At 43.3% G+C, this 144,179-nt stretch overlaps 1 protein-coding gene and 2 long non-coding RNA genes across 3 annotated transcripts; 2 read left to right on the forward strand and 1 right to left on the reverse strand.

Moving 5' to 3' along the window:
• Nucleotides 1-52,883: 52,883 nt before the first annotated feature.
• Nucleotides 52,884-59,074, forward strand: LOC116667367. Its single transcript, XR_004324254.1, has 4 exons — nucleotides 52,884-53,120; nucleotides 55,805-55,922; nucleotides 57,363-57,500; nucleotides 58,089-59,074. It is a non-coding gene; the product is annotated as an uncharacterized LOC116667367 (long non-coding RNA).
• A 12,229-nt stretch (nucleotides 59,075-71,303) lies between these two features.
• Nucleotides 71,304-83,730, forward strand: LOC116667260. Its single transcript, XR_004324088.1, has 4 exons — nucleotides 71,304-71,912; nucleotides 73,642-73,738; nucleotides 80,890-81,090; nucleotides 83,241-83,730. It is a non-coding gene; the product is annotated as an uncharacterized LOC116667260 (long non-coding RNA).
• Nucleotides 72,613-118,749, reverse strand: KCNK1 (potassium two pore domain channel subfamily K member 1). The gene is made up of 3 exons (XM_032491809.1): nucleotides 117,944-118,749; nucleotides 76,476-76,871; nucleotides 72,613-73,548 (listed from the first exon to the last, which is right to left on the reverse strand). Exons 1-3 carry the CDS (start codon nucleotides 118,296-118,298, stop codon nucleotides 73,289-73,291), a joined length of 1,011 nt encoding a protein of 336 aa, XP_032347700.1. The 5' UTR covers nucleotides 118,299-118,749; the 3' UTR covers nucleotides 72,613-73,288.
• Nucleotides 118,750-144,179: the final 25,430 nt, after the last annotated feature.

Below are 144,179 nucleotides of genomic sequence, written 5' to 3' on the forward strand. Positions count from 1 at the left end.
TATGATGAATGATTTACTAGTAGACTCTCACTGCTGGCTTATAGAATACTGGTGTCTATGCCAGACTCATTCAGCTACAATTTTATTTTATTTAAACATTAAACTCTGTTCATATATATTTAATCTTCATATTTTTTTGTTCTCATAGCTTGATTGTCCTTTTCCAACTTAAAAAAAATTAGAGTAAATATTGGCTGTGAGGCAGAATCCAGCCTTGCATGTGCTCTGGGTCCTGACTCCTGATTCATCTATTCGGGGGGAGGGTGTAGCCCAATGGTAGAATATGTGCTTAAGCATTCATGAGGTCCTAGTTTCAATTCCTAGTCCCTCCATTAAAACTAAATAAATTCCTTGGATTCATCTGTTCAGGGTCAGCAAAGCTTCTAAATTAGGGTTGCCAGATTTAGAAGATAAAACCCAAGGCCAAGTATTGCATGGGATATGCTTAATGCTAGATCATCATTCAGTGTCTGAATTTCACCTTTGGCTGGGTGTCCTGTATTGTACCTGGCAACCTTATTCTGCACAAGTAGGGAAAAAGTCAGAGAGATGTGAAACACAGGCATTGGGAAAGTAGCACCTAAGGGAGACAGTGATGAGTTCAGTGTAGCAATAAGAGGGAACTGACCCAAATTTGTATTACAATGATAATATAGTCAAAAGGAAAAAGCGTTCTTACATACATAATAATTCACCTTCATGCATTAGACATTAGAAAGAGAGATCTGGTGGTAGATTTAATTCTGCTATTAATTTTTTTATATAACTCAGGAAAATTAACATTTTCCCAGATGAGAGGACATGGCAGTGCACAAATTTATAATGGAAGACAGTGGTGAAGACATGAAACAAGACTCATTCCTAAACTGGAAACAGCTCTTTTATATATGCAAAACGAACTTGACTTATGATCGCGCTGTGCTTTATGTTTCCAATTACATCTATTATTTCATTCCTCACAAAGATCTTAGGAGAAGTTATTTTGCTTCCATTAATCCCTATGATCAGTCCCGAGGTGACTACGGATCAGTGTGAATGTCCTAATGTTAATAGTTAATTAGTTAATATCCAGTCTGGGGCCATTACCACCTGATCACTCTGACTCCTGGAGGTGTGAGTTCCTGTTTGCAGGCTGTACACAGGAGAAGAACTGTCACTCAGCACAGTAGTTTATTCAACAGACACTATTTCATGCTTGCCGTGTGCTAGTCATGGCAGGTTGTTGACTGCAGAGCCTTCCCTCTCCACCCCTCCTGATAGCCTCCTCCAAAGTGAAAGTGAAAAGACGAACAACCTTTCCCCGCAGCTTTGCTGTGTCAAGTCACAATTTCATATTGATTTCGAACTGGTCATACTTCATGTGTGTAGGGGAGGAAAAGTACCTTTCCCCCCACCCTTCTCAGTTCTTGGCTGAGAACCCTGTAATAAAAGACAGATTAACAAGAGAAAAACAAGCAGAAGTTCATTGACATGGACGCCTTATGTATTTATTGGAGATACCCAAGGAAAGATGAGTAACTCCATGAGGTGGCTTGGAATTCAGGCTTAAATACATATTAATAGGGAAAAGGGAGAGAAAATATAGGCCTCTTGGAGGAGAGTGAGTGATTTTTAGGGAAGATGAACAGGCCTTTGGAAGAGCAGACGGGAGGTTTGATAGTTTGTGACAAAGTTTGAGTGTGGTCTTGACTTCTAGTCTCTTCTCCTGTGATAAGAGCCAATCTTTCCTGGTTGAAGAAACTCCTTAGGGAGGGGGTTTATGACAACTGAGTTCCTTTCAAAGGATTTGTCTATAGGCAGATGAGGGGAGTTCAGAGAAAACTTGACCCTGCATTTGCTGTTTTTTAAGTGCTTACAGCTCAAACTAAACAGTATACCAAAGCATCATAGTTGGGTTGGGGTGTCATGGCCTGAACTCCTACCATCATGTTTTGGGGGGACATACTCTGCTACCTTTCACAGGTAACCACATTGGTATATTTTATTTGTCTCCTTTGGCTGGGTTTGGAAATTTTATTAATATGGTGACTCATATCTACTTGAGTTTAGTCCAAAAGAAAAAAAAAAGTGCTTGTTTGGAGATAAAAATAAAAAACTCCCAATTTGGCAGTAAGATACTAGAATTCAAAAACTTTACCTTTCATTCTATTTTAAAAAGTAAAAATCATCGTAAATAATATGATGATTCTGTTATTTCTGGCATGTTATCTATAAACTGTTGGCTTGGAAGATTTTTTAATATGCATTTTAAAAAGAGAAGATTAAATATGCCTTCAATTTGAAAATTGGAGGGAAAAGATCTATAAAAAGAAATCACTGAGCTATCTACATCATTAATAAGAGGAGTGTTGACGTGAAAAGTAGATATACAATATGATTTATGTCAAGTGCAATATACTGGAATAGGAACTAGCAAAGTTATGTCCTTTACTATAACCCTAATTAACTGGAATCACATTCTGGAATTCAGTCCAAGAGAAGTAGCTGAAGATACTGTGTTTTCTGTTCACAAGGGGTCTCCAAAGAGATATTGGCTAATATTTATTAAACATCAGAGTCAGATATTGTTCTAAGAACTTCACATGTCTTAATTAACTCATTTTATTCTTACAGTAATCTTATGACTCAGGACCTAGTACTACCTTCATTTTACAAGTAAGAATAGTAGAGCACAGAAGGATTGGCCCAGATTCTGTAGCTAAATGTGACAGGACCAGGATGCAGATCAGGTGATTGAGATCAAGATTCCAAATGTGGAATCTACAGTCCATCCCCATCTTACATTAACTCACGGGTTCGGGCTTCCAATGATAGTGGAATACCTGATATCTGACTACTCTCCTGTAAACAACAATGAGAAATGCTGGGTGAAATACTGAAGACAACTACTTCAAGGCACTGATGAGCAAAGAAAGCAGACAACAGTGGGGAGGATGCCATTAAAGAAGGGAAGGTACCTGTAAGATGCACTTTCCTATAGCTTGTCCTCTGAGGCCACTTCCAGGTCTGCCCGGCCTTGGACAGAGCTCAGGTAGAAAGACCCGCTCGTATTGGCCTGAGTAGATGGGAGATGGAACTTGAGGGGAGAAATCCTGGAACAGAAAAAAATCTTTAGAAAGAGGAGCCCCACATCCTTGACTGCATCTGAACTCAGCCTGTGTGGGTGAATTAAGGAGCTTACTCTGAAAGGCTGAGATAGTTGAGTAGAGATTTCAGCAACATCCCAGACGGAGGAGACTAAGTTTGGGTTTGTGTCCAGCTCTCTTAGAGAGTCAGGAAAACACATCTTGCTTTTCGCTGGGTACCAGAAAAGTCCTGCTTTAGGAGTAAAGATTGTATCTCAGGAGTAGTTTCCTCTCCCTAACATTAAAGGCAAGAACGGAAGAGACCTCCTCTGGTGGGGAGGGTACAGCTCAGTGGTAGAGCACATGCTGAGCATGCACAAGGTCCTGGGTTTAATCCCCAGCATCTCCATTAAACAAACAAACAAACAAACAAACAAACAAACAAACTGTCCCCCCAAACAAAAAAAATACAGGAAAAAAAGTGTAAACAAAAATAGAACGATTATTTCTGCAAAAACTAAATTAAACACTTTGGAAAGACAATAAAAGTAAGACACTTAAAAAAAAAAAAAAGAGAGAGAGAGAGATCTACTCTAAGAAAGCCTAAAACCAAGAGCCTACCCAGGATCAAGAATCTCCGTGGGTCTGTCACTGATATAGACCCTACGCTGGGCTGCAAAACAAGTCCCAGTACATCTCAAAGGACTGACATCATACAGAGTGTGTTCTCCAACTACAACAGAATTAAAGCAGTGACAGTAGGACAACTAACGTGTCCCCAGATGTTTGGAAATTAAGTGGCACCTTTCTCAAAAGCCCATGGGTCAAAGGAGAAAACACAAGGGAAAATCTGGTAACACACCAAGATTGATTTTCAAGCAATGAGGAGCGGGACCCGAGTTCGGTAACGCTATCACAGAAGTGCTGGGGAGCAGAGTTGAAACTCAAAATGCCAGTAGCTTCCTGGAATGTTTTACTACCCAGATCAAAGGCAATTTCAAATGTAGATAACTCTTTGAGGCTTCCCGGAAAGCTTTTTGTAATTTCTTCTTTGGTGGAATCCCTGTGGGCGCATATACGATGAAGAAGGCAGGGGCATTGATGGATGTGGCAGAAACGTAAGTGACACCAGAAACTCCTCCCGGGCTCCACAATGGACTTGACTTGATCTTTGCTTAACATACTTGTCGAGTCCAGGTAAAGCTAAAGTGAACAAGCGGACGCCAGTGGTGACAGTTATTCTCCCAAGGATGGAACTGAGCTGGGGAGACAAAAATGACCTGCAACTTTCTTCCGGAGAGAAGTAATTTCCTCTTAAAACCTTTGCCTTTGGTTTCTACCTATTAACATTTGCTTTACAAGGTCTGGCACCTTTTCTTGTAGAACAGGTATGTTGGGAAGAACACAAGAACAGATTCGATTTCTAGCCCTGGGGTTCTAGTCTGAGCTGTGCTAAGTCAAGTGCAAGTTCTTCAGCAAACGGTGAATATTCTGGGCCTTGCTCTTCTCAACAAATGAAGGAGTATGTGTGCAGCTCAAGTAACAGTTTAGTATAAAAGAGCTGTTAGGTTGTCATCGCCATTATCATCGCTGGCTCAGAGAGCAAGATTCAGCTCTGTGCTGTCTGTGAGAAACCCACTGTAATTATTAATGTATTTTAAAGAGTTAAAAGTAGGTTAAAAGTAAGAGAAAGAAAAATGCAAAGCTTAGGCAAAAGTAGACATTGATAGGAGGTCTAACTTGGCCCCAGGAAAGCCTGGCCTCGCGGAGCAGCAGACCCAGGCACTCAGGCACCCTGGGGGCCCCTCCTCCCTCTCCATTTGCAGCTTTTATTAGCTCTGATGATTTTTCTCCAGTAGGTCGGGAATGTGCACTTGGCGTCCCCCACTTCTCACAAAGCTTATTACAGGCTTGCTATATGCCAGACATGCTTCTGTTGCCTGAAGAAAAATCCACAACCTGAAAGTTCTTGAGTTATGTTTTATTCAGCAGAGTTTCTGAGGACTTCAAGCCCAGGAGGCAGCCTCCCAGATTGCTCTGAGGGGCTGCTCTGAAGAGGTCAGGGAGGAGACAGGATATACAGGAGTTTTGCAACAAAGACCAAGTAGTCGAACATCAAAAGATTACTGTACATCTCAAGTTAAGGAATTGAGCACTTTTGTGTGTATGGGAAGATGCAAGAGTCTGGGCTCACTGAAATCATCCCTTTGATGTGCACCTTAGCTCTCTAGGGCCAGTGTGCTGTTCTTTCCCATCCGGAGTACCCTCTGCGTGCACCCTTGGGGGTGGCTGCAGGCGCTGAGGGCTGGGCAGCAGGCAGCCTGCTTGTCTCCATCCTGAGTTCCCTCGGGGCTCACCACTGGGGCAGCTGTCGTGGCTTGGTGGCCGCAGCATCCTTTGTTCACTGCTGTGGCTGTTTCTAAGCAGTTGAGATGTATTAACTAATGAAACTTCAGCACAACCCTGTCAGCCAAGTGTTACCAGCATCCCTGTCTTACGGACCAGGAAACTGAGAGACAGGAAGGTTGTATAACTCACCCAGGGTCACACGGATTAAAGTGCTGAGACTGGGATTCTTAGCTTCGTCCTCAAAGAGACACTCGATTTCTTTCTCTGGCTCCTGTGTGGAAAGCCTTGGGCCAGGACTCTGACCTGGAGGGGGCCATGTGCCCTCAGCCCTCTCTCTCCCCCCAACAGCTCTGTTCTCTGAGGACAAGGCAGCTCCTACAAAGTCAATATGCTTGGAGCAGAAGCAGGAGCATTTTCCAGAAGGGGAGGGAGAGCTGGATTATGAGTTAGTCACGCCCACCTCAGGGTCAGCTCAGAGTGAAGCAGCTGAAAGATGTCTGTTGGGATGAACCGAGTCAGAAGGGTGATGACACCTGTCTCGTTGTAAATGACTTCCTTTCAACAGTAAGTCTCACTGTGTCTTAGAGATTTAGCTTCTGCTGATTTGAGAGAGGGAATATATAGATACAGGTAATATTTACATATAGAATATATTTACATTTACATATACAATATATTTACATGTACTAGTTACATGAAATATATATATTTACTAAACTTAAAAAAAGGAAAATTTCACATTGCTTCAGTTTTCACACTGTCGACTGAAAAAAAAAATGCACAGTCTAGAAGTTGAGAATTGTGTTTTATTTGGTGGACTTTCTGAAGACTTCAAGCCTGGGGAATAGCCTCTCAGATGGCTCCAACTGGACTGCTCTGAAGAGACGGGAGGAGCCAGGACACGTAGGGGTTTTCGCAGCAAAGACCAGGCAGTCGGAACATCAAAAGATTACTGTACGTGAAAGAAAACCAGACATCTCAAGGAACTTAGCGCTTTTCTATGTATGGGAAGATGCGAAAGTCTGGGCTTATTGAAGTCATTCCTTTGATGTGCAGCTTAGCTCTATAGGGCCAGGGTCCTGGTCACTCCCTGGATCCCCTCCGGATGCACTGCTGGTGGGGGTGGCTGCAGTGGCCGAGGGCTGGGCAGCCGGCAGCCCCTTTGTCTCCATCCTCATTCCCTCAGGGCTCCCCGTAGGGGTCGGCATCCCCTTCGGGGATGGTCGCAGCATCCTTTGTTTGCTGATACGGCAGGCAACATTTTTCATTCATGATACCACCCTAGAAAATTTTCTGTTAAGTCTCTTTGAAGAAGACGGGGCTTTGCTCTTTGTTAATGACCATCATCTCATAGCCTGTGGCATTTCATCGCATGATCACTGCATATCTGCTTATCAGTTCGCAGGTGACAGGGGCAGTTACTGCTTACAGTCAGTTAGGGAAAATCAGATACATGTTAATAGCCTCTTAGGAAAAGATAGGATATATGCTAATAACGTGTTAGAGAAGTTACCCTCCAGAGGTTTTAAAACTTTGTGTCCAATTTAGCAAATTCACTGAGGCGTTCTTTACTCAACTGAATATTTAAATCTCTATTTCTCACATATTCTCCTAAACAGCTCTTTTGTCTTCCTGTTGACGCACCCATTGGTCAGTTAGATTGAACTTTGGTGCTTACTGCCTCTCAAATCTACTCATTCAAATTTTGTCTTGACATGTGGAAGGGGCATCTATTTTCTGATGTAGATAAAAACTGTGATAAAATAGTGGCAAAGGGTTACTCTTTTTTTTTTTTTTTAATTTCTAAATTTTATTGAGGTCTAGACAGTTTACAGTGTTACGTCAATTTCTGGTGTCCAGGATCACGTGTCCGTCATCCATATATGTACACGTATATCAAAAGGACAGTCTCTGACGCTCCCTTCCCTCTTCTGATGGAGGAACCACTGCCGGGTGCAGGAATGAGCATCTTGACAACACAGCCACTTCTCCCTTTGATGGAGGGTCACCTGAGGCCAGGAAGCCATGAGCAGAGCATAGGGCATGGGGACAGGAGGAAGGGGCTGGCCGGCTGTGGGTGGGGGGCACAGAGTCAGAGAGCTTACTGAAATCTTGAAATATGACCTGAGGGTATTTTCCATTCCTGGCACTCTGGCTGCCATGAGGCTGTCCACACATTTAGACTCAGATAACCTCTCTTGCTTCAGGACACGATCCAAACAAAAAACAGTCAGTTGTGACTTCCAAAAGCTCTTGAAGCTCTTTTCAGAGACAACAGTGGCACAAAGCTAAAGCTTAGACTTCTTGGAGAGAAAAGGGATTTGCAGATCTCAGTGAGCCCAGGCTTTTCAGAGCTGAGGTTTACGAATGAAACCGTAGGTGATGAGGATGAGGACAGGCTGTAAGATAATTTCCCTGGCTCAGAGGAAGACATGGCAACCCTTCCTTGCTGGGAAAATGATGCAGGAGAGATTGGGAGCTGGGACCCAGCTGTATCTGGGTAGGTGTATGCATGGAAGGGGCAGGGGTGACAGGGGATAGATAAGGAGACTTATGAGACTTGCCAAGCGTTTGGAGCTCTTGGGAGGAAACCACCTCAGAAGATGTCCCAACCTTATGAAGGGATGAGACAGGTGGCACAGAAAAGACAGCATAGAGAAGGGACCTAAGGTAGCACACCCCCAGGCCCCCTGGTCTGCTTTGGGGGAGACACTGATGTTCCTGCGTGTCCAGTGGGGGTCAGGGGACTGTGGAGGAGGCATGGCATTGGGGAGCCTAGGATGGCAAAAGAACATTGCAGGGGAGGGGGTGGGTATGGACAGGGGCCTGGTGTCTACCTGAGGCCAGGTGGGACCAGGGAGAACCACAACCCACACAGCAGGACAGAGGCCACTTTACAAAGATCCAGCATGATAATCCAGCCAGTGGGGCCAGTAGGACCCAGACAACCGCACCAAGACAGGAACCCCGGCTCACAGACGCCATCCTGGGAGGTCAGGGGAAAACAGAACACAGTCCACACAGTCTGCATTTCAGTTTGGCTGAGTTTAAAGTCTGGACTTGAGCAAAAAAGAGAGATGAACTTCTCACCTGGAAGAAACCAGATCTCCCTGAACAGTCTGGGTGAAGTGGGAACTTCAGAGCTACGTAGAGCTCGCTTTCAGGGAAAAAGTTGCATCTCCGATAATCCATGTGGTGGTTCACCGGCAGAATCCAGGGATGTTGGCGACCTCGGTCCTCCATCACTCTTATCAGCATCAGTTCTAACCTGTGACCGTGCGTGTGCTGATGCCCTAGAAGATCTTTTAATTTTCGAGACAGCTTTTAGCCAAGGGCAAATTCTCTTCTTTAAAAGACTCACTTTGGGTAAATAACGTGTATTCAGCGCGTGACACCTCCACTCACTGGTGAAGCAGTTTATACTTGATTTACTGTGGCTGCAGGCAAACTGCCAACTCCCGGGGCTCTCATGCCTTGAACGTGTAGGTAATACATTTCAAAATGTCTGTTTCATACAGTGGAGTGTGATGATTTTCCTTCTGTGGTTTTCTGAGTTCTGAACCTTCTCTCGCTCTTTTTTATTAAGTTCTAGCTGTTGTGCAATATTATATAAGTTAGAAGTCTACAGTATTGTGATTCACAGTTTTAAAGCTTTACTCCATTTATAGTTATTATAAAATTTTGGCTCTATTCCCTATGTTGTAAACTACATCCTTGCAGCTTCTTTAATACATAATAGTTTGTACCTCCTAATCCCCAGCCCCCATACAGTCCCTCCCCACTCTTCTCTCCCCACTGGTAACCACCAGTTAGCTCTCTGGATCTGTGAATCTGCTGCTTTTTTGTTACATTCACCAGTTCCACGTGTAAGTGGTATCATACAGTATTTACCTTTCTCTGACTTATTTCACTCAGCATAAAACCCTCCAGGTCCATCCATATTGTTGCAAATGGCAAAATATCATTTTTATGGCTGAGTAATATTCCATTGTGTGTGTGCATGTATATGTATATATACATATATCTTCTTTATCCAGTCACCTGTCGATGGACATCTAGGCTGTTTCCATGTCTTGGCTGTTGTAAATAGTGCTGTTGTGAACATCGGGTTTCAAATTAGTGTTTTTGTTTTTTCTGGATATCTACCCAGGAGTGGACTTGCTGGGTCACATGTGCCGTGCCAACTGGCATCTGCTGAGGCCTTGCCACCCCCTCAGACTTGCAGCCGTTAGGTGTCTGCCTGCTCCTCTTCGGAAGATAAAGTTGTGAGGTGTGTGTGCCTTAGCCATTTCCCAGGGCTGTTAATTTTGCCAACTTCTCCGTTGCTCAGCTGACTTGTCACATCCCTTACCGGAGTCATAAATTCCACTACCTTCCTTGTGTCAGCCCGTGTCTCCATCATAGTGGAGTCATAAGTCCACTCTCCTCCCATATGCCATAGCCCCTCCCCTCACTTACAGCCAGTCAGAAATCCTGTCCCCCATCCCTTTGTGTCCACAGCCCCTGCTTCAATAAAAGACCCTGCAAGTTCACCCCAGCTCACATGGGCACCTGCCATCTGGCTGGCCGTTACCGTAGCAGCGAGCCTATGAAACTTTCCTTTGTTCTTAAACTTCTCTTGGTTTTTGGTAAATTTTTTTACCAACCGCAACACTGGCCTGCCGCATGTCCCCCAACAATATGGTAGTTCTATTTTTAATTTTTTTGGAGAAATCTCCATGCTGTTCTCCATAGTGGCTGCACCAATTTATGTTCCCACCAACCTTAACCTCTAAGAAGAGGTGTGGGCTCCATCACCACAGGCCAGGACGTGAGGATTGGAAGGAAGACAGAGGTGATGAGCAGACCGCGCTGGTGACAGGGCTCCGCAGGTTGAAGTGTCACTGACATCACTTTCTTGGTCACCACGTGAGCCTCATAGAAGAGCAAGAAGGGAAGCGCTCCCTCTGCAGGTGGTAGTCTGAGACCGGGCAGGTTTTCATCTGCTGGCGAGAGCTGTAACTCAGCCCGGTGATGCCCTCCCAGGGCGGCCTTCCTGGGCACCTCTCGGGCTGGCTGAGCACCCGCCCTCCCTCCGAACCAGCGTATTACGTTGCTTCCTAGGTTTGCCTGTTGGTTTGTCCAGCCCTCCAATAGGGACAGAATTTTTTTTTATTTAGGATAATAGTATGGGTGCCTTGACACAGCACAAAATAGAGTGAGAGCTTCATGAATGAGAACTGAATAAATGGAAGGAAGAAAGGGAGGAGGAGAAAAAGAAGAACAAAAGGCGAGAACAATAATAGGGGCAAATTAACTATTATATGTAAAATAGATAAACACCAAGGACCTACTGTAGAGCACAGGGAACTATATTCAATACCTTCTAATAAAATATAATGAAAAAGAATATGAAGAGGAATATATATATATGTGTGTGTGTATAACTGAATCACTATACTGTACACCAGAAATTAACACAACATTGTGAATCAATTATACTTCAATTGGAAAAAAAAATGACAGGAAAGAGAAAAATTGGAGTGGGGGCTTTAGGGCATCTTGCCAAAGACTTTCTGATCTGGAGACTTCGTTCTGGCCTGACATGGACTTGGAATTCTCTCCAGTGGATCCCGGGGGAGCCAGGATCTCTATGCATTAACCTGGCTAAAATTCTCTCCTGCGTCTGCACTTTGCCAAAGTCAAGTAGAAAGGCAACTGTTCCTGTTTTTTTGTTTGTTTGTTTTTACAGTTGTCCCCCTAGTGTGGAATTTCCCAGAGTGGAGTGATTCTGGGTCCCCTGGGCAGCAGAATCAGCACCTGCCTGGTCTGCACGACCTTGCATATGCAGGTGGACCATTTTAGGTGCCGAAGTACAAACTGAAAGGCAATTTGGCCAGCTAAATATAGAGTGACACTTTTAAAGATGCAATCTTGGCTGCTCCAAGTGCCTGAAAAGACCTGCTCTTCATGTCACTGCCAGGGGCGAAGGATCGGCCTTTTCTGGATTGCAAGAAGGTTCAAGGACCTATGTGGAAAGGAAACCAATCGTCTGGAACTTATCCATAGGAAATTATCTCAGCTCTTCATGTATATGGTACCTCCTGGAGTAATTTCTCTGCAGGCAGCTGCAGAACCGTTTTTTATCACCATTTTGCAGCAGCCCTGTAAGGAGCACATGGTTTTACAGACAAGGAGCTAGGAACCGGTGTCAGTGCCCCAGGCATCCCCTCGGATGAAGGCATCTCGGGGAAAGAGGGTGTCGCTATGAGAAGAGAAAATAATGTCGCATGAAATAAGGGCGGCCACAGCAAAGAGAGGGCAGAACGTGTTCTTGACGGTGCTGAATTGCCTGGAGTACAGGAAAGCGAATTCTTCACTGGCTGGAGCTGGGCTGGCCCAGCAGGTGTCATTCCGTTGGTGCGGTCCCTGTAAGTAACAGCAGATGCTGGAAATTGACAGGGAGTCCTTTCTCTGCAATTTAAGGCGTTTACCTCCTAGCCTACCACGTGACTCCTACCCACAAAGTTGAGGAAAACCGGTGGGCAAGTTGAAGGCAAGAAGGAGCACTTCCTCAGCGGTCTTGGTGGGCCACTTGGACCTGAAGATAAGAGAACAGCTTGATTTGGGAACTACCTTATGTCCAGGCGTCTTTGCCAAGATAGACGAAGCTTGCTTATCAGAAAAATTTTCAAAAAAATGCTGCATATGTCTGTTTTTGTATCAGTGCACTAAATTATGTACAGAGAAATTTACAGACATAGACTGTGGGTCAGACAAAAACACTGCTATGAAAGGCAGGATTGCATTGTGGCCTCACTTCAGATCCATCTCCATCAACTCATGATGGCAGTGACATGGGGCAAGTTACTTAACTTCTGTGCCCCATCTGAAAAAAAGAAAGGCAATAAGTGTGCTTGGTCCTGGGGTTGTTTGGAAGATGAAGTACGTCAGTAACATGTGAAGTGCTTAGAAACATAGGACATGGTTGAGAAAAACTACTTACGAATGCAGAAAGCATGGGATAACTTAAAGACATTAGGTATGCAGAATGGTATGGACAGGGACGGGCACAAAGGGAAACAATTTTCTGCAGTCACCCATGACCAGAGGCCAGGGCCAGCTGTCCGGAGATGCCCTGGCCCACCTCGGGCAAGCACAACCAGATTCTGGGGCACCTGTGTGCTGGGTGTGCTTAGCAAATTGTTCCGCCTCTTTGCATGAACAGATCGGGTGGTCTGATATACTGAACCATAATGTTCTGTTAACTGGTTCCTTCCTCTTATAGAACTTCAAGATGCTGGGGAGGCAAGCCTGAGGATGCCAGGAAGTTATTTATTTATACAATGGAATACTACCCAGCCATTAAAAAGAATGAAATAATGTCATTTGCAGCAACACGGGTGGATCTGGAGATGATTACTTAAGTAAGCCAGATAGAGAAAGACAAATACCATATAATGTCATTTATATGTGAAATCTGAAAAAAAAGATACAAAGAAACTTATTTACAAACCAAAAACAGACTCACAGACATAGAAAAAAACTGTGGTTACCAAAGGGGAAAGGGCAGGGGAGGGATAAATTAGTTTGAGATTAACAGACAGATACTACTAGATATAAAATAGATAAACAAGGATCTACTGTTTAGTACAGGGAAATGTATTCAATTTCTTGTAATAACTTATAATGGAAAAGAATCTGAAAAAATATACATATATGTATGTATGTATATGTATAACTGAGTCACTGTGCTGTACACCTGAAATTAACACCATAAATTAGCTACACTTCAATAAAAACAAAATTAAGAAAAACCAGGTAAACAACAAGGACCTACTGTACAGCACAGGGAATGCTATTCAATATCTTGTAATAAACTATAATGAAAAAGAATATGAAAAGGAAAAAATATATGTGTATAACTGAATCACTGTGCTGTACACCAGAAACTAACACAACATTGTAAACTGACTGGACTTCAATTTAAAAAAATTTTTTAATTAAAAAAAAAAGAATGTTTTGAGAAGCAAAATAACTAGGAAGAGACAGAACTGCAGGTCCCAATCAAGCAGGACCTTTGCTTGGTGCTCTGGTGACAGCTCTGAAAGGGGACAGTGTCTCAGGGAGAACAGCTGCATGGTCCCAGGGGAGATCAGATCCAGCGCTGCAGGTCCCACTTCTGCCAAAGATTCTGCCTCCTCCAGCCTGGCCAGGAAGTGGCAAAGCCTCTGGATGAGAAGGGACCAGGTAGAGCAGATCAAGGGTGGGGCGGTGCCTGTGACCTCCTGGTGAGGCCCCAGGGATGCTCAGAGGAGTGACAGGGCTGAGCAGACCTGCAGGACACTGGGATGGGCTCAGTGCATCTCCGATCATTACGGAGATTGACTTTCCCTGGAGGGATTGGGATGGGGACATCTGGGTGGAACAAGCCGGTCCTAGAAGTTGAAATGTACTTGATTTTAGGAAAAGAGAGTTTCCTGCACGCATGATGTACACACGCAATAGCCTCGTGGTCTAGAGCCTATTGGTGCCATGCTGGGTCTGCCCCAGGGGAGATGTCGTTTTCCTGGAACCTCCGAGGGCACCTCCACCCTGTTTTATTTACCAAGTGAGTGAGGTTTTTTTTCTTAAAGTGTTTTTTTTTAATTGAAGTACAGTCAGTTGCAATGTGTCAGTTTCTGGTGCACAGCACAATGTCCCAGTCATGCATATACATATATATATATATATAGTTTATATATATATATATATATAGTTTATATATATATATAGTTATATATATATAACTTTTCATATTCTTTTCCATTAAAGGTTATTATTAAATATAGTTCCCTGTGATACAGAAGAAAAATTTTAAATCTATTTTTATATATAGTGGTTAACCTTCGCAAATTTCAAACTCCCAAATTAATCCCTTCCCACCCCCTTTTCCCTGGTAACCATAAAATTGTCTACTATGTCTGCAGGTCCCTATTTCTGTTTTGTAGATGAGTTCATTAGTGTCCTCTTTTATCTTTTTCTTTTTTTAGATTCCACATATGAGTGATATCACATGGTATTTTTCTTTTTCTTTCTGGCTTACTTCACTTAGAATAACAATCTCCATGTCCATCCATGTTGCTGCAAATGGCACTATTTTATTCTTTTTCTATCACTGAATAGTATTCCATTGTATAAATATACCACAACTTCTTTATCCAGTCATCTGTGAATAGACATTTAGGTCGCTTCCATGTCTTCACTATTGTATATAGTGCTGCTATGAACATTGGGGTGAATGTATTTAACGTGGTTTCTCCACCACTTCTGCCAGCCTTTTTTAAAAAAAATTATTTTTAAGCTTTGGTTTAAAAAATAGCATAAATGTACCATCTGAAATATTTTTAAGTGTACAGTTCAGGGGCATTAAGTATAATGACATTTTTGTGCAACCATCCGCACCATCCATCTCCAGGACTCTCTTCATTTGGCAGAATTGAAAGTCTATCCTGATTAAATAAGAACTCCCCATTCTGTCCTCCCCCCCACCTCTGACAGCCACCAGTCTTTCTGTCCTGATGAATTTGCTGATCCCAGGTACCTCCTATTGGTGGAATCATACAGTATTTGTCCTTTTGTAACTGACTTACTTACTTAGCGAAATATCTTCAGGTGTCACCCGTGCTATAGCATGTGTCAGAACTTCCTTCCTTCTTTTTTTTTTTTTTTTTAGGCTTTTAAAGTCCACTGACCTTTTTTTTTTTTTTTAACATTTTTTATTGATTTATAATCATTTTACAATGTTGTGTCAAATTCCAGTGTTCAGCACAATTTTTCAGTTATTCATGGACATATACACACTCATTGTCACATTTTTTTCTCTGTGAGTTATCATAACATTTTGTGTATATTTCCCTGTGGTATATACAGTGTAGTCTATTCTACAATTTTGAAATCCCAGTCTATCCCTTCCGACCCTCCACCCCCCTGGTAACCACAAGTCTGTATTCTCTGTCTGTGAGTCTATTTCTGTCCTTTATTTACGCTTTGTTTTTGTTTGTTTGTTTGTTTTTGTTTTTGTTTTTTAGATTCCACATATGAGCGATCTCATATGGTATTTTTCTTTCTCTTTCTGGCTTACTTCACTTAGAATGACATTCTCCAGGAGCATCCATGTTGCTGCAAATGGCATTATGTTGTCGGTTTTTATGGCTGAGTAGTATTCCATTGTATAAATATACCACCACTTCTTTATCCAGTCACCTGTTGATGGACATTTAGGCTGTTTCCATGTTTTGGCTATTGTAAATAGTGCTGCTATGAACATTGTGGTGCAGGTGTCATCCTGAAGTAGATTTCCTTCTGGATACAAGCCCAGGAGTGGGATTCCTGGGTCATATGGTAAGTCTATTCCTAGTCTTTTGAGGAATCTCCACACTGTTTTCCATAGTGGCTGCACCAAACTGCATTCCCACCAGCAGTGTAGGAGGGTTCCCCTTTCTCCACAGCCTCTCCAGCATTTGTCATTTGTGGATTTTTGAATGACGGCCATTCTGACTGGTGTGAGGTGACACCTCATTGTAGTTTTGATTTGCATTTCTCTGATAATTAGTGATATTGAGCATTTTTTCATGTGCTTTTTGATCACTTGTATGTCTTCCTTGGAGAATTGCTTGTTTAGGTCTTCTGCCCATTTTTGGATTGGGTTGTTTATTTTTTTCTTATTGAATCGTATGAGCTGCTTATATATTCTGGAGATCAAGCCTTTGTCAGTTTCACTTGCAAAAATTTTCTCCCATTCCGTAGGTTTTCTTCTTGTTTTACTTCTGGTTTCCTTTGCTGTGCAGAAGCTTGTAAGTTTCATTAGGTCCCATTTGTTTATTCTTGCTTTTATTTCTTCTAGGAGAAAATTTTTGAGATGTATGTCAGATAATGTTTTGCCTATGTTTTCCTCTAGGAGGTTTATTGTATCTTGTCTTATGTTTAAGTCTTTAATCCATTTTGAGTTGATTTTTGTATATGGTGTAAGGGAGTGTTCTAGCTTCATTGTTTTACATGCTGCTGTCCAGTTTTCCCAGCACCATTTGCTGAAGAGACTGTCTTTATTCCAATGTATATTCTTGCCTCCTTTGTCAAAGATGAGTTGACCAAAAGTTTGTGGGTTCATTTCTGGGCTCTCTATTCTGTTCCATTGGTCTATATGTCTGTTTTGGTACCAATACCATGCTGTCTTGATGACTGTAGCTCTATAGTATTGTCTGAAGTCTGGGAGAGTTATTCCTCCAGCCTCTTTCTTTCTCTTCAGTAATGCTTTGGCAATTCTAGGTCTTTGATGGTTCCATATGAATTTTATTATGATTTTTTCTAGTTCTGTGAAATATGTCCTGGGTAATTGGATAGGGATTGCATTAAATCTGTAGATTGCCTTGGGCAGTGTGACCATTTTAACAATATTGATTCTTCCAATCCAAGAGCATGGGATATCTTTCCATTTTTTAAAGTCTTCTTTAATTTCCTTCATCAATGGTTTATAGTTTTCTGTGTATAATTCTTTCACCTCCTTGGTTAGATTTATTCCCAGATACTTTATTACTTTGGGTGCTATTTTAAAGGGGATTGTTTCTTTACTTTCTTCTTCTGTTGATTTATCGTTAGTGTAAAGAAATGCAACTGATTTTTGAACGTTAATTTTGTAACCTGCTACCTTGCTGAATTCTTCAATCAGCTCTAGTAGCTTTTGTGTGGACCTTTTAGGGTTTTCTATATACAGTAGCATGTCATCAGCATATAATGACACTTTTACCTCTTCTTTTCCCATTTGGATCCCTTTTATTTCTTTCTCTTGCCTGACTGCTGAGGCTAGGACTTCCAGGACTGTGTTGAATAGGAGTGGTGATAGTGGGCATCCTTGTCTTGTCCCAGATTTTAGTGGGAAGCTTTTGAGTTTTTCACCGTTGAGTACTATGCTGGCTGTAGGTTTGTCATATATAGCTTTTATTATGTTGAGATATGTTCCCTCTATACCCACTTTGGCGAGAGTTTTTATCATAAATGGGTGTTGAATTTTATCAAATGCTTTTTCTGCATTGATTGAGATGATCATGTGGTTTTTGTCCTTTCTCTTGTTGATGTGATGTATTACACTGATTGATTTGCGTATGTTGAACCAGCCTTGTGTCCCTGGGATGAACCCCACTTGGTCATGATGTATAATCTTTCTTATGTTGTTGGATTCTATTTGCTAACATTTTGGTGAGGATTTTGGCGTCTATGTTCATCAGTGATATTGGCCTATAATTCTCTTTTTTTGTAGTGTCTTTGCCTGGTTTTGGTATCAGGGTGATGGTGGCTTCATAGAATGAGTTTGGGAGTATTCCCTCCTTTTCAATCAGTCTGGAAGAGTTTGAGAAGGACTGGTATGAGTTCTTCTTTGTGTGTTTGGTAGAATTCCCCGGTGAAGCCGTCCGGTCCTGGACTTTTATTTGTAGGGAGGTTTTTAATTGCTATTTCTATTTCCTTTCTAGTGATCGGATTGTTCAAGTGTTCAGATTCTTCTTGATTCAGTCTTGGTGGACAGTATATTTCCAGAAACTTGTCCATCTCCTCTAGGTTATCCAGTTTGGTTCCATATAGTCTTTCATAATATTCTCATATGATATTCTGTATTTCTATTTTGTTTGTTGTAATTTCTCCATTTTCCTTTCTTATTTTGCTAATTTGTGCTCTCTCTTTTTTCTTCTTTGTGAGTTTGGCCAGAGGTTTGTCGATTTTATTTACTTTTTCAAAAAACCAGCTTTTGGTTTGGTTGATTTTTTCTATGGTCTTGTTAATCTCTATTGTATTTAATTCCTCTCTGATCTTTATTATTTCCTTCCTTTGCTGCCTTTTGGGGCTTTTTGTTCTTCTTTTTCTAATTCATTCAGGTGGTGGGTTAAATTGTTTATTTGAGATTGTTCTTCTTTTTTGAGGAAGGCCTGTATCGCTATAAACTTCCCTCTTAGCACTGCCTTTGCTGTGTCCCATAGGTTTTGAGTGGTTGTGCTTTCATTATCATTTGTCTCAAGGTATTTTTTAATTTCAGCTTTGATTTCCTCATTGATCCATTGTTTTTTTCAATAACATATTGTTTAATCTCCATGCTTTCCTTTTTTTCTCCTTTGTTTCTCTGTTGTTGATTTCCAGTTTCATGGCATTGTGGTCAGTAAAGATGCTTGAGATAATTTCTATCTTCTTAAAATTGTTGAGGTTTCTTTTGTGCCCAAGTACATGATCGATCCTGGAAAATGTTCCATGTGCACTTGAAAAGAATGTATATCCTAATTTTTGGGGGTGTAATGCTCTGAAAATATCCACCAAATCTAGTTTTTCTATTGTAGTATTTAATTTCTCTGTTGCCTTGTTTATTTTCTGTCTGGAAGATCTGTCTGGTGATGTTAATGCAGTGTTAAAATCTCCAACTCTATGATTGTATTCCCATCAATATCCCCCTTTATCTCTGTTAGTAATTCTTGTATGTACTTAGCTGCTCCTATATTGGGTGCATATATATTAACGAGTGTAATATCCTCATCTTGTATCACTCCTTTAATCATTATAAAATGTCCTTCTTTATCTTTCTTTATGGCCTTTGTTTTAAAGTCTATTTTGTCTGAAATCAGTACCGCAACACCTGCTTTTTTGGCTTTTCCATTTGCATGGAATATCCTTTTCCATCCTTTCACTCTCAATCTATATGTGTCCTTCTCCCTAAAGTGGGTATCTTGTATGCAGCATATTGAAGGTTCTTGCTTTATTATCCAGTCTGCCACTCTGTGTCTTTTGACTGGAGCATTTAGTCCATTAACATTTACAGTAATTAATGATAGATGTGTGTTTATTGCCATTTTGAACTTATCTTTGCAGTTGAATTGGTATATCCTCTTTGTTCCTTTCTTCTTCCTTTTGTGGTTTGGTAGTTTTCCTTTGTATTATCATGGATTTTATTTAATTTTTGTGACTCCTTTGTAAATTTTTGTCTTGTGGTTACCCTTTTTTGTAAATCTATCAACCCATTACTATAACTGTTTTTATTAAACTGATAGTAACATGATCTCAAACCCATCCTACTGTTAAAAAAATTTAAAAAAGAAAGAAGAAAATATTCTATATTTCCCTGCCTCCCTCTCCCACTCTCAGTGATTTGTATGTCTTCTTTTATAATTTCATGTTTACTTTATTTGTAATTCATGAGTTATCACCTTTCCAGTTGTGTGTTTCTCATTTCTGTAGCATCCTGCTGCTTTACTATTTAGAATAGCCCTTTCAATATTTCTTTTAGCATGGGTTTAGTGTTGCTAAACTCCTGCAGCTTTTTTTTGTCTGTGAAACTCTATATTTCTCCTTCTATCCTCAAGGATAGCCTTGCTGGATAAAGGATCCTAGGCTGCATCTTTTTTTCTTTCAGGGCTTTGAATATATCTTGCCACTCCCTTCTGGCCTGTAGTGTTTGTGTAGAGAAATCAGCTGAGAGCCTTATGGGGGTTCCCTTGTAACTTACTCTTTGCTTTTCTCTTGCTGCCTTTAGAATCATTTCTTTATCCTTGACTCTGGCCATCTTGATTATGATATGTCTTGGTGTGGGTCTATTTGGGTTCTTCCTGTTTGGGACCCTCTGAGCTTCCTGTACTTGGATATCTGATTCCTTCTTTAAGTTTGGGAAGTTTTCAGTCATGATTTCTTCAAAAACCTTTTCAATCCCCTTTGATCTTTCTTCTTCTTCTGGGACCCCTATTATGCGAAGATTGGGACGCTTTATATTATCCCATAGGTCCCTTATGCTATTTTCATTATTTTTTATTTGCTTCTCTTGTAGTTCTTCTGATGGGTGCTTTCTATTGCCCTGTCTTCTAGATCACTAATTCATTCCTCTGCATTATCTAGTCAGCTTTGCACAGCTATTAGATCATTCCTCATCTCTGTCAATGAGTTTACCCATTCTACTTGGCTCTTCTGTATAGCTTCAATTTCATTTTTGACATATTTTATATCTCTAAACACTACCTCTTTTAATTCCTTCAGCAATTCGATCACTCCTTTTTTGAAATCTTGATCTAGTAGGCTATCGATGTCTATTTCATTGATCTTTCTTTCAGGGGATTTCTCTTGTTCTTTTAATTGGGAAAGGTTTTTCTGCTTCTTCATCTTGCTCATACCTCTTTGGCACTGTGGTTTATGGAGTATCAGTTGTTTATTTTGGTCCTTAAGGATTTTATCTATCTGATGCCTATTTAGGAATAGAACTTAGGAAAAAAAGAAAAAAAAATAGAAAGAATTTTAAAAGAAGGGAGAAAGAGGGTTTGAAAACAGTGTATAATGAATAATAGAAGAGTGAGTTGAAGCAGAGTATTAATCGGGTTGAGACATCCTTTTGAAACCTTTACCAAAAAAGGGGGGGGGGAGATGAATAGATTTATTTGAAACCTGTGTCTAATCAATAGCAGGACATCAAAACCCAAGAGAAATAGAAATGAATTAAGAAGTAAAGATTAAGAGAGTAATAGAAAATAGAACAGGTAAAAACAGATTAAAAAAAAGGGGGGGGGGTTGTCGGTGTTCTCCTGGAGTCTGTGTGCGTTTAATGTGAAGTCTTTCTGTCTTCGTCCTGTTTTGGAAGCTCAGCTTGCTGTTTTCAGAGGCCCTCCGTTGGCGCCCTCTTCTGTGCTGCTCCCAGCACCTGTCGGCAAGCAGATCGCGCCTCCTCCTAACACTGGGTCAGGTGCAGCTCTCTGCTGTGGGGGGGCGGGTCGCTGCCCCTCCGGATGCCGCAGTCAGATGTTGCAGACTGGCCGGGTAGGAGGGCGGGTCGTGCCCCCTCCCAGCACCTCGGTAAGGGGCTGTGTTCCTGCCCGAAAGGCGGGGACCGCTCTCGCTCTACCTGCGCCGCCGCCGGTAGCTCCGCTGCTCTGTGCGGCTGCGCGCTCCGCCCTGGTCGGCGCTCCGTAGGTGGGCTCGGGGAAGACCAAGGGACAGCCCTGTCCCTGCTCCGAGCCAAAACCCAGCTCCTTGTTTGTCTTTGTGGAGCAAGTTCTCTGAGGGACCAGGATGGAAGGATCCTATCTGCCCCGGGCTGCAGGCCAGTCTCAGCCTGGCCTTTGAGGCTGCTAAGCCCTTTGGTGCGGATGCAGGTTTCGTCCCCGCCCCCGCCTGAGTGCTTAGCGCGGAGGATATGGCGGCTGTGCCTGAGCCCCGCCTCTCTTCCGCCGAAAACTTTACGCGGGTTTTCAGAGATGGGGGTGTGCACCCTTCCCCCGAGAGCACATCAACCTTGCTGTTTTATGGAGGGCCCAGGTTGTTCTGCCCTGTGCACCCACAGCCACGGCGCGCAGCCCCTTGCGTTCCCCCGGGGCTGCCTCTGTGCAGCCACCCCCGTCCTCCACCCAGCTTGTGCAGCCTGGCCCTGCCCGCCGCTGCCGGCCTGTGTCTCAGGCTGGGTGTCGGGGGGACGCTCTGTGCCCGTTTAACTGAGTTCTGTTAGTCAAGGGCTGTTCTGTACAGATCCGAGCCTCAGAGGCTCCCCCTCCATCCCGCTGGCCTCTCAGTTGGAGAGGGGAGACCCAGCGAGCGAGCGCCAGTCCTCCTTTGCCGCTCCCTCCCGGCGGGACCCGTCCCGCTCTGCTTTGCCTTTTGTTCTTTCTTTTTTCCTTTTCTCCTACCAGATTTTTGGCGTCTTTATCTTTTGAAGAGGGCGATGTTCTGTCGGAGTTCCACAGGTGCTCTGGTTGGCTGAGTGGGTCTGTAGATGTGGGTCTTGGTGTATTTGTGGGAGAGGGTGACCTGCGAGCGTCCTTCTACTCCGCCATCTTCTCCGTCTTCTCAGAACTTCCTTCCTTCTTGAGGCTGAATAGTTATCATTGTATCTGTAGACCACGTTTTGTTAATCCATTCATCTGTTGATGGACATTTGAGCCATTTCTACCTTCTGGCTCTTGTGGATAATGTTGCTAAGAGTATCCTAGTGTACAAATGCTGTTTGAGACTGTGCTTTCAATTCCTTTGGGTGTATGTCCAGAAGTGGGCTCCCTGGATCACACGGTAACTCCCTGCTGAGTTTTTCTGAGGAACCGCCATACTGTTTTCCATGGCGGCTGTACCACTGTACCTCACCACCAGCAGTGCGCAACGGTTCCAGGTTCTCCACATCCTTTCCAGCACTTGTTTTCTGGTTTTTTGATAGTAGCCATCCTTATGGGTATGAGTTATCTCACTGTGGTTTTGATTTGCATTTCCCTGCTGATTAATGATGTTGACCATCTTTTAACGTGTTTATTGGTCATCTGTATGTCTTCTTTGGAGAAATGTCTATTCAAGGCCTTTGCCCATTTTTTAAAATGGGGTGGTGGTGCTGGGTAACACGATTGTTAATAGCTGTCTTGTCCTCAGTTTCTTTTTTTTTTCCTTTTTTTTTTTTCTTTTTTTTACTGAAGTGTAGTCTGTTTACAATGTTGCATCAATGTCTGGTGTACAACATCATGTTTCAGTCGTACATATACATCATGCTTTCTCGGTTTCTTTTTTATGAAAAATTCGGATGGCAAATATTACATTATCTCAGAAGCATCCCTCCCTCTGATACTTCCTTTTGCTCTGGAATACCTCTCAGCACCATGGCCCTCTTGTGTCTCAAGATGACTCATCCTCTCAAGCAGCTGTCTTGTGCATCATGTAAATAAACCCTTTCAGGGCCCTAACTACCCGCCCTTTACATCTCTGTCCAGCATGCCTGCATCCTCCAAGAGACACAGTGTAGGATTAAAATGATAACCCTGCTACAATTGCATTTTCCCAGAAGATGATAAAAACAACACAAACTTTTCTCCCACTGCAAGTAGTGCCACCGTGTAAGGGCCGGTACCCTCCCAGCTCAAGGGCGGGGCTGAATGAACGAGCAAGGATGAACGTCCTTCAGTCTTCCCAGTACCATGGGCTGAGCTGGGCTGTGTCATCATCCTTGGTCCTCCACTAGGGGGCATCGCAAGGGCCTCTCTGGGAGAGAAGGACTGAGGCAGCAAACCCCTGCCTCGCACCCAGCCGTCTTTCCTGAGAGCCAGGCAGAAATACACAAATGAACACGATACCTGCTAGTTGTGGAGCTGGAAAGGTGAGAGTTCAGGAGTGCCATCTATCTACCTGGGCCTTAAGAGGGAGAAGCACCTTGTACTCAGGAGTGTCCCTTGCTTTGAGTTCACTATAATTCTGTAGATTCCATATAAAGTTAAAAATAATTATTTTTGTGCAGTAGACATACCTCTCAAATATTGTGATTTGAGAGTCATCCCAAATTCCCGTCTCTCTGCAACATTTCCTCAAGTCACCTATCCTGTCTGCCTGATCATTTCCCCTTTAGCGTCGTCTCCAGGAAATAAAAAGTGTCATTACTTCAGAAAGTGCAGTCTTACTCTGTCTGGGCAGCCTTCCCTGCCTCCCCAAGCTGGTTCTGGCGCTCACTTTCTGGGCTCATCATTCCCTGTGGGTGCTTCTGTCACCGCATACTGTGTGTGCCGCCCCCCTCACCCCACGCTAGACTTTGTGTTCCTTCAGGGCAGTAACTGGGTTTTCTTCAGTTTCAATTCAGAGCACCTGGTTTGTAGCGGAACCAAGATAGGTGCTCAGAAGTATTTGTCCTCATAGTAGGAAGGGAGGGTAGAGCTCAGTGGTAGGGCTCGTACTTAGCTTGCATGAGGTCGTGGGTTCAGTCCCCCGTACTGCCATTAAAAAAAAAGCTTAATTACCCCCCCCAAAAGTATTTGTCTTAATAATGAATGAAAGCAACACTCACCCACTAACAGCCATTATTATGTTAGCACATTTGATACATTTACCAAACGAACGGGGGTTTCTGGCACGCGACGGGGAGGTCAGGGGTCAGGGTGGCGGGTGCACCTGTGACACAGAGCCCAGTTGCTAAGTCTGTACGTGGAGGAATGTGTCCTCCCACCTGTAGTGGATGTAACTACCCCCTGCTGGGGTAGGTTCTGTGCTTCTGCAATGGAGCCTCGTTGCTGCGTACTTACTTAGCACATGTCCTATTAAAATGAACGGCTCTGGACATGTGGGAGTCGTGGGATCAGCTTTGCAGCTGCAGCCCAGCCATGAAAGCATGTGGAGGGAAAACTCACTCTTTGACAGACACTCAGAGTGCTTACCAGCAGCAGTAGGTGGAGATGCGTCCAATACACAGATGCCTGTGACAAGCCTGCCCCTTTTCAGGTGGTTTCGAAGAGTTTTTGCCCAAGCACAGCATATGAGGGATAGAGTGCGTTTGTATTTTTTAAAAAGTTGTGGGTCAACCCTTTGAGCAACTAACAATGTTAAAAGTCATCATTATTCAACCTCCGAATGAATATGAACACATGTGGACAGCGGGAGAGCTTGAGATGAGTCAGGGATGGGAAGTGAGGTGGGGAAAGTACGTTCTCAGAATCTCTGAAGGGTACCTGTGAGAACTATATACAATTACTAAATTAAGTATTATAAAAATGTCTGTGTCTGAGGGTGGGTGAGTGCTCTCAGACATAAGCATACAAATGTGCAGTTTCAGGGAGCTTTTTCACCTATCTTTGGTATCATTTCGCTACCCAATTACGTTGAGGCCATCCCTGAACAGTGCTCCTGTTACATTGTCAGTGTGGTAACTTACTTTAAAAATTCTTTAAAGACGCTGTATGCGTGCAAATTCGCTTTCACCTGGACCTGAAGGTGCTTGGTTAGCACGCGAAGTGTCCTAACCATGAATGACATTCACTCATTCCTTCCTTCCAACGTCAAATGTGTGTCAAGGACATACAATCAATGAGGCACTCTTCTAGGAACTGGGGCAAGAGTGATGCACAAAACAGGCTGAAACACACGCCTTGGTAAGGCTTATGGTCTAGCCCAAGTGACGACCATCCTGGGCGCTCCCTCGGGTGCTTGTAGTGTGGCTGTGGAAATCATGTTCAAGGGATTTGATAATCCAGAGAAGAGGCTTCAGAAATAATTTTCCTATCGATAAACACGTGGTGCTGAAAATATTTGGAGGACTGAAAGGATTCTCCATCCCTCCTGCACATAAAAGACAAGATCTGAACAAGAGGCAGGTGCAGCAAGCTTATGTGTTCAGAACAGGTACCGACGTCTAAGTTTCTGTTGGTCTGAGTCTCCCGTTGCTCAGAGGATGCTGTCACTTGATCTGAGCATAGGCTGGGGGCCCCTGCCCTCAGACTCTTGTCACCCCCACCTCGGAGTGAACAATTCCCACGTGGGCCTACTGGAGTGCCTGGCGGCTTCGCGGAGCCTGCGATGAGATTGTCTGACGTTCCTGTGACTGCTGGCTCAAAAATGTACCTTCGGCATAGCTTGGCTAAATGTTTGCTGTCATTGTAACCTACTGCCTGCAAACAGTGTTGTCAGGGAAGGGATGCTTAAGTGGTACCCTCTTCTCACTGCTGGAGGACACAACACGTAACACAAGCACTTCTGACGTGGTCTGTATAATGTCATTGCCATTGAAGATTCATTGGCCGGTGTCTCTGTCTTCTCTGCATTCTTTAGAATTGCTTTAGTGATGAGTCTCGTGATGCTTAAAGTGTGAGCCATAAACCCCCATTACTCAAAGTGAGCACAGTGTGGAGGCCCTCACTGTCGGAGAAGGGGTCGGGGTAGAACTAGTGCTAACTCTAGGGCAAGGGGGGGAACTCTATCCTGAATCAGTGTGGCATGCAGCCTCCTAGGTGCAGCAGAGCTGTGCTAGGAGGGGAAAAATGGGTGGGTCAGAAGGACTCACAGGAAAAGGAGAGTCTCAAAGTTGGCAGTGTTCATCCAGCTACCATCTGTAAGGAGAGTCCCCTTCCTGCAGGAGGCCCTGCTGTGAAGGTCGGCACACCAGAGCCTGATGACACTGAATATTCATCTCATATGACAGACAGCCTGTGTTTTTGTTCTTTCCTCTCCAGGCAATCTGCTGATTGTTCAGCTTCTATTGACCTTGAAACAAAATATGATGTTCTTTAAGACACGATTTCTGTCTCCTGGCTGGAACTGGAGGACTCTAAAGTCAGAAAATGGAACCTTTAGACGCTGTGTGGAAAACCACCCACTCCACACACATTGGACTGGGACAGCTGTAAAAACTCAGTTCCATGGTGGCACACCTCTGGCATTTGGTGTTGGTTTGTATAGGAGATTGCATTTTCTGAACTGATACAGGAACCTAGAAACTCTTCATCTTCTTAAGCTCAACAGCTTCTTCCTCCTCTTTCCCACATCTGATAATTGGGTCCAGAAGGGAGGAAGGCCAGGGGAAAAGAAAATAATTCCTTTATCTCAGATGACCTTGTTGCAAATAACTCAAACATGTATATGGATGTGGGTCTCCTGCGTGTCCTGAAGCTCATCTTCTCCACATCCTCTATGTTCAGCCAGCATATAGAAAACACAAATCTCTCAAAATTGGCCTATTACGTTTGAAAGCACATTGACATACTTACGTTGACCAAGAAATACTTACATTGTACAATTTCAGCCTAGATAATATCCTTCACAAATTGAGGGTAATTTCTAGGATAACATGGTTACAAGATTTATGGATTTGATTTCACTAGTAGCATATAAGTTACTTACTAAGCAGGTGATAGAATTTCTATTCAATACAGTCCACTGCATGAAAGTCACAAGGCATAACCTCTGCAGAAGAACTCAGAAATAGTAGGAGGTAACTAACTATGATCTAACCTATGCAATGACTTAATAACAAATGCAATCAAGCATAATTTCAATACTTAGCAGAAAAGGTGCTTATAGCCAAAACAGTGAACAAAGCTCTTTTAAAATAAGCATCCGAGTGCTTGAGTGAAACAGAATAAGAATGTTATTGAAAAGAATGTTATTTCTGGGGCAAATATTAAAAAAAAGATGAAGAACATCAGAATAGAATGATTGAGAATCAGCTGTTTTCCATTGTCTTCCTTGACCATTTTATGGGAACAGGGATCTAGTGTCTGGAAATACCCATTATGGCCAAGCACAAGGGTTCTAGAAGCAGACAGCTTGTTTTCCATCACTTACTAATTAGATATCTTTGAGCAGCTTGATTCTCTCCTTGCTAAACTTCATTTTCCTCAGCTATAAAGTGAGACCAATAAGAGTATCTATTTCACACATCTGTTGTGAAAATTGAGTAACATAAAGTTATGAAAGAAATTCCAAAGCAAATGACCTAGCACAGAGTAATCATCTTAGCAACATGTAACTTCAGGGAGAAATGAATATGCATACAAATAATAGAGAGTTTCAGTGTCCTGGGATTCATCACAATGAGTCAACGCCAGGTTGTCCTGAATACTGAAGATGAAGGTATAGTGATGAAGGTTTCTTTTTAACATTTCAAAGCACTTTTTGCACTCCTTCATCTTGTTCTTCAGTTTTCACTGTATTAACTCCCTTTATTATGAGTGAGAACACCAAGGTGTAGCTAAGTTCAGTAACTTATACAGATCGCAAAGCTCAGTAACAGCAGAGGACCAGAAATGCTCTCCTGATTCCCAGTGTACTTAGTAACTCCCATGGGAAGCATCGTTTCACGTAGTTAGTCACACAGAGCCTGTGACGTTGCAGAAATGAATAAAACATCCCCATTAAACACCCCCAGGATAAGGCAGAGCTTGCATGCATGCGATGTGGGGGCCTGTGCTTTGGAGGGAATTGGCTGGAGAGCCTCAGTGTCCAGAGTTTTTATTGGGGTTTCCTTACCTAGGCAGGTTCAATTTAATCTGTGGTCACGTGGTAGAACTGAGTCTCCTGGAGGTCAGGCTGGACCAGACTTTCAACCCTCGAATGATGCGTTTGGTCTTCCTGGTGACCAGACTACATTGTGAACCACTAACTTATACCAGACGCTAAGAGATTTTAAAAATGGAGATAAATTTTAGGATTATTTGTTCTAGTTCTGTGAAAAATGTCCTGGGTAATTTGATAGGGATCACATTAAATTTGTAGATTGCTTTGGGTAGTATGGCCATTTTAACAGTATTAATTCTTCGAATCCAAGAACATGGGATATCTTTCCATTTCTGTAATTCATTTTTAATTTCCCTAGTCAGTGTTTCATAGCTCTCTGCATATAAGTCTTCCACTTCTGTGGACAGATTTATTCCTAAGTATTTTAATTTTGGGATGCAGTTTTAAGAGGGATTGATTCTTTCCTTTCCTTTCCTAATATTTCATTGTTAGTGTAAAGAAATGCAGCTGATTTCTCTGTGTTAATCTTATATCCTGCTACCTTGCTGAATTCTTGTATCAGCTCTAGTAGTTTTTGTGTGGAGCTTTTAGCATTTTCTATATATAGTATCATGTCATCCACATGTAATGACAATTTTACCTCTTCTCTTACAATTTGGATCCCTTTTATTTCTTTTTCTTGTCTAATTGCTATGGCTAGGACTTCATATATACATATATATAGTAAACTGACTATACTTCAGTTAAAAAATACAAGAAATAAATAGATTAGCCAGTACCTTGAAAGAATTAGTAACAGCTTTGCTAAGTTGCATTAGGTTGGAACAATATATTATTTATAAACAGAAATAATGTAATCATTGTCCAGGTTGACTAGCCCGCAGAGAAATCCCAAATGTATCACACATTAAGCCCATGAGCTAGAAATGGTATTGAATAGGTCAGTTTGTATGATCCCAACACTAATACGCCCATGCCAAGCACAGAATCATGTCTTCAGATCATATCTATCTTATGAAAGAGTAGGCTTTGTGTCCCCTTAGGGCATAGCCCAGCATAAATGAATATTAGATAAATGTGCTTGAGGATCTCAAATAATGTATTTAATACATTAGTTCACAATGCCATGAAGAACTGTGTAACTGTCAACTGAAAGAGAATTACCTGGTTTATTTATTTGGATTTCATGTTTTCATCATTCTTGCCCGTATTTCATCATTCTTTCCAAATTTTCAATAATAAATATAGATGAATTTTGTAAAAAGGAAAAAACACCTAATTAAAAAAAGAAGTAGGTGCCCATATTATGGTATATCCATACAGTGATTCTATGTAGCAATTATGAAGAATTAAAAGAAGTCCAAAGTGTAGTTTTAGATGAAAATATCAAGGCCATATAATAACAATCATTGTTAATTTAAAAATATACATATATCCCTACACATATATAAATCTAACCTATACCTATATCTACGGAGCTATATATACACACACAATTGAAATCTGCCTTTACATATATACATATATGCACACATATGTATCTAATCTTACATATAATGTACACACACACATACATACAGAGAGAGATACATTTACCATATATATACTTTTAAGTTAAGAGTGGTATTTCTAGTGGGTGATACTGAAAAGAGTCTGGGGGCATGGGGTTTTTTTTCGCCCTCTATAAGTTTAGTTTTTAATATATATGTAAATATGCCCTTTCATAAAGTTTTCTGTTGATCAATAGCAGAGGGTAGGCAAAATCATGAAGCAGACAAAAATCTAACTTGCTTAGAGTGAGGACCTTTAAAGGGGCTTCGTAAAATCATATTTTGTAATAAAAGGGATAGAAAGAAAAAAGAAAGCAAGGAAGAGAGGGTGAGGAGAGGAGAGGAACTGAGGAGGGCGGGAAGGGAGGGGCAGTAGGTGTTCCATGAGTGAGTGTGTAAAGCATACTGTGAAAAACTTAACACAACTATAATCCATTCCTCTATAGAAACACAGCAAACTCCATCATTCTCCTTGACTTGATGCTTGCATCAATAAGATCAGTTTTGCAACAACTGTTCTTGTAGTCAGGGGATTAGCACCGTTAATTGTGTAGTCAGGGAAACCAAGAAGTTATTAATAATTTTATAATACTTTCCCCTTTTTTCTCTCCCTCTTCTAAATTCTTTAAATCCATTAGCATAGTAACATGGGTTTAATCCCAACACAATGGAGAAGTCTGAAATTGCAGCCTGCAAGGTGGTTTAATATTGCCTTCTGGGCAGAGAATTTTGTCTTGATTAAAAGCTAGTCATTTAGAGTTAAAGGATTATTGTTATAGAGCTTTAGAACAAATAAATCTTCTTCAAGATTAAATGTTTTAAAACACTATACTAGACCACCATTTAGAAGAATGACCTTTATATCTGTCACCAATAGAGAAAAAAATCTCTAGGGCTTCGCAAAAGCAACTCTCTCCCTCCAAGAAAATATGAGGACAATTTCATTTGATAGTAACAACAATTCAGAAGGTATCAGACTGTTTCTGTAAAAATCTATATCATACAAGATGCTTACCATATTTGTTCATCTGCGTTTAAGATATTTTGGGAGAGAAAGATTAACATTTAGAACAACTGTAATAAAATAAAAAAAAATTTTTAGAGAAGCTGAACAAATCCACAAAAGACACTTGGAAGAAGACAAAATGAGTTCATATAAAGAAATAAAGTATCTATTTACAAGCACCATAAATTCTCAAATCTAAGGAAATATGAGAAGCAAATTACATATCATGCAAATAACACAGTTTATTGGATCTTTTACCCACAAGACAATGGCCAGTGTAAAGACAGTGAATGGTTAAGTGCTAAAGCAAAAATCTATGAAAGAGAAGCCCAGTGATTGCAGTGGCCCTGAATGAAAAATGGAAAGTTTAAAGCTCTGTACAGAGTTGCTAGTTGACTGCCCCATGTCCCCATGGGATCTTGCCCTTAGGAAGAAGTCTTCTTTATTCCTGGTGGGGCCCAGGTGTGGACCTCCTCACCGGGGCTACAGAACTGAGAGCTCTGTCCTTGTCTTCAAGAAACTCAGGAGCAAAGGACGGAAGACAGATGACTAAGCAATTTCCATATGGCATCGCTTTGGTCAGTGTTCAGCAGCAGATAACAGAATCCAGTATTCCTGCCTCCAGTGGGAAGAGATTTATTTCAGGTCATTAGACGGTTTGAAAAATCACTGGGGGAAGAATAGACTCCAGTAGAGCTTCTGTGAGGAACGTGCCCTGACACAGTGGGAAGCTGTGAGGAACCAGGAGGCTGTCGGGAACTGGGAGCTGCTGTTTCCAGAAGCACTCTACCTGTGCCCTGACATGCACCAGCAGGATGCACGCTCTGTGCCCTGCTTCCCCACCCTGTACATTCTGAAGTTGGGGCCCCCTCCTCTCCACTAAGACTGAGCAGAACGCCTGAAGTCTGCGAGGGGTATAGCATGAGAGAAAGCTTGCAGAGATGGTAGAAGAAGGGAGGAAAGGAGGATGAAATTAGTCATCCCCCCTTGGGGCTTTGGTCAGCTGTGTGTGTGTGTGTAGGATTAAGAAGGTGAAACTTACACTAAGGGTGGGAATAGAGATATTGATGCCCCTGCCCCCATTCAAACTCTGATAAATGGTCATCTCTCAAAGTGCTTCCTCTTCCACTGGAGTATGGCCGTGTCACCTTGGGACTGTTACCTACTGCAGCCATCCTTAGTGTCCACACAGTGTGGATACCAAGATGAGGCCCAGATGTTTGACCGTGGTGCCAGCTGTGGCAGGGCCAAGTGACCCCACGGCAGATGCTGGCAATAGACTGTCCGACTCAGGGGCCGGAGGGAGGATGTGATAGAGACTTCAGGACCTGCACCAGCAGAAACCAAGATGAGGACAACCCAACCACTACTACTAGCCCCGTGGGATTCTGAACAAGCCAGGAGAGACCAGACAATGAGTAGCTATGAACCCGGAGTCTCTGCCCTCCCTTACCACATCCTTTCCATGTGCCTGGCCACCATTTCAGGAGGAGAGGCAGAGAGTGGGTGAAGCTATCAGAGGAGCAGCTTGGTTTTAATTCAAGAGAAATTAGGCACTACTGGGACTATATAAATTGTCAGATCAAAGTTTTAAAACATGAATAAAATTTAATTTTTATTTATACTTGGTCGGTAGGGCTCAGTAGAAAGACCAGAATTTTATGGGGACTCTGCCTATCTGAATTTCAGTGCAATTTTGACTTTGCTACAAGTTTGAAAAAAAAAAATCATATCCCAGTACCTGGTGATGAATGTATGCTTAAGAAGGCATTTTAAGGAGCCTCCCACAAGTCTGTATGAACCACGAAGTGTCCTTACTCCCTGGGCTCAGTGGCAGGGAATGGGACTGTATTCCTCTGGCACTTAGTCCAGGCGCTCTGAGAAGGTGATGCTGAGAGTGACTTTCCTGGGAGCCACACCTGTGAGAGGAAATGCGGCAGGCTCTGTAGAAGTCCAGGGAAGGATGCAAATCTGACACTGAGTGAAGGAGAGAGGCAGACGTGGTTGGATGGAAGCATCCCTCCCAGATGGCAGTGCCCGTTGTCATCTGAGGAAGGTTCAGCTGGACCAGCAGGGAGTCCTCAAGCCAAATCAGATGTCAGGATGCCCAGGGGCTCCTGGGAATGGCTTGCGATATGGATCCTGCTGCTGTCAGTCATTGGCTGAGAATCGTGGCTTCAGGGCAAGCACAGTGAATAGATTTTAGGGCACAGCAGCCAAAGCCTATGATCAGTTAAACTCCCTGTGATCAGAGATGTGTGAGGTTGCCTTCTTGTGGCTCGCAGTATGTATAATTGCTCTGCCTCAACAATTCCTGTATCATGGATTTTGCATGATTATCTTACAAATATATAGATCTTAAGGTTAATGAAGGAGACATACTTCTTAGGAACACCAGTACTATTTATACACTCTAATCTTGTCATATTAACTACTATATCTGAGCCTGACCCTTAGAATGTCTCTAATTTACCTTCTTTGGAATAGTCTATGCCTTCTGATGCCAGCCTTTTTTTTAAGTCCAAGGCTGACTTCAATTTATTTAATAAGCATCTCACATATTTTCTTACTTGTCATTAAGTACTTCTCATGTTTCTCACAGCAGTAAGCCATAATTTCTCATATAACCAGAAGTATTTTTCCATAAGCCAAGAGGGTAAGAGAAGCAGGAATAATGCTTTGAAATAAATGATCAAGATACCTCAAATTCCTCACTTATGAAATGGGGAAAAATAATATCTGCCTTATAAAGGGAGGATTAAATTTGTATTAGTCAGAATAATACCAAACCATTCCAGGTATTCAAATCAAAAGGGGTTTAATACAGGGAGCAAAGCACTTACAGAATGGCTGGGAGGACCCTCAGACCCTCAGAACAACACTGAGAATAGTTGCTAACTGTGCCACAGACAGAGAGCTGGAGAATTAGGAAGCCCAAGTCCTGACGGGTGGCTTCAGGATCACACCAGCCTTGGCTGTTATCTTTGGACAGATCAGGAAGCCGGTGTCCGGGTTGCTGGCTCCAAGTCCCACAGGCTCCCAGGGTCACAGCAGCCAAATGGGCACCTCTTGCCTGGCTGTGCTCCTTCTTTTGAACTCTGCCCCAAATTCATGTTTTGTACAGGAAATTACTCATATTTATAGGGAAACTACAATTTTTTTGAGGCTTCACTTCAATGTTCTTGCTTTTTCAAATCATACGTTCTAGGAAATGTCTAGATACTGAATGAATGAACTTCGAGAATCCAACATTATGATACCAAGACACACCCATTTTGGGGTTTTCAACTCTAGCATATTTACTTTTTAAGTTTTAATTTTAAAACATTATAAAAATCGGAAGCACAGAACGTCAAGCAAAAGACATTTTTTTTAAATTGAAGTATAGTTGATTGCAATGATGTGTTACTTTCAGGTATATAGCAAAGTGATTCAGTTATATATGTACATACATACGTGTGTGTATATATATATTTCATACTCTTTTTAATGATAGGCTATTACAAGATATTGAATATAGTTCTCTGTGCTATACAGTAGGTCCTTGTTGTTTATCTATTTTATATATAGTAGTATGTATCCCAAATTCCTAATTTATCCCTCCCCCACTTCCCCTTTGATAACCATGAATTTGTTTTCTATGTCTGTGAATCTGTTTCTGTTTTGTAAATAAGTTCATTTGTCTCATTTTTTTTTTTTTAGATTCCATGTATAAGTGATATCATATGGTATTTGTCTTTCTCTGTCTGACTTACTTCACTTAGTATGATCATCTCTGGGTCCATCCATGTTGCTGCAAATGGCATGATTTCATTCCTTTTTATGGCTTAGTAATATTCCATTATATATATGTGTGTGCATGTATGTATGAATATATATATATGTATATATATAAACAAATTTAAAATCTTTTAAGAATTTAAGGTTTTAAAGGAGGAATTAGAATAAGAAAACATCATAAGGAAAGTTTCCTACTTCACATCTTGGTTGAAACCATTATATATATATATGTATATGTGTGTGTGTGTATATATATATATATATACGTACATACATACATACGTGTGTGTGTATATATATACATACACACATGCCATTAGATACATATTTTTTCTAACTTACATTTCCTTATCAAATTTTTTTCTGTACTTATATAATCAGTTTCAGAGAAGAATTTTTCCATCCGAACCAGGTTGAAGTAAGGGTGTGATTGTTAAAGCAAATTGTTGTTCCCAAAAATAGTGTTGATACATTGATGCATCAGTTATTGGGGGTTTTCCGATAATTTGTTTCCAAGCAGTGGAAAGTAATTCCTTTAGGACTGAGAGAACTAGTCACTTCCTGTTGTGTTTCAATGTGGAAATCCCTGGAAAGATTTCCCCCATCTCTTTGGAAAAACAGAAATTCAGGAACTCAGGGCTCAGAAGGGAGGCTGGGTTTGTTATGCAAACTAAGCCTTCCACACTGGAGGTGTAAACATCTCTTGTGAATCAAGGAGGGAAGAGGTCTTTGGGCATCTTCCTGGCCCTGGGTTTACCTGAGCACGGCCACAGGTTCAGCCCCATCGGATGCCTCTGCATCCGGTGCGAGAACCCACATGGAGTGGCGGGCCTGTCCCTTGCTGGGCACCTGATGTCGGTGGTTGTGGCCGGGTGGGCAGTGGAACTGAGAAGCGTCCTGGGAGAAGAGTCAGTGTAGGTGAGTCTGGGGGCCTGAGCTCTCAGTAGCCTCAGGTGTCAGGGCGAAGCGTGCAGATGGCATCCGGCAGGGGCCGCGGAGGCCCAGAGGTGTTCTGAGCTGGAGGGTAGCATCTTCAAATCTGCCTTTTAGAAAGATCATCCAGTGGACCGTGTGGAGAGGAGGTTGGGGAGTGAGGAGGGCTGTAACGCCGAGGGGAGATCCATCAGGAGGTGGTGTGTGGTCTGGAGAGTAACAGGCAGAGTAACTGGCTACTCATGGAAAGTTCCAGCACCTCTGGGGTCCTCATCCTGCACTGAAGACAGGACCATGGCCGGAGGAGCACCTGGCCTGCACGTGGTCAGGGGGTTACCTGTGCAGCGGGGCTCCAGGTGGGCAGAGCTGTCAGGGCATTAGCTTTGTGCTGGAGCAGAGGTCTGCCAGTGTGTGACAAGTCATCGAAATGCCAGCCTGTTCTCCCAGGGCAGATGGCCGGGCGCTCCGTGTACTGACTGGCCTTGCAGGCTGTCTGGTCCTGTAGTCCCCCCAGCCTCTCTGTCAGGGGCAAGACCTTTCCCTTTACAGACCTCCAACTTCCTTATTTTCATGACCTGATAGCCTATGGAAGACAAGACAAAGAACAAATCAGGAAGTGAAGGGGGCTGGTTGATCCATTCAGGATTTCTCCTTCCTTCCCAGTTACACAGGACGCCCAGCGTTGCGCACGGTGACCTCAACTCACAGCTGCAGAGCAGCTGCTGGCGTAGCAGGTCACTCACGGTCCCCTCAACGGGCCACGGGGGTGTGGAGGGGCCAGGCCAGGAGAGCAGACTGTCGTGCCCCTGACTCTCCTAGGCTACCGTGATCATTAAACAGAAAGCACTTTATCAGCTAGCACCGTGGGCCTGCCCTCCTCCTGCCGTCTGCCTTGCTGAGAGAGGGGACTGATGAGTTTTGTAGAGAAATGACTCATTCACATCTGACCTAATCTACACTGTAAGGGTGCAGTTTATTAATGTGCCTTCGGGCCTTACACCGTCCAGAACCCATTCCTATAAATCCACCGTCAAGGGACCACTCTGACACAGGCCAGCTTTACAGTGTCCCACCCAGTGGCTCCTGGGTTCCTAGCACACTGTGGCAATGGACTTGGGAGCATAAGGGTTTGATAAAAAAATTTTTTTTTTTACATGTTGAGATATAGGGAAGTCAATCGGCTTATCCATGAGTCAACTTGAATTTGATGCTGACTGAAACAGCCTGTTTGTGGCCTGTCAAACATACATTGTACATCTGCTTTAATTATTTAAGAAAAGGGCACATTGACCAGAAGTAAAGAATGTCCCTGTTCAAAATAAAGATTAAATTCTCCTCTTGTGGGGACACCAGGGCTGGTCCTCCTTTGATGATAAGACTCCTTTCCCAGGTGCCAAGGCCATACTGACCTGCTGTGTATGTGCTGGTCTGTTGTTTGTTTTTTGTTTTGGTTTTTTTGAAACCTTAAAGAAATTCCCTGACTTGCTTGATGTTCTTTGTTCTGACAAGATGTAAAACTGCGCTGAAAACCATGCTACTCCCAGAGCAGTTTTTCAGGGTCATCTGGGAAATGGGCTTCCGGGCTGTAGTCCACTGTTTGGCTCAAATAAAACTCTTTTCTCTTCTAAGAAAGAAAAATACCATATGATGTCACTCATATGTGGAATCTGAAAAAAAAGACAAATGAACCTATATATAAGACAGAAACAGACTCATAGACAGAGAAAACAAACTTATAGTTACCAGGGGGGAAGTGGGTGGGAAGGGATAAATTGGGAGATCACAATTTGCAGATACTGACTGGTATATATAAAATAGATAAACGAGTTTATACTGTATAGCACAGGGAACTATATTCCATATCTTGTAGTAGCTTACAGTGAAAAAGAATATGAAAACAAATATGTGTATGTTCATGTATGACTGAAACATTGTGCTGTACACCAGAAATTGACACAGCATTGTAAACTGACTATGCTTCAATTAAAAAAAAATCTGACAACCAGAAGAAATGGCAGTGATTTCGCTGCCACTGGTAATTGTACAGCAGAGAGAGTTTGCACGCTGTTGCCCAAGAAAATGAGCATTTTCATTAACACCATCAATTGAACGATTGCCCTAACGTTCAGGAAAAGAGATGCTACCTTGCTCGCACTGAAATTAACTAAGAAGATATTTCCCTCTAGAAAATCCAGAAGATTTTTTATTGTCTTTGTGTGATCTAGAAATATGGATGATTTTAAAATGCTAAATAAGGAAAAAAAAAAGCACACACAATACACATTAAAAGAAATTTCTTTAAAAAAAAAAACCAACTCTTTTCTCTTCTTATTGTTAATTATTTACTTTCGGTGACTGTTTTTATATTCCATGTAACTGAAAGATGTTGCTGGGGGCCACAGCAGTGCTGGCTCTTTTTTTTTTTTTTTTTTTTTAAATGGAGGTACTGGGGATTGAAACCAGGACCTCATGCATGCTAAGCATGCGCGCTACCCCTGAGCTATATCCTCTGGAAAACACTGACTCCTTATGTAGGCTTATGAGAGCATTGGCGTCAGGAGGAGAGCTGCACAGACAGTGGAGCTAAGGGCTAAGCAAAGGATAACACAGGAAGCAGAGCTTCTCCCAGCACTGCCGGATTCTGGCTGCTTCCATCAGCACTAGGACCCAGCGACAAGGAGTGGGTTCTTCATTCAATTTTACGTAAAAGTACAGCCTCAGTGGCCAGAACCTAGAGCCACTGTCACATCGCTGCCAACCCTCGAGTGAAGCTTTTGGTCAAGATGACCGTTTCATTCTCCCTCCTGGGCCTCCGTTTGGTTTGACAGCAGGCTTGAATGTCGGAGTGAGACAGGGCAGGGGAAGGCTGAGGCAGAATAGCTCCTGGGGTGCGAAGAAACGCCATCGCCTAAAAGCAAAATACTCACAGACTGGAGCTGCTGTCCTCTGCCTGGAGAGGGCAACACTGGCATTTGGTTTGGTTAGGAGAACCTTCTGGATCTGGAAGCCCTGAAGCAGGGGACCCAGGGGGTGAGAATTAGCACTTCTCAGCTGCCAGCCTTGGCAGACTAGGGTGCAAACAGACGATGAGTCAACCCAGGGTGAACCTGCCACCGCTCTACCTTCCCAGGTTCCTCTCACAGTCTGGGTACCATTTGCTGGTCTTTACCTGTGGCGAGATTCCTGGGGCATCTTCCTTTCAAATGTGACATATGTTCACATTTTGTAGGACTCAAGATGACTCAGAGAGAAATGGGCCATTCAGGGAAGGAGCAGGTGGCTCTGTGCTGGGAGCAGCAGCTGCAGCCTGGGAGCCTTGGGGTGCTCCCAGCTGTCCCCTTGGCTTATGGGAAACGGGAATGGGGAAGGCTGATGACACACTAGCGCGTTAAAGCATCAGGGATGAGAGGAATGCAATCTAGTCTCCATGGGGCGCTCACTCAAAGGAATTTGGAAATGATTTTTCTTGGGAGACAGACATTTTCAGGCACCTTGCAGTAAGGACACTTGTACCATCTCCTTCCCACCTGCCTCGGCGTCCCTACCTCAGTAGGGGCAGCGAGGAATATTCCTCTCCTTCCTGGATCTTCTGCCTCCACTGGTGCTGGTCCCGCTTCAGAGTCCCTGGACACGACTTCATCTTGTAGCCAGGTCCCTGCTTCTCAGAGATTCTGCATGTTTGGCTGGGGACAGGGGGTGGAGTGGGAGGGCATCTCCTGCCCATTGAATCCCAATCCTTAAGCAACCACTTCTTTCTTTATCAGCCTCCAAGAAAGAAAACTTTCTTTGAGTAATATATACACTATGAGTATCTTTTTTGCATCCAGTTTGTAAAACCAACCAACCTCAAGCTAATGTCAACTGGGGAGAAAAAAAAAAAAACCCACATCATGAGAGCAGTGAGTTTCAATTTTATTCAGGAACTTTACTGAGGACTGTAGTCTGGGAGACAGCCTCTCACTAGTTCTGAGGAACTGCTCTGAAGAGGTAGGGGAGGAGCCAGTACGTATATAAATTATTTTGTCTGGGAAATACGTGGAGTTAGGCATAAAAAGACTACTGCTAATCACAAAGAACAGACATCTCAAATTAATGATTTGAGTGCTTTTCTATGTATGGGAAGATGCAAGAATCTGGGGTCATCGAAATTCTTAGATATATATCTCAACTATCTAGGGGCCCCGATATCCAAAGCACAAAATGCTTTATCCTGGTTTTCCTATCCTGAATTCCCCTCAGGGTGCGGTGTCCATGAGTGACTGCAGGGACTAATGACTTGACCCTTATAAAACTGGAATGGCTGCCAGCAGTCTTTGTGTACAGTGCCCCCTGTTGGTCATAAATTCAACCCTGGTATTTCACGACCAATTTGTAGTCCCAGGGTGCTAGGAGGGCTCACCCTTAGGTCAGGCGAGGATTTCGTTGACAGGACACTCAATATATTATTTCTGGATTAATAACTTAAAAATTCTCTGAAACATCTGTCTTAATAGGAAAAGTTTCCCCTTGTTACTTCCTCCCATTTGTGGAGTTTCGCTGTTGCAGTTAATTTCATAGGGAGCCTTAGATGTAATCAGTTGCCGCAAGACATTTGGCCATCCTTAGTTTTGTCGAGACCTGGTTACACACTGAGTGATGGAAGAAGCAACAATCTTATAAAATAGAATATAAGTAATATAGCTAGTGATAATAATGCCTTGAGTAAAAACTTAAGTCAAGAACTTCCATTAGGTGCAGGTCAGTCTGTTCCTGGTCATCTGACCCAGTATATTTTGTACCAGTTGCTAGCTTTAAGGGAAATGGTATGTTGGCATTTTTCATAAGGTACCCAGCCTAATTTCCTAGTGTCACTAGGCTGATCATCTTTAGTATGATTTAATAGTTTCCAACATGGGAGGCTCTTAAACTTAAAAGCCTATAGCCTGGTGTTAACCATATAAGTCCATCCAATAACTGAGGGAAAATCTCTCCTGATAATCAGGAAGTTACATTCTTTGACATTCAGCTGGTTGCTCTGATTAAGCTTGAGTAGCTTTAAAAGAAAAATCAAATTTCTGGCCAGGGCAGAGCAACTATGATTGATTGGCCAAGTGGGACGATTCCCATCTAGTGAAATAAATAGTGGCCTGAACAGAATTATAACTTCTGTCTTCTAGAATGAGTTCCCTAAGGGCATTCAATCAGAGCCTTGGAGAGGAGAAATCCACTGAGGTAAACTGTAAGTCCTGCACACAGGTAATTGACCATAAACCCAAGAAGTGGATTGGTTTCTAAAATTTGCACAAGATTGTGCCCGTGATAGAAAAGCATGTGATTTATACACAAAAGTCCAAGAAATTAAGAGAACACTATAAATAATCATACAGGTCAGGTCTGACATCTTGCAATAGCTGTCTACTTTTGATGTCTTCTTATCTTGGCGTGGGTCACTTTTCCTCTGAGCATTGTTTTTATATATATATATATTATTTGTGCATATATATTTTTATTGAAGTATAGTCAGTTTACAATGTTGTGTCAGTTTGCAATGTTGTGTACAGCATAATAGTTCAGTCATACATGTACATACATCATATATTCATTTTCATATTCTGCTTCATTATAGGTTACTACAAGATAATGAACACAGTTTCCTGTGCTATACAGTGTGAGCTTGTTCTTTATCTGTTTTATGTATAGTAGTTAGTATCTGCAAATCTCAGTCTCCCAATTTATCCCTTCCCACCTCCTCCCCCCCATCTCCGGTAACTATAAGTTTGTTTTCTATGTCTGTGAGTCTGTTTCTGTTTTGTAGATAAGTTCATTTGTCTTTTTTTTTAGATTCCACATAAAAGTAATATCATATGGTATCTTTCTTTCTCGTTCTTGCTTACTTCACATAAGCATTGTTTTAAGGTGAGTTTGAGGACGGGAGTTCTCTCTGTAGACCAATCCAGTGTAGGATCCTTTCTTAAGTGGGAAATATAAACCCAAGAATCAATTCCCTTCAGTTTCACTGCACATGAGCCAGTTAGAGTACCTGATAAGGGTCCTTCCATCTAGATTGGAGAGAGTCCTTTAAATGATTAAATGATGTCTTTTCTATTATACATAATCTGTTGGTTGTAGGTCAAGGGGCACCTGATCTTCACCCAAAGATAGATTACTATGTTAAACTTCAGAAATAAGCCTAGAATTCCTTTTAATAATTAAACTTATAATGTAACATAGATACAAGGAGCCATCTAGGAAGAGTCTTTGGAAGTAAATAACAGACATCAAAGAATTAACAACACTAGAACTCAATATCCTCTGAAATATAATTTTTTTCCTTCTGAAGTTACCCTAATGACTACCAAATATAACCAAATTAAGACTAATTTGTTTACAAAGTAAGTCTTTTCAATAAACATGGGTTGATTATTTATGTAAGTGCAATTGATCATATAGGTTCTTTTAAATTGGCTTTGCTGGAGCTTTTTATAAGGAATCTTAGGTGGAACTTTTAAAATGCCTCTTAAGGCCAGGAAAGCCATGTAAAACACTTGCCATCAGATTCTACCTGACAAACTACAAATTTAGGTGGGGTCCTCTCTCCTTGAGGTCCCCCAGAATGTCTTGTGATTCATGCATCTGCCAAGAAGTGGCATTGTTTATTAACCTGGTAAATCTGCTGGGAACTCTATACGTAATGTACCAGGTTTTTTTCCAAGGGATTTTATGTCTCCATAAAGTTCATTTTAATTCCATATAGCTGTCCAGTCATACCTGATTTTATGCATAATTTCCAATGTGACATTCCAGTCAAAGCCAGGTATTATAACCAATGTTTCCAATTATGTTCTGTTATAAGGAGAACAGATTCTTACTGAACTTATGCAAATAACTATATTGCCATGAAAATAAGAATACTAAGAATTTCTAAGTTCTAGAGGGATCAGATAGAGAGAAAAGATAATTGTTTCAACTCTGCTTATAAAGGTATAATTTACCAAATTTCTGTTAAGTCATAATTAGTATAAGAGGAAAGACTTCCTCATGACTGGAAAACAAAGCTTTTTGTCAGTAATATTTGTGACAAAAGTTATAAGATTATAAATCATATTCACCAGTTCATTAATTCCTATGCAATTAATTCTTGTTGGTCTTGATGTTCTGTTAGTCGTTTATGAAGCCATCAGGTTATCCAGGGAGTTTTGTAATTTCTGCTCATTTCAGGGGTATGATCTAAAAGTTATCAGAAACCTGTGCTTGTCAAAAAATCTTTTCTATGAGTCTTCTTGAAGATGAAGCGTTTTTGCAAAATCACCAGAGTAAAACAATAACTGTCTATAAATGACAAAAGGCTTTAAAAGGCATGGTTAAAGAGCTGATTACAATGCAGTTGCAATTTGTGACGTACAATGTTAACATAATAACTAGAATTATGTCTGACACCATTATACCAGGACACATTCCAATTTTAGAAATTTCATGTAATTTCCAGGACATTTATATTAATGACGTTGATCCATACAATATAACCTAAGCAGGTTTCTCACCACTCATTTCACAAAGCTTCCCATAGAATTTAAAAAACCAAGTAAGCCTAACTAGTTTAATATCTCTCTTTGATAAGGAGGGAAAACAAATCTCTTAAGATGTTCCAGGCCTCCTTTGGAAAACCTCAAAGTTATTTCCAGGTCGATCATACTTTGTTTAGAATTTGAATTCTGAGGGATTTTGTCTAAGATATCAAAAAGTTTTAAAACACTTGGTCAGATAGGATCATAAGTCACTGTGAAACAGTATTTATTCATATAATCAAAATGACAATAAAAGATTTCAAAGGCAAATACAGAAAGTTGTAAGAGATTACGCAAAAGGAAAAGAGACTTCACAGTCCGCCATCAAAAGCAGATCAATATTCCAAGAAAAGTTTGTCCTTTTAATAGAGAACCGAATTCTAGTTTTGCTCACCCTTACCTTTAATATCGAAATTCATTTTCTCAATTAAATTTATCTGAGTCAGTCCTGACCACACATTAGACTCTTTCCCCAGGGTCTCTTTTCCACAAACTTTCCATAGCTTCCTTTTTCCCTTCACATTCTCTCTCTTTCTAATATCTCTTTAGGACAAAATTATTTTTCCCCTTAAAGTACCCTTCTTTTTTTTTTGCATATAAAAATGTTTTCCTTATTAATTTATAGTAGTTTTATTTACATATTTTAATTACAATTCTTAACCTTAAAAAATCTCATTTCTAGTAAAAACTAAGAAATGAGCAATTATGAAATGTGTTTTACATTCTTAGATTGGCAAACTTAATACTATTTATGATTTCTAAAAACATGTGCCTTTTGATAGAAAAATTTTGCTGTACCAGACTATTAATAGTCTTAAATATCTTTTGTTTCTCTGGAAAAGGAAGCCAATGTTCAGTAATTAATGTTTCAGTATCTTACTGTATTTGGAAATTATCTAGATAATCAATAAACTTTCATCATTCAACCTAATTTCACAAAACTTTTAAGTTTTAAGTTACTAAACCTGGGGCAACTAGAGACATACCATAAAACATAGTTATTCCTAAAGAGTTTACCTAAAATCTTTTTATTTATATTTAATTTACTTATAAGAAGTTTGTCATACAAAACAAAAATTATGTTTCAGAGGATATTGAGTTATTTTTCTTGCTGACAAATTTTGTAACAGATAAAATCTTACTTCTAATAAACCTAGGTACAATAAAAATATTATACTAAATGTTGATGACTCTAAAGACATGTCTATATTAAGTAAATTAATAAATTTAAACTAACTTTAATACCAAATTTTAATTTAATACTGAATATCTCCCAGATCACATGTACCTGAAATTCATTTGGGTTAGTTTTGGGGATTTTTTTTTTGTATTTATGAGAATTTATGTAAACACTTAATTTTCTTTAAACCAACCCAGTAGAGTTCTTTTACAAATTAATTTTGGAAATACCATCTGGAGGTAGAGCCTATCACATCTAAAACACACACAGAATATAAACAGACACAACCAGAAATCTCATAGCATCATTTTAAAATTTACTCATGAATCAGACATTACATTATAAAATGTACTAGTTTAAAAAAGACAGCTGGAATATACTTAAGTTCACTCATTTGAGTTTAAAAAGGCCTCTTTTTTTTTTTTTTTCTTCTCGGACTGAGGAATTGGAGCCAGTCTAGATACGAGTCAGATGAGGGTTCCTGAGGGCCCTGGTAGAACGCTTGCCTGTCAAAGCACAGGGAGAAAAATGCAGGTTGCTCCTAGAAGGACTTTTGTTCCCTTAGGGTCAGAATTTTGAAAAGATGTTTTATCAGTCTGGTTTTCTCTGTGTACACAAAAACCAGTTCAGGAACATCAAAAGAGCCCCCATCTTGGCTATTTTTAGGGCGAGATTTCTTTGGTCAAATCAAGTAAGTAATTGCAAGTATAAGTTCCTTATGTGCATGAACCTCTCGGGGGTGTTAGAGGTTATCTGGCATTCCTCATTTTCTCTGCTTGGGGAACTCTATTCCCCGTTTAAAGTCGGTCTGTTGGAATAAAATTGCTAATGAAATCATGTGTGCTGAGTTTGAGCTCAGCTCCTCTAAGGGCCACCATGAAGTCATTTCAGCTCTTTCACGGGGCTTGGTTTCTCCTCAGGCTGTCTGACACCTGCGTGGGCACTTAGGGCACTGGATGGCCAAACCTGTGTATGCGTCCCCACATGGCTGAGTTTCTTTACAGCAATGAGTGGTTTTCCCTCTGGGACCGCTGCATCGCACGCGGACTCATCTCCACACTCCTGTCAATTTGTTAGTTGCCTGAGATGGCTGTTACCAGCTGGGAGGCGCTGTGTCTGCACCTAAGAGCTCCCATATTGTATCTTCACTTTTATTCCGGCAAATTCTGTTAAGGTACCCAAATTAAGGAAAGATGTCAGGTCAGCCTCCTACCTAATCACCTAATCCAAACCGGCTCAGTGTCTTAACGGAGCAAAATCTCCCAGTGTCTCCCACCTGGGGAATGTACGTACTCCTTTTTGAACATTAGCTGAAGGAAAACCTAATCGTCACAGAAAGGAGTTTATCCACCACCGAGTAAGACTCAGGAATGTCAACCAATGATGGGAGACCTGAGACTAGGAGTGACTCATCCAGATTTGTCTGAATTTCCCAAGAAGGCAGATAGGCTTGAGAGCCTTTGCTGGTACCAAGGTTCCAGACCTTCATAGAGTTCCCATGGCAGGAAATACGCTCTGGGTCCCTTCATGGTTGCCAAAACTGTTATTGAAGCAAAAAAACCAAAAAAAAAAAAAAAAAAAACCCACAGCATGAGAGCAGTGAGATTTAGTTTTATTCGGGGACTTTACTGAGAATTATAGCCTGCGAGAAAATCTCTCAAGTAGCCCTTTAGCCCTTAGGAATTCTTCCGCAGTATGTGTATGCATTGGGAGGGAAATACATGCAGTCAAGCATACAGAGATTGCTGCTGATCGTAAAGAACAGATATCTCTAGGTAATGATTTTAGTGCTTTTCTGTGTATGGGAAGATGTAAGTGTCTGGGCTCATTGAAATTCTTCCTTAGATATGCATCTTAAACTGTCTAGTGGCCCATTTATCCAAAGCACAGGATACTTTCTGCCCCTTCTCTCTTGAGCTCCCCTCAGGGCACAGTGTCAGTGTGTGCAGCGGTGGCTAATGCCGATCCTTGCGGAACTGGAATGGTGGACAACATTTGTTTGCTTATACTAACACACTGTTACTAAGTCCAAGCACGGACCGTTCGCCAATAAATCGCGAGATGAGGAGTTGAGGCAAGGAATAGTGACTTTATTTGGAAAGCCAGCAAACTGAGAAGATGGCAGATGTGTCCCAAAGAACCATCTTCCCCAAGTTAGAATTCAGGCTGCTTTTATACTAAAAGGGCAGGGCTGGTTGTTGCAGATTTAATGGTGCCAGGATCCTTCGTTCTTGCAGCTGCCTGCCTGGGTCAGGTCACAGTGTTCCTGCAAACCAGCAAGACGGTTGTTATTTTCTGTTCTGTAACTTTTTCTTTCTACTGAATGGAAAAGTGTTTTACTACTTTTAAGCCTGGGAGGCAGAGCATTGAGAAAGGGCTCTTTTGAATATTCCAGGCTATTGGCAACCTTCTTTTACAGAGGTGCAGAGCCAGCATGACTGAGCACGGGCAACAGGGCACAAAGGTTAGAGCTAAGGGGGTAGATCCAGCACGGAGTCAGGCTTGTTCTTCTCCTGTCACAACAGCACAAAATTAGAGCGGGAGATTTATTCTCACCCACGTTGCTACCCAAGCCTTGGAACTGAGACTCCCTTACCCTTACCTTTCATTCAGTGGATTTAAGGATAGAGATATTTCAAATGGTGAATTGTTTGTCAAATACCTTTCCCAGTAGGCATTCTATTCATGTTATTGCCCACGACACTGGAAATTCTGCAGCTTTTTAGATGGTGGGAGTTTTAAACAGCAGTCACTTTCGTGGTGGGGTGGGGGCACTAGAGATATGGATGGAGTTGTTCATCTCAGACACTGAGACAGTGGGAAGGGGCCACACGCTGTCCTGTAGAAAGGATGCCCTGGCCTTGAGATTCATTCGAGAAGTGTGCATCGGTCATACACAGGATATCCCCATCAGACCTGGGGATACAGCAGAGAACAGGACCAAACCCCTGTTTGGAAGAGCTTACATGCCATAAAGGGGGCAAACAATGAACCAGTAAAGAACTGGGTTTTTTTTTTTTTTTTCATTGCGAAAGTGTTATAAAGGAATTGAACATGTGATGAGATGGGATGGGGAGGGGACCTGCGGGGCAGGTAGACCCAGAGCATCTGCATGAGCAGGTGGTGAGTGTACTGGAGCTCGGACGAGAGGCTGGGACTGAGCCAGCGCACAAAGATCTGGGGAGAGGGGCGGTCTCTGCTGCTCTTGCTTTTGGGCGGATTTTCCATTGGCTTGTGGACACCATTCTTACACCTCTAAGGAAGACAAATAATTATGTAATTACCACTGTAGGTCAGCATTGGTTGTAAAACCCGGTTTGATTCCCGAGATATTAAAATGTGTTAACAAACATGCCTTAGCATCGAGGTAATACATCCATTCAAAAGCCTAAAAGTGGAAAAAAAAGCTTGTCTTGTTTGAGCAGCTGAGCATAATCTGATATGTTTGTAGTGAGTGAATGGAAGGAGAAGAATGTATGAGGTTTCAGGAGGTAAAAGGATAAATCTTGGGTTTTTGGTTTAACCATAAAGGGTGGCAACGATGCCCTCTGCTGAGATAGGAGAGACTTCAGGGTTGCCGAGACGTCAGCTTTAGACCTATCATGTATTTTAAGTGGCAGCTAAGAGAAGGAGGGTTAAAAGGAAATTTCATCCTCATTTAAAACTCAAGGCTTATGAAAAGGCTTTTTGTTCCACGTCTATCAGGAAACCAGGGAAGCCTGAAATTGATAGCTTAAAAAATGGAATAAGGTTAACCGTGCTGTGTTATACATATTTTTATGTCATTTGCACACCATGTCACCCTAATCAGTAAACTGTGCCAGAGAATTCTTTTACACCATTTCCATTTTGCTAGGAAGTAGATGGATTTGGGATGTCATGTAGAAGGCCAAGTTCCTTCACGATTTATAGCCTGATCTCTCAGACAAACTATTCAGGGTGATGCATTTTTCACTGAGGCCACTGGCCAGCACAATAATTGTGTCTACATGGCATGCTTATACCAAATGCCACCGCTTCTATTATGTCATTTTAATGCTGTGACCTTCCCAAAAGGCAGTTAGGGACTGGAACTGTTACCCACAATGACAGAGATCAGAAAACTGATGTCTGGCGCCTAATGACATGTGCAGATACTGGCAGAACTGGAAACTGAACCAGATCTCTGTAGTCGCAGTGCTGGTTCTTTGTCTCAGTTGTTTAAGCCCTTGATTCTTTGGTTTCCCAACTGTCACTCTCACATCCCTGTGCCCTCTTTGTGTTTCTGTAGTGAAATTAAGGAGAAGTCCATCCCCATGCTGTACTTTATTAAATTGACTTTTCTAATCTCTCATGCCCCCACAACTCTGAACGACAAAACACAAGCATGCTCAAGGTCATTGGCGCCCTGGGATAATGAAAGGCTGTGACTATGTTTTGGAAGTAGATCAGTCTTGGTCGTTAAATGCCGTTGGAACAACAGTTAGTGGATTCTGCTCTCTACCTTCAAGTACTCAAACCCAGAATATTTTATTTTCACCCCAGCAAAATGGTTCAGTCTTTATCTTCTGGGAAAGACTACAGGAAGGTGCTTTTTCAGGAGGTGATGAACATTATAGCAGTGGTTTTAAAGCTTGGCTAATTCTCAGACTTCCTTGGAGGGCTTTTAAATAACACAGGTGGTTATGTTTTTATTATGTTGAAATCTCCGTATTTATTAAACTAGACTCTCCAAGGATGGGGAGGAGGAGGGGAAATTTGATTTTTTTTCTACTTTCTCTAGTAATCCTGATGATTATGCATTTGGGGGAAGGCACAGCTATCCGTCGTAAAATGATTATAGCTGTTCTCTGCACGAAGCCCCTTCCTCCTCCTCCATCTGTTGGCCCCCCTCAGAGATCAAATTATTGCATTGTTCTTGTAAATTAAAACCTCTTCCCTCTGCTGGTTCCTTCTTATGCATTTAATGTGTTCAAGTGTCTTCCATCTTTAAATACAATCCAAAAAAATCCTTCCTCAACCTTACACCTCCCTCCACTGCCTCTGCTCCTGTATTTGGCGTCCTGCTTGTGGCCCCAGTGAGCTCTCCAGAGTCATGGTCCCTCCCCTCCACTGGGAACGGAGTGCACACTTTCAGCTCGTATCTTCCTGGGTTTCTTGGCAGAATTCGTGACTCTCAGCCTCTCTTTCCATTTTGGAACACTCTTTGCTTGGCTCTCACAACAATGGATCCCTCTAGTTGGTTCCCCCCAACCCGCCCCCTTTTCTGGACACCGACCCTTGGGGAATTAGGCATTCCCCTTCCATCTGACCCTGAGAATGATGTTTCTTAAAGGAAGATCGTCAGCCTACTTGGATCAGTGTTACTGCAGCTGCTAGTGAAGCATTTAGGCTCTTGAATCTACCAAACCAGAACTGCAGGGGAGATGGCCTGAGAATCTGAATTCTTAGCATCCATTTTTAAGTCAGAATTTCCCAACCAGCGTGTCACAAGTGAAGTAAACAAAATGTAGATGCCCCTCCTAGCTTTCCAGGGGCTGGTGACCAATGAGGACCCAGGCTCCGGGCTGGTTGTCCTCCTACAGGAATGGTTTCATTTATCCTAGGTTTCTCAACAAGAGGGTCATTTCTGTGGATGCCAAGAGGTGAGAGAGGTTGGGAAGCAGTTTCTATGCACAGCCCAGTTCGAGGACTGCTGCCTTCTTAAACGTGGGTGTCTCTTGGGTTCTCTCCTGTCTGGCCCAGCTTCTTTTCTCACTACTCTGCAGACTCGGCCAGGACAGCTCCATCCACTCCACAGCTCCAGTGCTCCTAGCCACAGCTTTGCTTAGAGCTCATGTCTGAGACCTACAACCACGTGCTGAATTGCCTTTTGACTCTCAGCTCTTAAATGGGTCCCTCAAACTTTAATTCGAAAAGACACATGCACCCCAGTGTTCATAGCAGCACTATTTACAACAGCCAAAACATGGAAACAACCTAAATGTCCATTGACAAATGACTGGATAAAGAAGATGTGGTGTATACATACAATGGAATACTACTCAGCCATAAAAAAATAAAATAATGCCATTTGCAGCAACATGGATGGATCTGGAGATCATCAATCTGAATGAAGTCAGTCAGAGAAAGAAAAATACCGTATGATATCACTTATATGTAGAATCTAAAAAAAAAGATAAATGGACTTATTCACAAAACAGAGGTAGAATCACAGACATAGAAAACAAACTTATACTTACTGGGGGGAAAAGGGGTGGGAAGGGATAAATTGGGAGTTCGAGATTTGCAGATACTGATTACTATATATAAAATAGATAAACAACAAGGTCCTACTGTACAGCACAGGGAACTATATTCAATATCTTGTAGTAACCTATGATGAAAATGAATATATGTATGTATATGTATGACTGAACTATTATGCTGTACACCGGAAATTGACACAACTTTGTAAACTGACTATACTTCAATTTAAAAAAAAGGGTACCTCAAAACCAATACACATCAGGCCAAGGATGGAAGACAAACCTCCATGTGTCCTAAATCAATGCATCTGGACTCTACCGTGCCATCCCATAGTCTTATAAATGGCTTTAATTGTAACAGTTGGGATGAAACTTATCTCCATGATAGATTGTAAAGTTATTTACGGCAGGCACTTTATTTCAGGCCGTTTTAATCTACCTCGGCACTGTATGTTATTTTTACATAAAAGATAACAAATTATAACTGCCACCAGAATCATTTCTGAGTCAGCATATGGAATCAGACAGGAGTTGGTGTGGATTAAGCTCTGCCACTAGTAGCTGTGTGGCTTTAGCTCAGCTCCACACTGCAGACCTTCCACCTTCATCTCGTTTCTTTGGGGCTTTGACACTGGTCTGTGATTCACCCCACACAGCAGATCTGCACCCATAGACAGTCCTGTTATCCATACTAAGCCATTCTCTTAGGGGGTCCTGGTGTCCCTGTAGAGGCTGCTTAATGCTTGGCATCCCCAAAGTACCATAGTCTGTAATTTCTTCTTTTTTGTACTCCTTCTAAGTACTTAGAGGAAATGCCCACATGCTGTTGAGGAGGAAGGAACATGCCATGGCAACTCTATGTCTTATCCACAGAGTTGCAGCTCAGCGCCCCACATGGTGAGGACCCACCATGTTACAGTGAGTGCATGGTGGCATCCTGTTCATCCTTCTGACTTTCATTTTCCTGCCACTTCAGTTTCCACGAGCTTCCTCTTTTATTTACTGCCGTGGTTGGCACCAGCTTGGTGCCCATTTGTCCTGACTGCAGTCAGCTTGTGTTCTAATCGCCTCATGCTGTTCCGGTGCCAGCCTTCACCTCCGCGGCTGTGCCGGTGCCGTCAGAGCACCGTCCCTGCTGGGTCTAATTTTCTCTTCCTCCCTCCTCCTTCCTACAGCCCCCACCTGCTGTGTCTCAATATGACATTCATTTCTAGATTCTTCTGTTGTTGTTGCAAACCTGGTCCTTTGAGAGTAATGCTGTCCAGTCCCAGTATCTCCTCTTCTCCCCTTCCCCTGCATGGTTGGACTACCTCTCAACACTGTATCTTTCTTTTTCCCCAAACAGATATTTATATTTTGCTGTTAAGTGATTTTGTCAGACGACTGAATGGGAGCCACGGCTAATCCTGCCTTATTTCTTGGGTCTGGCAAAAGTGAGCTGAATCTATGTACAAGACAGCCAAGATACGTGGGGACCAGAAGCTTTTTTTTTTTTTTTTGCATTTTTTAAAAATTGAAGTATAGTCGGTTTGAAGTATAGTCAGTTTACAATGTTGTGTCAATTTCTGGTATACAGCATAGTGCTTCAGTCATACATGAGCATACATACATTCCTTTCCATATTCTTTTTCCTTATAGGCTATTACAATATTACAGGTTAAAATAGTACAAGATATTTTTTGAAATTGGTTTTATTGAAGTCTAGTCATTTAGAATGTTTTGTCAGTTTCCATTGAACAACATCGTGTTTCAGTCATACATATACATACATATATTCATTTTCCTATTCTTTTTCATTATAGGTTATTATAAGATACTGAATATAGTTCCCCGTTCTATCCAGAAGAAACTTGTTGTTTATCTATTTTATATATAGTAGTGTGTATTTGCAAATCCCGAACTATCACTTTATCCTTTCCCACCCCCTTTACCCCCTGGTAACCATAAGTTTCTTCTCTATGTCTGTGAGTCTGTTGAGACCAGAAACTTCATAATGCTTCATTCATAATGATTAAAAAGCAGAAGTGAGGATAAGGAACTGACATCTATCTTATCAATACACGCGTCTTGAGTTCCTCTGAAATAGGCACAAATCTAGGAACTTGAGACACATCAATGCACAGGAGACAAAAATCTTTGGTTTCACAGCACTTACATTTAAGAGGACACTTACTTCGTGCCAGGCGCCATTTAGAGAACTACATATGTTACCTCATTTAATATTCACATAGATCCAGTGAGCTAGGTCCCACACCCACAGGGCACTGGGGATGTTCTTTGCGCCATCTGAGTCTTTGTTCTCTCATCTGTGAAAGCTGGTTCATGCCTGCCTCATAAGGCAGATGTCAGGAGAGGACACTGGCAATTATCAAGCGCGGTCTGTGTGCCTGACCATTTTTTTTCTGAGTACCTTGTCAGCTTTTCCTCACCCGCTCTATGAAATCAATAGTCAGGTCTCGATTTTCAAGTAAAAACAATCTCCATGATCAGAATAATAGAATAACTTAGCCCGGAGGGGACATGGGACTTGGTTGATAAAACATGGAGTTGAAAGGTTGACGTGGCACGTTCTTTCCCCCTCAACAGCATGTGGGTATTTTCCCTAAATACCCAGAAGGAGTAAACAAAAGGAGAAATTACGGATTACAGTTGTTTGGGGATGCCAAGTGTTAGGCAGCCTCTATAGGGACACCGGGACCCCCTAAGAGGATGGCTTCGTATTGATAACAGGACCGTCTACAGGTGCAGACTTGCTGTGTGGCATGAGTCAGAGGTAAGTGCCAAAGTGCCGTAGAAACAAGAGGAACGTGGAGGGTCTGCAGGACAGTTAGGCTTCAGTCAGCGCATGAGCAATGAGAACATGGCCCCTGGTAGAGAATTTTATTCCTAACCCCCAACTCAAAAAAAAAAAATGCAAATTAAAAAAAAAAAGGCATTGCCGTCAGAAAGTAAGACTTGCCTTGCAAGAGAACCGGTCTGTTAAGTTTTTCTGTCAATCTATCTATATTTATTTGCTTGTTTGGACAGGAAAAACAGACTCTTGGGATCACAGAAGAGATTGTTGGTCAGAGAGCACCGGGGACATCATGTCCCCCCCTCCTGTGGGTGATGTGACGAGGGCCACATGCCCGCTTGGACCACAGGAGAGGAATGTGCAAACTGTGAGACTCTGAGCTTGTGCAGGTGGCTGGCAGTCTGCCCTTCCCTCCCTTTCTGGGCAGGGTGGGTGAGGTTAGGGGTGGGGGTAGGGGTGAGGGAGGGAAGGAGAGGACAGCAGAGAGAGAGAGAAACAGGAAGTGGCCTTTGATTTGCAAGGTAAACAGACACTCTCTGGGTAGAGGAGGTCCCTCAGCTTTTTTTTTAACCCTTTTAAAAATGTAAGCAATTGGCTCCAGAGGAGATAAGACTTTAACTTCCTCCCGAACAATACACACTCTCTCAGTTCTAAGGCATGTTTGCCTTTCAATCATCCTTTAACCCAGGTGGCTAGTAAGTTTTGCTCAGAAAGCTCTGGCTGTGCTTGAATATAAAGTTCACAGAGAGTTATTTCCCCACACTGAAGACCTGATGTGTCTTAATAGTTGGATACATCGTTGATCCTCCGTGATCACACCTGTTTTCTGAATATCTCTCTGTTTCCAATGTGTCTGCACGTGAAATCCAATTTATTAATTTTTCCTCTTGTCAGTTGTACTTTGGATGTCAATTTTAAGGGCTTTTTGCCTAGCCCTAGATCCCCGGTATTTTCTGCTTTTTTCCCTAAATGTCTGCTTGTTTGGGCTTGTACACTTAAGTCCATGATCCATTTGAGTTAATCATGGTATAACATGTGATACTTCCATCAAGGTCAGGGTTGATTTTTCTTTCTCCCCCCTTGCCTGTGGATGTCAGCTGCTTCACTATTTGTATTTGTTGAAAAGGTGATTAAAGGGGGCTCATCTTACTTCTCGATAGGGTGAGAATTCCACACGGTCTCCACTGACACCATGGTGTGGGCGGGCTGTTACCACTGGGTGGTGATTAAAGTCCTGACTGTCTGTTGGTGCCTCATTTCCATATTCCTTCCATTAAATTGTTCTCACATCTTTGTCGAAAGGTAGTTTATCCATCAAAAGACATTAGGATTTTCCCTACCTTTTGGCTTTTGTGGGTAATACTGCTGTGAACGTGGGTATACAGCTGTCTCTTTGAGTCTCTGTTTTCCATCCTTTTGATGCACACGCGTAATTCTGTGTTTGATTTTTTTGAGGAACTGTCATACTGTTTTCTACAGCAGCTGCACCATTTTACAGTCTCGACAACAGTTCACAAGGGCTACAGTTTCTCTGCATCCTCACCAACTCTGATTTTTCCCGTTAGGTTTTGTTTGTTTTTAATAGTAGCCGTTCTAATGGGTGTGAGTGCTTATCTCATGGTGGTTTTGTTTCTATTTGCCTAATGGTTAATGAGCATCTTTTCATGTGCTTGTTGGCCACTTGTACATCTTTTAGGAGAAATGTTTATGCAAGTCCTTTACTCATTTTTTTTTTAATTGGGTTGTTTGTGTTTTGTTTTTGAGCTGTAGTCCTTTATAAATTCTGGGTATTAATCCCTTATCAGATTTGTCATATGCAAATATTCTCTCCCATTCTGTCTGCTGCCGTGTCACTCTCTTGATGTTCTTTGATGCCAGCAGTTTTTTTTATTTTGATAAATTCCATTTTATCTATTTTTTCCTTTTGTTGATGTGTGTTTGCTGTCATATCCAAGAAATAATTGCTAAATCCAGTGTTGTGAAGCCTTTCTTCTATTTTTTTCCTATGAGTTTTATACTTTTAACCCCTATATTTGGGTCTTTAATTCATTTGGAATTAATTTTAGTATATGATATTAAGGATAGGGTTCAAGTTTCTTCTTTTGCTATGAGTTCTAGAAAGTTTTTTGTAGATTCCTTAGCATTTTCTATGTAGACTATCATGTCAGCTTTTAATTGGGACAGTTTATTTCTGTCTTTTGAATATTTATGCATTTTATTTCCTTTTCTTGCCTTATTGCATCGGCTACAGTGTCCAGAAATGTAATGAATAAAAATGGTGAGAGCAGACATCCTTGCTGCTTCCCAATCTTAGGAGGAAAGAATTCAGTCTTTCATCATTAAGTATATTGTTAGCTGTAGGGTTTTTGTATATGCTTTTTATCAGGTTGGAGAAGTTCCCCTCTTGGCTGAGACCTGTTTGTTTCATTTGTTTCAAGCATGTTTATAATTGCATTTTATGATGGCTGTTTTAACATCTTTATCAAACAATTCTAACATCTGTGTCATGGTGTTGGCATCTGTTGATTTTTTTTTATTCAATTTAAGATTTTCAGGGTTCTTGGTATGAGTGTTTTTCAATCAAAACCTGAACATTTTCATATTGTATAATGAGACTGTATCTTATTTAAGCCTGCTGTTTTAGCTAACTTTCTCTGACACAGCTTTGCAGGGGAAGGTGACAAGTGCTGCTTCATTACTAACCGGAGGCAGAAGTCCATGTTTGCCGCCTGGCCTCAGTAACGCCTTGGAGCAGGGGGGCTCATCTTACTTCTAGATAGGGTGAGAATTCCACATGGTCTCCACTGACACCATGGTGTGGGCGGGCTGTTACCACTGGGTGGTGACTGAAGTCCTGACTGTCTACTAGGCTTCCCAGCAGAGGAAGGAGAAATGCCTTGTTACTGCCTGTGGGGTGGAAGTCAGGCTCTACTGATGTGTGTGTGGCGGGGTGAGTGGGCAGAATGGAGGCTTATTTCTGTTTGATGGGCAGTCCATAGCCCCTGCTTGGCCTTTTCTGACACCACCTGAGTGGGGGCATCATGGTGCCTCATTATAGCCTAATGAGGGTAGAAGCCTAGGCTCCCTAGTGTGTCTTTGCAGCATGGATGAGGTGGGACCACAGCTTTGTTCTGTGGTGTTCGGGTGGCATGTCTTCCTTGGATCCTGAGTTCCACAGCTGGTCTACCTTCCCGGCTCCACTTGTCAGAGTCTTCTTGTGTTAATTTTATGTATAATGTGCAGGGTTGAATTAATGGGAGGAGTAGGGAAAAGTGCCTCCACTCCATCCGTTCAGATGCAGAATTCTAAATTCACTTTCACTTGCCAAATGGCTAGATCTTAATTATTCCGGCCACAAGAAAGAAATGATAATTAGGTGACCTGATAGAGGTGCTAACCATCCCTACAATGGCAGTCAGGTTGCAGTAGATAAATGTATCAAATCAACATGTTGGACACCTTCAACTTACACAGTGTTATAGGTCAAACAGATTTCAATTTAAAAAGAAGTTGAGAAGGGAAGGCAAAGCTGGGATTGAGGGAAATGAAACTTAAATAGTGAGACTGATTTCCCAAGGAGCCCTCAGCAAAGACTGTTAAGAATTCACTTTGTCTTAGGATTCTGCCTCATTTTAACTTGTCCCTCTTGTCCTTGTGAGAGTCAGACCTTCTCAGTGGGCGGTGAGGCAGTTTAAATTTGAGAAAAGAAAATCAAATCAAAGGTTTTGAGGAAGCAAGCTGCTAAGTGGATTTCATCCATGTTTAAGAAATCAAACTTATGGTTAATCAGAAGCTAACACTGAGGCAGTGTGCACAGAAGTCTTGAAGGGAGTGCTCCAGCATTTCAAAGTGCTCCAACTGCCTTTAGCATCTCCCCTTTTAGCTTATGTAATGTTTAACCTTTTAACTTTTTTTTTTTTAATGGAGGAACTAGGGATTGAACCCAGGACCTTGGGAAACAGGGTTATCTGCCCAACAAGAGTTTTTTTTTTTTTTTTTTCCTGATGGAAGAACTGAGGATTGAACCCAGGACCTCATGCATCCTGAGCAAGCACTCTGCCACTGAGCTATACCCTCCCCCTACCTTTTTAACCTTTTAAATTAGCTTTTAGCTTGCTTATATTCACAGCACAGTCATATTACTTACCCAGGCTTTGTCTGCACAGTCTTCCTAAAAGATCTCTCTGGGTTTTGATAATTCTGATGAGATTTTCCCCCCAGTTCAGGCTCCTTTGGCTTGAGTCAGGTGCCTCAAGGAAGGTGATCTTAAGGAAGGTGGTCTGACAGCCCCATCTCTGCACCTCTGATCTGCAGTGACCAGGCAGTGTTTGGAGTCCCCTCCCTCCGTTGGCCAACAGGGTGAGTTCACAGCATCCAGGGCACCCAGCTTTCCAGGAGAATAAGGAGCAGAGGTTACAGGCTGATTTTATGAAACACCCTTTGGCAGATGCCAGGTCTTGTTCTAGAAAGGAAATGCTGTGGGTTTAGGAGCTCACAGATGGAAACTTAAGCCGTCCTTTCTGCTCCATCTGGAGTTCTTGTTTTGCAGTACAAAAGAGTGACAATAATTGTTCTTTGAATGCTTCACAGAATAGTGTCTCAGCATCCTGGGGGGAGAGGCCGAGGGTGGTGGTGAGGGGTTTGAGGGAGGGCAGGGCACAGCATCTCATTGGAGCTGCTGAGACTGGGAAACAGTCAAGCTTTCTGTTCATCGAAGCCACTCATTTTTGGACCCAATAACATATTTTGAGCTTCCTGTTACACCAAAAAAAGAGCGTGAGGGTTTTTTTGTTTGTTTTTTGCTTTTACTAAAGGAAGGCTTATATTTAAACAGGTTTATAAACCTACTCGAAGGGTATTCAGTGATATTTTGATAATTTTCTCCTGGAAAGAATCTTATTAAAAAAAAGTGACAGTTTTTTTTTTTTTTTTCATTCGATTTCCAAGAAATAGCTGAGCTGGAAGATCTAAAAAGTCAAATTCTGCTCCTTCGGCCTTGAGGTGTGCACACTATCAGGGGTGTGAAAGGAAAGCAGCTCTAAGGCAAAACGCTGAGAATGTCAACCGACAGCCCAAACCCGGGCACACAAATTCTGTCTCTGCTGATAAAATTATCCCATGTTTTGGGAACATCTTTACCTACCCAGCTGAAGTAAGGACACTGACTTATCCTCATGGAAACACTGTGGGCACTAATTATAATAAAGTTCATGCGAAATGCTCACCATCGGGAGACCTCGCTCTTAAGCCTTGTTTCAGGTTCTCATACAACGAACATTGTAACCTACTACGTAACATGATGAGACTAGTTTCAGCTATGATTTGGGCGACAGACAATTCTTCACTTGCTTGTGTTTTTCATCAGTCAAGGGCAAGTCAAGTTCAATGTAAAGGGAGATCCTTGACGTCAATCAGAAAACTCGGTTCTGTTTGCTGATGTCATTGGTTGTACTTTGTACAACACATCCCCTTGCTTTTTTTTTTTTTGTTTTTGGGTTTGCTTCCTAAATTACAATTATTTTTAAACCTGAAAAATCGAATACTTACTAATTGCTTTGAGATCTCATAGTCATGGTGGGAAAATAATTATAGGAGAAAAATGTGACATCAGAGTGAGCAGACCCATATTGACTGCGATGGGTCTAGGAAACACACACACACACACACACACACACATACAGCCTGCTACTTTATTTTTCACCCTACCTTACTCTGCTCCTGCGTTTCTTCCTACAGCTGCATATCCCTAATACCTATGTGCCCAAACCAGGCACCTCTCCCATCCCCTGTGAGGATGGAGCGCTTTCTAGACCTGGACGGGCGAAAGTTCCCAGCTCCTTCCCTTCAGAAACAGAAAGTCAAATCCACTCATCTCCACGAAGACGACTCTTACAAGCGTATTCAATTACAGACATAACCTGTGTCAACTAAAGAAAAATGCACAACCTAAAAGTTGCCAGTTATGTTTTATTTGGGGACCTTGCTGAGCACTGGAGAGACAGCCTCTCAGGTGGCTCTGAGGAACTGTTCCAAAGAGGTAAGGGAGGAGCCGGGAATATAGGAGTTTTTGCTTAAAAAAACAAAATCAAACAAACAAAATCCCAAAATACAGTCGAACATTAAAAGATTATTTCTAATGGAATCACAAAAACAGATATCTCAAGTTAATGATCTTAGGGCTTTTCTATGCATGGGAACATGCAAGAGTCTGGGCCTGTTGAAATCATTCCTTTGGCCTGCACCTTAACTATCTAGGGCCAGTGCCCTGTTTTTCTCGATCCAGGATGCTGAGCGCCCTCAGGACGCAGCATCTGGGCAGCTGCAGGGGCTGCTGGTTTGATGAAGGGCACCATTTTCACTCGCTGGAATGGCAGGCACCGTTCTCTGTCCGCACCTGCGTCTTTTCTCACTTAATTCCTGTACCCGTCTGCAGGGCTGTCTGCTTTCCTGGATAAATGACCTTAGTGCATTTTTGGAAACTGGGAGTGTCTGAGGGATGTCCCCGGCAGCCGAGCCAGCAGGGTGGCTGGTTCTGAGGCTGTGGCTCTTGCGCTGTGGGTGTCCAGGTTCAAGGTGACTTAGCAGGCCTTCATCTGACCTAGGTGCATTCAGCTCCCAATAACTCCCTGTCCTGTTCAGTCTTCACCAGAACCAGTGGGGGTGTACACTCAGGCTGGACATGCCTGGGCGCTGTCCCCGAGAGGAAGATGATTTGAGAAGCCTGGAGCAAGGAGGCATGGGGACATCACCCAAGGCCTGCGTGAAATCTACGGTGACCCGATGGGGGTGTCAGGTGAGCAGGCAGCTCCTTGCCAGGGAGGCGCATCTCGCGGGGACCGTGTCTGGCTGCCAGTGTGCCTTTATCCCCCAGCCGTCAGCGGCACACAAAGTTCACACAAGGAGGATGAGTCAAATAAATACGTGGGTTGGGTAGGTTGTAGCTTATTGGTAGTGATGCAATTGGGTAGGAATGCCTGAGGCACGCCCGGGGCGGGTGAGCCCCACAGACATTTCCCAACCAGAGCCAACTATGTGGCTGGACCAGCCCCTGTGGTTTTTATTATCATGGCAGGACGCACCTCAGTAATAACCAGCAGGCAGCTTTGAGGATGGAGAGGCTGACTCACAGGTCCCAGAGGGCACACGGCACGCCCGAGGCCCACACGGTGAGGTCATGGCTGGAGAGAGAGGGTGTGGACCTGGGCTTCCGTCTTTGTTAGGATCTGAGAGTGGGGTGCCCACTCTCTCGTGAATTCACTTTATTGGCTAATTTAAGGCATCAGAGCAGGAGTTAGGGTGCAGCAGGGAGAAGTTGGGTCGCTCAAGTGGCCGATTGTCTAGGTCACCCAGTGGTTCTGAAAGGGGGGGACTTCGTTGGTGAGGGGCGGCCTAATTGTGTATAGCAGCGAGGTTACACGGCTGGCAGGGTGTTCACTCCAGAGGGATGTCTTTTGAAGCAGATGCCCTGACAATCAGAAGCTTAACGTCAGGCCCTGATGGTACAGGAGCCCTGGGGGAGCAGCAAAGCAAGAGGGCGGAGACCAGGAAAGAGCTGCTGGAGGTTATTTGATGTCCAGGAAGAAGAGACGGTGGCCCTAATCAAAGCCTCCTGTCTTTTGATCTGCAGCACAAAACCTAAATTATTTGAGTGTGCTAGTATAATCGTTTAAACCCCTGTACCTTCCTGTAATGGTCGGGCTGCCCTCGCATGTGGGCTCAGTCACATTCTAAACTGGAACAGGAGGGCAGTGACAGCATCCTGTCACTCTAGCCTGCTACTGGCTCTCCTCAAAGAAATGTGATCTCCTGCACTTGGATAGGATCCTGTTACTTACCTGCCTACAACCGTTCAGTGACCTCTCTTAGGACACGGACGACCCTCCCTCACTTCACCCCCGGGTCTGCCCCTCGGGTCTTAGCTCCCCCCAGGCTCCCCTGACTTTCTCTGCTCTGGCCACACCCAGTTCCTCATGACCTTCATCATGGTCTGTCCCACGACAGGGCCACTATTCACACTCTTTACTATGGCTGGACCACCTCCCTTTCCTCTCCACCTGATAAACTTCCGGTCATTCTTGAGCACCAAGTCAGTCACAGCCCTCTCTTGGGCTCCCAGAACTCTGTGCACTTTTTCTTTCAGAGCATCTGGCAGGGCTGGAATGTGAGATGTTGGTCCTAGGTTGGCTTCCCTGGGAGACAGACTCTGAAATCAGTTGGGAATGAAGGGGGCAGGGCAGGGGCAGGGGCAGGGGCCAATTATTAAAGGACTAACACAGCAGTTGGCACCAAGATGACAGGAGCTTCAACTCCCGGTAGATCTTGAGCTTCTGTATACACTCTCTGGAACACAGTAGCTGCTAAACGGTCCTCCCACAGGTGCCAGGGCAGTTTCAGGGCAGCCCATCAAAGGTCAAAGGTGGGTGATGGCCTACGTCGCGGGACTCCCTGCCCCTTCCCCAAAGTCGTTGGAATAAGCCTCCCACGTGTTAGCGTATGAAGCTACTGAGCCCATGAAAACTCACCACCCCCACCCTGCAGTCTCTCACACTCTCTCTCGCCCTCGGAGGTGGCGTGTATGGGGCGTGTATTTACTTTTACCTTAAACTAAACACCCCCACGCCTCTTGACCTCTCTCTGGCCTCCTGAGACAGCCTGCACTGTCTATGGCGTGCGCATCTCTGACAAATCTACCTTCACTCCACTGAGGCTCACCCTTGAGTTCTTTCCTGCGCGAAGCCAAGGACCCTGACTCGGTGGGCGCGTCCCAGGGACTCGCCCGAGACCTGGGACCTGCCATCCTCTCCCGCCCCACTTTTACTGTATCAAGTCTATTTGTAAGAAGCATGTTGGTGAGGTTTGCTCATACTTAGGTTCTATCATCAAGTTCCTGGATTCTGCCCTGCATTTGTGCAGCCTCGTCCTTTCCTGCAACCCAACAGGTCTGTCCAGATTCCTGAGCTTTGGATCCTCTGGCCTGGTTCATCCTGTTACCAACCGAAGGCCTCTTATTTCTGTCCTTTCTTCATTCCCTTGAACACATGGAGACGGTGTGATGTGTTGTCTCACGCGCGGTGCCGCTTTGCCAAGGAACACCTAGGTCCTTCCCAAACCACAGGCTTGGTGGGGGTCACGGGCTGCCCGGGTCAGAAGCCAGGCCGGCACCAGGGGGAGGATGATGCGGTGTGTGTGACCCTGTGGAGTCTGGTCCATTTAGAGCTGTGAAGGGACGAGAAAAGCCTGGGAGCAGAGCAGTCTCATCACGTGCCAGGAGCAGCATTAAGTTCTCAAGTTCAGCCCCTAGTTAGGTTACGTAATCTCTGCGATCATTTCTAATTCAACATTCTTACGATAAAATCTGAAACGCAAAGTTGGTTTCCCTGGCAGCTACGATTTGTGGCTCCACTGGCACACCTCATTTTCCTGGTAAAGATCCACACGAGGAGAAGGGTGTCCCCTCCTCACCGCGTAGCTGACTCTGTGCTGGACTCCATCTGAAAGGTTACAGCCTCCCGACAACCTGCCCTACCTTTGTACTTCACCAAAGAAATAGCCTGTTTTTCTATCAAGTCCAGTCCTTAGGGGATATGCTTAGTGGGAATTCAGTTAATTCTGACTCATAATGAACCCGATGAATGTGGAGACGACTGGTCTTGGTTCCATTCTCAGGAGGAATAAATTAAAATGCTAAAAAGAGAAGTAGCCGATTTGGCATTGCCCAGGACTCAGACCTAGAGTTTCTGAGAGGGGCAGGTGGAAATCTCCCGACATCGCCTCTTATCTATAGATGAAAAGACACTGTCTTTTTTTCAGGGATGTTCTCCTACTGATATCCAGTAAAGAAAAAAAAAGCAGAGATATTGCAGTGTGTAAGCACTATTAAGCAGCTAAAGGAATGTTCACCATTGTACCCATTTTTACAATTGTTTTATGCAGGTGTAAGTTGGGGAATGGCGTATACATTTGATGGAAGTAACTAAGACTAGTCATTATCGGAGTCAGAATGCAGTAGGTTTTATGCAAAACTACAACTCTGCTGGGTAGGATTTCCTCTTTGATGATTCAGGAGGCACTAACGTCTTCTGCACAGCCCCAGGGTGACTGTGGGGAGCGCTAATTATCACTGTGCAAGCAAGAGCCAGTTAAAATAAATACCTAGTTGACTGCTTCTTATTACCTGGACACATGAGGTCAGAAACAACATCATTTAAGTAGTGACGCGGCACAAGAAAATGTTGTTTTGGAGTTACAGGGTAAACTCTCTTCCCTCATGGTAACTGACTTGAAAATGATTTTCACAAACATCAGGTGTCCCCACCAGGACTGGAGAGTCAGGGCTCCCTGCAGGCCCTGGGGACAGCCTCCTGAAGGCGGGTTTCCTGGGCCATCTCAGGACTAGCGCTTAGTCTGCAGGGTCTCTTGGATTGAGAAACGAGTTTGGAAACGGATCTGTTTAACAAACAACCTTTACCAGGTTAAAAAATAAAAAATGCAGTGTAATGGGTTATTTTAAAACAGCTATAGATGCAGTTGATTTTGTAATTAGCCAACCTTTTACCAAATTAGCTTCCTAAAACGAAACTCTAACCTGCTAAGAATGAAATAGAATGATACTGTATGTCACTTGTGTGTGTGTGTGTGTGTGTAAAACTGGAATTTTATGCAGGGTGTATTTAGATTATGGCTAAGTATTGCAGAAGGTACAGCACAGGTAGGCATATGTCTTTTGTTTCTGATTATTCACGTGTACTATTTTAAATGTTTATCAGACACACCACCTTGTAGGTATTAAGGCCACAGTCCCTTCAATCTGGGTGTCTACGCTGAGAGCCTGTCCTTGTTTCTTCATCCCACAAAGCCACCAAGTCCACCTTGTTGTTAGATCCAGTGTCATTTTCTTTAGGCCAGCTGGGCATTTTCCCGCAGTCGACACTTGGTTCATTTCCCGAGTCTTGCTATTTCCTTCCAGGTGCCAGGCGCTGCGTTAGCTGTTCGTGCACACCATCTCATTCAATCTGCGATGGTCACCATTATACCAAACCCAGCATTATCGCAAACCAAACTCATCTTCCTTTCTCAGCTCCTTTTTTTTTTTTTTTTTGATTCTTTGAAATTTTTTTTCAATTGCAGGTGTTTTAATTGCACATCATGGCTAACAATTTTTCCCTAAAGCTGAAATAGGAAGTTATACTGTTCTGCTTAATAAATTTAATTTGCATACTTTTTAACTGGAGTCTAGCCAGTTTATAATGTTGTGTCAATTTCTGGTGTACAGCATAGTGTTTCAGTCATACGTGAACATACATATATTCCTTTTCATATTCTTTTTCATTATAGGTTACTACAAGACACTGAATATAGTTCCCTGTGCTCTACAGTAGCCCACTTCTTACTTTAAACCACTTTAGGTTTAGGCTAGGAACTTCTGTCTGCTTCTTCATTATAATTTTTATGGGTTGGGAAGACATGGGAATAACTCCTTAAGCCTGTCCCCGGCTTTATCCACTGCTTCTCTCTCTCCTCCTCTGTCTCTGGTGCAGACCGCGGTCAGTCAGCATGTGCCTTCATGACAGCGACCGAGTCCTGTGTCCTTCCCAGCTCCAGTGCCCTTCCCTGTGGTCCAGCCTGGGTACCACCGAGAGGCTGAGCATCCTAACACTGCTTTCGAGTGTTCCTGCTCTAATTCTCAGGTCAGAGAACTAACCGGTCATTTCTCAGCACTCCTCCACATGCTTAGTCGCCAGTGTTACTATTATTTAATAAATAAGCTGAATGTGGAAATGTTTTTACTTCTGCCTTCAGAATGGTTATTCGATGAATACGAGCAACTGAAGTTTATTATGACAAACACTGGCCTAAGTGCATCTCAAGAAATCACTATGATGCTTACATCCCCAAAGAGGGTACCATTCTCCTCAGCTAGATGGCGAAGACACTGAGGTTGACTGTAGCTTGCCCAAGCCCCACGACCAGAGGATGGCACCCATGTGCCTGGGGACAGGCCCTGTGGCTTGAGCCGCGTACCCCATACCACCAGGTCCCCGTCCAGCTGCTGCCCAGCTGTGGGTTTCACCTTGGCTCCCGCTGGCCTCCTAAAATGGTCTCCTCCTCAGTCTCCAGGTCCAGCTCTCCCACAAAACCTTTCCTGCTGTTAAACTATGGTTATTTCTTGTCAACGCTTCTGATCCTCATAAAAGAAACTTAAATCATCTTCCTAAAATATAGTATGAGATAATCACTTATGACTGGTCCCTTGCCGTCTGGAAACTCCCATTGTAATAACCACGCATTGGAAAGGCCAAACGGCTTCCTCAGTTTTTACTGTATAAGGCATCCTGCAACATCGTGCCTCTGAGATTCTAGTTTGGGGTTCGAAAGCTCCCAGTTCATGAACTGTGGACATAAACTCTTACTAAATACTGTCTTACTGATTTGGTCTTCATTTTTACTATTTCAGGTTTTTCTTTGACACTGTCCACCCCACTCCCAGAAGACCTCTCCATCCTTTGAGTTCATTCTTATTTTCTATTTGCAGGACGCTGCGTGGCATTGGAATTTGAAGGCCCCATGTGGCTGGCCAGTTGGTATGTTTCTTCTCCACCTGAGAAACCGGGGATTTCCTTGAGAACCTGCGTTTCCATCACTTCTACAGCACTAGGTTTCATTTTCCTCCTGGAGGACAATGCCTGAAATCGGCTTTAATAGAAGCAGCTAACAATCATGGGAGTGTTGGCTGCTAAGTGCCAGGCTCTGGGTGATGGCTTTTCCTTCACCGTCTTACTCAGCCCTGGGGACACCGAGCCCGCCACCTGCGGTCAGCCCGGGTGTAGCCAAAGTGTGCAAAGAGGTCAAGTTACTGGGAAGTTTTACACACCCAGAGACTCCATCTACTTACCTATAAAGGTAGTGATTCACTGTTAAGTTTAGTTTAGTTTTGTTTTTATAGTTTTGTCCAGTATCCTGATTTTCAAGTCACTGCTTATATTTTTGAGGGGGAGGCTGGGGGAAGTTTATTTTTAACTTTTCATTATTATTATTATTACTATTATTAATTATTATTATTATTATTAATGGAGGTACTGGGCATTGAACCCAGGACCCTGTGCATGCTAAGCATGCGTTCTACCACTGAGCTGTACCCTCCCCCTTCAATACATTTTTAAAACTGAAACAAATCTAGGCTCTCAGATGATTTTGGTGGCTTACACTGGAGTTTTTCCCTTTACCTGTAAATATAGTATATAACTTACTCAGCAAACTTTATTCTGTGTCTACCCCCAAAGACAGCATCCTTCTTTCTCCTTAGCGCATTACTGTCAGGAAGTCACACTCACACCCATCTCTTCTCAGAGAGTTTCTCTGGCTCAGAGTGGGATTCGGTGACCATAACCTCCCATGTGTCATGCGCTAAGGGAAATAAATACACACTGTTCAACCATTTTATGCCTGAAGTAAAAAGCTACTTATAAGCACTTGACCAGCTATTCAGCACAACACTCATAAAATACCTATTTTCTTTCTGCCTTAGAAAACTTAAGATTTGCAGGCTTAAGTGTCACAGATCAGCCAGAAAGGCAAAATTTGAAGAGTCTAGGTTCTTTTGACTTTTTAAGTGCCTCTGCCGTGATCTGAAAAGTGTTCTTGGTGATACAGCAGGATTCTGCAGACAGATGGATGGGACAATGTCCTGCACCTGCAACCAGCATCCCTTCCCCGGGAGCATGTCACCAACGGGGACATATGAAGTCATCGCCTGGCACTGCCACCGGGCTCTGCTTCATTCTGCCGTAAGACAGGAGGCCTTTCTCAGCTCCCCAGATTCAGAGGGAGCAGCGTGGGGGAAATGACAGACCAGGACAAAACAGGCAGTCTATTGTACCTTGTAATAAAGTGACACATGCCATAAATTACAGTGACCTTTAAAATCTAGCTTAGTCACTGCTGAAGGGCTGGGACCAGGCTTCCAGTTTCAAGGTCACATTGTTCTAAATTGCAGTCATCACGCCGTGTACCAGGTTGGAAACACCTACACAGAGGAAGGCTTTCATTATGCAGGTGAGCACAGAAAAAAAAGGGCACTTCTCCCAAGAATGCAGCAATTTGAAGTAAAAATGTTTAAACAGAGCAGGAATAAAGTAATGCGGGGGGTTTCGGGTAATTACGCTCATGTCTTTGAGCGTCTGTGAACTCATTAGAAGGTTAAATATTGATGGCTAATGGGCTCCAGGTTTCTAGCCACTGCTTAGACATGGAAGTGGAGCAGTTATATGCACAAATATCCATATATGTATATATATAATTTACGTAAATAATGGGGGAAAATATAAACACCCTCAACACTCAGCTTCAACTAAAAATAAATAATGTAGATATTTAATTTATTTGCCAAAGACATTAGCCATAGTCTCATCTTCACATGTAAATGACAACAAGCCTATCTATACACTTACGGGACCTCATTCATGTTGGAAAGGAAGATGCCTGGTTTAAGCGAATTCCCTAGACAGTGGAAATTGTCATTTAAAAAGCAAGCCTCTTAAAAATGGAATTGAATCATTTTGTATGGAAATGCATCTTAGTTTACTCTATCTCCTTAAATAGAAGAGATGAAACATAGTTTAACACTGTTATGAAAATGGTGTTATTGAAATAACATCAATTAAAATTCTGTGCTGTGCTGGGGGCTGTTTGCCCCTGCCTGAGAGCTCTAGACGGCAGGTCTCTTCCTTTTTTTTTTTTTTTTTTTTTTGAATTTAAGTATAGTCAGTTTCAGTGTTGTGTTAATTTCTGGTGCACAGCATAGTGATTCAGTTACACGCATATATATTCCTTTCCGTATTCTTTCTCACTATAGGCCATTACACTGTATTGAATATAGTTCCCCGTGCTCTACAGTAGGACCTTGTTGTTTATCTATTTTATATATGGTACTTTGTATCTACAAATCTAGAACTCCCAACTTATCCCTCTTCACCTCTTTTCCCCACTGGTGACCCTAGGTTTGTTTTCTATGTCTATGAGCCTGTCTCTGTTTTGTAAATAAGTTCGTGTCTTTTTTTTTTTTTTTTTTTTTTTTTTGGATTCCACATATAAGTGATCTCATATGGTATTTTTCTTTCTCTTTCTGGCTTTCACTTAGTATGACCATCTCCAGGTCCATCCATGTTGCTGAAAATAGACTTACCCTATGACCCAGCAATCCCACTCCTGGGCATCTATCTGGAGGAAACTCTAATTCAAAAAGATACGTGTACCCCGGTGTTCATAGCAGCACTGCATACAATAGCCAAGACATGGAAGCAACCTAAATGTCCATCGACAAGATGACTGGATAAAGATGTGGTATGTACATATACAATGGAATATTACTCAGCCATAAAAAAGAAACACATAAGGTCTTTTCTTCTTAATCTGGGTCTATTTCTCACATCAGGCCCCCCGCAGCAGCGGCTGCTCTCCTTGGTGTTCTTACCAGCAGTGAGCACAAGGTTCTCAGCCAGGGTGGCAGTGAACTCGGATCCGCCAGCCACACAAAGCCGGCCAAGCAAACTTAAAAAAAATTTTTTTAAACTTTTTTTAAATGGAGGTACTGGGGATTGAACCCAGGAGTATACATACTTGTATACTGCCCCAAGTATTTATATGTTTACCATCATACTGACCTGAGTGTGTCTTGCCATTTGACTTAGAATGGATACAACTTGCTCTGAGTAAGTGAGAAGTTGCCGGGCTCCTGGAGCATGTGACCATTCCTTGTTCCTTCCAAGGACACAGAGGGCTCAGGCAGGAAACTCTTCTTCCTAGATGCAGAGCGCCAGAGGCCAGGGGTGGCACAGGCATGGTGGATGCTTTTATGGGAGTTGAGAGCCAGTGCTCATTTAAGGCTTCGTAAGCAGTTGCCCGGTAATTATTGCCAGCTTTTTAATTTTTTTTTTTCACTGTGCCACCAAAAATTATAGCATGGTAAGCATGCAAACACAAAATCTGTGAACAACACGCTCCTTTATTTTGTGTGGATGGGGAAACCAGAGCAGTAATTTAACTAGCGCTGTGTGCAAAGGAAGTATAAGCCCCGAGGGAAGCAAAGAGGGGGCTTTTTTTAATTAAACCTGCTTGACTGCCCAGCTGGGAAAATGCTTAAAAGTGCTTTTACTTATTTCTGGGCTCCTTACTGCATTTTAGAAAGCTGAGGCTGCCTGACAGCGTGTACTCGATAAATGAGCTGTTACGAATATTGTCTTCAGCAAACCATTTGAGTGTTTTGCCTCAAACACAAAAAAGCTTGGACGTACTGAATTTTCATAAAGTGAAAACACTTGAAAAATAAGACGTCACCATAGGGAAAACTTTAAATGGACTAAAGAGGCAGATTTGAAATTTTACTGGGCACAGAAAAATACAGTAAGCGGTAAAGGCTATGTTATTTGAATTTCAGCTTTCTAAGGAGTTTTGTTTCTAAATTTGCCCAGGAATGATCTGTTTGACCACGTATGTGTTTCTGAAATGACATCCCCCAAAGGACTGCCTTCCTGAATTGAGGATATTAAGATACCTCACAGTGCTCCTCAGCACGGGAGCTTTGAAGATCAGTCACCCAGTGGATGTGCCCTGCCAGCCCATCAGCAAGTTCCTGTGCTGATAACTCTAAAGGGTTAAAAAAACGTTTTGCATTGACTATTTCAGTTACCTTGACATCTCCAGATCTGTAAGTATGTCCTCATTCATTTTCCAAAAGGCCCAGAAGGCTGGTCAGTAGGAAGTATGGCCATGACTGATTTCCAGGCAAGAAAGTGACCTCATCTTAGGAATTTAATCATTCCCAATTTTCCTGAAGTCACTCATAAATGGCGTCATCTGGGCCAAAGGTTATGTCCCTTTTTTTTTCTAATTGAAGTATAGTTGATTTACAATGTAGTTTCTGGTGTACAACATAGTGATTCAGTCATCGTATATATATTCTTTTCATATATGTATTCTTTTGCATTATAGGTTACTACAAGATATTGAATACAGTTCCCTGTGCTGTACAGTAGGACCTTGTTGTTTATCTATTTTACATATAGTAGTTAATATCTGCAAATCCCAAACTCCTCTAATTTATCCCTCCTCACCCCTTTCCCCTTTGGTAACCATGTTTGTTTTTTGTGTCTGTCTGTTTCTGTTTTGTAAATAAGTTCATTTGTCTAATTTTTTTAGATCCATATCATACAAGTGATATCATATGCTATTTTTCTTTCTCTGACTTACTTCACCTTAGTATGATGATCTCTAGGTCCATCCATGTTGCTACAAATGGCGTTCTTTTATTTTTTTATGGCTGAGTAGTAGTCGTGTGTGTGTGTGTGTGTGTGTGTGTGTACGTGTACACACCTCATCTTCTTTATCCAGTCATCTTTCGTGCTTCCATGTCTTGGCTATTATATATAGTGCTACTAAGAACATTCGGGTGCATGTATCTTTTCTAGAGTTTCTTCTGGATATATGCCCAGGAGTGAGACTGCGGGGTAACAGGGTAAGTCTGTTTTTTTGGGAGATGGCTCCGATGTCTTGGTCTACAGTCTCTTTGATTTCTGCAAGGTTGAGAATTCTTACTGAGATACTCTGTTCTCTCCTCATGTTGCGTGTGTCTGCTGCTCCAGTGCACCCCTGCCCTGGGCTCCCATCCTTCAGTAACACTTCACTCATGCATAGGAGCCTCTTGTATAGTGTGAACTTTGACCCCCACCTTTACACTCTCTCACCTCTGGCCAGAGGGTTCCAAGGACAGTTCCAGCCCAGTCACACTGCCATGCCTCCCTCTACATCCTGCCCCCAGAGGACCCTGTGCCTATTCCCGGGTTGACACAGCTCACCCGTCCCTCAGGGCCCCAGGGCAGCATCTGCCCCTTGGCTGGTGACAGAAAGAAAATCCAGGGAAGACACACTCCCATTTCATATCTGACAGGTATGGGAGGCAAAACTTGCTCCAGTATTTGGATCTCATACTTCACATTAAAAATGACAAAAAGAAATTAACTACGCTTCAATAAAGAATAAAATTTTTTAAAATAAACAAGGACCTACTGTATAGCACAGGGAACTTCAATTTCTTGTAATAACATAAAATGGAAAAGAATCTGAGAAGAAAAAAATACATATGTATGTGTATGTATAACTGAATCACTTTGCTGTACACCTGAAACTGACATTGTAAGTCAACTACACTTCAATTAGAAGTTTAAAAAAAAAAAAAAGACAAAAACAACGTGACAAGCAGTACGGTTTAGTGTAATCTCTACAGATTCACAAAAGCTTTGAAAGTTAAGTCCTGCATTCTACTGCTTATTAATGACATCCTGATTCAGAATTTTCCCTTTAGGCTCTTCCTCATTTCCTGGACTTTGCACTCTCCTCTCAGATTACAGCCAAGGCGTCATTTTTTATCCTGCGTTGAGGGAAACGTCGTGACATTCTCCAGGTATAATGCACTGATTCTGTGATTTCTCTTTCAGACTCCCTGTACCATCCCAAGTGTCACGAGCACCGTGAACTTCCCAAAGCCAGTCCCGACCATGAAGTGTGTCCCTGTTCTCCAAGGAGTCGCTACCCTGCTCCTTAGCCAGTTACCGGCCCGGGGTGAGCAGTCTTCCACCGTGGAGACAGAAATGTGCTTATGGGAAGGCGTAACCCAGCTCAATGGAATAGACTGACATGTTTGGAATTAAACAATGGAAAGGATCTGCTGAGGACAGTTCACCATCACAGGAGCTCTGGAGGGGCACGGGGGCTACAGAGGTAACGTACTTCCTTCTTATGGTTTGGTTGCTCTCACACCAGATGGGATTTTATGTAATAAAGAAGGGCCCTGTTCTAAGTCAGGGGGTACAGCGTTTGAAGGCTGACAGCAGTGAGCAGGACGGGGCTGGTCAGGGGGTTCCCCGGGGCGGCGCAGAGACTTCGGGAGAGCCCCCAAGGTGGGGGTGCTCTGCTTGGTTGGCTCCACCAGCAAGTTGATTTTTTACCAACACCTCAAGCACCACCTCCTGAGCAGCTGCCAGGGAGATGAGACTTGGTTAGCCAGTCACTGAACATTAGTTACCACACAGGGCTCAATTTTCTCTCCTAAAATTCCTAACAGTTTCCTGAGTTCAGCCCTGAAGTATTGCCTTTATGGTTTCTATAAAGGTGTGCAGTGCAAACATATTATCTACAGGGAGGAAAACTTTTCTTGCTATATTAAAGCGAGAGGTGGCAACCAGCTACGATTCTTATTTCTTTTAGCTTATAAATTAAAAAAAAACAAACCTCTCAGACTAATTTGACAGAATCTGTTCACTTGGGGTTTGTATGTTCACAGTCTGTGCTTTAGTGCTGGGGGACTGCAGATCACAACGCACTTTCAAAATAAAAATATCTTAACTATTTTTTTTAGTCTTCATTTCTTGCTCATTTCCAGAGAAACGCTTTCAAACATTTTAGACATCTGATACCATACTACTGCAAGAGGGTAGAAACATTTATTGTAGCAGAATACTGAAGTAGCTCACTCATAAGTGCATTATGCCCCTTATCTTATTACAGCAACTCTTATCAAAAGGAAAAAAATCTCTACAATCTTGGGTTAAGAAGTGTGCTGGGATCTGGCGTCCTAAACCATATGTACAGAATATAAACATATTTATACTTCATATGTACACAGTTAATGGTTATCTAGTCATTATAAATAGTAGGTTTAACTTAGAGTCTACAAAAATAATGACTTTGGATGGGCCCATGCAAATTGGTACACATAAACTTATTTATAAAACATTTCTATGCGTTTTTTCTGCTTTTAAATATAAATGTTGCTGTCTCCCCACCAGCTAAATGATGTAAATGCAAATCCCAAAGTCCCCAGCAAAAAGGGTAAAATCTGTTTCTATCCACAGCGGCACCTGGCTTCAAGCATTCTTCACCGATTAGTAAAGTCTGGATAATTTTGGACTTACAGGTGCATACCCTATTTCCTCAGATTTTAGACAAGTCTTCTGGAGTAAAAACTTCCTTTGTTCTATTTCACCCCCCAAAAAAAAAAATCACAAACAGGAGATATCTGTTAAAATATCACCTTGGATTTTACATTCTCATAAAAACGCACAAACTACAGCCTCTTCCGCGGCCCTGCCCGGGGCTTACTGGTTAGCGGACCCATCAGCCAAGGCTGGTGATGGAGGGGCCACAAAAGGCTCGTTCTGCTTCTGGTCCTCCTTGGCGCTGGCCGCCTGGTCCGTGATGGAGGAGAAGGACAGCTGGTCGTGCTCGATGATGTGCACCTGGTCCTCATCCTTGTCCTTTTTCACGTAGAACATTTTCCTGAACTTCTTCAGCTCGTGCAGCTCGCAGAAGGTCTCCAGCACGACCAGCATGGCGATGAGGCCGAGCAGCAGGTAGCCTGCGTGACAAGGACAGGGTCTCAGTGGGATCAGGTCACGACACAGCCTGTCTGTTGATGGGTCAGTTCATTGTCGCTTCTCTCATTTCTTAGGGATGTTTTGGATTCCATGGGTCAAAGAAGGACAACCCAGAGGAAGATGCCAAATGACTTAACCCTCCTACAAATCTGGATTATTCAGAATCACGTGGTAAGGTGGACCGGGTACAGCTCGGTGGTAGAGCATGTGCTTAGCATGCACGAGGTCCTGGGTTCAATCGCTCCATCAAAATAAATAAATAAACCTAATTACCTGCCCTCCCCCAAAAAGAATCACATGGTGCAATTTTGGGGGGGGGGAAGGTTGAAAAACAAAAAAGAATCACATAGTTCAATTTCGGGGGGAAAAACGTTGGGGCTGCTGTGGCACCGTTAAAGACACATACATACTCACACAGGGGTGACCACCACCTCCACTGGAGAACCAGTCCCTCTCAAAAAGCCAGTGACGTTTCAGAAGAGCTTTTGATTTGTCATGAGTGCCTAGAAAAATGTTTGGCACCCTTTTCACACTCCAGGCTTTGATCTTTATTCCACGACAGAATAAAGATTTTGGCAATAAAAATTACAGTGCAAGCTAGATGAAAATTATTTTAAGAAGGAACACAGATATTAACAAGGTCTTGATGTGGCTATTTACACATCCATTGAGATCCAGCAGCAAACTAATGTCTCCGTTATGTGACAAGTCATTAAAGGGGCACATGGACCACTCATCGAATAACTCTTACCAGCTTCTTGCTCTGAAATAAAAGACAACCTTTTGCTTCAGGTAAAGTGCTATTCCTTGGGATCAGTAATGGGAAAAGGGTCATTTTAAGTCAGTTCCACGCGTTTAAAGTCAGTTTTCAGGGAAAAAAAATCAGGGAGGACAAAAAAGTGAAAATGAAAACGCTTAAGAATAACAGGAATCCCCATTTCATGTCCCAGTGGTAAAATGTTCGAGGGAAGATTTTCAGAAAATAAATGAACCAGAGAAGCCAGAATCAGCAGTGTCATAGGAATAAGGAGGCTGATTAGGTCCAGAATGCAAAGTGACAGTCACAGTATCTTTAGAATTTGCTGTTAAGTTTCCATAATAATACAGCATATTTTAGAAACAGCAGTGACACCGTTAGACTAACTGGCAAATCTCCTACTTTTCCTTTATCCATTAGTCAAACTGTGGAGGGCTGACAAAAATACCCATGGGGTTTCAAACAAAAGTTGTGGGGTTTTAGCCTATCCACAAACGAATATACCTTTGGAACATTCATTTGCTCCACCCAGCATATACACTATGTGGACTGCCTTAAAAATACACATTGTAACAAGTGTTAAAATGTTCTACAAGGATTTAGTGCTGTATGAAAAACTGAGGAAGTTACACTGTTGGGCTGAATTTCAGAGAAGACAATTAACCCAACAGAAAAATAGAGCTAGCAAACATAATTAATGACAAACATATTCAATGACAGAAACATACTCAATATACATAAGTCATGAAAAAACTAAAATAAGGAGGTAACATTTAACCCTAATGTAGGAAAAGAAAGTTAAGATGATGTTTATCTGTGCTATCAAATTCACAACAAAACCCTCTACTGTGCTGCTGCTGGCCCACACCCCCCAGGACTCCTGCAACGGTTCCACTCAGGAGATTCTGGTGATCGTGTAAATTCGTAATGCCTTTTGGAAGGCACTGGGTCAACATGTTCCATGAGTCACAAAAGGGCATGTTCACTTTGGGTCAGCAATCCCACTTCTTCGAAAGATACCAAAGTAGAGAAAAATGTAAGCATATAAAAATATTTACTGCAGTATTATTTACAGTGCCCCCCAAACTGGAAACAATCTAAATATTGAACAGTAGAAACATAGCTAGATTGTGGTATCGTCGCCTGGTAAAATATTATTTGGGTATTAAAAATAAACATGGTAATTAGAGAAAATATGAAACCTCCTTTGTAACCATTTGGTAAATATTTCTTGGTAGCCAGGCACTGTTCAAAGCACTGGAAGTTTATGAGAGAAGCCTTTTCCCTGGGTGAGCATGATTTAATGGAAATGCTGAAATACACAGTCCAAGTAAGCATTTTGTTATGTTAAGACTTTAGGAGAGGGCCAGGACAGAACATGACTGCTTGAATGTGTTCTGTGATTTCCTAGAAGACCTGGCATAAGCTGAAACTTGAAAAATTCTTGAGAAGGCAGAAATGAAAACTCTGCACATTATGATGCAATTCTATGCACTGTGAAAAGACTGGAAAGGGACACACAAAAATAGTTGTCTTGCAAATGGATTTCTAAGTGTTTCCATGCTATGATACTGAATTTTTATAAACTGTTTAAAAATGGTAAGTCACTGGCCATCTGAATTTTAATGCCTGTTTTCCACCTAAAAAAATCTGAAATCTTCCAAACAAACAAAATCTGAAAGTGGTGAACATACTCAACTTCAAAAAAGAACCAGATGGATGAATGAGATTAGCAACTGTTTTAAGATGTTCCTTGACAAATTAAAGAACAGGACTGATTGTAACAGGCTACATCCCAGCCCCAGTTTTCTTGAGCCTTAAATATTTAATAAAGTAAAGCAACTTTTTTTAAAAATGAAAAGCTGATTATCAAGCATATTCTGAGTGGCGCATTTTTACACTAATTTGTAATGCCTATGACATTATTAGTAAGAAACTGGTACTTTGAAGGTGCCTGGGAAAAATAACTCTCAGTAATAATAAGATCTTTTGCATAAAGGGTTTTGAAGGGACTCATGATGAAATGAAATTGTTACAGTCAGGTGAAAACATGGAAGACTTATCCATGGAAAGCAGTCAGAGCTCTGACGAGGGACAGCAGATGGGTACCCCCCCCCGGGCAGAGGCTGTGAACCTGACCTCGATACTCACACGTGATCCCGATCTTGTAGAGCTCTCTGAACTTCTGATTGTAGCCCTCTCCGGGAACGTAGTCCCCCAGCCCAATGGTGCTCAGGGAAATGAAACAAAAATAGAAGGACTCGAGGAAGTTCCAGTCATCCTCCAGGACGGAGAACACGGCGGCTGGGATGAAGAAGAAACAGGACATGGTGAGGAAGCCGAGGAGGACGGCATGGACGATGGCCACCACCTGCTTGGAGAAGCCCCAGCGGACGTGGATGTAGAGGACCGGCCTGCGGGTGACATGGATGGTGACGCGCTGGACCACCGCCGTCAGGAACAGGAGGGTGAACGGGATGCCGATGACGGAGTAGACGATGCAGAAAGCCTTGCCCCCGTCGGACAAGGGCACGGTGTGGCCGTAACCTGCAGGGGCAAGAGGAGGAGGACACCTGGTAAATAACATCACCTGCTGTGCCCCCCTCCTCCCTTCAAACCCGCGGGAAGAGCCAGACGAAACTGAGGTGGGTACAGTAAAGGCTCCCTCGTAACTGTTACTACAGTAAAGTTCAACAGAGGATGCCAGGCATTCGCGATGTCCACCACTCTGGATCACGTCTGACCGGCTCCTCCCACACATCCGAACCTGGTTTTGAGTCCATTGTTGGGCAGAAAGAGAAGCTCCGTGTGCTAGGATATAACACTGCGCTGTCTTAAGTCATCAGGCAACTCATGCAAGAAACCTAGCTCACCGGGAGGATGCACTCCCCTCCCCAGTCCTCATTACGGTCCAAACGCCTGCCCTTGCATCCAAAACAAACTGCTCACAGCACGTTCTAGCAGGGATGACTGACAAAGGTGCGGGGCGAGAACCAGGCGGAGGAGGGAACGGTGGGAGGGTGGACACAGGAAGAGAACGGGAGGTGAAAACACACCAACCAAAGCACGGGGCTGGACACTTCTTTCCAAATACTCTGTTCAGAAATACTTAGAAATAAACCTGGCCGAAGAGGTGAAAGCCTTACACCTGGAGAACCATAAGATACTGCTTAAGAAAATTAAAGATGATTTAAAGAAATGGAAAGATATCCCATGTTCTTGGATTGGAAGAACTAATGTTAAAATGGCCACACTATCCAAGGCAATCTACAGATTTAATGCGATCCCTGTCAAATTACTGAAGACATTTTTCACAGGACTAAAACAAATAATCCTATAATTTATATGGAATCACACACAAAAAGCCCCCAGAATTACCAAAGCAATCCTGAAGAAAAAGAACACATATTTTGTTCAATTGTTTGGTTAAATGACACATCCAAAAACTAACATTTTCTTCCCCCTTGCCATTTCTGTAGGTTCCAAGAAGCTCTATCTTCCACAAAACAGACATCAAAAAATCCTGCCTTAGGGCCAGTGGTCAAAACATATGTCTGTTTTATTTTCCACTATGTTTGAGTCATTCCCAAATCAAGGCAGTCAGGAGATTCTTCATCCAACAAATGGCGTCCGAGAGAAGCCAGCTGGCCGTGAGGCTCAGCCGACCGTTTTTAAAATCTAACAAGCATTTCATCCTAAAAGGACCAACATGTCTAAACAAGTCAGTTCAGGAAAAAGCCAACTAAATGTATTTTCTGTGAAATCAGCTTCTGGACAAAAAAAAAAAAAAATCCAAACAAACCTCACTCATGCCTTGGTAATTGAAAAGTGGTTTCCAAATCTGATTTCTAAACTCTCTCCAGCTTAGAAATAACTCTGAAAAGCCTTTCGCGTCAGATCTCCCAATTCTCTGCCTTCTGTCAGTTTCCGAGTGCAGGCCAGGTACCTGTGGTCACTGAGAGGTCGCCCATTATTCCTGTGCACAGTCTCAACACATCAGAGCGGTTGACCCCAGAAAGTTATGAATGAGCTACAGGGAGTCCCAGCAACCCCCTGGAATTGTATCGACTGGAACCTCTCTGCACACGTGCATTTTTCTGCACGGATTCCAGAGCTTAGACTCTCAGAAGGATTGAGAACCAACGTTCTGAGCATCAGTTCCTGAATCTAAGTCCTTGCATCGCCAGCTGCTCCTGGAACCTTTGGCTAATTCTGGCGTAGTTCTAGAGGGATACAAGCCAGTCAGAGTTCCCAGAGAGTAACACAAAGGATGGAGAAAGCTTGCCGAATAAAGTTCATGCAAAAAAAAAAAAAAAAAAAAAAAAAAAAGAAGGAGAAATGTAAATGTTTTATTTTTGAGAAAAAAAATAATGTGACAAAGAGGAATTAGACTTTGTGAATAAAGCAGCTCACATCCCAGGAGACCGGAGCCAATCAGAGCTATGCCAGGCATTAACAAAGGATTTTTTAATGGCCAGAGATCCAGAAATAGAATCTGATAATGGAATTTTATTTACCCACAACAAAGCCAACTGGAAAGCGATGCACAAATTTGGTTATGAGCCTGTGACTACAAGTACCAGGATGGGGGAGGTACAGCTCAGTGGTAGCGCACATGCTTAGCGTGCACGAGGTCCTGGGTTCGATCCCCAGTGCCTCCATTAAATAAATAAAATAATTAATTTGGCTGTGCAGCTGTATCCTTTTGCTTAACACATTTCCCCCTTCTGCTAAAAAATAAAAATAAAAATATTAAAATAATAAAAGTGCCAGGAGACAACAGGGCTCACGCAGAGATAGCAAGGGATGGATTAACTTTGGTAGGAATTTTGTAGAGAAAAACATAAGATCAGCTGAATCAGCTGAACTCGGTAAAAGCCCTGAAGCCCATGGTTTTATTATTGTTTGGCAGTAATGTTATGAACTATCTTTACTAAAAGTGTAACACACCTATTTCACACAGCCCACCTCTTTTGTATCATCCATTCTAATAAATGGCATGATTTCAGTTCTAGTAGAAAAAAATAAACAAATTTCTAGTTTAAAAAATTTTTAGGATATAATTTTTACTCTCAAAGGACAACAGCTCTTTTACCTAGAATCTTCACTAAATCTCCACTTACTAAGATGGTATCTCCAAGTAATAGAGATAATCATTACAAGATTCCAGGATGTCTCTCTGCAGTAAGGCATTTTAATGCGAATAATAAGGTTCCCACTAAGAGATTAAAAATCACCAAAGTGTAGATCCTTATTGAAAGCCAGCGTCTCCTGATGTTTACATAAATCATTTTCATTAATGGAAAGTACAATGTAAAATTTACATCTCATTCACAGTTACTTTCAGTGCTGGCTGCACTGGGAGAACTGTCCTCTACCGAGTACACAGCACTTCTTTGGCAATAGACAGCTTAATGCATCAGATGGAAACCTGTCCTCATGAGTTTTAATGAAGTGGTGAATGAGTTACTCAAGTTCAGTCAACTGAATCCCCAAGTAAATCACAAAGCAAAGCTCGTATTTTAAAATCTTATAACCATATGAAAATCCTTTTACAAACTATGATGAATTTAGCAAAATGTTAATAAACCTGACATATCTGGTGTTCCTTAAATTTTTCTAAGGCTATGCATATAATTTGGGGGCCCAAAAGATTAAGCATAGCCAAGTCTACTGAAAAAAGGATCTTCAAAAACTTAGGATCCTGAAGTGAAACTCCCATGTACCACTGTCCTTGTGTTGTAGCCTCCTGCCCCACAGGTGCTGGGCTTCATCTTACGACTCTGCACCTGTAGGGGTGTGTGTGTGATGGGGGGCGGTGGGGACGGACTTCACACTGATGGCAGTCTTCTAAGAAATCTGACTTCACAAATTTGTCACTGTAACTGCAACAGCCCTGGCACGATGCTAGCTAACATCCAACCTGGGGCCGTGCCATGCTTCTGGCTGTTAAGTCCTTCTGAACGAGGTCCATGAGAACGTCTGTGGTCTCCTAGTCAGACCATCAGAGCAAGTGACTAACGTGCGATGTCTCCACATGTCCCCGATGCTTTTGAGAGAAGTGTCGCTCACCACCCCACACATACAATAAATACTCTCATTTATTCACATGACTTAGTAGAATATGGTACCATGTATGCATTTTCCATTAAGTTAGCTTGACACATGCTATAAAAAGAGAATCTCCACCTCTTGATCCCAGCAGAGATACTGAATGAAACTGCATGGTCTTCTCTTCCGTAAAACAGACTTTAATTTACAATCCCGGACTTGGGCTTATTTGCTCCCTCGTTCCCACTGGACTGAGCCCCACAATGGGGAGGTCACATCCCCCTCTGCTGGGGGTCTCTCCACACTCCCTGACCAGGAGGGCAGCAACACTGGGGCTGTAAGGGACTTCAAATTCGGGAGAGCTAGAAACTCACTGTACCTCAATGAACAGCCTTCAGGTCACGTTGACTTTTTCTGCCACTTTAATCTTACCTTTTACTTGAAGTTCATTTTTGTCCCACCGTGGCAATAAATGGTTAACTTCCGGATACCCTGCACACTTCTCCCTTTACAGCAACCCTTCTCAAAGACTCACACACAGATAAACTGTTCGCCCCTGCCATCCGAGCCGTCTACACAACAGGGGACGTACAGCTTCTGTTACTTTGCTTAGAAAAGGAAGTTTGTTTACCAGGGAGAGACGACTCAAGGGACATCTAAACCAGACCAAGGAGAAATGGTGGCGAAGACTGAAAGTGACAAAGGGGTAGCAGAGGTAAGAAGTCACGGGAGGTCCGCATGCTTTTCTCAGCATCCCCTTTCGCCAGCTCGTTCGTTTAGTGCTTTGCTGTGGTCGCTTCGCTCAGTCACGGATGGTTTCCTGTTCACATCCGAGGAGAGAGCGAGTGGCATTCCTAGGTAGGAGACGGTTCTGGCTCTTTACCTTAAAGTGGCCATCTCTAAGAGACGGACCGTGTTGACACACTGCATTTAAAAATCAGGGGATCCTAGCAAATGGCTTGAATGTCACAGATGGAAACACCCGGCACTTTTTTACAGCGGAAGTTTCAACCGAAAATGGCAGCAAGGTGAAAGAACGATTACAAATAATAGCTAAGGCAAGGGACACCTGCCACAATGCCATCAGTCTGAGGAGACTGAGGCTCTGGAAGGTTCTGGAAGGAGGGAGGCGAGCTCAAAACAGCCACCATTGCTGCCTGTCGTGTGTGCGTGCGCACGCAGAATTGTGAATCTCCATAAGATTCAAACCCTGAAGTTATATTATTTCTTTTCTGGGGGAGGGGAGAGGTAATGAGATTGACTGACTGACTGGGTGGAGGGACTGGGGATAGAACCCAGGACCTCATGCATGCTAGGCACGAACTCTATGCCTGAGCTTACCCTCCCCATCTAAAGTTGTTATTTCTACTTTACAAGTAAGACTGAGTTTCTGAGAGCTTAGCCAACTTGCTCAGTCATACAAATAAACAGATCTCAATCTTTCTGCCGTGCCACCCCGACGTCTTATGCAGTGCAAAAGCCAGTGACGCCTCAAAAGTCAACTTGAGCCCTGGCACTACTTCTCAGGAGCCCGTGATGAAAAGGTGGTCGTGTTGGCCATCACTGAGAAGGAAGAGCCATCATGTTTTTCTGGCAGCTCCATGGGGCCAAATGTGAGAGAGTGAGACTCTGGAATGAGAGGGCGGGAGAGATGGAACACGGTGTGCAGGGAGGGACAAAGGCCAGTGCAACTCTCACCCAGAGACAGCAGGTGAACCAGAGCCTGGGGTCACTTTACAGTATCAGGAGGCAGGGCAGCACGAAACCCCTCAGAGGACAGAGAAAGTGGGCATGAGCCACATGGGTGCCATGTGCTTGAATTCTGGCTTAGAAGCCACGTGGACGAACCACTATGGTAAATGGTAGGTCACCAGTGAAGAAGAGGACAGAGGAGTGTCCTTACATTCTGACAGGAGAACACGAAATCACAACAAAATAGTGGTGTAGTGGTGTCCTTGGAAAACAGGGTTTCAGTGGTCATAACTAAAATCACTGATATAAGAATAGAATAAGGAGGGTGGGTATAGCTCAGTGGTTGAGCACTTGATTAGCATGCACGAGGTCCTGGTTCAATCCCCAGTACCTCCATTAAACATAAATAAACCTAACTACCTCCCCCTGCCAAAAAAAAAAAGTAGAAATAAAAATGTTTAAAAAAAATAGAATAAGGTCCAACACAATTCCTATATTCCTGTTTAACTGTTAAACGTAACGTTGGTAACTCCATATGGAATCCCTGTCTGTAAATCCAGAGGCACCAGTCAAGTAAGAGAGGATGTCCAGTGGCCCCGATGATGAGTTATATTCCAAAGATGCCAATGTAAATATCAGGTAAAAGTTCAAATCAAAATTGTACATTGTAAAAATGATCAGTTACGCAATACATAAAGTAACATTTTCACTGGAAAATCTGCAAATACTGATGAAGCCAAAGTGTCCCTGACCACCCACCTCCCCTTTAGTTCCAGATCTCTAGAAGTTCCTGTTCTGAGTTTGTAGCCAGAATATCTGAAAATTTTCTAAGTGTTTAGATACGTATACATATACTTCCAGGAAAACAGTTTTATTTTGTTTCTATCAGAAAGAGTCTACCACAGGGCTTGTTCTAGTGTTCAGTTTTCTTTGAACAATACGTCCTGGAGACGGCTCTGTGTGAGACTGTGGAGGCCCACCTGTTGCTGAAAGGCAGTGTTCTAGGCTACGCCAGCACCCTAGCTGATTACCCATCCCCCGGTTGATGGAATCTGGGTGTTCCCGGTTATCCATAGTAACACAGGTCACAGGCAACTGAGTTACGTCTTCAAGTCACTGGTTGAGAGCAGGACACAGTGGGGTCCGTGAGCTCAGACGTTCCCTCCTTTACAGATTTCCAGCTACTTCTCAGCAGGGACCTCAGCATAACTCCTCCATTGCTGAACAACCCCGCCGCTCCCAGCCGAGGGCTCTCCCCGCCACTCACACGCACGGTTCCTGCGAGGTGTTTGCACAAACAGCGCTCGGTCCCTGGACTTCCTGGTGAGAACTGGCCCACCGCCCTGAGGAAGGTGCTCACCTCTCCCTTGCGCCTTTTTTCCCCTTGGCTTCCTCTCGTTCATGTGGATAGTTTTCCACTATTTCAGTAAGGGCTTGCTGGCAATGCTATCATTTTCTTTCTTGGTTTCCTAGAGTCAGCAGACAATCTCTTACAAACATCTGCTTTTGCTCTGATGATTCTGCTTCAGTGGATCATTTTTCACTGTTCACTACCTGCTTGTTGTCTGTCCCGAATGAGCCCATCGAAAATACCTCATTTTCGTTTTTCCCAAATAACTCAGCTAACTTAGGAATTCCTAATATGCTTTATTATTATGTACTATAATTTATTTATATTTGTATATTGTTTATATTATATAATATTTATGTTTATATTATACATTTGTATTATATAATGTGTATTATACATTTATATTATAGAATATAAATATTATACATTTATATTATAATATGTAAATATATAAATAAATTGTAATTTGTTTATATTATTATATAATATATTCTATTATTATTTATAGTAAAATAATTATCATAGGAATCCCTATGCTTCCTTTTCTAAGCATTAACAGTTTTCGGGGTTCATCTCCTGTGACTATAAAACGTGGGCTTACTCATTTTACCCCTCATACTAGTTAATACTAATAATGCCTAACTCTGAGTGATCTCAGCTATTTCATTCCTATGTGTTTTCTTCGCCCTAGCACTGTTTCTTAGTTGAACTTTTAAATTTTCTAAATGATCTGTTTTAGCTCCAGAGGACAAATGATGATGATCTTTCTTTTTTTCTGTTTCTTTTTTTCCTATTTTGGGAATTGTTCCTTAGTCCCTTTGTAAGACACGGGTCCTATAACATCTTCCCACGCCAGCGTCTGCATCGTCTCACAAGCCAAGGTCACCTCACAAAGCGCTCCCTCATAAAACTGAAATTTTCAAAGGAGTAAATATGTTGCAAGAACTTTTCCAGACTGTCCCTCCTCCTTCCTGCCCCGCCCTCTGAGTAGGTGGGTACCTGGCTCACAGTCCAGCTTCTGCTCCACCTGGTCCTCCTGTATGGTCCTTACTCTGTGAAGATGCTAACAGGCCTGCTCACACTGTTCAGTCGTAATTTTTTTTTTTAGCATGTGCTGGAAAACTTAGTGTTTATTCACCAACGCATACACCTTGTTTCAAATCACACTGAGTAACAGATTCTCCAGGTCCTGAATCTGAGTCCTAGAATTGTTGCAATCTCCCCATCTCCTCTTGGTTCTGTACGAAACAGCCAAGAATGGTGCTCACTACTCAGGAAGGCTGGGTGTCTCTGAGTTACATCCATTTAGACGAGGAGCACAAAAACCCACCTTCTCACCCACTGACCCACAACTCTGATTTCTCATGTCTGCCCTCTTAACTCTGTATCCTTCAGTTTTTTTCAAAATCTCTTTTTTTTTTTTTTCTCCTCATTCTCCGCCGGCAAAGTTTCTTCTTCTCTGAAGTAACATTTGCAGGCAGATGTTACCCTGCCACGGTATTTCTGCAAAGGAAACAGTGGCTGCGGGCGTGTTTCACTAATCGTCATAGTAATACTTGTTCCCTGTGAAGAAGAATCAGGTCATAATCTTCCCAAACAGCAGCTCGTTCAAGTGGCTGCCCACTGAGCACTGTCACTAATGCCCTGGCTGGTTTACGAGAGGCAGAAGAAGTTAGCACATGACCCAATATCCGAGATAGATTATAACTGGTTACTTCAAGTTTTTAGTACAGCTTTCCCAGAATTCCAGGCAGTCACATTTCTTGTGGTTTCCACAGGCGGCAAGGCGGGGTAAACAGGCTTAGGACTGGCTGGTCTGCATGATTTCAGGGGGCTCTGGGACACAGGGGCTGGGGTAGGGAGTACCAGGTAGCACCCTGGCCCTAGACCAGCGAGACAGCATCCCCGAGACTGAGAGCCGGATTCTGGGGTGTGGGCTCTGGACTGGCAGGTTTGAATAGAAAAGCACCCTTGCAGGTGAGCCCTTTCTTATCTAGGAGTTGGCTAACCCTGGGAGGGGCAGTTTCTGTCAGGATCAGCAAGGCTCCAAGATAACAATGCATCACAATTCAAAGACACACTTGATACAGAAGGAGAGCAAGACCAGATAGAGCCTGGCTCAAGGAAGGCACGCCCTCCAGGCTGGCCTAGAGGCAGTGATAAGTCCGAGGAGCTCATTCTACGACCAAACCAGGAAGCACCCAGCACGCTGGATTACAGGGCGGAGAGAGGCGCTGGAGAGCATTTAGGAAAAGTCAGGGAATACAGTCTGACAAATAATGATAAGGATACTTCCAGTTCCTAGAACCTTTAAAACATCCTCATGTTTGTTAGTGGTTAACTCTTTTTTAAATTTAATTTTATTTGATTTTTGTATAGAACTGCAGTTGATTTACAATGTTAGTTTCCAGTGTACAGCATACAAAGAATGAAATCACGCCATGTGCAATCAACATGGATGGACCTAGAGATGAACACACTAAGGGCAGGAAGTCAGAGAAAGACAGATGTCATATGATATCACTTACATGTGAAATCTAAAACAAGATACAAATTTTGTTGTTGGTTAACTCCTGGTTCCCCTGCAGACCTGGGAGGAGCATTCCAAAGAGAAAGTCAGTGGAAAGCGTTCGGTATGTTATGACCCAGGCGTATGCTCTAAAAGCATCATCTCCTTTAACCTTCCATCAGCCCTCTGAGATAGGCACGAAAGTCCGTATTTTACAGAAAAAAGAGACTCTGCAATTACATCCTTCACAGAAACTCTAACAGCAAGCACATGAGGGAGGCAGATTCTGAACCATGTGCTTCCCCATCTTGTAAGTCAGGCCAGAGGGGCTGTGATGAGGAGGGGTGATGGCTGACTATGTGGGAAATAAAAGCTGGAGAAATCCTCTGAAATAGATCTGACCTAAGGCAGTGACCACAGGGCCTGGCTAACCCACTCTGGGAGCTCCCAGAAAATCACCCTGCCCTGTGGATCCGGCGCCCTAGTGAGGGCTAGGAGGCCTGGGCGGCACACTGGCTTGTCCTGATCCTTTGCTGGACCCAGGACATCCACTCGGCCCAGCCTGTTTGTACTGGCTGTTGCCTTTGCGTGGGGGTTACTTCCCAGGATTTCTTACCACTTCTGCTGTCCACTTTTGAGCTACCCTAGATGAAATGTTAAGGTCATCCTTGGTCTCCCGGTCCCAGTTCCACGAGGTCAGAGGGTTTATATGACCTCATGGTGAATGCAATCCACGTCAATGTCTTGCAGGCATCACAGCCTGCTGTAAAGGAGGCGCTACCCACGAGTGCCTGGGAACTGTCACACCAGGCGCTACCGCCGTGCCCTTTGCAGCACCCCCTTGTGTAGGGGTGGGCACACCTGCACAGGCCTGGTCACACACACATCCACCCTTCCACCCCCGGGACATTTGACAGGAAGAGTTAGAATCCTGACCTGCGAAGCCTGATGCACGTGGAAAGCCCTACAGCTGCAGAATCACACGTTATATTCAAGCCTGCCTTTTTTAGTATTTATTTTGGTTTTCCTCTCTCACTCATTTCTGGCCATTTCCTTAGAAAGTTCTGCCAACAGGACAACAGTGTGGAGAAAAACTAAAGAAAGCAACAGAACCGTCGGGTTCGTCCTAAAGCGCCAATATTTTAAATGAGGCTTTCTGATCTATTAAACCTGAGTGGGATTTCCTCCACCTGCCTCTTCCCTTGGGTTTGCCTTCAGGTCTGACATAATTTTCCTGCGGCCGTCACTTCCTGAGGTTGAAAAGTTACTCGGCTGTGAAGGCTCCCGGGTAAGGTACTTTTGGAGCAGAGTTTTCAAATTCATGCTGTAGGCATTTCTCCCCACGCGCAGATGCTGTGCAGACAACTTGGGACTTCAGGATTTCTCTTCACTGGGAACAGTGGGCACTTTGCCCATGGAAGACGGGCTTGAAAGATAACCAGGAAAATGCTGGATAGCAAGGCGAAGACACACCATTGACTGGACCCTGAATTTCCAAACCCTAGCCCTGCAGATAATCGACATAGTTCTCGCTTGGCCCAAAGCTTAACTCCAGACTAGAAGTGGTCTTAAACTCCTATATGGTGGAAAGGGGTGAGGGAGCCCTGGACATGCTGAATCGAACCACCCTTTTCTGCCCAGAGACTCAAAGCGGTGATGTCCCAAGGCTTCTGATGACTCTGGCAGGAAAACACAGGTGTCCACTTCACCTGGTGGGGAAAATCTCTACACCTTAAAGGCAGAGGTTCCTACCCACAGACTTATAGTCAATCTTCAACAAAGGAGGCAACAATATATAGTGGAGAAAAGACAATCTCTTCAGCAAGTGGTGTTGGGAAAACTGGACAGCATGTAAATCAATGAAGTTAGAATACTCCCTCCCACCATACACAAAATTAAACTCCAAATGGCTTAAAGACTTAAATGTAAGACCAAATGCAATAAACCTCCTAGAAGAAAACACAGGCAAAACATTTTCTGACATAAATCTCAGCAGTGTTCTCCTAGGGGAGTCTACCCAGGCAATAGAAATAATTAAGCAAAAATTAACAAATGGGACCTAAATAAACTTATAAGCTTTTGCACAGCAAAGGTAACCATAAGCAAAACAAAACAACCTATGGGAGAAAAATATTTGTAAATGATGCGACTGACAAAGGCTTAATTTCCAGAACATATAAGCAGCTCATACGACTTAATAACAAAAAAGCAAACAATACAATCCAAAAACGGGCCTAAGACCTAAACAAGCAATTCTCCAAAGAAGGCACATGAATGGCCATTAGGCACATGAAAAAATGCTCAATATAGCTAATTATCAGAGAAATGCAAATCAAAACTACAATGAGGTATCAACTCACACCAGTCAGAATGGCCATCATTCAAAAGCCCACAGATGATAAATGCTGGAGAGGGTGTGGAGAAAAGGGAACCCTCCTACACTGCTGGTGGGAATGTAGTTTGGTGCAGTCATTATGGAAAACAGTGTGAAGATTCCTCAAAAAACTAAAAATAGACTTACCATATGATCCAGCAATCCTACTCCTGGGCACATATCTGGAGGGAACTCTTAATTCGAAAAGATATATGCACCCCAATGTTCATAGCAGCACTATATACAATAGCCAAGACATGGAAACAACCTAAATGTCCACTGACAAATGACTGGATAAAGAAGTTGTGGTATATTTATACAATGGAATACTACTCAGCCATTAAAAATAAAATAATGCCATTTGCAGCAACATGGATGGGCCTAGAGATGGTCATTCTAAGTGAAGTCAGCCAGAAAGAGAGAGAAAGATACCATATGATATCACTCATATGTGTCATCTAAAAAAAAAAAGAAAAAAAGAGGACACTAATGAACTCATCTACAAAACAGAAACACTCACAGACATAGTAAACAATCTTATGGTTACCAGGGGGGAAGTGGGTAGGAAGGGATAAATTTAGGAGTTTGAGGTTTGCCACTATATATAAAAATATTAGCCACTATATATATATATAAATAGATTTAAAAAAAAACAAGTTTCTTCTGTATAGCACAGGGAACTATAGTCAATATCGTGTAATAACCTTTACTGAAAAAGAATATGAAAATGAATATATGTATATGCATGACTGGGACATTGTGCTGTACACCAGAAATTGACACATTGTAACTGACACACTTCAATAAAAAGAAAAAAAAATAAAAATAAAAATAAAGGCAGAGGTTCCTGGAATCAAGTAAACCTTTTTTCCCCCTTTTCCATTAGACTTTAAAGACTTTGAGGCTCTTGAACATCAAGAACACAGGGAAGGAAGGTGCAAACAAAAACAGTCCTTTGCAGTATCACATTTGTAAACTGAAGGCGGTGATTCAGGGAACGGACTGAGGAATCTGACTTCCTAATTCAGATTTTATGACTTAGTTCCCTCATTTGTCAAGTATGAATAATACTTCCTACTTCTTGTAGGTGTTAATGAGGATTACATAAATTTATCATCTAGGTAAATAAATCCGATGCTCGCACACAGGAAGCAGAGAGAAGTAAACTCTTCTGTTGACGCTGAAAGGGATTAACTAGTTGAATGATCGACACTATGCACGCTCTCTCGGACTGGCCACTGGGCACACGAGTTAGAGGTTGTCTGTATTCACTCCTCTGTCCTCTGCACACATGTGAATTTTCCCTCCGTCCTGCAAGATGTCCTCTTCCATCCACACTGGTGGTCAGAGCAGTTCCTGGTAACAATTAGAGACCTGACAACACACTGAGGGGAACAACCTGACGTACAGGAACCTTGTGGCCTCTCTGTCCTTTGGGAGAACATTAATGCGCCCCCAACCCCAATGGAAAAATCCAAAGGCTCCCTGTCAACTTCTCACTCCCTTCATTGTAAACTGACCTAATAGGGCGGCCATTCACTACAGCCACATTCTTACGGGGACACCCCAGTGGAGCCCGAGGGTTGAAGGTAGGGGAGAACTGTAGCCCACCCCTCCCGTGAAACATCTCTGCTAGGTGGTGTGTGACAATGAAAAGAGGCACAAACTAGTCCCACCAGCAGCTGTGAGCTCTGGGCAGTTCAATTCTCTCTCCTTTAGGTGCAGGGACCAGCGGTCACTGGAAAGGTTTGGTGGGGGCAGATACAACACTGTTCAAGAAGCCAGATTTCAACCACCTCCTGGTTAAATCAGGTGACAGAACCCTCAGGATCCCCCGTGAGGGGACAGAGCATTCCCTGAACCGGATGGAGTCCCAGAGCTGGGAGACCACACTGAACGACCTCCATCTGCTGGGTTCAAAAGATCTGATACCCCTTCAGGCAAAAGTAGAGGAAAAACATCTCGAGTCAATCTACGTAACCTGGAAACCACCCACCTCACCCAGGCAAATTACTCCTAGGGCTTATGCGACCTAAGGGACTGTCTAGCTATTTAGGCCCTGGTTGAGCCATCCTTAGGAGAGAGGATTCCAGACTAAGGTCTTTCAAATGCTAATTACTTCCCCTGGAGGACACATCCCTAATGAGGGAACTCCGAACATTGCCTCCCTGCCCCTGGAGTACACGTTAATGGACAGGAAGCTATCACACTACCTCTGTGGGAAAATACAACACTTCTTTGCTTCTCAGACGGTCTTACAATGGGACTGACTCTTCCTTCGAAGAAATGTCACTTCTCTGGGCTCTGACTCACGGCCAGATCGGTGGAGGGTCTCCCTCACGGACAACCAGGAGCAGGTCTTCCAGGAGGGGCTTGTCTTCCTGCCTTGGCCCCGGAGCAAAGCCAGTGAAGAGCAGAGCCACGTGGACCCACAAAGGACACGTGCCTTTGTTACTGGAAGCCACTGAGATTGGGGCCACGTCACCACAGCATCGCCTGGCAAAAAATTTACTCACACAATATGCCAGGAAAAACTGAAAAGCAGGTTGAGAGGTGCGTGGGATGGATGTTACGCGGGTGGGAAGATTCAGAGTGCTGACAGCTGGCTTGTGGGCACATGGAAGGTTCATTATGCAGCTCTAATTCTGTACATATTTGAAAATAAGCTAGAATAACACATCTAAAGCTGAAGGCTTCGAAATGAGGGTGTAAGAAGACAGTTTTTCATCTAGATAACCTCTAGGAGGAAGTTCTAAGATTCTTCTTTACTCCTTAAAATCCTGTGTTTGTGTGGACGGTGCTGGGAGTTCGCACATAAACAGACGATAAATTATGACCCCGAGGTGCGGCACCTACAAACATTACGGTACAGTCAAATGTGCTTCCTTAATTTAAATCCCTCCAAATCTGTAACAGTTCCATAATCTCCTTGGACAGATGGGTTAACACTTCAAATTGTTCTCTGAGGGCACAAACTCCCAGGCTATGGGCAGCTCCAGTGTGCAGGGGCCAACTGGTTGAAGGTGGGAGGAGGATAAATTCTGGGGCTTCCTCAGGAGAGTTTCCGGCAGGTTGGTGCACACCAGCTGTCTGCTCTCGTACGTGGGACACGAGCCTCAGGTCCATCTGCCAGGCTGGAGGGGGTGCAGCTGAGGGAGCATCTCCTGGTCTTGCCAACCCGTCACTGATAAGCAGTGTTCCGGAAAACGCTATTTCTCCAAGGCTGTGGGAACTGCAGTCCGCGCCCACATGCTGAACTTGACTGCATCATCCTGTGAAGCTCCCAGGGTTATACAGGATTCTTTGAGGGCTGGGGGCTAGAGCGGAACTGAGGATTTGTAGCCAAAACTCAAAGGCGAGGCAACCCACCCCCCTCACTGCTCAGCATCATGGCAAGTGGCAGAACGGGAGAGGGAGGGTGGTGAGGGTGGTGGGGTAACGTGGAAAGGGCCAAGTACTGCCATCCACCAGGGTGGCTGGGGTGCCCTCCTCCCAAGGGACTTCCAGATGTGCACCTGGCTCTCCCCGGGGCAGCTGGGTCTGCCTTAGGCTTATTTTAGCCCTACATTTCATCTGACCTTTGCTGAGCCCTGTCTGTGGTCCAGGCAGTAAGGGCTGACAGCCCTATATTTACATCTGGGTCTGAAGCAGCTGTGGTGTGAGTCATTAAGGGAGAATCACCTTGCTCAAGAGAAACCAGGCAGTGGGGAGGCTACAGCTCAGTGGTAGGGTGCATGCCTAGCATACACGAGGTCCTGGGTTCAATCCTTGGTACTTCTATTAAAATAAATTTAAAAAATAAATAAACCTAATCCCCCTCTCAAAAAAAAAAAAAAAAAGAGAAACCAGGCAAAGCCCGCCAGTTGCACCTACCCAGGGAGAAGATCTGTCTGTGGCAAAGTCAGACTGGAAAGAAACAGATTTACATGAACGGAATAGGGGCGCACATGACATCCCATTCGTAAAGCTGACACATTAACAACGGGAGTCAGGTACCACATCCCCAAAGATGAAATATCGCGCTCAATAAAGTCACTTCAAGTAGAATTTTCTAGCTCACAGATACGCCAGCTTCTAAGAGGGGAAGGCTGAGCAGTGTGCCAATCAGAAGCCTCCCTCACTGCTCCAGGTTTGACCCAAATGCACTTTCTTCCACTGGTTTAATCCACCCAAACCACTCTGTTGACACAGGGCTGCCTTCCATCTCGTGAAACCCCCTCAGGAGAGCTATCCTCACATTTCTCAGCAGCTAAGTGCCACTTGCCCAAGCTGACTCCCCCTCCCTCTTGAAACACTTTCTTCCCTTGGCTTCGGCCCCGCCCCTCTCATCCGATGTCCCAGTGCCCCTCGCTGGTCCTTGCTCCTTGCTGTGCTCACCATACCAGAGTCCTCCAGGACTCTGCCCTCACGCTCCGCTCCGTCTACACTCACTGCCAACCCCACACTCCCAGAGGGATCAGAGTCCCTCTGCCTGTGATCTGTCAGCAGCATCTTATCTTTCAGGCAGCCCTGTCCTGGATGATCTTATCCAGACTCAAGGCTTTTTTTTTTTTTTTAAAACTAGAGGGACTGGGGATTGAACCCAGGACCTTGTGCATGCTAAGCATGCACTCTACCACTAAGCTATACCCTCCTCCTTCAAGGCGTTAAGTACCAGCTTTACACCCGTGGTTCTTCAACCTGGCTGCATGTTAGACACACCTGCGAAGCTCTTAAATACCTTAGAGAGTTCCCTTCAGTGGGTCTGGGATGGAGTGCACATATTGGTACAGATTTTTTAAGCTCCCCGAGAGACTCCAGCGTACACCTAGGATTAAGAACCAGTGATCTATGCTATAGTCATGGCTTCCAAAGTTACTTGCCCTCACTGCTTTTCTGACCTTTAAATCCATCCATGCCTAACATTCTACTCAAAATCCCATCTTGGATGTGATACAGGCGTCTCCAAATGAATAGGTCCACAAAAGATTTCTCGATTGTGTCACACGCAGGCCCCCACCATCACCACTCACCCTGACCACCTCAGCCCAGAGTTGCCCCGCTCCTGGCCTCCCTCATTTCAGGTAACAGTGCTGGCATCTGGTTAGCTCTTCAGAACAAATACCAAGGAGATTTTTTAAAATTCCTCTTTCCCTTGTCCCCAGCATCTCATCTATCAGGAAATCCTCCTCGGTCTACTTCCAAAAGAAATTCTAAGTCAGAGCACTTCTCATCATTCTCACTGCTGTTGATCCAAGCCATGCGGTTTTTCTCCTGGATTACTGTAACAGCCTCCCACTTCTCCCCACAATTCCACTCCTCCGGACCCTAACGTAGGCCAAGTCTAGGGCTGAGTCTCCTGGAGCCGCCTTAACAAATCCCCACCTACCTGGTGGCTTAAAACAGCAGAAATGTATCATCTCACAGTTCTTGGGGCCATAAGTCTGAATCCAAGATGGCGGCTGGGCTGCACACATGTAGGGACCACTCAGATAACCCAGATGATGTCATCTCGAGATCTTTCCCTCAGCTACACCTGCAAGGAACCCTCTTTCCAAATTAGGTCACATTTACAGGTTCCAGGATTAGGGCAGGAACCTAAATTGGCGGCCACCATTCAACCCACTTCAGTTGAACCCAGGACCTTGTGCAGGGCAGGGTTACCTTTTCATAATGAAAATCTTATTACATCACTCCTTAGATTAAAATCCTCCAGCGAATTTTTACTGCAGGGATTGGAAATAGAATGCAATTTTAAATTCCTTGCTGTGGCCTAAAGGGCTCTGTAGGATTCTTTGACCAAATTTCCTCCTTTTATTCCCCCCAACTTACCCTCTGGATACACCAGCCTTTTGCCTACTCTTCAGGAAGTCCAAGCTCCAAAAAGGAGCAGCTTCTTTTCTTCATTCAGGATCCAGACCAATGTTACTGCCTCGGAGAACGTTCCAGGTCTCCCTCTCTAAAGCGGTCCCATCACCCTGAAGCCATGACCCTGTTTCAGTTTCGTGTGGCACCGACCACCAGCTTACTTAGTTACGTACCAACAAAAATGTCTTGTCTACTGTTCTATGCCTAAGTGCCCAGGGGGGCCGCTTGGCCAGTAGGGTGAGCTTAATAAACATTCCCCATTGCCTACGTGAATTAGTTGAGTATCTGTTTGAGAAGCACCATGAAAGCCCCTGAGATGGGTGGCAGTTTTATTGTAAAGACATGAGAACTACAAAAGCTCTTTTGGAATTGGGGCGGCACAGTTGATTTCTGTCTCCTCCACCTTCTAAATATTCTACCTGAGCGTGGCTTGGGGGGACAAGGCGGACTCAGACGATGCTGGCTCTGGAGATTCGGCCACTTCACAAAAGGCAGTGGGGAGGGGGTGGGGAGCAGTCATGGCTGTTCCAGCCAACCTGGTCTAAGACCCCACGGGCATCCCGCACCCAGTTAAGAAGGTCTCCGTGCCACCCCTTCTGACTTCTGTAAACAGGAACAGCGGGGACCGGAGTCTGAGGGCTCGATCAGGAAGAGAAGCAGAGCCGGGGACGAAGTGCAGTGTTTAAAAGGGGCTCACTCCGGGGAGAGTGCTCACTCTCATGGGGAGCTCATCAGAGAAAACCTTTGAGGGGCGTGTAGAACCACAAATTCACGTATGGACATGAATTCTGGTCAGTGTCCAGTGAATGACAGCGAGTGGGCCACCCGCTCACCCCGGAACTCCCACCCAGACATTTGATTTCAACTAGTACCTCCAGGCTCTCACTGCCACACACATGACACCCCAAACCCCCATGTCTCTCATCCAACCCAGCCCTCCATTCCCAACCACCTGGGGGACGAACGTGCCATCGCGACCTCTGACCCCACAAATCTACAAATGAACTAGCGAGCTCAGCCCCCCCTGCCAGCTTGGAGACGGGCTCCACCTGCCGTCCACCCACCCGCTGCCGCAGAGTGATGCCTGACTCACACGCAAGTGCACGCCGAGGGCCCCTGACTCTGGGAGAATTTCCCCGACTCATCCCTTTTTTTCTCTCCACTGCAGTGTCACAGTTGAGGATTTTACTGTCCCTCCTCTGAACACAGAGCCTGGACCAGCTCTTCTCCCACTGTGCCCATCCCGGGCTGCACAAGGTTAAAACTCAGACCACCCCTGCTCCCCGGTGAGCTCTTGGTGTCCATCTGTGCAGCCTCACTGCCTGCTCAGGGCTGCATCAGAATGAACCCGGAGATGTTCTCAGAACACCCTCTGCTCTTCACAGTTGTGTGACTTCACACGCGCTGCTCCCTTTCGTCTCTCCACCCTGTCCCCACGCCCCTCAGACCTCACCTCCTGAATAGGAGGTCGGTGCCGAAACACGAAGTGGGGGCTTTCTGAAGACTTTGTTCAGAGGAAACTAACCATCCTTGGGCTTACGTGTTATTTTCCCAGACAGTGAGTGGGCAGTGACCTCAGGGAGCAGGATCTGTGGATACGCACGCTACCCTGCAGAGCCAGGTGCACGAAGGACACGCTGCTTGGCAGAATCACGTGAATTCCTCCCTTTCTAAAAACAGTACTTCCTGGCACTTAACACTTTGCTGAGTGTGGTTCAACTCGGTCACGGAGCCCAGGGACGCAGAGATGGGAGAGTCATCACCACCTGCTTCCTTCCCACCAGCTGGGTCCCCACGCCCTGCATCTGCCAACAAGGTGGCTCAGCCAGAAAGAGCGCGGGAGAGCCTGTAGGAGAGGAGGCTGGGAGGCTGGCGGGCTCCACGCGCCCCTGCTGCTCTGCAGCCTCCAAAACCCGTCAGCACTTTGCAAAGCTGCTGCACAGCGAGCTCCTTCCGCTTGGCTTCTGCACGGCTTCCGCATGGCTTCCGCACGGCTTCAGTCCCATCGGTCCCAGAAGACATTCTCACTTCAGCTAAACCATCATTTCCTGACCTGATCACTTCTTTCTTGGAAAATGATCATTAAATAAAAACACAAAGAGAAGAGGGTCACCTTTTTTTTCCTTTTCCTAACCCACGTCTTTGAAAGAGGGGCAGCGAGTTCCCTGTTTGGGGGGGGGGCACACTGTAGAGCCAGGGGCAGTAGAGGCACATGGGATCCCCCCCACTTTTAAGCATCTCAAATCAGACCCTCATATGGCTTTGTTTTGCCATGTCAGACAGAAAGAGTGAGTATCCAAACTGGTATTTAACTAACTTTAAAAATCAATGTCCCTTTGGATAAACAATACAAGGAAAATAAATCCATCATGGGCTGGGGGGTCGTGCTGCTAACTGGCAGGGGAGGGGGTGTTAAAGATAACCCTTTATGTTTTTCCACATCCCAGAACATTCTCTCAAGCATTAATTTCTGTAATTTGCACTGTAATAGGGAAGAACAAATCTGACTCCGTACTGGATCAGTTTCTTTGAAAATACCTTTGTATTCTATTGCTTTTGCTTCAAATTAAGAGTGCTGCTTATAGCTTGAAATACAGAGAAGAGTCCATTCTCAGGGCTCTGACCTTTAAAGGTATAACGCTTTCCCATTCACACAGAGATAAAAAGTTCCAGGATAGAGGATAACATTTGCCTTATTGGAGATTTATAGTAACATCATGACTAGACCTAGGTGGACAGGTGCAAAAGCAAAGGATTCCGACACCAAGAAGTTCGCACCAACCAACCACACACCCTCCCCTTTTATTGTAAGACGCTTGAATTCTAACTCAGGTAAGAGGGTTCTTTGGGACACTGGTCCACCATCTTCTGGATCTGCTGGCTCTCCCAATAAAGTCACTATTTCCTTCTCCAACAAGTCATCTCTTGATTTACTGGCCTGTCGTGCAGTACAAGCTTAGACTCAGTAACAGCATGATAAATAATAAATATAAAATATAATACTTAGTATTCAAACTATACATCCCTCTTCCCACATAGACATGGAGAACCTCTGGTCTTAAAGCCCTTATGTGTTGTTTCTAATCAGCCCAATAAATAGAACTATTTAAAATGTAAAACCAGTTTCTTGCCCCTCAAATGGCTGGGCTGGATTTACATTTAATCCAGAGTTTCCCAACAAATATACATTCTAACCACTTCATGTACCAAAAAAGCAGACTTCCCACTGTGCAAGTTTTGTACAGGCGCAATCTCACCACTGGTCAGCCCTGGGAAGTACACCACTGTCAGAAAGGACCCTCTGAAAGCTCGGTACCTCTGTATTTATGAAAAGATAAACCACCCTTTTCAGAGGCTAGCTTGAAAGAAACAATGGTGAAAACAGAGATGGGCTGGAAAAACTGGTTAAGTATATGGGTGAGGTTTTAAAGAAGTAAACACAGGTGAAACATTCTCTGACATAAATCTTAGCAATGTTCTCCCAGGGCAGCCTCCCCAGGCAATAGAAATAACAAGAGAAATTAACAAATGGGACCTAATTAAACTTACAAGCTTTTGCACAGCAAAGGAAACCATAAGCAAAGCAAAACAAAACGACAATCTACAGGATGGGAGAAAATATTTGCAAAAGTCCTTTTGTTTCAAATTCTCCTTGCATCTTCATCTCGTGGAGAAAACAGAAGCCAACAGAAAGGACTTCCCACGGGAACAGAGCCGCACAGCTCCCCACCCATAATGACGAGCGCCAGGCTTTCTCTGCTGCTTGAGGCCAGCTCTCTAGCCAGGCACGAGGTCCGAGCCCCACTCAGCTACCAAATACTCAGCCCAGGACTTCCACCTTCTTTCCACGAACACTGTTACTCTCCCATCTTAAATGAACCAGCTAACCCTTCCCCTGAGCCTCCACTCCCTGACCAGCGACTCTCCATTTCCCTGCTTCTCTGTGGAGCAAAACTTGAAACCAGTCTCTGCCTCCTACCTCCAATTCCTCTCCTCTCTCTCTCTCTTGTTAATAGACTTTACTTTTTAGAGCAGAACAGTTGGCAGCAAAACTGAGCAGAAGGTACAGAGAGCTCCCATAAACTTCCCAACTCCACGCAAGCACAGCCTCCCCCATGATGAGTGTCGCCCACCAGAGTGGTGCCTCGGTTACAGCCCATGGACCTGCATCGACATGTCATTATCGCCCAGTGTGAAGGTCACCGTAGGGTGCGCTCTTGGTGGTGTACATTCTATGGGTGTGGATAAATGTATGATGACATAGATCCGTCATTACAGTATCATATACAGTAGTGTCTCCCTGCCCTAAAACCCTGTGCCCCACCTATTCACCTCACCCTCAACCTCTGGCCACCACATTTTCCTGTCTCCATAGTTTTGTCTTTTCCAGAATCTTGTCTTTTTCCTATCGTTGGAATCCTACAGTATGTAGCCTTTTCAGATCGGCTTCTTTGACTTAGCCAGGTGGATTTACGATTTCTCCATGTCTTTTCATGGCTTGCTAGCTCATTTCTTTTCAGCACTGAATGACGTTCCCTTGTCTGGAGATTCCACAGTTTATTTCTCCATTCACCTTCTGAAGGATACTCTCTCATTTCCTTCTGAATCTTACTCAGATAGGGCTTTTACCCCCACCCACTCACTGACCGGGCCACTGCTAAATCCAGTGGCCAGTCTCAGCCTTCACCTGACTGACCTGTCAGCAGCCCAGCTCACACCTCCGTGCAAGACCTCTACCACGGACCTTTGACCTCCAGGCAACCACCTGGTTTTCCTATGAAACCACTGGCCACCTCTGAGTCTTTCTCATTTGATTCCTCCTTTATGACCTCTTAATGGTTGACAGCCCAGACCCACACATCCATCCCCCACTCAGTATCTCCACTCGGCTGTCACACGAGCATCTAAACCACACATCCACAGCGGAGACCCGGATTTTCTCCACCAACTCCCAACCCACTTCTACCTGGGTTCATCCCCCCTGTCAGCGGCACCTGCAACTCCATCTCACTGTGGCTCCAGCCAAAAGCCCTGCAAGCTGGATCTATTCTCGTTCGCTCTCTTTTACCCACGTCCGATCCACCAGCAAATCCTACAAATGTCTTTGCCATTAAAGGATGTCCATATTGGACCAGTTCTCACCATCCCCCCCCCTCTGCTACCTGGGTCCAGGCCACTGGAACCTCCCTGATGATCAGAGTGATGGTCAACCAACTGGTCTTCCTGACCTGTCCAGCCTCTGCTCTCCAATCAGCAGCTCAGTGACCCTGGGAAAACAAGTCAGATCGTGTTTTTCCTCTGCTTCAAATCCTCCAGCATGCCCTGCCTCACTCTCTCACGATAAAACCCAAGTCCTAATTATGGCCTGTATGATCCTACCTGTGTGACCCCCCATCTCTACTTTCATCTGCTACTACATCCTGCTTTTATTCAGCTCCAGTCACACCAGTCTCCCAACCCAATGACAGGCTCAGTCCCGACTCAGGGCCTTTGCACATGCTGTCCCTACTGCCTGGAACGGTCTTTCCTCAATTATCCATTTGGCTGGCTTACTCACCAACTTCTGGTCTTTACTCAAAAGTCACCTCCCCGGAGAAGCCTCACCAAGGCACATTATATAAAATAGCAATGCTCCTCTCAGTGCAAACCTTGTATCACCCTCCCTGCTTTATTTTATTTTCCCTTAGCACTTATTTTATATAAAATATTTTATAATTTTGTAAGGTACTTACATTGATTACTGTCATTCTCCTTTTCTAGAATGTATACCCCATGGCAGGAATTTGGGTCTACATTGTTCGTTGACATCCCTCAGCAGTTAAAAATGCTCCTGGGACAAGGCAGGTGCCCAGAAGGTATTTTACCCCAAGTATGAATGAATAAATGAGGGAGTGAATGGATGGTTTTCCCTTGGCAGGAGCAAATTCAAAGCGTAATCTTTAACAGAAGCCCAAGCTGCTGGTCTTGGTGGCTCATTAACATGTTATTAACCGGATCCCATGTGAAGCTGCAGAATTTCAAATAAAAATATACAGCTGTGGTGTTCTACTGGCTTAAGCTTTCCATTTTTATTCAACCATTCAAAAGTAGGAAAAGCAACAAAAACGGGATGATCCAGAAGCCAGAATCCAGATTCCCTCTGGGCAAGGACTGTTATGTGCTGTTTATTCCTATATTTCAATACTAGGAGAGGCTGGCTCCCAGTGGGAGCTCCGAAGATCTCTGTGGCCTGAATGAACACTAAATAAGGCTTTTATTTTACAGCAGTTAAGGGTCATTATTCATTGAGCTCTGCTAGGGTGAACACACCCTCAGGGGTACTCCCGCCCATGTAGGTATATATGTAAAACATTTATATGGAAAAGAGGATTATTTTTCCATTTACAACTTGATTATTGCTATTAACAGAAAATTAAAGTAGTTCCTGAAAAATGAAAGTAGGTATTTACCTACTTCAGCTATTATGAGAATTCCATTTTTGAAAAAGACTTTTGTTTTTTAGAGCAGTTTTAGGTTCATGGCAAAACCGAGCAGGAAGTACAGAGAGTTGCCACAGACTTCCCGCCCGACACATTGACAGCCTCCCCCAGGATCCACGCCCGCCGCCAGAGTGGAGCCTCTGCTACCACTAATGACCTGCACTGACACATCGTCATCACCCAGAGTCCACAGTTTACGTCAGGGTTCACTCGTGGTGGTGCACTTCCTTTTTCATTACTTAAGTATTGTTGATTTACAATGCTGTGTTGGTTTCTACTGTACAGCACAGTGATTCAGTTAAACATATATATATATTCTTTTTCATTACTACAAGATATTGAATATAGTTCCCTGTGCTCTACAGCCGGACCTTGTGGTTTCTATTTTATACATAGTATCTACAAATCCCAAACTCCTAATTTATCCCTCCCCCTTCCCCTCTGGTAACCATAAGTTTGTTTTCTATGTCTGTGAGTCTGTTTCTGTTTTGTAAATAAGTTCATTTGTGCCATTTTTTTTTTTAAAGATTCCTTGGTGTCATACATTCTATAGGCTTGGATAAATGTATAATGACATTATAGTGCCATCCAGAGTAGCTTCTTTGTCCTAAAAATCTTCGGTGCTCGCTCTACCCCTTCCCCACCTCAAGACAATTCCATTTTAAAGAACTGGCTTTAAAACAGTGGATAAGTTGGACCAGAGAACTACTTCTATTTCAACATTCTCTTCTGGAGTTGGGCCGATGGGTAGAAGCCTTAAATATCCACGAGGAGTTATAATATGTCCATTTAACTTCAGAGAGAAACAGTTATTTCTTTCTATTTCATTCCATCTGGACAAAATGACCACTTCATACTCAGATGCTCAAGAGACGGTCTTGACTTTATTTCAACTTTACATTGTGATTCGCAGGAAGGTAAGGACACGGTCATTAGCAGCAGTGGAGGTCCCCTAGTGATCCAAGAAGAACCGAGGAGCTTAATAAACTTAAAAGTCACCATACGCAGGGCACTGAGTGGCCATGACCCCAGGAGCCCCCCTTCCACCGAAGGTTCTGGTCTCCACACCTAGCCGACTCCCCCAAAGAGCCTCCCAGGACTGTCCGAGCACTGGGGTTTGAGTCACACTCCACTCCTAACTGCTCCCGGTTAAACAGGACACTTTCATTCCCATCTTTAAGACTACAGGGATAACTGAGGGCTGCCCTGCTGTCCACACATTTCAACAATCGAAGGATGCAATGTTAGTGAGAGCAGTTTGAAAAATCAAAATGCAAATATTCTCATTGTTTAGATTTCTTATTATCTCCTGATCTCACACCCTGTCACTGCCAAACTCTTCACAATTGCTTGTACCCAGCAAATACTCGGTAAGTGAATAAATGGAACCATTGTTTGGTGGGAAACCTGACAACGTTAACTCCCTCTTCATGGTCCTGAAAGCAAAAATGGTTTTCCTGGGCGCCAACGGGGAGTGAGCATGAGTGTTTTCTTCTTAAATATTGAGCCTCTGGTATCAACTCATTTCCAACCATCTCCTCTCCCTCAAACAACCCCCCCCCCGAAAAAAAGGACCTCTTGAAAAATAAAACATGGCATTTTAGACACTGGAAACTACTCAAACTTGGCTCCTTTTCACACTATCCCTAAACACTAAGTAAATACAACATTTCACAGGGTACTATTTTAGATAAATTAGCACCATGAGTTTGTTCTTCAAAAGAGAAGGATCCAATGGGATTCCAAATTCTGTCTTACAAAACTGACAGTTTAAGGAATGTAATAAATATTGTCAGCTTTGAGACTATTTCTGGAATTCCTCAGAAAAATAAACATTAGATTTAATGAGCTATCAACATTTCCCAAGTCTATTACGTTAATCTGGCTCTTTTAAATGTGCTGACCTACATGAGAATGCCCTGGGTAAGAGACCTAAAATTCATACTCTAAAGGAGTTTTCTTCTTAAAATGCTAATTTCTGTTACATATTTTTTCCTGTTTCATACCTGTCAGAGGATGCAAATGCCAAGTCCGTCTATTACATCATTATATAATATATAAAATAGTTATTACTATTTATTTTAATAAATACACATTTTAATAAATGCTAAATATTTGTTATTAATATAAATGATTAAATCTACCTCATAATACATAATATACAATAAATATTTAAATACATATTTTGATAAATATTAATAATATTTAATTATTAATATATAATGAATATAATTAGGTCTACCCTATTATACATTATATATTATACTATTAATAGATAATATTATATAATACATAATACATCTAAATATTATAAGATAGAAAGGTACAGAAATCTATCCTATAACATATAATATAAAATATAAATTAATAACTATTAATATATAAATATTAATGCATACACATATTAATATTACAAAATATATTACATATATAATAGGGCAGATTACTAAGGGGTCAAAATGAAACTGTATTGCTTTGAATGTCCTCTGCATCCCATGTTTATTACAATATTATAATATAAATTATAGTATTATATTATAGGGTAGATTTCTAAGGGTCACAAAATGAACCTGTATTGCTTGTAACCTCCTCTCCACTCCAAGTTTCTCAAGGAGCCCACAGCTATTTTCACACAATTCACTCATTAGCCATGAATACAGCTTTCACTGAAACAACACAGGGACTCAGACCAAAGTTAACAGCTAACCTAGCCTTGGAAGGGCCAAGGAGGAAGCTCTGGTGCAGAGTAGACAAGAAACACTGGGAAGACAGATTTCAAAACATTTCTGAGAATACAGAGTATGGTCTCCCAGCTCGTATCATCAAAGGAAAAGCCTGCTTAAGAGATGAGAAGCTTCCAAAAGCTAAGTTCTGAGCTAAACTGCAAAGAAGCCTGATGGGGAAGAAAGGCTGGAGGTGATCCCTCTGCTGGGACCAGGACAGGGCTCTGTCCCAACCAGAGGGGATCGAACTAGAAGACAGCCTCATCCCTGAAGCTTCTGGATGACACTCTCTCCCTCTGCATTTAATGGGAAATGGAGTTATCACCAGCTGGGGAAAAGGCAGACCCCGTCAGCCTTTAATGAGACCACAGGGAGCAAGGAGCCCACCAGTGAGAAGGGTGAGGATGCTGCTTTTACAAACACGTCGCGAGATTCCAGCCCAGCCTCATTTCACAGGTGAGGGGAGAAGAGGGGCGCCTGGGAAAACTCAAAAGCAAGCTGTCTCACCGTATACCCCAGTGCACGCCACCTTCTGAAACATGCAAGGAGGACCGACTCTACCGCACTCGTGGGTAGAAGGGAGAGTCGATTTCAGAACCATCACAAACACCAGCCAGCAGGAATTCAATTAACTTACGGTGAGCTAGCCCACTGCATACTCATCTTTAAGGAATTAGGGCACAAGCTATAGTTCATTTCTTCTGTTTTTGAGCTGATAACTGCTGGACTTAAAAATCCCACCATTAAGAATTATAATGAGGTGAATCCAATTAAACTGTGTGCCTTTTTTGTTTTTAATGGAGGTCCTGGAGATTGAACCCAGGACCTTGTGCATGCTAAGCACACACTCTACCACTGAACTAAACCCTCACTCCCCCCCAAACTTTTTGCCTTTGAGCAATGATTCTCATCCTTTTCCCCAACAGCTAAACAAACATTAGCTCTCCAGTGAGTGGCGCGCCCCGCCTGGGTATATTCCAATGTCATCGGGACCCGACGACTTGGTGGCCAAGGGAAGGAAGCAGTATGATCACCAGTCACCATCGTGATTTTTAGAATCACTAACTGCCAACATTGGTAGAAATGAAGCAGACTATGGATGGTGCAAAATTCTCAGGGCCAGAGATAACACACTTCTTTTTTTTCTGTTCAAGAAAGCATACAGAATGGAAGGGTGAGGATATAGGAATAATATTTAACCTAGTCCAGTTAATCAGCCTTTTGGAAATGCCAACGCCCCGATTCTCACCTGCTGCAGGTGAGCTCTGTATCACACTCCCCGGCCCTCTAACTACTCTGAGAATCCACCTGCCCACGGAGACCTGGGGGGCGGTGGGAGCGTGTCTAACACGGAGATTCACCGGGGTGGATCCTCAGAGGGTAGACGCCAGGTCTTTAAGAGAATACAAAAATCTCACCAACTTTGCTTTTCCACATTCCCACGTGCTGGAATCACTCTCAGACTCACCGGAGAACAATGGAAATACCTTGGCTGAGAGAATAACCGTGAACACACTTTCTGAATTCACAGCTTTCCAATAAGGCAGCAAGAAGGAAAAGGAGACTTGCAACTGTGACCACTTGTGTGGTTAAAAAAAAAATAATCACAGCTGATGAGGCAGAAAACACAAGAAAAATATTTTAAGTGAAATAAATTTATTATATATTATATACTATTATGTATTTTTATAAATGTAAAGCTTATACTAAACGGTGCCTTCTCCTCGAAGCGTTTGAGTTTTCATGCAGTTGCCCGGCCATCCCAGCTCCCTTGTGAAGAAGGGACTTGTAATATTGGATGCCCTTAAGCAAAAATGAAGGCTAAGAGATTAAAGAGAAGCCAGAAGGCCTGAATCTGAGTCCAGGCACTAAGAAAGCATCTTTTAACAATTACGAAAGGCAAAAAATTGCATTTATGTATTTATGTTTCTTTTCAAGTCTAGAGCTTGGTCACTCAGGAGCTGGGCTGAAGTTGAGATATTAGTATGTCCAAAAAGAACTTCCTTAAAGCCAAGTAAGAGCAGAAACCCAGTCTGGGGAAGGGCTATTCTACTTAGAACACTGAATACTTACTCTATTTCACAAATGCTAGTTTGTAACTCGGTGGCGTATGAATTACAAGTAACACCGGCACGACGCCCTGGGACACTTATTCTTCGTCCTCTGGCTAAATCCACGAGAATTTGGGGTGAGGGACACAGCTCCCCACTGCCTCCCTATGACCCCCAGAAGCACACGGAAGTCTAGGGGCTGGCCATTCCACACAGGTGTGAGGAGGTGAGGGAACACGGGACCGGGGGTGGTCCCAGCCATGCACATCCCCGACCAGGACCTACATGTCCATCACCAGGCGCAGGGTGGCTCCCTGCCCAGGCCTCACATGGGGTGCGGGCTGTGAAATCCTTGATGTGCTAGCCCGGAGCAACCTCCCATATCCCACTGTGCCCCAGGGCCTGGGAGCCCCCATTTATGTCCAGCTAGGTGCTCTGTGTGAGGTCTCCCCGTAGCTCTCCCCGCCCCATCCCTGCAACCCTCCTTATTCTGGTGATCCTCTGGGCACGTCTGTCTCTTCTTCTGGGCAAGCTACCTGTGTTCGAATGACCACACAAGTCCGCACAGCCCTGGCCCCCACCTCCAGCTTTCCCTGTTTCAAGCCAGTCTGCAGGCTGGGATGTTCATCGTAGTGCAGGCTCAGGAACCCACCATGGCTCCCTAGTACCAACAGGGTCAAGAGCAGACTCCGCTTCCCACACTAGAGGCCCCCGCCTCCACCTTTATGTCTCTTCATCAGCCGCGGGCCCACAGGTGGCTCTGGGCTGGGTGAGGCCTGCATCCTCACAGTATCTTAATTCCTCCTTGGGTACCAGTGCTGCACCTACCTCCCTTTCCCTCAGAGCGTGCTTTCTTCTGCGCCACCCACCAAACCTTAACCCTTACCGCATCTTGGGTCATCTCCATAAAGCGTCCCTGAACACCTCAGCCCACTCTGGCCTCCCCTCAAGACCCTACAGCTGCCACCAGGGCCCTGCACCATTCACAGCTCTGAGAGTTTTCTGTTTTCCTTTAGCCTCCCCGGCTGGACTGCGGGCTTTTTTCCCACCTTATTTCCTTTCTTTTTTTTTTTTTTGATTGAAGTATAGCCAATTTACAATGTTGTGTTAGTTTCTGGTGTGCAGCATAGTGATTCACTATACATACATTCCTTTTCATATTCTTTTTCATTATAGGTTACTACAAGATACTGAATATATTCCCTTTGCTCTACAGTAGGACCTTGTTGTTAATTTTATATATAGTAGTGGGTATCTACTAATCGCAAACTCCCAATTTATCCCTCCCCATCCCCTTCTCCCCACAGTAAACATAAGTTTGTTCTCTATGTCTGTGAGTCTGTTTCTGTTTTGTAAATAAGTTCATTTGTGTCTTTTTTTTTTAAGATTCCACATATAAGCAGTATCATATGGTATTTTTCTTTCTTTCTGGCCCACTTCACTTAGAATGACAATCTCCAGGTCCATCCATGTTGCTGCAAATGGCATTATGTCACTCTTTTTTATGGCTGAGTAGTATTCCATTGTGTATGCACACCACAACTTCTTTATCCAGTCATCTGTCAATGGACATTTAGGCTGCTTCCAAGTCTTGGCTATTGTCAATGGTGCTGCTGGCTTTTGGTGGTCAGTGGTTAACTGTTTTGGTATTTTCACATGCCCCTATGTGTTAGGCATACAGGAGATAAGCATTCAGTAAACCCTCCCCAGAACCAGGACCACAGAACCTCAGACCTGGAGAAGGGTCTTGGCCCTTTGCTTGCACAGATGAAACACCTGACCTCTAGAGAAGTTATCAACAGATTCTTGTTGAAGATAACTTGCCCCAGTCCCCAGATCAAGGTTTTCACAGCCCCCATCCACACCACCTTTCACTGAAAGCCATGGCTTCCTTTTTAAAGTTCCCCAAAGAACACTTTAAACAGCATTTACTTGGTCAATGTTGCATCATTTGGTACCTCTGAAAGTAAAACTTCTCCCTCAAGATAATTCACAATTCACACTTTTCACTCACTGGGCTGTACTTTCTCGTATTAATTAATTCAGGCTGCTCTCACTGAGGACAGCCACGCTTCACAGCTCCACTCCCTGGGCTAGTGAGGGACCACCAGCCCCGCCCCGGGTTAGGAGGGAGACTGCCTCGAGGTGCCGGCTGGACACTGCAGGGGACACACAGGGTGGGCAGGAGAAACCCGGGGGAAACACACTCCCCCACCAGCCCTGAGTGTCGCGACAGCCCCGCCAGGCCAGGAGAAGACAGCACAAATCAACACACAAGACGCAGCTGTGAGTGACGCGAGCAAGGAAACCTCCCGGTGCAAGTTCAGGTGCCAAATCTTTCTTTAGCCTTATTCAGGTTATCTTCTCAAATTAACAGGTGTCGGGCGGGAGCTGCTGGAAGAGCAAATGCAGGTGTAGGCTGCGTTCCACAATTGGCTCATAGGAGTTTGCATTTCCGTCACTGTTGTAGGTAATTGCAGTTTTGTTCTTTCTTTCTATCTTTCAGCGCAGGCTGCATGGCGGAGGTGGGGCGCACCAGGTGGCAGGTCCCCGAGGCGGGGGTGATGTGGCATCCGTGCCGCTGCCGTGGGCTGTGTTGCTGTCACGGCTCATGTCACAGCGCTGGTGGCAGGTGGGTCGCGATGTGGGGGCTTCTCTCCCCGCCCAGAACCTCTCAGTGCGGCACCTGCAGCCTTGCCAGCTTCTTTAATTAACTTAATCCACCCAACCAGTCTTTAAATAATTGAGTGCCTTGGTTACCGGCACTCAAACATTTGAAGAATGTTAGTTACAAGGATGTTTTAACCTTTTAATTCTAGTTTCAAACATTCCGCTTTCCTTCCTGTTAAGCACAAGCTACAGCGACATCAAAAAATCAGTATTGGTTCAAAAGAGGAGGACGCTTAGAGCATAGATGACCCTGAGCAGTGAACTGTTAAACAAACGGGATCATTTCAAGCGGTAATTCCACAAACTTAAAAACATCCTTTGAAGAAATGAAAATTACACAGGTAGTTTTCAGAGTCATGTGATAATTGCCCCATCAGTGACAAACTGTAAATGTGTTTATTTGAAGCTGAAAGACTCTAAAATGTTTAGATCCCTTGTGGGGGAAAAAAAATTCATGTTTTTCTTATTTACTTCCTAAAAACAGAAACAACTTAGATTGACTCCTTGGTAACTGTAATGTTAGCTCCTCCTAAAGAAAAGTGTACTAAGGTGGCAGGGATGGGAGGGGATAGCTCAGGGGTAGAGCATGTGCTTAGCACACATGAGGTCCCGGGTTCAATCCCCAGTCCCTCCAGTAAATAAATGTAATTATCTATCCCCACAAAAAAAAAAAAAAACTTTAAAAAAAGAATTTAAGGTTCAATTTAAAAAATAAAAAAAAATTAAATAAAGATATTTATTGTTGTTCTTTAAACAATATACAATGTAAGTTTTATATTGAACTATATCAAATACTAAATATACTATTTTTAAATTTCAGATAATAGGAAGCAGATCCTTCTGCCCTTCCCGCTCCCTGCTCCCACCCCCGTTTTCCACACAGGCTTACATAACATTAAAGTAGAAAATACCGTAGTTTACATGTCCCTTCTTAGCCTGAAAGTTGAAGTCCCTGGTTTAAACCGTGGTTAAATGCATTCAAAGGGCCACTGGGCCCAGAGAATTCACAATCTCAACTGGAGTATCTTTTCTCTCTTTTCCGCTTAAGGACACTCCATTTCTCCTTCAAGGACAGGTTCAGATGTCATCCCTCAAGAGCCTTGAGCCTCTGCCGTCAGACACATGAGCCGGTGATGTGGCCTGAAATCACGGTACGCTGTTTAAACAGAAGGAGCCAGTCTCCCCAGGACCCCACGCTGGCATGAGCGCATCCTTCCTGGCCACCTGGATGCCCAGTAGGGATCTCAAGTTCAACAGGCCCACGCCTGGGCTCCACCCAAAAGCCTGTTCCCTCCCCGACTTTCCCCTCCATCTCCACATGATCAGGGGCTCAGATCAAAAACCCTGGAGTCCCTCTCGACCACTCTCGGTCTCACCAGTCACATCCCATCCATCTGCAAGCCCTGATGGTTCCATCATCAGTGCGTACCCGAAATCTGACCCCTCTCACCACCACTTCCACTGCCCTGCTCCAACCCACCCATCCGCCCCCTCTGGGTTACTGTAACAGTCTCCCCCGCTTAGGCCTCTGCTTTTACCCTTGGCCTCCTAACACCAGTCAGAGGGCACATGTTAGAAAAGTCAGTCAGATCCTATCATCCCGTCGCTCAGCATCTCCCAGTGCTTTCCACCTGACTCAGAGAACGGCCGAACACTTCGCAGCGTCCTCTGCCATCCGCCCCCTTTCTCTCTCTCCTCCTTGGCCTCACCACTGCCCCCTCCCTGGGCTCCAACCACAATGGCTTTCTAGCTGCCCCTCCACTATGGGGATCTAGTCCCAGAACACAGCTCCCCAGGGGGCTGTCTAAGGCCCTCCCACCTCCTCTAGTCCTTCACTCAAATGCCATCTTCTCGGGAAGGCGATTTTTGGCTTCCTCATCAAAGACCACCATCCCGGGCTGCACCCACCCCGAGCACACACGGAGACACACTCCCTGGCTTCCTGGCTCACTCTGCTGTAGGATGTTTCTCCTTAACAGTTTATCCCTGTGGCCCGCACCATGCATCTGACCTACTGTCTTGTCTGTTGCATCTCCCCCGTTGCCGGATGGACGCATCCAGGGAGGCGAGCTCCCCCAGCGTTCAGTGAGCACTCGCTGCAGGATGCCCACCGCTCTGCTCTTTAGATCCCCGAGGGCCCTTCACAGGGCGCCGAGTCCACACGGGCGCTCAGCTAAACCGCTTTTATCTGAATACCTTCAGAAGTTACTTAAGCACTTTGGGCCTCAGTTTCCTCATCAACCCAATGAAATTATATCTCAGGTCTCCTGGAAATGAACAACACCTTTAGAACCTTCCTCATTTGACCTGAAGAGGAAACAGACTCAGACATGTGAAGAGATGTGCCTTCAACACACTAACTGAGGATCTACTGAGTGCAGACGAAGCAGAGAGAGGCCAAGATGTGCTCGTCCTCCAGCCCGCTCCTGGGGGAGGTCAGGTAGGAAAACAGAAGAACGGAATATTCCCATCGAAGGTGGTACGCAAGGTGCTGTGGGAAGCAGCAGGCAGAAGGCTCCCTGCTCGGGACGAAGAGCAGGAGGAAAGGGGGTCTGGGAAGACAGGGACGAGAATCTGCTTCCGCACAGCCCCAGCCCTGGGCTCTGGCCACCCTCCCACCTCCCCCGTTTCGTGCAAGTTTGCACCAAAGACCCCTTCAGACCAAACAAGGAAACCAGGGTCTGAATAACCCACAAGAGGCTTCCACTGAGCTGAGTGGAAAGGGGACTGAGGCATCCACTTGATTAAATAGCCTAACTCAGGTCACAGTATCACCTAAGCACTAATGAGGGCTGGACACCATCATTAAAGCCTCCCACCCAGTTCTCGTGCGCAATTTGTTGGCCACACCCAAGAGAAGTGAAAATTGGCATTTTAAAATTCTGCATGTTTTGGCTTTCTCTGCTCTGCACCCACCAGCCATGGTTACATTAACTCTGCAGTAACTGGGCTTCTGAGTCCCCTGGGAGGTTTCTGCCTAGAGCTTATCACGGGGGACACACCTACCAAGGCTTCAGGGCGCAGGCTTTGATTTCGCCAAGCGAGCCTGAGCCCGAGGAGCCAAAGCCAAGAGAATGATCTGGGAACAAGCATCGAGAAGCCAATTAGAACCCACTGCTAAAGTCTGACGCGGCCCAATTAATCTCTTTAATAGAAGCATTGATTCCGTTTCACAGATTAAAGTAGAGAAACACGAACACGGCTAGAAGGTAACAGACAAAGCCCTGCTGCTCTGATTCGTGCTCAGGGAGAGGACCCCCTCTCCACCTCCGACACCCCCTCTTCTCTGTTCTGACCTTGGGTCAGAGGGCATGACCTTGCCCTGACAGAGAGTGGCCACCAACTCTGAGGACAAGGGATCCATCCCAAAGGAACAAAGGAAGTCATGGCACAAACTGGGTCCAGGAGGGAGAAAGCAGCATTGCGAGGCTCAAGACGATTCCCCCGAAGTTGCCTGCTTTTTGATAAAGAGGCAGCCCTTGTCTCCCACCAGAAGCAGGCAGTGGGACCTCACAGCAGTGCACGCAGGAGCAAAGCACCTCTGAATCGCATGGATCTGGCCACAGCTGGGACGGAAGGGTGTCTCTAGCAGAGTGCACTCTTGACTGTGTCAAAGACAGCATGCCATGGAGACAGCATCTCTGTGCCCGGAACCAGCTTGTAGGAAGCTGACCCACGTGGTGCTGCTGTGGTTACAGCTCAGAACAGTCGAGCACCAGCACCTCCTCCGGCTCCAACCTTAGAGCACTCTTCCCCTCTCCAGACAACAGGTGCTCTCCCCCCAACGGCAGTCCAACAAGCGAGGCCATAAAACTGCTTGTCCTGAAAGGCACCAGATTTCCCACTCAGTTACCGGTTTCATCCAAGACTGCATGCTTGACAAGACTTACGGTTCATGTCATAAAAGCATCACATAATTTCTTTCAAGTCATAGTCATTTATAACAGTAACGGTATGTTCCAGGGGCCATAAAATCGGCATAGATAACAGCATATTTACAGTTTGGGAAATAAAAGAACCTTCCAAGTACTAAGGTATGGGACGGGTATGGGTTTACACCTTAAACACTAAATGTCTTCTCTTTGATCATTATTAGGCGGGTATCACACACTTTCTCTGCTTTCTTAAACAGAAGCACGTTCAAGTATATTTTTCTTTTTTTTTTTCTTTAAATATTTTGTTTTTGGAGCGGGAGGTAGTTAGGTTCACTTATTTATTTATTTTTGAAGGAGGTACTGGGGATTGAACCCAGGACCTTGTGCATGCTAAGCACGCACTCTACCAGTTGAGCTATACCCTCCCCTCCAAGTATATTTTTCCTGTTATCTCAAAGACATTCATTAGTAGACTGTTTCTACAACAATGATGTCCTCTCCAGGCGTATGAAATTGGTGGCTACAACAGTAAAGACCTTAAAATTCTCTTTCCTCAAGATCAAGGTGTCAGCGGGTTTGGTTTCTTCCATGGCCTCTCTGCTTGGCTAGCAGGTGCTACCCTCTCATTGTGTTCTCATTTTAACTGAATCACCTTTTTAAAGGCCCTACCTCCAAATACACAGTCACACGTTAAGGGGCTGGGGTTAGGACTTCAACCTCTGAATTGGGGGAGGCACGATGCATTCCGTAGCAACCTCTCCCAGCCAGACACTTGGCAAAACTCACAGTCTTAATTTGGACACGCCTGGATTCAGATCAAGACCAGTCACTTCTAGCTCTGTGACCTAGTTAGAGAAGTCACTCAGCCACCCCTTCCGCGTCAGCCTCTGTAAAGTGAGGATAATGACACTTACGCCTCGTTAGTTCCTGGCCATTCATGGAAGTAACGTGTAAACACTGCTTGGCACACAGTATCATTGTTTTTTTAAGGTGTGTGTCTTTTTCGTGACCTTTCAAACCTGTTTGCCTGGAACCAGGCCTTTCCCTCTTTCATCGGTTAGGGGCTCGAAAGCCTGGATAACTGGATTTCTTAGAATTAAATGTAAAGGTTCAAAATCGAGACCAAAGGCTCTCCTGTGAACAAAAAGTGCCAACTTCTGCGTGTGGGATTTCAGATCTCTCTTCTGGCTGATCGAGTTTGCTTGTGTGTTTTTGGTGGGACTTCCTTCCTTGTGGTCATTTCTGCTCCAGATATAATACAGTATTTACTACCCATTTTAGATAAGGTAATCCCAACATGAAATGTAGCCTTGTCACTGTTTTAAAAAAAAAAAAAAGAAAGAAAAGGCAGAGTCACCAGTTTGACCAGAAACTAGTGATACATCCTGTAATAAACAATCATTTATAGTGGAAGCGGCTGGGGGTGGTCATGCAAAACTTAAATGTTGCAAACTGCATAAAAAAACAGCACAAACCTGCGAAGCAAAATTATCCTATAGAAAGTTTTCCAAAAGGAAGTAAAGCACTTAGGTGCTCTCGGACTTTGAGTTCCTTCCAAGTATTATTTTAAGCAGGGGGCAGCAAACTTTTTCTGCAAAAGGCCAATGGTAAAATGGTTTCTGTCTCAACTATTCAACTCTGCCAACATAGGTGGGAAGCAACCCTAATGCAGAAACTCATGGTTGTGTGGCTGTACACCAATAAAATCTGTTTATGAAAGTTTTAAATACAGAATATATCTTTTCCATTAAAATTTTTTGCTGGTAAAAAAAAAACTTGTTTATGGGCACTGAAATTTGATTTTCATAAAACTTTCATGTGTCAGAAAGTCCTATTTTTCTTTTGATTTTTTTTTCCAGCCACTTGAAAATATGAAAACCATTCTTAGCTCGGGCTGCATAGAAACAGGTGGTGGGTCCGATTTGGCCCAGAAGCGACAGTTTGCCCACCCCGATTTTAAAAGCTCAATAAATATTTGCTGGTGGTGATAAAACATTTCTCCTTCTGAAAACAGTCTGAAATGCAGGGTGGATCAGGCACTGCCCCACATCTCTTTTTCCCATCTTCTCTTTTTGAAAACTTCCAGCACTGCGGTAAGCTGTCGACTTGACCAAGACAAAGGCCACCATAAACAAGCTAAATCACGTTCCTTTTCTGAGCCCTTTTATAAATAAGAGTTTCAAAACCTCTCTTCTACCAGGGAAGGCAGCATCCTGATGAAAGGCAGCAGGCCTACAAGTGACAGGAACGGGGACTATGCTACCACGTGGGCCCCACACTTGCAAAGCAGCAAAGGCAGTGGCAACTTTATAGTCATATACACACAAAAACTGTGTCTTTACCATCCCCCGTATGATAAAGCCTTGCTTAGGAGAATGAATAAAGAGGCAAACTTACAGTAAACTGACAAGACAGGCTGTTCTTAAGAATGAAGGGTGGGAAGGGATAAACTGGGAGTTCGAGATTTACAGATACTAATACATATAAAATAGATAAACAACAAGTTTACACTGTACAGCACAGGGAAATATATTCAGTATCTTGTAGTAACTTATGGTCAAAAAGAATATGAAAACGAATATATGTATGTTCCTATTTGACTGAAGCATTATGCTGTACACCAGAAATTGACACAACATTGGAAACTGACTACACTTCAATTAAAAAAAAGAAAGAATGAGATCAGACACCCTATGTAACCAACCTGCCAAAGAAACTCAGCACACCTGAGCCTGCCCACTCTCCCCTTGAGAGTGTACTATTGCTTAATAAATCCTCATTTTACTCTCTTGAAAGAAAAAAAAAAAAAGAATGAAATGAGATAAACAACAAGGTCTACTGTATTGCACAGGGAACTATATTCAATATCTTATAAAACCTATAATGAAAAAGAATATGAAAAATTATATATATGTATAACTGAATCACTATGCTGTACACCAGAAATTAACACAACATTGTAAATCAACTATATTTCAATTAAAAAAAAACTTGTGACTCATTCAAAATGACACCTTTGTTCCTTATCCACGTAATCTATACAAAATATATGTATTACTCTACAAAACAAATTTAGCTTCCAGTTTAAAAAAAAAGAATAAGATTGGCTTAACATTTCATATGACCACTAAAGACAAGTTCAATGAAAATTATTTCTTACTCTCCAAGTTTCACCTAGACATTATTTCCTTAATCCCTGACAAAAAGACCACAGTATAAAACTTCTGTGGGAATCCTTGAGTGTATAATACCTCCCTTTCTTTTTATACAGCCCTTCCCTCTGAAAAGGTAAATGCGGATTTCACTCTTTCTTCCATTCTCATGATTCCTGCATAGACGTTGCTGTATCTTTTCAGAATCAAGGAGAAGTAAAGAAATGTTAAATTATTTGCTGGAAGTAATTCAGAGGCCTTGGCAGAGCACAGAATGAAGGGAATATTGCTGAATTGCCAACTTAAGGCTTCTTCCAAATAGACCATGAAGATTTTACCCAGTTCCTTCCAGAAATGGAAGCTTATACATTGTGGGATGAGAAGGTTCTGCCGTATGGGCATTCGTGTTCCTGAATCACCGTGATGACTATCAAGAACTGCATCTTTGCGATGCTCACTTTTACCATTCTGGACAAGTCAGGAATGGACTACACTGACTGTCTGGGTGAGTTAAGTCAGTTAAGTTGCCATCAACAGGGGTAGAAGAGTTTGGAAAAAAAATTATACCATGGCTAACATCTACCTAAAGAGAAGCAGAAACCACAATTCCAATTCATTTGAGTTGTCTGGTACTTTTCCAGAAAATGTTTTTTGAGTAATGACGTATACTAGATTCACTCTAAAAATTATCTAATCCTCTGCCAGTGAACCAGTAAACACACGCAACATCAAACGTGTCAGATAATGAATGGGTCAGTACAAAACCAGCAGAAGAGTATCTTTGATTTAGAACAGAATTCTAAATTTTATTAGAATTCTATTTGAACTAATCAATTCGATTCTATTCTATCAATGACAAGAATTCATTGATTTGCTAATTTTACAAACCAAGAGGCAAACCTTTTTCATCTAGTTTATCCTTAAGTGCCCCTTGCACTGATTTCCTAAATGAACTCTTGTTTTGCATGAATACAGACTTTCTTAGGAACCACAATGCAATCTGAATACCAATACTGACATCTTTCCCAACTTTTTTTTTTTTCCAACCAGAACTGCAGATTTTCCTAACCAAAAAGGGAAAGAGGGGAATCTGGGAAATAACTGTCTGTTCAAGATGTAAACTAGTATTTTTGACCTTTAATTAGGTGCTATGCTGCTGAGATTGCCATGAGTGTATCAGTGATGCAAAATCCCACCCAGAACAGCAAACATGTTCTTTTTCCTCATAATGCGGTTCTTACTCCTGTTCTATCCTTGAAGTACCATTACTTGGAAACTACTAAAAGTTATCATCATTTTTCATAATATTTCCCCAACACTGTGACCCAGTTGTAGACCTGCAGCCCAGTGAAAGCACTTCCTTCTGCAGAGAATGAATGACTCTCAATGTAGCACAAAATGGAGCACACTCCAAAGGAAAGGCACAGTGAGTTCTACAGGATCTGAGGAATAGAGCGGGGGTGGGGGTGGGGGTGGGGGGAGGGTGGGTTTAAAGACAATGGAAGCAGAAGGGCTGGAAATAAAACTAAAGAGTAGTGTTCGAAAAGTTGAACAGTAAGATAACAGGTCTATCTTAGAGCTACCTTTAAAAAGAATTCCAGTAAGAACTAGAAATGCACTTCTGTTTATTGTCGGGTAAACTCATGTCAGTTTAGTAATACGCCTTAGGCTTCTGAATCACTGTTTGACACGACATACGTGGATACTGTACCATTACTTATTACCAAATAATTACCAGAACAATCATCTGGGTTTAGCCCAGGGGGATTATAAAGCCCTAAACCCTGGAGGCGCGGAGGGCGTGGTGCGATGGAAGAGTCGGAGTAATGTAAAGCCGATTCAAGTATAAAGGTGGGGGTGGGGTACAACACTTAACAGGCAGGGAAATCACAAGGCCCACGTTCCAGAACTTCCAGTGGCTAGCTAGAAGTATGTGTGACCTTGTGCAAGCCACAAAGGACTGTTCAAAGATTTGATCTCACGGACAAAGAGACCAGACTGCGCTGAATGCTCTTTAAGACCACTTTCCAGGATCCAAATACCATTGTATAACACCTCCCTCAGGTGTGTGCGCCTCAATGGGCCACAGCTGGGACAACTCAGCCTCCAGCTTCCGCCCGGCGCCGCGGGGCGTGGGGCCGCGCTCCGCGCCCCTAGGACGCTCTCCGTTCGCGAACGCCCAGCCGGGTGAGCGGTGCCAGGGAAGTGAGGTTGGAAGTTTAAGGGTGGCCGAAAGTTGGGGGGGGGAACTGCTGAATCAGGGTGCCCCCATTTTGCCAGATCCCCGGCAATCGGATGCTCCCTTCCCTCACCCCTCCTTCTGCTCCTTAAAGAAACCGGAGCAGCCTGTGCGCTCCAAGATCACCTGCGAAGAGCAGAGTGATGTCACTAGGGTACCCCTGAAGCCGCCCCCATGGTAGAAAAGGGCCGAAATCTCTCGGTACCTGCGAAAGAGAGGCCCTCTCTGTAAGGTGACCCTTGAACGCGTCATCCTTAAGTCCCGCAGCCTCGGCCGGGCGGGATGGGGGTGGAAGGAGAGCGCACTCGCAGCACCAGAGTTTCCATCACCACCCTCCCCCCTCGCAGGGTACCGACTGCCAGCGGCCGGGCGGGTGGTGGAGGGTGGCACGAACAAGAGAGCGCAGCAGGGGACCCCTGCAGCCGCCCAGGCCGAAGGGTTAGGGACTGCGTTCCAAGAGTTCCGGGCGGCCACCCCAGTCGCGTTCTGAGGCCACCTCGCCGGCTTCCGGCGCCGCGGAGTCGGGCCCCTCGCGATCAGCGCCGGAGGGACCCCAGGAAGAAGGGATCGGGGGAACTGACCGGGGGGCGCGGGCGGGCATCCTACCTGTGGTGGAGAGCACGGTGCTGGCGAAGAAGAGCGCGGAGGTGAAGTCCCAGTTCCAGTTGCCCGAGGCGTTGCTGAGCACTGACACGCCGTAGTTGCTGGCCTCCAGCACCCGGCCCAGGAACTGCTCGAGCTGCGGCTCCGACAGGCACTCGTGCTCCTCCAGGAACCGCCGCTTCAGCTTGCGCAGCTCCTGGCGCAGCAGGTCCTCGTAGGGCAGCTCCACCGACGAGAAGACCACGGCGCCGAAGACCAGGTAGAGCACGTAGCCGAGCACCAGGAAGCCGAAGCACCAGGCCGAGCGGTGCCGCTCCACCAGGCGCACGCACGAGCTGCCGGCCAGGGACTGCAGCATCTTCCCCGCCGCCAGGCCCGCGCCGCAGACCGGCCAGCCGCCGCCGCCCGCCGCCCGCCGCCCCGCCGCCCGGCCGCCCGGCCGCCCGGCCGCCCCCTCGGGCCCGCCCCGCTCCCGGCGCGCCCGCCCGCAGCGCCGTCTGCCTGCGATTGGCTCGCTCCCGAGAGCGTTTTCTTCCTTCTTTTCCTGTTTCCTCGCAAATATAAAAAGCCCAGATGATGTGGCGCTGACGTGGTTGCCGGCTCAGGTAACCGGAGAGTCGCCCGGGACCGTGGGGGCAAACTTGGCGGCAGCGGCGCGGGGGCTGAGCGCGCGGCCAGGACGCCCCCGCCCTTGGCGACGTCCCGCCGCCGGCCTCCCGGACCCCCGCCACTCCGCCTCCCGCTCACCCCCAAGCGGGGTTCAGCTCCCCAACCTGCCCGAGCCGACGGCGGGCGGGGTGGGGAGGGAGTGCGTGCGTGCGTGCGTGCTTGCGTGCGTGTGTGTGTGTGCACGCGCGCGCACGTGCGATCACTTCTGGGCAGCGCGCTGCGGGTCCAAGACCCGGTCCCAGGTCCACACTTTCCCACTTATTTCTTCATCAAAGCCCTTATTACAAAAAGAAAAAAAAAAAAAAAAAGAAAAGAAAAAAGAAGAAAGCGAACGCTGAAATACTTCCCACCTTCTCTTACTGTCCCGAGGACTGAGCGATCTGGTGCCAGGGATGATGGTGAAAATACCAGAATCTCAAGACTGGCAGGCACCTGGGACCTGAAAAGTAAGGGAGAGATTTGGAAAAGTCACATTTCTGAACTCTAATTCTGAAGAAAGCCCCCATATGCCAACTACTAGAAGAGACTGAGCTTTCCCAAGTGGCTTTTCTTTTTAAGGGGAGGAGGGTATTCCTGTAGGCAACAGTCAAAATTGGTGTGCCCTTTTTACAAAGGCAGTTTGAGGATGCGTTTCGAGAGCCTTGAAAGAGTTTATATACTGTCTCCCTGATGTGTCCTAACAAAAAATGATCAAAAAGGTAAAGATTTATAGACACGACTGTTGACAAACAATATATATATCTATGTTAAATATGAAATAATGAAGATCAGGAACAATCTAACTGTTCCAAAAACAGGAATGGTTAAATTATGGTATCTCTACAGCTTGGATACCATATAGCTATTAAAGGTGTGTCTGAAGACCATTGAAGCAGAAGCCATCTCCTGTACAGAGTAGATTCAGTCTTATAGGAATCTCAAATATGTAAAACATTTGTATTTTTGTATTGTAAAATAGACCTATTTGCATAATAGATCCACTGCAAATAAAACCAGCTTCTAACAATTGTCTTTGGAAGACCATGGAGTAAACAGGTGACATTTTGTTTCTTGTATGTTTTTATATTTTTCAAATTTTCTCCAGCGGACCTATTTTTGTAATCGGGAGAAACATTAAAAATAAACAAAACAGAATTATTTAGTACAATTTCTATCTGCGTACTTGAAGAAATTCTTTTAAAAAATGTAACTCGTTTGGGGTTTGTTTAGAAATTTGCATGGAAATATCTAACAGCATCAAGCTTTTTTTTTAAGTAAATGAGCTTACCTCCTACTTAGAGGATTGAAGCCACCCCTCCCCTACTTCTCTATACTTCGGAATCTCTTAATAAGTAACCCACTTCTTTCCTTTTCTCTGACCCTTGAGGAAACAAGTGCCTGCTTATTTTCAAGGTGAAGTAATTCACCCACCCCTCAGTCCCTCGGTCTCCAGGAATCTTTACCTCCCCAGCCAGTCCCCTACTTTTTTAGAACTTGGATCCCTCCTGCTGTGCTGGTTCTTTTCTCTCTGGTGATTTTTTTAAATCACCAGCCTGTAACACACGCTCTCTACAACGTGCCTTGTAACCCTTCCCACTCCTCCCCCATCCTTCCTGATCTTTGCCAGTATGACACCTTGGGGGACCTACTTGCTCCTGGGGCCACCTCCTTCTGCCTCTCACGGGGCCTTTTCTCCCAGTGTCATTGCTTTCTTGGTTTTTGTTTGTTGGTCTGTTGTTCTGTTTGTCCTCCTTGTCCCTGCTCCAGTCTCCATCTGTGATGGTACTGCAGGTACCTGTCCTTCAGAGCCTGGCTTCAATGCTGTATCTCATCCACAAGGCCTGCGATGCCCCAAAGGGATGTGATTTCTTTTTCCTCCCAGACCACATAACCCTTTATAAACACCACGGTTTGTGGTGTACTTTGGTTAACTGCATACATGTGTGGTTTCAGCATCATGCACTCAACTATACATACACATATACTGCAGCTTTAACACATGGTTGCAAGTTCTTTGACCCTCTTCTCATCAATAGGTAGGGTGTTGTGTCCCCTACTCTTGAAATTGTGTGGATTCATGCCGGTATCACCCAACAGAGTGCATCAGAGGTGACACTAGGTGATTTCAAGTTTAGATCATGGAAGGCTAGAAGCTTCTGACATTTTTCACTGGAACACCCCTCTCTTGGAGCTTTGAGCCACGACTTAAGATCTCTGATGACTCTGAAGTAATTAAGGTAATCTGCCCTGCTGGAGAGACCATGTGTAGGTCTTCCAGGTGACAGTTCCAGCTGAACTAGCCTTCCTACCACCCCCACTGAGGCTTGGGACATGAGTGCAGCCGTCCTCAACCCTCCAGATCAGGCTAGCCACCTGCTGAATACCACCAGGGAACCTCTGTCGATGCCCCTTGTAGCAGAAGAATTTCCTGGCTGAACTTGGCTTGAATTGTGAGCTGTAACAAGGTAGTGGTTGTTTTCAGCCATGAAGTTTAGGCAACAATAGAGCACCTGGGACAGCATGCGTCTGGAGCAATATTAGCGATGTTAGGATTTCTACTTCTGTTGAAACCTTTACCCTACATGATTCCTACGTACCACCCTGCTGACAAGCTATTTCCTGGCCAGCCTCCTCCTCCCGGGAAATCTACAAGCTGGAGCTGACAACCCTGCTACCCTCCCCCCACCCAGTGTGCCAGAGACCATTCCAAGCATTTCTCAGAAGAAGAAAAAAACTGGGAATATGAAAGAAGGCTCAGGGAAATGTGTAGAGATTCCCTGGAAGGGAGCAAAGGTGAGAAGGGAGGGGATGAGGTGCGTGGGAGGGGGTGAGGCACGTGGGAGAGGCTGTACCTCAGCAGGCTGCAGCTGCTTTCTACATCACTGCGCTCCTTAATTGATGTAGTTTGGCAACAGGTGACCAAGCTTTGTGAGAAACACTTGGCACAGAGCTTGCAAGTTAATCTGACAGGGAGCTAATGGTGTAGGTGATCACTACTGTGCTGTATTACAATTAGGGATAAATGGCAAACAGTTCGTGTAATGGGGTTAATTATCGCCACAGATTGGGATGATGATAAGAGCCATTTTTAGAGATGGTAGGTCTATAGGAAAGTTTTTCGCTTGCGATCAGAAAGTGAAGTTCACAAACACGGAGTTGGGAAAACCCAGTCAATCAGCAGCAGGAACAAAATGCTAGTGTTGGTGATTCAATTTTGTAGTTTATACCCAAAAGAATTGAAAGCAAGAACTCAAAGAAGTATTTGTACACCCACTTTCATAGCAGCATTATTCACAATAGCTAATGGGTGGAAGCAACCCAAGTGTCCCCTGATGGATGAATCGATAAACAAAATGTAGTATATACTTAACAACAGAGTATTTTCAGCCTTAAAAAGGAAATTCTGACACGTACTGCAATACAGGTGAACCTTGAAGACACAATATTGAGTGAAATAAACTAGTCACACGAGGACACATACTGTATGACTCCACTTACGTGGGGTACCTAGAGTAGTCAAATTTGCAGAGGCAGAAAGTAGAACAAGTTGTGGTTGTCAGGGACTGGAGGGAGGAGGGAACGGGCAGTGATTGTTTAATGGGGAAAGCGTTTCAGTTTTGCAAGATTGGGAGACGGCTGGTGAGGGTGGTTGCACATTACAAGTGTGCTTAATGCCACTGAACTGTTGGCTTAAAAATGGCTAAGATGGTGCATTTTGTGTTATGTGTATTTTAAAACAGTTTTAAAAAGTCAGCATTTGGGTTGACAGTGGGGAGACAGGCATCAAAAGTGAGCTGAAGCTTCTCTACTGCACAACTGGCTCCAGGATGTCTCCGTGATGTGGATTCTTAAAGAAGTAGACATCCTTCACTTCCAGAGAGCATTGGACGGTTCAGGTAGGGCACAGCACAAGGGACCTTAGTGACCTGGCAACTGTACACCCAAATGAGATACACCGGGTGAGTGATGGGTCTGGAAACTCAGCTTGGAGAAACTGGCAGGAGTATTCCAGGCATGTGCCCCGAGGAAGGAAAATATAAGCTGGGTGCAGAGAAAACAAAAAAACAAACAAACAAAAAAAGTGAATTTATTTTGTGTGTCTTCCCAGGGCTGAGCTGGGACTCGTGGGTGGCAGATATGCAGTGGAAGATTTAAAAATCACGGTGAGAGAGAACATTCTAATCCTAGGACTATCAATGAAACAAGCTACCTCTCGAAGCAGTCAGCCCCGCTGCCAGGAGTGTTCAAGCAGAAGGCAAACCATGATAGACGAGAAGGTGAAGTGGAGAGCCTTGTGTCATTTAAGGCTCTTTCCCAGTCTGAGATGGTGGCAGCATTGGCAAGGTCAAGAGCCTGGGGAGAAAGGAGTGACACAGAGGAAGCACAGTCGTCCTGAAGTGCCTCTGAAAATTGCGAGATTCCTAACCAGGGATGCCCACGGTGATCCAGTCCTGTGGCGCCATCCCCAGGTGACAGGGAACCCCGCCAGAGCAGGCCTCTAGCTTCTCTGCCATCTTTCTCAAAGGGTGTCACAGTCCCCCTTCTTGCGGTGGGCAGATCCCGCTGGGTCTCTACACAGGGTCTGCTGGTAGGGTGGCAAGTGACAGTGACTTGCTGTGACAAGTGACAGCAAGTGAAAAAGTGGTCCTCCTGTCCACACAGGCCTGTGAAAGACTGTCCACCCTCGGCTTAAGGGATGCCCATAATTTCCCTGGCCTCACCTCTGTCTCCTGGCCACGCCTCCTAACCTCACTTTACCTGCGGGTGTGAACACAGAATCCATCTTGCTCACCTCTTATTCACACGCCCTCCAGGGGGCACAAGAGATAAGGAGGGAAAGCACAGAGGGCTTCTGGAAGTTAAGAAAATGAAAGAGGGAGAAGGTGAAGTTAAAAAGAAATTAACAGGGGAGCCAAAAGATTCTGATGGCCTCCCCTGCTCTGCCTGCCTCAAGCCTTGGAAGGTGACCCCACCCCCAGCGGTGCGCTTCCCTCCCCTCCTCCTCACCCTCCCCTCCCTCCTCTCCAGCAGCAGCGCAGGCTCGGGTGAGCTGGGACCCCGCTCCCAGCCCGAAGCCACCTCGCTGTGCCCTCGGCTTCCTGATCACTCTCCAAAACCAGATCCTGTGTCTCAGCAGCTCGGACTGGGTTCCTGTAGGCTTGGTTATTCCATGATTTCAGACCATTACATAGTGTAGGAGGGGTTATGGCCCTGATGCTGGAAAAGAGAGAAAGAAAAAAAAAAAGGGCAGGACGGTGTCTTTTTTCTTTTTTGCCTTCTGGAGTGTCCAGCCCAGGCTGCTGGCGATTATCAGGGTCCTTGTGTCTTGTCCCACACCCACCTAGGGGATACACCTGAGCTGCGAATTCTTTGACAACACAGGACAATACACTTCATGAACTATTTCGGTTGCATGTGACACAGTAGGATGAACGCAGGGCGCCAGCTGGTATCCAGGAAGCCTTCCAGCCCAGAGTGGCTTCAGGCTGAAGGGCAGTGGTTTACCTTTTCAAGAACTTATCTACTCAGAAAAAGTTCAGATCTGGGCCCGATAGATGCCCTACCCACCCCCACTAAACTGGAGGGCCAGAACTCCAGGTGAACTCTGTAAACGCCCACCCCATACACGTCCGTATTTGCTCTATTAGACCCTCCCCTAGATTCCTATCACAGACCATTTCCAGGTAAACTTCCTTGTATTTCAACACCTCATTCAAATCCTCCCTTCAGGTATCCTTCTTTAACTATCAACACACACAAACCTCTCTCTCTTTCTCTGAATTCACTCAGCATTATCTGTGCGAGTCACCAGGTTCCTAAAATACACCTCCCAGTATCACTGATTTTATGAGTACATTCTTTGTCTTCTCCAAAGACCCTTCAGTCCCAGGAGGAATCTCTGTGTCTCTTAGTTCTTTGTATCCTTGCGAACACTCAGCACAATTCTTTCACATGACATATGTACAGTCGATATCTTTGTTTGATTAATAAATAATCACAGTGATTACCCTTTCCCCAGGCTGCAGTGTATTATTTAGTGGGAAATATTTTTAGAACCATAGTCAACCACCCTGTTCTTATGAAATATCTGTGATTGCTTTCAATGAGAGGAAACTTGTTCTTAGTACAAGGACCTGCCAGAGGAGCCCTAGACAGGAAATTATTTATTTAGGGGTAATTTTGTTCTATTGGATTCTAGGATTTTCCATTTATAAAGAAGACTTTTGAGATTCTTTTTTTTTTTAATGGAAGGCAAAGATCCTCTATTAGACTTTTAATTTTGAATGTCTGCCTTGCCCATCACCCTTAAAAACAAAACAAAACATCCACTTACAGATTCTAGAAAAAGCAGGATGATGCCATGTCCCAGCCCCCATCACGACTGATTGGACTAGAGATACAACTTGGAGCAAAACCAATGAAACTGATGATTGTCTGTTTACCAACTAGATTCACTACAATTATTTGAAAACCCAGTGGGGATCTTCAGGCAGTGGTGAGCACTGGGGCTGAAAGGACCAGCTTCAAGGTGAGGAAACTACTTGCATGAAACGTAAGAAAGGAGAAGACACAAAAGGAAGAGAAATTTAACTCAAGGAAATTAAAGAGTTGGAAGTAGATTGTGTAGCTTGAGAAGTAAATAGGAGATGAAAAAGCAAAAATAGCAAATGAAGATACTGCTCCACAAAAGTCTGACTGTGAAAAGGGAGGAGAAAGGACAGAAGTCAGAAGGACTGAGAGAGTGGTACCTGTTATTTTAAGATGAGAGAGATTTTAACATGAAGACATTGGAGGAAATCTAGAAAGGGACTGGGAAGCGGAGGAGGGAGTAAACCAAGAGAGAGTGGTGACCTGTCAGACAAAGGAGGAGAGAAGTTTAACCAAGAAAATTCTCAGGAGTGTTGGATGCCGCAGGAGGACACAAAAGGGGAAGGGGGAGATGTCACCATCAAGACACTGCTGAGAACCTTACCTGGGGCAGTTTTAAGGGCAGAAGAGTTATTGCAGTTAAGGAGAGAGAGGCAGAGAAGTGAAAACCGTGCATGGGAGGAAAGGAAGCCCGCTGATGGGAACATAGGACACAGGGGTGTGTGGCTGTGGGAGTGGACATGTGTGTTAAAGACGGGAGAGGCTTGAGCATGATTGAGTATCGCAGGGAAGGAGCCAATGGAAAAGTTGGACTAGAAGCAAGAGAAGAGAGGAGATACTTGATGAAGAATGGTCTGGGGTCGGGAGACTGTAGCTCAAGTGGTAGATAGAGCTCATACTCAGCATGCACGAGGCCCCGGGTTCAATCCCCAGTACCTCCATTAAAATAATAATTAAAAAAGTAAACCTAATTATCTCCCTTCCCCAAAAGAACTAACAAACAAAAGGAACGGTTTCAGAGAAGGAAGGCATGCCTGCCAGCAGCAGGCTGGGGCGGGCTGTCCATTCATTGGTCTCTTGCTTCCTTTAACACACGGAGGTTGGAAGTTGCCAGGTAACACGAATAGTGCTAGGCTCAGAGAATATGATGTTCTCTGGGACAGGAACTGGTGGGGAAAGAGGCTGGGAAGGCGGCCGGGGCCAGATCATGTCTTTTCCTAGGATTCCAGAGAAGGGTTTTCAGCACAGGGATTCACATTTCAAAATGGCCACTTTGCAGTGTGAAGACTGGGTCAGAGCAGCAGTGGGTGCTGACAGGACCATCGGTCTGGGAGGGGCTGTCCCAGGAGGAGAACGCTGGCAGCTTGCTCCAGGGTGTGGCGCTCAGCAAGGGCAAGGATCACTGTATGTTCCGTCCATCGCTGTAGCCTCGGCGCCCAGAACAGGACCTGGCTTGTAAAGTGGGCTCAGTAAGTGGTCGTGGAATGAAAATGAGTGAGTGAGTGAGAGCAGAAGGGCTTAGACCTGAGAGGTCTCCAGGGTTTGGGGCTGGACCGCGTGGGCAGGTAGGTGTAAGAAAGGCATCAGGTTTCTGGCTCATTGATCAGTTTCAATGGCAGCGGTGCCATTAATTGATGTTGGAAACATTAGAGGAGCCTAAGGTTTGCAGGGAAGACTCACGATTTCCATTAAGCTGAGTGCGAGGTACTTTTCAGGTATCTAAGACAATCTGTTCCACTGGGCAGTCCTATATACGAGCTTGGAGCTCAGAGAATTCTTGGTGGAGATAGAAATCAAAATGGCGTGTTATCCAGTTTAATATACATGGAACACCTCTAGAAAATGACTTTGTTTTGACTTGGCAATGGAAGCTTAGTAAAGGGGTAAGATGATTGGAGGAAAAAAGTTCAAGAACATATGGATATTGGTTGCTGTTTGGAACACGCACATAGATGTTAACTATCTCCCAAGAAGATGGTAGGAGTTGAGGCGTGAGCGACAGCACCAGCCATGTTCCAAAGTCCTCGGGGACCTGATGAGTGACAGAGGAAAGAAAAGAAACAGGCTGAGGAATGGTCCCTCGCACCTCGAAGACCGCCAGGTACGGAGCAGGGCACTAGGCTAGGTTTCAGAAGACTCGGGCTCCACCCCCCACCAGCTGTGCACCTTGAGCAAGTCACTTCACGCCCTGAAGCCTCTTTTTCTTCACGCGCTCAACAACAACAACAAAAAACCAAAGAAGTATGATATTAACCCATCACCTGTCTGTGTCTAACAGTGAGAATCAAGGAAAATAATTTTTACATACATATAAAATTGAGCACTATTGAAAAGTAAAGCCTGGCTGGGATCAGTTTCCTCAGCTGGGCTTTAAGAAAAGCCCCAAGTATTCAGAAGATAAAAGACACTTTGTGAACTGGGCTGGGTTACCCAAACTGTCTTCCTGAGGGGAGTCATTCTTGAGCTAGGACTTGAAATAGCAGCGGGTGGATAAGCAAAAATTAAGGAAAAAATAATTAAGAAAAAATCTGAGATAAGAATTAGCAAGACCATAAAATAAAAATTTAACTGAAGGCAGAGTACAAGTGAATAAACAAGGTAAAAAGAAAAGATATAGATCTGCTATTTTTTTTTTTTGTGATCAAGCATATGGTTATATTCTCCAGAGTACAGAAAATGTTTAGCCATTCTTTTCAGGATAAAGTGGATGATGAATCTTTTTTATTCAGAAAAGAGTAGGAACACTGTAATTATCAGTGTGTCAGAGTAATAGGGAGTTTGTAGCACAAGTGTGTACAGCACAGACTTAGCAGACAGGAGCTAAAACCCTGTGCAGTGCCTCATCCAGACCTTTTCCTGAAGCTCAGCTCCCCATCAGCCTCAGGGAATTGGGTGAAACCGTATTCCATAACTGGCTATCTTTGGGGGCCCTAATTCACTAAGACACCCCAAATAAAAAGGCTTTGTGTGTCTCCCTGTGGTGTCTGAGCCGTTCACACGGTATGCAAAATTAGTGGGATAGCCATGGTATGTTTTAGTCCCCACAAGAATTCAGAGTTTTGCTCTGGCATTTTCTATGCTTGTCCAGTACCTTCTTTGAAAGCAAAACTGCTGCATTGGCGATCACTCCCTACTAACCATAGCACCCCCCACCCCCTGCAGTGCTGCATCAGGACACCAGAGCAGAGGGGTAAGTGGGGTTCTAAAGAGATCCCCAGAGAGTTCTGTCCCCTGACTGTTCAATCAAACACAAATCTAGGCACTGCCATAAACAGACTTTGCCGGTGGAATTAAGGTTACTAATCAGCTGACCTTAAATAGGGAGCCTATGGAAACAAAGCACACAATTCAGTCCACTCAAGTTCGAGGTGTCGGTCAGTAATTTGTCTGCCTTGTACCCCAATAAAGCTGAAAAAATGAGAAAGAGCTCTAAAAAAATAAGAAGAAAAAAAGAAAGCAGTCACCAAAATGTGTGTTTTCAAATGTTGATTGTAGCATCACTCATAATTCAATTTGTTTAAATTGTATGAATTCATACAACGGCGTATCCCCAGTAATAAAAAGAAATGAAGTCCTCATACACATAACCACATGGATGAATCTGAAAACAGTGTGCTGGGTGAAGGAGGTAGACACAAAGTAACATGTGTTGTATAATTTCATAAATATAAAATTCTAGCAGGTGAAAGTTACCCACAGTGGTAACCAGGTTGGTAGTTGCCTGCGGTGGGAGAGAGACGGACTGCAAAGGGGCATGAGGAAACTTCTGAGGAGAGGGAAATATTGGATATCCTGATTGGATTGATGTATAATCTGCACACTTCAGGCAGAGGGAGGAATCCGAGCAAAAAGAGAAAGAGTGGAAACGTGCATGATGATTTGCAAAAGTTATAATCTGCACACTTAAAATAGATAAATGTTAGTGTATGTAAATTACACACAATATGCACACACATGTATACATGCATTATACATACAATATATTTTACATACTATGTATGTATAATAAATACATACAATATAAACCACAGTAATGATTTTCAAAAGTGAAAGAAAAAATGTACTAAATATCTACTCTGTTCCAGATATAAGGCAATATTCCGGGTATTTAGAACGAAGACCTCCTACCCTCAACAGACATGCAGATTGCAGGATAAACAATTATAACACACTGGCATGAGCGCTGAGAGCCTGGACTTTTGAGTCAGATCATCCAGTTTCAGATATCATTCCACCACCTGCAATTAGCATGACCTTCGTAGAATTACACAATCTCGCTAAGCCCGGTTTCTTCTGTTTCTGTGACAATGAGTATAGTAAGCATACCAACCACTGAATCTCAAGGCTGGCTGCTCCCGGCTGTGGTCCACCTGTCTGCTTCTGCTCACCTCCCTCCCTGTCACCCTCTACCTCCCCCACTGCTCACCGGATACAAAAAACATGGTCACTTTCAACTTGAAAAACAGTGTCACAGTAAACCAACACCAGCCTGGCCCCGCCTTTGTTACTATTCACTGAACATAGGGGGCATGCTAGTTTTCACTCTAGAATGACCATTCTTTTCAGAGCCCTTCTTTTTCTCTTAAAAGCCTTTCAGTTTTCCTAAATCATTTCACTTTTATTTGCTGCTTTAAAGTCTGTAGATCATTTCCGTAGGGATCATTCATCAGATGCAATCAGAGTAATTTCATTAGAATTTCATTATAGTATCTGTGGAAGTAGGTGAGGCATTATTATCCAGTTTTTCTAGGTGAGTAAATTAAAAACAAGAGACGCGCTTTTTCAAGGGCATCTTAGTTCAGTGCTCTTTCAGTGTCCCAGAGGGTCCCCTGCCCTTTGAATTGTGTGTATCTATAAGGCTGCTCTGAGACATACCTACGAAATCTCCGTGATGCGCTTGGTGATATATTTAAAAATGAAACCCAAGGGCTTGGCAATAAGAGCTTCTGGTCACTATACATTGTCACCTTCCAAGGACTTTTAGATCACTGAGAAATACACTTGTCTTTGCTGAAGACCACACACACGCAGATGAAAGTGTGTGACATGGAATCAATGATGAGAATAAGGCAACAAAAGAACAGTTGCTGAAAAATAAGCCCTGACAGACCTCCGTACTTCTAAGATCTTTATCATATCTAACAGACTGCCTTTCAAGCCAGATTTCAGAAGGGCAGAAACCTCCCTGAATGAGCGACTCTTAGAATGAATTTGGCATATGAGTCTCTTGAAGATCAGGGAAGGAGGAGCTTTTGGTAGTGATTTTTAATCTTATCCAAATAAACCTGACCAGAATTATAAGAAGTGAAAATGCCCCAAATGTCCATGCTTTAAGCGAAACAGGTAAAGTTGAGGGATTTGGCATATAAATCATCATAAACTTGTAATGACCCCACATCTGTTTTTAAAATTAGAAATCTAGTTGATTTACCATGTTGTGTTGATTTCTGGTGTACAGCAGAGTGATTCAGTTGTGTGTGTATATATATACACACATACTCAAAGTGTATATATATTCTTTTTCATTATGGTTTATTACAGGATATTGAATATAGTCCCTGTGCTGTATAGTAGGATTATGTTCTTGTTGTTTATCTATTTTATATACAGTAGTGTGTATCTGCTAATCCCAAACTTCTAATTTATCCTTCACTCCCTTGCCCCCTGGTAACCATAAGTTTGTTTTCTTTGTCTGTGAGTTTTTCTGTTTTGTAAATAAGTTCATTTGTATTATATTTTACATCCCACATATAAGTAATATCATATTAGATTTGTCTTTGTCTGTCTGACTTACTTCACTTAGTATGATCATCTCTAGGTCCATCCATGTTGCTGCAAATAGCATTATTTCATTTTTTATGGCTGAGTAGTATTCCATTGTGTATATATAACACATCTTCTTTATCCAGTCATCTGTCAGTAGGCATTTGGGTTGCTTCCATGTCTTGGCTATTGTAAATAATGCTGCTGTGAACATTGGGGTGCATGTATCTTTTCGAATTAAGAGTTTTCTCCAGATACATGCCCAGGAGTGGGATTGCTGGATCATCTGGTAACTCTGTTTTTAGTATTTTAAGGAGCCTCCATATTGTTTTCCACAGTGGCAACACCAGATTCCATGTCTTTACTTGGGCTTTATAGCAAGCATTTTACACTTCAAAATATTCAGTTGAATCATATGAAATTGCTGTTTTTACACATAAAATGATAGTCAAATACAAGCAATTTAATATGACTCAAAGTAACATTTATCTAAAATATATAATGGTTAGAACCTATGCTGTGACACACACTCCTCTGTGGGAGCCTTAAAAAAATCAAGGCTCCTAAAAAATAAGTAAGTAAATAAAGAAAAACATCAAAGCTTGAGTTTTCCTTCTTGGCCAGTCTTTTCTTCTTTCTTTGAAACAGGTATCCCATGAGTCCCAACTCCTTAAGAATGTAACCTTTAACGCTTGATTTTGGGCCAACACTCCTCCCCAACCCAGGTCAGGCTCCATTTCCAAGAAGAAAGAGACTGAAACAGAATGAAAAGATGACAGAAGACCAAAAAAACCCCAAAGTCCCTCCCTAAGACATAATTAATCCAGCTGTAATTAAGTAATACATTATTGCTCTATATTAATTAATCACCCATAGTGATTTCAGTGGTAAATAAAGATAAAAATTTACATTCTCTCCTTTCATTACTTTGTCTTGCATTAGAGTGAGCACAAATAGAGTATTTCACCCCCACCCCAGGTTTATATTATACCCAGTTTAGGAATTTCCTCTACACAATTTGAAATGCTATGAGGATATCTCATGGTCAACTAGACCATGTAATGAAAAGTGATTATGTGTGTGTTATGCACCAGGAGACTAAGGGAAATATTGCCTTAGGAACTCGATGCTGAGTTTATAATCGTAAAATTTTCATTTGTGAAATTATAATTGCAAAACATTTTGTACAGAAAGTTGGACCCCCTTCATCAGAAACAAGGAATGACCTTCCCACTTTAGAAATCCACTGTGTCCAACATGAGAATCAACTATTAGTGAGACTGATGTTTTTCTTTTCTTCACTCCGTCTCAACCAAACTCGGCATTTTCCAACAGGGCATCATTGAAAATACTTAAGATTCATGTGGCTAAGTGTATTGGCTTCACTTAAACAGGAGACTTTCTAAGGGGATAAGTTTGCGTTAATTCAACATAACAAATTAGAGCTGGCATACTATTTTTAATGGCCAAATAAAGAGACAGTAGTGATTGATCTTCATGTCTACATTTCTCAACAAAGTTAACAGAGACAATTCAGATAACAATGTGAATATTTGGCTGATCACGTCATCTCAGCGTGTGTTTACTATGTTTTTAGTAGTGGTTGTATTTATTCTTTCTCTTTCATTTCAGAACAGTGCACATTCAAGATTTCTATCAGGTTTGGCATTCAACTTTTAACATGGGATTGGGGATTTTCTCGAAAAGAAGTTAACTGAGGTTGTGGGAAAATGAGGAGACGCAACCTGAAGCAAAAATCTTATGGGATCCGTGTTCTGATCAACACACCTGACTGAAACAGACTCTGACGTGAGCCAGGCTTTAAAATCAGCCTGTTGACGGAGATTCTACCTCTGCAGTGAGAAACTCACATAGACTGCAACATAAGAATGATATTTTCGCAAATGCTTTAGAATTAGTAACAATGAACAGACATGCTACTAATAGTATTTACAGTGCTTTTATAGAAGATAACCTTTTATATAAGATAACCATATATATTTATATAAGTATATATTTATATAAATATATATAAGCATATTTTATATATATAAAATTACACGTATTTGCATATGATTTATAAACATTATATATAAATATATATTTATATAAGTATAAATACCTATTTATATGTTTATAGGCATAAATATAAAGCATTATATTGTATAAATCTAAATATATTTACATATAATATTTATATGTTTTATATATTAATAAATATTTCTAGAAATACAAATGTTTATAAATATTTTATATTTATATATTTTATATAAAATTAACAAAACATATATTTATATTCATGATTATATGATATATATATCTCATATTGAGAGCTCTGCTAGGCCCCTGTTAACTTTTTCCCAAGATTTTTTTCTTTCCTTCTCAAACTCTGCTTCCTTGGACAGGTTTGGCAATATCTTGGTAAGTGATGTGGACATAATTGCCTACAAGAATGAAAACCTACCAGGAATTTTTTTCCCCATTTTCCCCTTAGCCATGCTTAGCCTTTTTTACCCCCAGACAGATCATTCTGAGTGTGTGAGTGTCTGTGCACATGTTACAAAGACAACTACCACGGTAATACAATGTTCAATTTGGGAAAAAAAGAAAAGCTGACAATGTGGACCTTTGCTGTGGATTTTGTCTTTGCAAAATATGGGGAGAAGTTTGTCGATGGGCAGAAAATCAGAGAAGGTGGTGTGAGGTAGGCTTTTGCAGTCAATTTTCTTCACAGTATTGTGCAGGGCCATCGATATATATAGTTGCATAAATATATATTTGGTTAATTTTATATTTAGTATCTATTTTATTTATATTTTATATAAATATATATAGGCTATTTATATATATAAAGGAATAATGAGGAATAATGAGAATAATGAGAAAAATAATGAACTGATAAAAAAATATGTGTATCTATGACAGTTACAGAGCACAGATTACTTTTTGTAAATGTTTTATTCCAACCAAACACAACCTATTGCATTAAACTGCATCTAGCTTAAATACAATTTTAATTCATTCTGTAATATGAGTTACAGCACTATTACCTATAAATTCTTGTCTGTATTTGTCAAGTGCATAGAAATTTTAAAATGAATGTTATCCAGGAACTGGATTTAGGCAATCCAAGAACACTATATTAAAAACTCTGCTACAGAAGTCCTATAGAAATATAAACAATGAATAAGCATGAAATGACAATTAGACCACTACACAATTGGGGGATTTCAACCAGGTATTTTATTGAACTCAGTCCAGTCTTCCTTACTACCCTCCTGCTGTCTATTTAAATATTTCTTTGAACCTTACATAAATTTGCATTAAAGATAGAATTATGGCTAAGAAGCATACTCATATTTGTTCAGTTTCCACTTTTAGCTTATCTTTTGTCCCCCTCCCTAATAGTTCCTTAGAACAAGCATCTGAAACACAAAGTGGACACAAAAGAGATTTTTTTAAATATAAAAATGATATTTCATGGGGGAGGGTACAGCTCAGTGGTAGAGCGTGTGCTTAGCATACATGAGGTCCTGGGTTCAATCCCCAGTACCTCCATTAAATCAATAAATTAATAAAAATTATATTTCAGCTACATCGAAGAACAAAATAGAGAACTGATAAAAATTGTCTTTTATGTGGTCAAATTAGCTTTACGACAAAGAAGCCAAAGTAATCCAGTGGGAAAGGAAAGTCTTTATAACAAACAGGACTGGAATATCTGGATGTCCATACAGGGGGAAAAAAAAAAAACCTCAGCTCCTATCTCTTACCATACACAAAAGTTGATGTGAGACAGAGCATATGTCTAAATATAAAAGCTAAAATCCTAAAGCTTTTAAAGGAAAACGGGAGAGTTCTCTTAAGCTGAATGATTCGATCTATAAATTCCTTCATTCCTCATCCTTTTATTTTTTCTCCCCCCACCTCTGTGCCCCATTTCCTGCCTTCCCCTCCCTGTTTCATCTCTCCTCTTGCATTTCTTTGATTATAGTCTCTTAAATCTGTGCTAAATTGTTTGCTATGTTGAAGCTGGGAAATTAAGACCCTCTAAAAAGGCAATATTGAAAGCATACTTAGTCAGATGTTATAACCAGGAAATTAAACTCTGAGGTTGTTAAGCTGCTTTTACATTGTTTTCCTTTCTCTTAGCTGTGGAAAAATGAATGGTCTCCTTTAAACATGACCACATTTGACTAACAGAGGAAATTGCTTGGCTATCTGAGGTTTGCAAACCTGGATGTATTTATATTAAGGCATGCCATTCCATCTTAATTTCCTACCGGCTGCAGTTCAAAGAGAACACATACTGTATTTGCTCTCTTTTATGAGAAAATCCTCCTCCTCCCAACATCCTTTCGTTCTAGGGTTTTAAAATCAACCCGATGATCGAAGGTGCAACAGAAAAGTTTTCCTTCTTATGCCAATGGTATAATTTGTATCATTTTCTGACTTGAAATATATTTCTATGTACTTGAAACAATAGAAGGAAACTATATGGAAAGAGGATGAAAAGGGTAAGTTTAAGATTCCCTTCTAAGGACGTGATATTGCAATGAGAAATGTTATTTCTTGGTTTTTAAATAGCACTGGGATTGGAATGTTATTGCTGTCTTTCTGGCTCTTTCCCCACATACGGAACACAGAAGTAGTTAGGTTGCAACTAGAAAAAAAATAAAACAAAACTGGAAAGCAGTCATATGTTAAAATCACCGTGGCAACCCAGCAGTGTTCATATGGGAAATCTGTAGTAAGTAGGACCACCAGGGTACCATTTATCTATCAAGATAGGCTTAAGAGACCTACCTCTAGGAAGAATACCAGAAAAACCCAGCTCATTCATTCACTCAGTACTTTTTTGAGAGCTCTGTGTCGTCAGGGCAACCTTACAGTGAGATGATGAGGTAGGAAAAATAAAATAAACAGAGAAAACCTCCCTGCCCTTAGAGACTGGCTCTGTACTTCACTTAATGATGAATTTATCCATTCCTTTGCAGTTTTCTTACTTCCATGAATTAGCCCAATTATATTCTGGAAACCCACAACTATGTTGGGAATTAAGAGAGCAGAAGAAAGACTCAGACTCTACCTGTGATAGAAAATGAAATTTTGAGATATTATATCATTAAATCCTAGCAGTTTTTTGTTGTTGTGGTTGTTCTTTCTATTTTTGTTTGTGATGCTCCCATATCCATGACCCCTCACGGGAAGAGATGGTGTCCCATTCACATTACATCTCCAATGCTTAACACTGCCTCTGACACACAGTAAAGGTATGTTGAAAGAGTGAACACATTTCTCCAAAAAGCCAAAGCTGCGTCTCATGTCCCGCACGGTGGGCCAGTACTCTGCAGAACTGAAAGTTTTCTCTGACTTTTTAAGTAGCTACTCTTAATACTAAATTAGAATAACTCTTACCAAATGTTAGCAAATCTTTGACGGTGATCATCATGATTTATTACCTGAAATGCCCCCTTTTCTTAGGAAGAGTTTTTAAGTCTGGAAATGATAGAAACCAAAAGAAATCTGATTACAACTCTAACTTAACCTCATAACTGTCCCTCTCTAATAACTTAATAGGACGCTCAGCAGTTTTGTCTTAATCGTATGTTAATCAGTATGGTCACAAGAAAATACATGCCAAGCTTCCGAACATGCATGAATCTTTGAAAAGATTTTCTGCTTCCACGGCCTGTACAGAACTCATACTGATTTTTTAAAATATAGAACAGCTTCCTTTCATACAGTTCCCACGTTAGTCCATGAATTTAACGGGGCACTGTTAGTGAAGCCTACAAGACTAGCCAAATGAACACGTAGAAAGGGGTATAGTTGTTTTGGGGATTTCTTTTCCTCTTGTGAGTGCAGACACTTTCCAACAAGTGAGGGTCCTTGGCTTTGCCCAGGAAAGAATTCAAGAGCGAGCCTTAGTAGAGTAAAAGTAGATTTATTCAGAGAGATACACACTCCATAGACAGAGTGCGGGCCATCTCTGAAGGCAAGAGAGAGAAACAGGCCAAGGGTGTGGTGGTGTTAGGTTTTATGGGCTCGGCAACTTCATATGCTAACAAGTGGGAGGATTATTCCAACTACTTTGGGGAAGAGGCTGGGGTTCCCAGGTCACCACCTACTTTTTGACCATTTATGGTCAGACTTGAAACTGTCATGGCACCCATGGGAGTGCCATTTACCATGTTAATATATTACAGTGAGCATATAATGAAGTTCAAGGTCGAGTGGAGGTCAAATCTCCTGCCATCTTGGACCTCAAGGTCCACTGGGAGTCAAATCTTCAATTGCTGTCTCATTCTTTAATGCCTGTGTCCTACCCACTTCCCTCCTGTCTCAGTTGCATCCTAAAAAAAGCTGAATTCAGAAATAAATGCTGACTTAATCAGTCTCTCTGGGCTTACTTATCTCAGCTGCGACATTTGGGAATGTGCCAAATCATCTTCAAAGTTCTCTTCATCTGTAACTTTTATTTTGACACGAGATAGCATAGGGACACACAGCAGTGCACTAAGAATATGAAAGAAAGAGAGGTCACCAGTCTGGAGCTGTCATTCCTGGCTGCCAAGACCTCTAGCTGATCGTACACTTGAAAACAGCTCAGCTGGCATGGACCGTGGATGTCAGCTGGTTCAGTCTTTTTGTGTTACTGTCTCTGCATAAACAACTTTTTCTGAAAATGTAGGTGTTTTTCAATTATAAATTCATATTTATTGGAAGGAAACATAAGATGAGAAAAATAACCTCACAGTCATGCACACTACCTAGAGATAGCAATTGCTAATAAATTCAAGTATTTTTCTCCTCTTCATGCCCTTTACATCATGAACATTTTGGTTGTTAAACATGTTATGAAAATCAGATTTTCATAGCTACACAATATTATATCATGTATGCCAAAATTGAATGAATTCTTTTATTGAAGTTTCCCCATTTCTCAGTAATTTAAATAATGCCCCAAAGAATATACTTACACATAAATCTTTATGTACATCCCTGATATTTTTGATTTGTATGAACCAATGAAGGCAGAATTTTGAACATTTAGGAGTTTGACACCCACTGCCAACCTGCCCACCTCCCGCCCCAGAAAAGTTGTACGCATTTATGGTCCTACTGGCAGAGTCTATAAAGGCATCTCATTTCCTTAAAACCCAAGTCAACATTGGGTAGTCTCTTTTTCCTCCATGCTTTTGCCAAATTGACTGGTGAATGTGAAATCTCATCCTGATTTGCATTTCTTGGATAATTAGTGAAAGGATCTTCTTCATCTCTTCATATATTTAATGAATTAAATTTCCCCTTTCATGCGTCATCTTTTTATATCATGTGTCTATTTTTCTATTCATATGCTTATCTTTTTTCCAGTTGATTTTAAGAACTCTTTATATATGAAAGATGTTACCATTGGTCTGTGTAAGAGTAAAAGAAAAAAACAACATGAATTTTCCTAGCAAATTCTTGAATTTGCTGAAAGGGAAAAAGGCTTCCCCTACTTCTTTTCTCTAGAACATTTCCTTGGAAATAATGTTTAGAACTTTCCTCTATGCCTTTGATATGTAACTAAGTCTTTTTAGACGCTAAATAAGCCTCTTGCCAGCCTTAGGACTCGAGAATGTTCCTCTTAAGAGACTGGGGTTCTCTTTCTGAAAAGCAAACATTAAGGGAGAGAGTGCCTCTAACTCCCAGTCACCGTGGGAGTTTAACTTGGACTCCTTGCTCTAAATCTCCTGCTTGTCTTAGAGATACAAGCAGGTGTTTTATTGTTCCTTCCAACAAAGGCAATTCACTAGCATAAATGGCTACCTGAACTACCAGGGGAAAGTTAACATGTGGTGTTAAGTCCTCTTACCGGAGGGCAAATTACCATGAGTCCTGGGAACATGGGGGAGGGTTACACACAGAGATGGGGTTTCTGTCCATCTTTGTGATCTCATTAGCATAGTACCTGGGATGTGCGTGGAAATCCTTTCTAGTGTGAATTCAGTAATAAAACTGTTATCTATATTTTGCACATTGGTGATTTACCAGGATGAACTGGAGATTTTACTCTTCATTTTTCCCCAGCAATTACAATAAACATTCCAAACGGGTTTTGCATTTTATCTATTTCTGTTTTTTTTAGATGTGTTAATTGAGGACAGATGTTCTGTATTCTGTTGTACCCATCTTTTTTTTTTTCTTTATGGTTTCTTTCTGTGCTTTGACTCCCTGAAATTTCCATCTTGAGAACAAATATATATTTTCCATTTTTTTTCCTTCTCTTATAGTTTTGTTTCACTTGGGTGCAACAAACAAGGGATTCACTTGGGTGCAACAAACAAGGGATTCACTTGGGTGTATAGTGTGAGGTCTACATGATACCTGCAAACAAAAGAAGATGGGAGAGTGTTGTGCTTACCAGCTGGGTCTACAAAGATTAACCCACTGTACTCACTGACTGACTGCACTCTGTGCTGCAGACTGAGGAAATTAAAGACGATGAACAGAATGCTGTGCTTTGGACAAGCAGGCCCCTTAGATAGTTAGATGCATTTCAGGAAGAATTTTAATGAATAGCTTTTTGCATCTTCCCATATGTAGAAAAGCACTATAATCATTAACTTCAGATATCTGTTCTTTGTGACTAACAGTAACCTTTTACTAAGATGTATGCTTGACTGTATGTATTCCCTAGCAAAAATAAAAATCATATAAAATCATTTATAAACAAGCCTCCTCCTGGTCTCTTTGAAACAGAGTTCCTGAGTGGCTGTCTCCCTGGCTATAGTTCTCATTAAGATCCTGAATAGAATTTAACTGGCAACTCTTACGCTATGCATTTTTCTTTAAGTCGACATACCACATTCCCCATCCCCTCCAAAATCTATCACCAATTTTCAGACACATATTTAACTCCTCACTATGAAGATCATGCCTACAAAGATTATATTTACCTGGTGCAGCGGGGAAGACAGTAGCATCAAATCAGAAGAGAAAGACTTCCATTTCAGCTAAGACAAAAATTACCAAATGTGTGCTGTGCCCAGGCCTCCCCCAACTTTCTTTTTATAAGGTCATGACAAACCCAGCTGTGCCCCTGATCAGGTGTGTGAAATCAGGCGAGTTCTTCACCTTTTGTGCCTTAATTTTCTCATCTGTAAGGTAGTTCCCTCCTAGGAATGCAGTATCCCTTCTGAAATTAGTTAATACACTTAAAGAGTGAAGAATACTACCTGATACTCACAACTGAAACTGAGGGCTACCCTGATGAGGCCAGCCAAACCTTAACCTGCCTCGTTTACTTTTAATTGATTTTACACTAAACTCCCATTAGCTTCCTGTAGATAACACCTCTGACCTGTGGGTCATTATAGTATTGGTGGCTTAAGTTATTTTTCAGGAAGTTGGAGCTAGTTCTTGCCCAGTTCAGACCAGTTGAGACCACTGACCCTTCAATTGGGCCTGCGTGAGCATCCAATGGATGACCTTTTGACATCAGAGGGCACCAAACTCCACCCTTAAAACATGTGAAAGTCGTTTTCCAAACATGCATCCCATGAAGAGCCATGATGCTTGATGATGCTTGGGCAGACCACCGGTTACCTCACTTTCCTTACCTCCCATTGCCTTTCCTCACTCCTTAGACTACCATGCCTCTTCATCCTCTAAATATCCCTGAACCCCATTTTGGGGGGGAGGCATACTTAAGATTTGTTCTCCTGTCTCCTAGCTGGTCCACCTCAAGAAATGAACCTTTTCTCTGCTGCAAACCTCCGTGTTTGGCTTGCTGTATGTTAGGCAAACAAACTGGTTCAGTAACATAAATACTCAAAGAAATTTGTTTTGTTTTGGTTTTGGTGGGGGGAAGGTAATTAGGTATTTATTTATTCCTAATGAAGGTACTGGGGATTGAAACCATGAACTTATGCCTGCGAAGCATGCACTCTACCACTGAGCTCTACCCTCCCCCTAGAAATGTTAGTTAATACTATTACAGGCATCTCATTATAGATAAATAAGATTAATATGAAGGTATTTCTTTTCTTCCAGCAAAGCTACAGTTGGTGGGGAGGGTAGAGCTCCGTGGTAGAGTGTGTGTCTAGCCTGCACAAGGTCTTGGGTTCAATCCCCAGTATCTCCAACAAAAAATAAATAAATAAACCTAATTAGCTGCCCTCACCAAAAAAGTAAATAAATAATTAAATAAAATGATATTTTATATATATACATATATGAAAGAAATCGTAAAAGAAAAAGAGCTATTGTTAAATCAAAGAAGACCTTCTTGCTATTATTGCTTTAGAATGGAGAAATAGAACTTTCTGTGTGAACCTGTTAATCTCTTTGTTTGAATTTCAATATGATCATCTGTTAATTCCTCACAGCCCTTTTGGTGATGAGGGACATTGCAGGGGAGTAAAACTTGCCACCTCAAAATGTCTCTTTGGCATGTAGATTATTTTGAACTGAAAACAATCAAGGCCCAAAAGACTCAAAAGGAAACTTTGACCGGTCTCCTAACTACCTAAGAAAATTTTAGATAAAGGCCTTGTTCTTGGAAAAGCACTACCAGCAGGGGCCTCTGCCAGGAACATGGGCTAGGTGTGGAGGGGGAAACTCAGCAGGACCTGGAGATCAGTGTCCACCCTGTGTCCCCTTGTCTCTTTACTGCGTTTACCAAACATCTGTTTTTCCATCACTATGTGAATTGCCTTCCTCCCCTTTGAAGTCCCAAGCCCACTGCTTTTTTGTTTTTAGCTTAAGATGGCATTTAAAGTGAGGGCTTGGGCCATCTTAGTGATTTAGTTCTCTTGGGTCTATCCCATGTGTACATGTCATTACACTTTGATTTTTCTCTGGTTAATCATGTCAACTTGATTCTTAGACCAGCCAGAGGAACCTAGAAGGGCAGAAGAAAATGTATTCCTCCCCCACAACATTAAAGTACATGATGTATTAGTTTGCTCGGGACTGCAACAACAAAGCACCACAAACTGGGTGGCTTAAACAATGGAAATTAATTTTTTTGTAGTTCTGGGGGTCAGAAGTATAAAATCAAGATGTTGGCAGGGCTGATTCCCTCTGAGGGCTGTGTAGGAAGGCTCTGTTCCTTGGCTTGTAGATCCTCATGTTCACAAAGCATTCTCCTGTCTGGTTGTCTGTGTCCAGATTTCCCTCACTGTTGGATTAGGGTCCACCCTAACAACCTCAGTTTAACGTAATTACCTCTGTATAGACTCTCTCCAAATAAGGTCATATTCTGAGGTACTGGTTGTTAAGACTTCAACGTATGAATTTGTGGAACACTATTCAACCCATAGATATGGTAAAGTCCTCTAGCTGTATTAGGAAACAGCTGGAGGTGACCATTTCCAGCAACCCTGGGGTAGAACCTCTCCACCAGCCATTTCCGCAACATACAGTGTTAATGCCAGAAAGGGAAAAGCATTAGCAAGCAGAAGATCCAGCATGTCTTAACTCACTTTTAAAGGATCTTCTCTCTCTCTTTTTAACTGAAGTATAGTTGATTTACAATGTTGTGTTAGTTTCTGGTATACAGTATATAATTCAAATATCTATATCTATATCTGTCTATATATCTTTTCATATTCTTTTTCATTATAGGTTATTACAAGATATTGAGTGTAGATCCTTGTGCTCTACAGTAGGACCTTGTTGCTTATCTGTTTTTTATATAGTAGTTTATATAAAGAGGCTTCATTTTGACTTGAGGGAATGGCCTTTACTAGAGAAACAATCATTTAAACTGTTTCCTTCTTCACTTTGTGTTTCTATATCTGTTAGCTAAGAATAAAAGCTCACATTATCTGGACTCTACATAAAATTTAGAGGAAATTAGAAATCTTTTGTGTTAAAACCTTTTATGTCTCCAGGAAAATTGTCCAGTTCTAACATGATTAATGTGTAACCTACATGTCTGGGTAGATTTTTCTCATTTTATTAACAGACTGTGCTTGAATCGATTTAACATCAGATCAAGGATGAATGAAAAAACAATGCTATGGGATTTTTTTTTCTTCTAAAGGTAGCTATAAATCACATCAAGGTCTTCGTAGTAATGACAGCCTATGACAATCTGACTCAACAAAAATGCCATCAATTCTACAGCACTTTGGTGTGTGCCCCATGGCTTAACACATGAATTATTAGAGTTTGTGTGGAGAATTAGTCACGAACACGGACAAAAAAGGAAAAAGCTGTAGGAAGGCAAGCAATCTGCGAGACATCTTGTCTCTTTGTAAGAAGGCGGGCATTGGCGGAACTGCTCCCAGTCCTCCTTCTCATCCTACTCTTTCTCCTTCACCTGGCCATCCTCCCAGGGCTAATCTGGGACATCTACTAACAGCCTGAGAAGAAGAAGCAAATGAGAAGTTCACAGGATGGAGGGGAGGGGTGGGAAAGTAGCTAAGGAGACCCAAAGGATGCAATCAAAGGTCTGAGTTGCAGGGGGGACTGTGGGCTCATTTTCTCCATTGTAAAAGATCAGCACTCAAGATGGTACAGTTATTTCATATGAAGTCAGACCTCGGCTGGAATCCCAGTTCTTCCACTTACAGACTTTGAATAGCCAATTTCTCTGAGCTTAGGGGTGAGCCCCACCCTGCAGAATTACTGTGATGACTCAGAAGACTATACAGAGATGGGGGCAACCAACAAATGCCCAGTTTGGACCTGTGGTTCATTTTTTGGAAAGCAAGGAACTAAATGAAATGGTTCAACAGTTTCCTAAGCTGTGGCAAGACAGTGTGGATGTTCCTTTTGGTTGAGTAAACAAAGGGTTAAATTTTCCTCAGGGATGATACACCGGGAGTGAATGTTGTGGACCAGAGGAAAAACAGCAGAATTAGAAAGTGATTCGGGGTCTTAGAACTGCTATTTGCAAAACATTTTTCCCTACTTATAATTGTCAGGAAGCAGATTATTAGAAAAACTCTGAAGTAATGGATTGATCGTTAATTAGCTATTCGATTGTTGTCAACAGAGGGAAAAGCTATAATATAACTTAATCACCAAGCTATAATATAACTTAATCACCAACCTCACTGTGGTTTCTTTAAAGAGGGATCTTGTTTTTCTGGTTCCACAATTGCGTACAGAAAGTGGGTAGGCTAGAAACTAAAACCCTGAAATTGTTTTCTCCTTGAAGGCCAAGCTAAAAGGAGGAGGTGGGAACCATTTGGGTAGCTGCTGGTATAGCAAATGCAATCTCTAAAATAATCTCATATTGACACTTTATTAAATAGAAAACAAAGCACTCTCCCCAACACATTGTATTTAATCTTTGACTGTTTGGTTCCAAGTTTATTCTGCATTATATAACCATTATCTCTCAATGTTTTTCCCTGTAGGCAATTTATAGTTGACTTAGCTAATCACTGCAAAGCAGGAGTGCTTCATCCTGGTAGGTAGCACCCTGGAGGGGTTGTTAATCCTTTTGTCTTAAATA

The sequence above is a fragment of the Camelus ferus genome, chromosome 11 (genome assembly GCF_009834535.1).
Source record: "Camelus ferus isolate YT-003-E chromosome 11, BCGSAC_Cfer_1.0, whole genome shotgun sequence".
Classification (NCBI taxonomy): Eukaryota; Metazoa; Chordata; class Mammalia; order Artiodactyla; family Camelidae; genus Camelus; species Camelus ferus.

Excerpts from the sequence above, each read along its gene's own strand:
- KCNK1 (XM_032491809.1), bottom strand. The coding sequence starts at position 118,298 with ATGCTGCAGTCCCTGGCCGGCAGCTCGTGCGTGCGCCTGGTGGAGCGG. Across the intron at positions 76,872-117,943 it reads CACCGTGCTCTCCACCACAG|GTTACGGCCACACCGTGCCC; the intron begins GTAGGATGCCCG and ends TTGCCCCTGCAG. Across the intron at positions 73,549-76,475 it reads CTACAAGATCGGGATCACGT|GCTACCTGCTGCTCGGCCTC; the intron begins GTGAGTATCGAG and ends CTTGTCACGCAG.